The sequence below is a fragment of the Pelophylax lessonae genome, assembly GCF_965119305.1.
Source record: "Pelophylax lessonae genome assembly, chromosome: 2".
Taxonomy (NCBI): Eukaryota; Metazoa; Chordata; class Amphibia; order Anura; family Ranidae; genus Pelophylax; species Pelophylax lessonae.
This window is the reverse complement of record NC_138769.1, coordinates 562,424,087-562,568,265: the sequence shown is the minus strand read 5'-3', so window position 1 is coordinate 562,568,265 and position 144,179 is coordinate 562,424,087. Positions and strand designations below refer to the sequence as shown.

Sequence of the window (144,179 nt, the reverse complement as noted above, 5' to 3'; positions counted from 1 at the left end):
TGGGCACTCCCCTGTAAGGAAATGCCGCTGATCTCTGTCAGTGTGAGGAGAGGAAAGCCGATAACTGGCATTTACTTGTTTACATGTGATCAGCTGTCATTGGACACAGCTGATCACGTGGGTAAAGAGCCACGTCATCTGCTCCTTACCGAGATCGAGGATTACCAAGACATTAAAAAACCCCATACCAAGCCAAATCAGCTAAGCTTTTCATGGTATAATAAGTTCCTATGGGCTAAGGAAAGTACCTCACACAAAGTGCGCCAGTGGTTGGTGGCCATGTTGAAAGGGACCAAGGTTTATTGGAGCACACCTTTTTACATATACATAACAAAAAGGTAAGGATTATAAAGGATGAATTTTATACAAAGAAATGCATTATAAGCTGAATAAGATAACTGCTGCTCTGGGAAAATGATATGGACTACCTAAATAAAATACCATTCCATAGTCCCCCAAAAAATCATTCAGTTCCCTCTAACAAATTAGCACAACGCATATGACAATTTTGCATTCTTCCAGCACTGACCTCCTTTTACAGCTCTCTGTATTTGGTCACATAATATTTCAGGGCTACAAAGAAAATCAGTGCTGGAAGATGTCCCTGTGCCAGGCACGGTGATCACAGGTCTGAACCTGGATCTGATTGCTATAAGACCCAGAATGTGTCACTGACTGCCGGGTCCAATTCTGATGGGGGTCTGAAGGGGAAAGTACCCCCCCCCCCCATCTAAACATACTAGATTTTATTTGTGGTGGTCTCACAGTCCAGTCCTCCTTTGGGTTCAATAATTTAACAAAGTTCAATGATAAGAACTAAAAAGTATAGCAAATGTGTGCAATACTGTATAATAATAACTAACAAATATATAGAACAGTTGTACTCTCTGTGTGCTTCCTGTTCAGAAATGTCACATGTATTTTCCCTGTCAGCTAATATTTAGTTGTTTTTAGGAGCTAACAATGCAATTTATTGAGATTTTGTCTGTGATGTAATTATTCAGATATTGCTTCAATTCATTCTATCAAGGACCTTTATCAGAATCTCAATTTTCTAGCTGCATTTTAAATGCTAAAAGAATTCAATATGCCTATTGTGGGTGGAGGAGGCATCAACAGACCACCATGTCCAACCTCATCTTAGTCTTGACCTTCAGTTTGACCTCAAAGATCCAACAGGATCTGACTAATCTGGCCACCCAAATGTGTAGCAAAACTGGCACAAAAGACAGGATCTGCCCATGTGTGGGCAGCCTCAGTAGTGATTATGAATCACTGTCACATGACTACACCACTGGCAAAGCTGACAATAATCGAGTAACCTAGATTGAACATGATTAAGGCAGTGTACAAAAATCTAGTAAATGAGGTAAAGGTGGGGCTGTACGCTGTTTATTCACAGTATATGTAGATTGCTAATAAGCCATAATGTATTGTGGAATAGTTTCCGCCAACCTGGAATCCTCACTTTCATGTGAGATGAGGACATCATGCACAGAAGTAATGGATGAGCAATTCTTGTACATAGCAACCAGTCAGATTCTCCCTTTAACACATTTCAGGGAACATGGATCTGATAGGTTACATTGGGAAATAGGAGTTCCAGTTTTTTCCTTTTATGTCTTCCATCTGTAGTGATAGACGGGTATTCAAATAGCGAAAAGAAAAATGGGAGCATTGTCTATAGCAGCCCGTTAACTTTTAGCTGTATTTGCTCCAGCACAGGTCAGAGAATGAGAGCTATTCCCCAAATGCCGCATATTGTAAGCTGTTTTATATTTACTTGCACCAGCTTTTTAAATTAAAGCACAATTTCTTGCATTTTTTTTTTATTTATATGCATTTTAATCAGATTTTAATCAAACATAAGTTTGAAACTGAAGCTTCCCATACCATAGTAACTGTACCAACCAATAATTCTGATGTTTGAGATTCTGTAACATAGTATTATATCATTTTAGGGATGAGTGGTTGAATATCCCAGCTTTGGATCCCAACAAATTGAATATTTTCAGAACAGTGCAAGAGATTACAGGTAGGAGGACCAACATTGAAATACTGAGATGAGTGGATGTAGTATGTAAAGGTAGTACCAAATATATCATATAATAAAAATAATGATTACCTGTCTCTCTTCTTAGGATACTTAAATATCCAATGCTGGCCAAAGCATATGAGTGACTTCAGTGTCTTCTCCAGTCTTACAACCATAGGAGGTCGAACTCTTTACAAGTGAGTGTCGTATGTGTTTGTGTTATGAGAATATATTTATTTTTCTATTTTATTACTGGTACTTACATAGCCCCAACAATTTTGCAAAAATAACAATATTTTTCAAATTTTTTTTATATGAAACCCCCCCCCCCCCAAAAAAAATGTAAAAATAAAAATGTTTTAACATTTTAGGCCAATTTGTTTTCTGCTATATATGTTTGGTAAAAAAAATTGCAAAAAGCGTATTTTGATTGGTTTGCGCAAAAGTTATTGCATTTACTAACTAAGGGAAAGATTTTTGTCATTTTTATTGTTTTTTTAACGAGTAATGGCGGCGATCTGCGATTTTTTTTTGCGGGACTGCGACATTGCGGCGGACAGATCGGACCCTTGACTGACATTTTTGACACTTTTGGGGTTACCAGTGACATTACTACAGTAATCAGTGCTATACATATGCACTGTTACTGTAAAAATAACACTGGCAGGGAAGGGGTTAACTTTATTGGAGAGGGAGGGGTTAAGTGTGTCCCTAGGGGCGTGCTTCTAACTGTGATTGGATGTGGCTGTGTGTGTAACAGCACAGATCAACGGTCCTACATAGCAGGACCGTATGATCTGTGCTTTTACACAGGGAAGAATGACAGGCGGCTTTGTTTACATTAGCCGCCTGCCTTTCTCCCTCTCCACCCGACGATCGCGAGTGACCGGCGGACATCGGGTCCGCCGGTCACACGCGCGGGCTTCTTAGGGTAGGAGCGGGGGCGGGAGCACGCCTCAGGTGGCGCGCGCTCGCCCCCTATTGGCTCCCAGGCTAGTGACGTACAGGTACGTCACTTTGCCTGGGAGGGGCTGACCGCCGCCGTATATAGTTGGGCGGCGGTTGGCAAGTGGTTAATTTATTTCAGTGATTCAATACAAAGAGTGAAACTCATATATTTTATATAGATGTTTTACACACTGAATGATATATTTCAAGCATTTCTTTCTTTTAATTTTGATGATTATGGGTTGCATCTAGTGACAACACAAAATTCAGTATCTAAGAAAATTAGAATATTACATAAGACCAAAGAAAAAAGTTTTTTTAATACAGAAATGTTGACTTACTGAAAAGCATTTCCATGTACAGTATACTGGAAAAGAAAAAAAGCGCCACTCTAAGTGCAGTATGACTCGGTATTTATTGAACATTTACCATACTGGGTACTCACAAGATTCAGAAAGCAAAAACATGGTGAATAATCCTCAAAGGATCAGTTGGTCCAATGCCTGGGCGAGGAGGGACTGATGTGCTCCGGAAGGATCCGTGTCTGACCGCGGGAGTCAGCGATTTTTGAGTCCTCTGAGTCCTGTTGCTCCAGTCCATTTTGTCCATGTACAGTATAGTATGCACTCAATACTTAGTCGGGGCTTCTTTTGCATGAATTACTGCATCAATGCAGCATGGCATGGAGGCGACCAGCCTTTGGCACTGCTGAGGTGTTGTGGAAGCCCAGGTTTCTTTGATAGTGGCCTTCAGCTCGTCTGCATTGTTGGGTTTGGTGTCTCTCATCTTCCTCTTGACAATACCCCACAGATTCTCTATGGGGTTTAGGTCAGGCGAGTTTGCTGGCCAATCAAGCACAGTGATACCATATAATATGACAGCTTAAATGCCCACCGAAAACCAAATAAAGGTATAAGCTATCCCAAGCGCTTCGAATGAGGACCACTCACCAATAAATAAATTGGCTATGCAGCTACTTAACTAAAACATATGGAAAAAGATATATAATAGATAGATACTCAACAATATCCCTATATATATATAGTAGCGCAAACTTGTCAAGAAGCAAGTGCCAAAAAAATACTGTGCCCACTGCACAAAAGTCTGAAATGCAATGAATGTCACATAGGCAGCAGGAAAAAGTTCAGAAATGACTCAAACAGTCCATAATCCTTCACTTTATCTCCTGGGATGATAATGTACAAAGACGTGTTTCTTAAAAGGATCACCACCACCACCGTGCTCCAAGGGGGGAGGAGAATTGCCCACTCACCAGATGCTGTGGCCCAACCCACTTTCGTGTTTGAGCATTCAGGCTTATAATGATGGTCACTGGTCCAGAGTATCCACAACAGGAATCACACCAGCACAGTCAAAAAAAGCTCAGCAGCATATGGGGAGGAGAGAACATAATCCCAATAGCGTGATACCGTTTAAAAGGGTTTTATTAAATAAAAAATAAAACATAAGGTAACACACTCACATGTCTTGTATGTCATCAAACGCAAAAAAACAGTCACGAATAGGAGAGGGATGCCCTTCGGGAGATGATGTCCAGGCTCCACGCCGTGGACGCCGCGCCTTCTGGGTAATCCGAACTCCTCTTACACAGCCTGGTTACACCGCCTGGTCACTCCCCGACGCGTTTCGTGATTTCCACTTCTTCCCCGGGGAAGAAGTGGAAATCACGAAACGCGTCGGGGCGTGACCAGGCGGTGTAAACAGGCTGTGTAAGAGGAGTTCGGATTACCCAGAAGGCGTGGCGTCCACGGCGTGGAGCCTGGACATCATCTCCCGAAGGGCATCCCTCTCCTATTCGTGACTGTTTTTTTGCGTTTGATGACATACAAGACATGTGAGTGTGTTACCTTATGTTTTATTTTTTATTTAATAAAACCCTTTTAAACGGTATCACGCTATTGGGATTATGTTCTCTCCTCCCCATATGCTGCTGAGCTTTTTTTGACTGTGCTGGTGTGATTCCTGTTGTGGATACTCTGGACCAGTGACCATCATTATAAGCCTGAATGCTCAAACACGAAAGTGGGTTGGGCCACAGCATCTGGTGAGTGGGCAATTCTCCTCCCCCCTTGGAGCACGGTGGTGGTGGTGATCCTTTTAAGAAACACGTCTTTGTACATTATCATCCCAGGAGATAGAGTGAAGGATTATGGACTGTTTGAGTCATTTCTGAACTTTTTCCTGCTGCCTATGTGACAGTGATACCATGATCATTAAACCAGGTATTGGTACTTTGGCAGTGTGGGCATTTTCCAAGTCCTGCTGGAAATAGAAATCAGCATCTCCATAAAGCTGGTTAGCAGATGGAAGCATGAAGTGCTCTAGAATTTCCTGATAGAGGGCTGCACTGACTTTGGACTTGATAAAAATAAAGTGGACCAACACCAGCAGTTGACATGGCTCCCCAAATCATCAAGGACTGTGGAAAATGTTGCATTTCATTTGGAAATCAAGGTTTCAGAGTCTGAAGGAAGAGTGGAGAGGCACAGAATCCAAGTTGCATGAGGTCCAGTATGAAGTTTCCACAGTCAGTGATGATTTGGGGAGCCAGGTCATCTGCTGGTGTTGATCCACTGTTTTATCAAGTAAAAGCAAATTGCTCCCTCTAAGGCCGGCCTAAGGTATAGATCAGGATAGGAAGGAATCCTAATCTTGACAACTTCCCCCTAAATATAAAATCCATCCAGAGCTGAAATATTAATTTGGTTGGACTTAGCTCATATTGTAATGCCTTCATTTTGTAGTATGTATAGTTTTTTTGTACGTTCTCCAGGGTATGTGACCTTTCTTTTACTCTTTTTTTCAGCCGAGGAGTCTCTCTTCTTATAATGAAAAACAGTAATGTGACATCTCTGGGGTTACGCTCACTACGGGATATTAGTGGTGGCAAGGTTTACATTACAGAGAATGAGAACCTTTGTTATTACCACACTATAAAATGGTCACGATTATTTTCAAACAGGCGGCAAAACACTGATCTGAAGAATAACAGAGCTGCAGCTACCTGTAGTAAGTATTCCTTTTGCTATGTATTTTTCTTTATGGTGATTGCATAGGAGCTGCCTATATTCATGTCTGTATTATTGAATTAAATCAGTTTGGTGCCTTTTGTTATTTGACTTGCACAATTGTGCTATATTAATTGTAACCAATATACTGAAAAGGAATTATAAATGAACATTTGCTTCCAAAAATGTTAAATATATTCTCTTACCTTTCTCTGATTAGTGGATTTTGTTAAATCGAGTAAAATACCTAATTTTTTTTCTGTTGAAATCAGGGTAGGGTGATTAAAGAGGCAAACAACAGAGTCTGGTCAGCCTTCACATTACAGTCGTTGGTAAATCTAAAGGAAATTGTACAATAAGATTTTAATGTGTATGACCAGCTTTATACTAGTGATCGACCGATATCGGTTTTTCATTACCGATACCGATATTTTGGTCAATGCATACCGATATTTTCGTACATTTGTTTTTTTTTTCTTTGACAGGTACTCTTATGGAGGGATCTGGGGGTCTAAAAGACCCAAAACCCCTCCTCTGCACTTAAAAGCATTCAAAACGCCAAGTTTGGCTGTTTTGAATGCTGTCATTTTTTTAATCTGGCGCCAGTACCCGGAAGTGATGTCATGACATCGCCTCCTGGTTTTTGCATGGAGACCCGATCAGAGCCGAATGCGGCTTTGATCGGGACTTCGGCGGCCATGCAGGCTGGTTGCTCGGGTCTCAGCCTCATCGGTTGTCATTACAAGACAGCTGACCATCAGCTATGGACACCAGTACCGGGGTGATGCCTCTAGCTGCAGGCATCACTCCGGTACAAGCACTTTCCCGAAATATCGGCAATATCGGTCACCTCGGGGAAAGTGCAGATCTGCCCTCGATATATCGGCTTTGCCTATGTTGGTCAATCCCTACTTTATACCCCACCCAGCCCAGACTTTTATGTCCTTGAACTAGCTGGATATTTCCCTTTACCTCTTCTCCTAGTAGCAATGTTGTCACCAAGATAGGTAGCAAGTGAAACTCTCCTCACAAGGCTCCTACGGACAGCAATACAAACCAGAGGAATCAACTCTTACCCACTCTATCCAAAAAGAGAAGATGTTGGAAGAAAAGGCTAACTAACTAACAAATGTTCCCTCCACCCTCCTCCTGCCTAAACTGTAAAAAAACAAAAAAAGAATTGTCTCCTTACCTATTTTTAATATTGTCCGGTCACATGATCCAGCAGCTACAGCTCCCCTATGTCAGTGAGCTGCTGCTGCAGGGGAGAGGAGGGAGTGCCAACAGTGGCTGGGTTATAGGAGCCTATGGGCGACGTCATGGCTCCGGGAATTCACAGCTCTTGTGGAGCTCTCCCTTACACAGGGTAGCCAGAGCTGCTGAATCACATGATAGGACCGGTTTATCCACTTGCCCTCTGGAGGATTTACCCCCCCTTCATGACTAGACAATTTTTTGCGATACGGCACTGCATTACTGTTACTGACAATTGCACAGTCGTGCAACGCTGTACCTAAACAACATTTTTGTCCCTTTTCCCTTAAAAAGAGCTTTCTTTTATTTGCATTTGATCACCTCTCCTGTTTTTGTTTTTCCTCTATAAACAAAAAAAATATTTTTTACATTCTGCTATAAAACATCAAATTTCTTCATCAATTTAGGCCATTATGTATTCTGCTACATATTTTTGGTAAAAAAAAAATCCCAATTTGCATATATAGATTGGTTTGCACAAAAGGTAGTGTGTCTACAAACTATTGGATATTTTTATTTATTTTTTACAAGTAATGGCAGTGATCAACAACTTATAGCAGGACTGTGATATTGCGGCGGACAGTCGGGACACTAACTGACACTTTTTGGGGACCAGTGACACTAATACAGTGATCAGTGCTAAAAACATGCACTGTCACTGTACTAACAAAACTTGCTTGGAAGGGGTTAAACATCAGGGGCGATCAAAGGGTTAACTGTTTGCCTAGCCAGTGTTTGTGCACTGTGTGGAAGGTGCTTTTACTAGGGAAAGGCATTGATTCATGTTCACAGGAACACAGGATCACTTTCCCTAGTGACATAACGGCGATCTGCCTTGTATACATTAGGCAGATCGCTGTTCTGGCTCTCTGCCTAATGATCAGCAGGTGACATTGAGTCCATAGTACCCGCAGATCAGCTTTGGCTGTGTCTAATCATGCGCGCCCTAGACCCATAAGTGTCAGATCACGTACTAGGTACGTGATCCGGTGTAGAGTGGCCGCCCTGCTGCCGTATATGTATGGTGGGAGGTCCGCAAGTGGTTAAAAATTGATAAGTATACAGATATTTTTTATATAGGGTATACAAGATAAGTAGGGGGGAAAAGAATGTTTATAAAAATTGTTAGCTAGCCTATGCCAACACTTTAAGCTTTCTTTTATTATGAGTTTTATTAATGTGTTCAGGATGGTTCAGCATGAAACTACTGGGGAAATTTGTAGTAGACTAGTATTAAAAATGTAAATTATTTTAACTCAATGAAGGAAAGCAGCAGTGTAATTAATGAACAACGTGTAAGTGAACAAAGCATAATTATTTTTTTAGTAGGTGAAATATTTATTCATTTATTCACAGTTGAGGAGGACAGAGTATGCGATCCACTTTGTTCCGATAATGGATGCTGGGGTCCTGGGCCCAGCCAATGCCTGTCATGCAAGAACTTTAGCCGAGACAGCATATGTGTACCATTCTGCAACCTTTTCCAGGGGTAAATCTTGATAATGTTAATTGTCTATTTTTTGCTACTGTTTGCTGATTCTTCCCCATTAAACTTCATCTATCTTTGTTTTTATGTGTAGAGATAAGAGGGAGTTTGCTAAAGATGGCCTTTGCCTCCAGTGTCATGCAGAGTGTCAGAAAATGGAAGAAACTCTAAGTTGTAATGGAACAGTGAGTACTGAACATTGCCCCTACTATCCCCCCGTATATAACTCTTTAATATCATTGCCTTGTATCATGCAATATTCTTTATTCTGGCAGGGTGCAGACTCTTGCATTCAGTGTGCACACTTTCGTGATGGGTTACATTGTGTGTCTGAGTGTCCTCACGGAGTGATGGGGGAAAAAGGACGAGTGTATAAATACCCTAGTGCAAATAAGATCTGTTTGCCTTGCCATGAGAACTGTACAGCAGGGTGAGTTTCCACTTGGTGTCCTCAATGGAAAACCAGTTTTAAAATTCCAAGACAGCCATTTTACTTATAGATATAATCACTGTTCCAGATGCCTGGATACCCATATCCATTTACAGCTGCCATGATAAATGGCAAAACCCATCTCACATGGGAATTTTACTTTCCCCTACTTTACATTGTATATCATCAATTCATGGATCACAAATTAAAACGATAAAACTTTTTTATTATGGAAAAATTAGGATTATGAGGAATCCCCCCAATGCTCCTTTGCACAAACCATAATATTCTATTTAGAGTAATAGTATTCTACCTTTATGACTTGTTTTAGAGCATTTATTCTGGCCAAAAAGGCTGACTAGAGTTATCCTTCTACGTGATAATATTTCTGTATTGGTTCTGTATATGACATTGGCATCTCTTTCTGTGTGACAGGTGTGTAGGACCTGGGATAAACAACTGCATCGACATAGTTCCACATCCGGCTGAAAGGTAAAAATTACATATAATGCTAATTTTGTTAGGCGTTATTAAAAGCACCTGCCTTGGAGAATGAAAAAAAAAAAGAAATCCTGCCAAGTAGGTGGGAGGGAAAAGTAGGCAATGACCATTGTAGACAACATGCTTTCAGAATTCATTGGAACTTTTACTAATTGAAGCCAAGAATATTGTGTGACTCTCTAACTCTCCTTCCTCAAAGCAATATATGCATTGCCTAAATACAGGGGCATATTAAATATCCAATATTATTTAAAGGAATTTGTTGTGCATGGTTAGATCAGTCTGTGCGATCTTCACTTGAGAGTCTAAATTTGTCTTAAAATGGTTTTCCACTTTCAAGTGCAAAGGATCTGTACTTCATTACATTTACATCAATTGTTTGTCTATAAAATAATTTCTTAGGTTGTAGACATACTTGGATCTCTCAAAGTCAACATATTATGCACCCCCACACCCTGTGATTCTGTTACCTAACCTGCCAATAACAATGGTGTGTTCTTTACCTGCCTGCAACTCTAGGCATTCAAAGCCAACCACAATGGTGAAGCACAAGATTATTGTCGGGGAGAGGGGGTGCTTGGGGCAGTCAACATTCAGATAAGACTAGTCAATCATTGGCTGTGAAAGATGGTAGATCTTTGACGACAACAAGAGAGTCACAAGCCCATGTGGTTGATTTACTAAAGGCACATAGGCTGTTCACTTTGCAAGGAAATGTTCACTTTCTACAGGAGGAATTTTCCCTTAGCTTAGTGAGCGTAGTGAAGCTTTGCTGACTTCCATCATCCAATCATGTTAAAGCAAAAATCCTTTTTTATTTTTTTCCAATGTACGGGATTGGGTATTCTTTGGGTAAATTTTTACCATATTCACTAAGCTAAGAGAAAATTCCCTTGCAAAGTGAAGAGCCTATTTGCCTTTAGTAAATAACCCCCATGTATCCATTTGCCTGCAGAAAGGTCTCTTAAGGTATAAAATGTATTAAAGGTCAATAATATATTCTTAATAATATATTTGAATGGAAAAAGTTAAGACAATGCAACACGTTTTACCATGCAACTCTAATGCCTCGTTTCCACTGAGTGGGACGGTTCGGTTCAGTATGGTATGGTTCAGAACGGTACACCTTGCGTTTCCACTGCCAATAGTACCCTTTCATGATAGGCGTGGTGTAGCCGGAAAGCTGTGATGGACGATTCTCTGTCAACCAATCAAAGTCTACAGAGTGTAGCTCCACCCTGTTGGTACGGTACTAATGTGCTTGGTACCCCAACGAAAGAGTCCCAAAAAAGTGGTACGGTACAGTTCAGAATTAGGGTACCATCCACAATGGAAACGGCAAAAATTGCGTACCGTACCAAACCGAACCGTACCATAACGCTCAGTGGAAACGAGCCATTAGAAATTTGATATAAAATACATTTACTACTTTACTGCTAGATACAGTATGATCATTCCTGCTGTCACAATGGAAGTACAAAGAATGGGTATAGTGGACATATTGTTGAACTTGTCCTGGAATTTCCCCTACACTATCTAGTAGATGAATAGAAGCTACAATCCTTGGCTCTATTTCTTTTCTCAATAATAACTGGTATTACACTGAGAGAGGAACTGTCCGGACAATCAGCTTGTGTTTCCACCACAGTCGGCTTATGATGTCAGCCTTGTCCGCAGCAGCTGCTTGTAAATTAACAGAATTAAAAGAAGTATGGTTTGCCGAAGATTCAAATTAAAAGGCAATTGAGTCAATACAAATGGAGGGACAATAATTGCAGGGCTTGGTTATATTGTCAATGCATAACGCCCTTCCTGTCAAGATCATTTATGCGCCGGGAAGGAGGACAGGCTACTTCAATCATCAGCACTCTGAAATGACTTGTGCGTGATATCACTGCAATTATCCCAGCTTTCTGCTCCTTTTAAAAGTACAATAGGATGATCTATAAACAGTGTTTGTAGTAAACAAGCACTTGTTGTTTTAACTCTACACTTTTTCACTTAGACACCTTTTTTGAATGTTGCTGCCTTTGGCCAAAGTATCTTTGGTCTGTCTCTAAAACTTCCCCAACCTGTTTGTTTTCTACAGTGTGCTGTAGCGATGTCAATCTAAAAGGTCTTTGCTTCAAAGCATTATACACTCTGTGGCTAAATGTTTGTGGAAACCTGACCATTACACCTATATAACCTTGCTGGACATCCCATTCCAAAACCATGGACATTAGTATGGAGTTGGCCTCCTATGGCTTCCACTCTTATAATAAAGCTTTTCACAAGGTTTGGCGTGTGCAGTGGTAGTCTGTGCCCATTCAGCCAAAAGTTAATTTGCATGGTCTGGTACCAATTGTGGATGAGAAGTCCTGGCTCCCAGTTGGTGTTCCAGTTCAATCTAAAAGTTTTAGTTGTATTGAAGCCTATGCTGGCCATGTGGGTTCCTCCATGCCAAACTTATCATGTTATGTTTTTGTAGACCTAGTGTAGTGCTACCCCCTAGAGGGCCTCTAGGTTTTGGGTCCATCTAATTCCACACCAAGGGCGTACCATGGGGTTGGCCAGACTGGCGCCCGCCAGGGGCGCAGGTTGAGGGGGGGGCAGGGGCATACCATGGGGTTGGCCAGACTGGCGCCCGCCAGGGGCGCAGGCCTAGGGGGGGGGCGCAAAAAATTGGCAGTGTTAGCAGTGATTTTTGCGCCCTCCACTTAGCCTGTGCCCCCAGGCATTATGCGGCTTCAATCCCGAAGCCCTGTGTCCACTCCAGGCAGAACAGCGGCAGTGCAGGCTCTCTGGAGCTCTGTCTCCACCCACACATATGCGCGGTCAGCAGTCACATGACCGTGACATCATTAATCGGCTCGGCGGCAGGCTGGGGATGGGGACTGCACTTAGCTGTCAGAGGAGACTGTACGGCCGCTCAGAACCTTCAACTGTCACCCCCCTCCCTCCCTCCCTGTCACCCCCTCTCTCTCTGTTACCCCCCTCCCTCTCTCTCACCCCCCCTCTCTCTTTTACCCCCTCTCTCTGTCACCCCCTCCCTCTCTGTCACCCCCCTCTCTCTCTGTCACCCCCCTCTCTCTCACGGTCACCCCCTCTCTTTCACCTCCCTCTCTCTGTCACCCCCTTCCTCTCTGTCACCCCCCTCTCTCTCTTTCACCCCCTCTCTCTGTCACCCCCTCCCTCTCTGTCACCCCCTTCCCTCTCTGCCACCCCCCTCCCTCTCTGTCACACCTCCTCTCTCTCTGTGTCACCCCCCTCTCTGTCTGTCAGCCTCCCTCTCTATCTGTCAAACCCCCCTCTCTCTCTGTCACCCCCCCCTCTCTCTCTCTCTCTGTCACCCCCTCTCTCTCTCTGTCACTCCCCTCTCTCTATCAAACCCCCCTCTCTCTTTCACCCCCTATCTCTGTTACCCTCCTCTCTCTGTCACCCCATCTCTTTTTGTCACCCCCCCTCTCTCTCTCTGTCATCCCCCCCTCTCTCTGTCCCCCTCCCTCGCCAAGGGCTCCTCGCCAAGGGCGCCGGAGACCATAGGTACGCCTCTTTTCCACACAGCCAGGTAACACACATATTGCAGCTTGAATTCACAGACAGAAAACAGTCCTTGGGCTTGTTTTAATATTTTATTTAAGACAATAAAAACTTGGATGGCGATAAGCTGTTATGGGATACCCAAACTGAGTTCAACAACAACTTGGAGGACACCTTCTCTATGTAAAACTTGCAGTAAAATGGTTCCTAGACTGTACTCCCTCTGGAATAATGTCAGTCCTTAATGGATCAATAGAAAATATATATGTCCCTTCAGTAGAAATAGCAAAGTCCCAATTGTATGCAGGAGCCCTATGTCCTGTTAGTGAAAAATAACAAAGTCTTATTGTATGTAGGAGCTTGGGGACCCTTAGTAGAAAATAGCAAAGCCTCAACTGTATGTAGGAGCTCTGTGTCCCTTTAGTAGAAAATAGCAAAATGTCAGCACATCTGGCTTTTTTTAAATAGATCCCAGAGCAAGGGGTTTAGGTAAGCTGTGACAGTGTCCCTCATAAAGGCTGTCTAAATATTGCATCCAGCTGCCTTCTCCCTTTGTTGGCTCTTAAGGGTGGTAGGTAGGGGTACTCACTCTTTCCCTTGAAATCCTGCTGCTTGGCAAAGACTGCTGTTCAGGCCTCCTTCTGTACAGGTCCCTCCTTGCAATGCAGGGTGTCTACTGGATGAGACTGTAGGGTGGTGAAGATCCCTCTAATCAAACTGCTTCCTTCCTTCCTTCCTTGATTCCTTCCTTCCTCCCTCCCTTCCTGCTTTCCTTCCTTCCTCAGCTCCTGCCTGGAGGCAGAGCCCCAAGCCTTGGGGTCCCCTCCAGGCCTCATGGTCCCCAATGCAGCCCTCCATACTCCAACCAGCAACCACCCCTGGCTGGCCAGGCTCTTCTACATTTATGGGCACATCTTACCACCCTGCCACGCCTGGGAATTGGTCAAACTCCCACAATTATTCAGATCCCTGCTTTTGTACCTCCGCCCATTAGCTTCTAGAAGTTTCTGGAAACTTCCAGAACCAGGGGAAGGTGACAGAGGCCTGACCTGCAGATGCCTCTAGCCTGATCTGAGCTTGAACCCACAGACATGCTCACTTTAGCTACTGTGAGCCAAACTAAATTTGCCTATGCTGCTTACATCTAACATATTAATACTATGTACACCAGGAGGTGCTACGCTAGCATTATGCACATGGGCACAGTATTGCTGGAACAGAAAAGAACCTTTCCAAACTGTTACCATGATGTTGGAAGCACACAATTCTCTAAAATATCTTTCTATGCTGAAGCATTAACAGTAGCTCTAACTGAAAACACCTGAGCTTAATCATTTAGAGCAGTGGTTCTCAACTCCGGTCCTCAGGACCCATTAACAGGCCAAGTTTGCAAGATAACTGAAATACATCCCAGGTGATATAATTTTCTGCTTAGTGATTGCAGTACTCTAGTCTGCATCTCCCCAAGGTAATACTAAAAATCTGGCCTATTAGTGGGTCCTGAGGACTGGAGTTGACAACCACTGATTTAGAGGGATGTCCACATCATTTTGGCCATAGGTACATATTTTTTATAGGTTGCTACACAGGGAATAGAGAGGTCCATAAAAATAATATAGTGTCTTGACCCAATGTGAATTTCTTACAAATAAGTGCAAGCAATATCTAACCTGTTGTCGACAGGGTCAGATTTACCATAAGGCATAGTAGGCAGGTGCTTTTAGGTGGCACAGGCAAAAAGGACGTTTTCCCCTCCATAATTATTGACAACACATTTTTTTCCCATGATCAGTATGAATTTGTATCTTATATAAGGTTATTTAAATATTCTATGTCAGGTTAGGACTAAGGATGAGTCACATTAGGCCTTGGGATGAACTTAGTTAGGCCTGAACCCACGGGAAACTGCCACATGACAGCAGACCACAACCTACTCATCTGCAGCCATGCAATTCCATGCCCTGTAGCCACACAAAAAACAAAGTGGTGAGGATACTGGCGGTATTATTCACCATATTTGTCCTGAACCTTACCTCAACCTTAGTTAAGCCCAGAAGAGCAAGAAAAATATCTGCATAAAGGAGGTTACCTTAGCAGAGGGGTGTTACATATACCAATAAAATGTGTGTTCCTAGAGGCGTCAGTAATTAAAATCTGGCCCTGATTCTAAAGAAATAATATTTAAAATCTGAGAAAGATACATATGCTGACATTGTTGTCATGCTAGTTGGGTGGCTGTTATGTAGACCCCATTGGCTTTGGTGCTTTCTGACTTACTGACACAGAACAAGCAAATGGACTAGGAAATTTTACTTTACTTGTTGATACTTGATCTGGGTTTGTGACTCCATAAGTATTAAAGCCAGACAACGAATGTTATTGAAGGAGCTCAGCAACGGCAATGCACATAATTCATAACTTGACACCCTTTGTTTAAATGTTGCACCTGTTTGGGGATTAAAGAAAGCTTGTGCTTCACTGCCCTCTAGTGAAACAATATGGCAATACATCCAAAGTAAGTAACTATGATATGAATCATGATATAGGGTAAACTAGGAAAGTAAAACACCATTGCACAGGAACACTCATATTATTAAATTGACTAAGGAGCGTTTGTAATCAGGGACTAAGTTTTTCTAACATAATTCTTTATTGGTCTACAGTAAAACTCAAGCAATGGTGGCAATATCAGTTGTAGCATCCATCTTTGTTCTGTGTTGTTGCATCCTTCTGGCACTTCTGTACTGGAGAGGACTGAAAATCCGCAAAAAGCGAGCTATGAGGCGCTACTTGGAGAGAGCAGAGGTAAGTCACATTCAGCTAATCTCTCGTCTAATGTACGTTGTAAATCTATGTGCTAAAATTTACAGCCGCCACCCAGTTCCAAAAATTTACAGTTGGGGTCAAGGTGGGATAGCAGTTTCTTGTGACTTTTTTTTAAATCTGACTTCCAGGAAATTAAGGTAGTTAGGTTTCCATTAAAAACTGTTTGAAATGTATGTAAGGATCTAAATTTGTGTTGATATCAGCCAGCAGGGCCAGAACTGGGAACAATCAGGATCTGCTGAACACACTTGTGCTGGCAGGAGGAGTGAGCATGATCTCATCAGTGTAAGGCCCCTTTCACACTGGCTTTCCGATCAGGTCCGCCTGTCAGTTTTTCAGGTGGACCTGATCGGACGTTCTTTCCCCCCCTTTGGGGCAGCGGATGTCAGCAGTGACAACTCCACTGACACTCGCTGCTATGCAATCTGATCCTGTTCGTGACCCTATTTTCCATCCGAATCAGAACGGATAGGATTGGATGAAAACAGACAAGCGTTTCCATCTGATCTCCCATAGAGGAGAGTGGGGCTCTGACAGGTCCGTCACTGCACAGTGAGCAGAGACGGACCTGTCATCTGCCTGCTCAGCGGGGATCGGCGGATCAATCCCAGCTGAGCAAAATGGAGTCCACCCTCCCGGTGCCTTGTCTGCACTTTGATCAGCCTGTGGGTAGTTGGTACGTGTTCGGTTTTGGAGGGGGGGTAGCACCCTAACACTCTACGACGGCTCAATTTGAATCCTGTGTCGATATAGTGTTTCGTATTTTCGGCACGACACAAGTCGACTCCAGTTGTCACACACCACAGCTTCCTGCACCTTGGTCTCTCTCGTGAGGCTCCTGCCACAAGCAACCAGTCGTTACTCAGACCCATTCATAAGGTCGCATCTACTCAAACACACAATACTCTAGTTTCATAACTCCATACCAAGTGGGCACGATTTGTCCTTGTTTTCGCCTGCCTGTTGAGACTACTTTCTTGTAATCGTTGCAAGCACGTCTCCAGTGGCACACGATCCGACCACTCATTGTCTCCAGTGGCACACATTTTGGCCACTCACACTTTGTTGTCTGTCGTTTCTCCCTTAGGTCAGTCATGTTCAGGTTGTTCTTTCCTGCACTAGGTTGAACATGCTTTCTACAAAAAAAAAAAAATATTTAATAATAAAAATTATAAAATATATAATCCGTTTTTCCAACAGGCACTGTGCTTCTCCAACACGGCCTCCCCCATGAGGTTCCTGCCACAAGCTCTCAGTTACTGCTCATACCACTCATTACCCATTCACAGGTACCACGAGCTTCTGCTACATGGCCTCCTTCTCGAGGTTCTTTGCCACAAGCTCTTAGTCGCCACTCATACCACTCGTTACCCATTTTCAGGCACCACAAGCTTCTGCAGCATAGCCTCCCTCTTGAGGTTCCTGCCCAAGCTCTCAGTCACCACTCATACCACTCATTTGTCCGTTCACACTTACAACTCATGCGACTTCTTAGGTCACAAACGCTGACATTCTTCAACATGCCTCTTTTTAGTGCCAGCTCATTTATTTACGTCACTCGGTCAGCATGGCCTTGGTTATCCCCATACATTTTCTACTTTTCTCTACTGCTTGTTTTCGCCTCTCTTTGAGGCTACTTTCTTGCAACACGTGTTGCAAGCTCGTCTCCAGTGGCACTCAACCTGGCCACTCACGTTTTCTTGTCCATAGGTCAGTGAGGTCAGGTTGTGCCATCCTGCATAAGGTTGGACGTAATATGACATACATACACACATGCAGGGTTTCGCATGCTTTTACCCAGGGGGGAGTTTTGTCACATTTTAGGGGGAGGGGGTGGGCTTAGGGCTCTCCTTCACAATAGGTTAGACCTGGACCTCCATGTTACCTTTTTCAGGTTCCCGGTCGTCAGATTGCCACAACCAGGACCTATTATTCTATCAGGGCACGAGTCAGGTGGGTAGTACTCGGGATACTCTCCCACATCAACCTGCAGCACCCTTTATTCATCTCGATACCTCACATACACTAATTGGACTGCCGGTCTGGCGCTTAGCTACTGTCACATTTTCTTTCGTACCTATTTTCTGAAGGACATCACTTTAAAACTTTCCAGACATGGTTGCTAAACAGTTGCTTGCTGAAAGTGCAGATGTAGCCAGCCAACCATATGTCACCTACTACAGAACGCAACATTCCTACTTAGACCACAACCAGACTGCAGCTTCCCACCCCAGTACGCCCTGGGGCTCTGGTTCCATGCATGACACTGACCAGGCCCCCAAGCTATTGGTTATAACCAAGCTATTGGTTACCTCCTGGCTAACCTCGGTTGCCCCTGCACTCTTCGAGTTTTCTAAATTTCCACTCTTCACTACACGTCGTTCCTTTTTCTGTTCTTCCTTCCCCTTGCTCCTTACTTATTCTTACATACTCAGTCCCTCCTCCATTGTTCTCATTTTCCAAAACTCTTCTTAAACATACACCTCCCCCCCTTTCTCATTATAGCTGGAGTCATGTCACTGTCTGGCAGTGAGGACCTTTCCTCCGCCTCTCCATCACCTAAAGCGGGTTCAGAGCCAGACAGCACTCAGTCCCTCAGGGGATGGACTATTCCCAAGCTCACGGCAGAGCTGCGGCGTAGGGCCATTTCCCACCCCGCCACGGCCAGGACTGCCGAATTATTCAGGATGCTGTTCCCAACAGCAGCAGCAGCTGCACCCGGCACCCAGCAGGCATCCCTGCAGTCCATCTCCTCAGCTCTCGCCCAGCTGCACACCATGATCGGCACGCTGACCGCAGCAGTCTCCGACGTGTAGACGATAGTAGGAGTCCTAAAGGTGCCCCCCCCCCTAGACACAGTTGCACCGCCTTTCTTGGAACTACCACCCAGAGGTACGCCAAACTCTAGTTCCACTATGTTTCCTGCACACCTCATCCGTGCCAGCATAAGAAAGGACATCCTGGGGGAAAAAGATGTTAAATTGGCCTCCCTGCTTATCCCGGTGCACGATCTGGCCGAGAATAAGTCCAACGCCTGGGGGGATGTGTCCATGGTTCTGAAGGCTAAAGGCCCCAGGCTCAATCAAAAACTCTCAATCACCCAGTTTGTACTGGCCTTCAGCATGTTTAGGGACGTGTTGTGCTCGGCCAACCATGGCAGGAGGGAAGAGATGGATTTTTACCTCCATGCCGTTGACTTAGGGTACAAATACGGAAGCTCTGTCTTTTATGACTACCACTGATCTCACGCAGCCAGAGCCGCAGCCAAACTTGCCCATTTCCAAACCAGCACGAATTGGAGCATTGTGTACACCGAGCTGTTCTGCCACCACTTTGCGGGTCTGCGTTCCCCGCTTTGTGACGTTTGCCAGTCCTCCACACACACGGCAAAATGATACTCCAACACGGACGCCAGACGTTCCTTGACCTTCCCCTCTACCTCTAGTGCCACTCAAGGCATGCTTGCCCCTATGCAACATTCTTAGGTGGAAAAGATGGGACAGACCATCCAGTTACTAGGCAAGACGCCCTATCTGCAACAACTTCAACTATAGAACTAGCAGCTTCAACAAATGCCGACTGCTCCACATTTGTGTCAACTGTCATGGAGCTCATCCCAAGAGCACATGCACCCTCAAGTGTCCCAACTCATCCTGACTGAGCCGGGTGAACATGCAGTGGCTGGAGTTCTACCTTTCTTCTCACCCGTCACCCGCATATGCACTATTCCTGGTGCGCGGATTTATCTCCGGATTCCACAAGGGGCTCATCACCCTACCCCACACCACCCATGAGTGCAGGAACCTCGGCTCAGCCTCCACTGACTAGCAGGCTATTGACAATCTGTTGCAGACCAAGCTGGACCTGGGAATCATTATCTGCCCCTTCGCTGAGTCGCCATTTGAGACATGGAGAGTTAGCCCTATTAGGGTTGTCAAGGGCAAATTCTCAAAAGAATTACATTTGGTGTACAACTTGTCCACGCCTCATTCCTCCCACATCCCCAGTCTTAACTCCCTGATTCCTTCCAAAGAGTTCTCTCTCAAGTATGCGTCCGTTGACTTAGCTATACAGTCCATCATTAGCATAGGCACGGGCGCATGGCTGTCTAAGGTGGACATTTCAGATGCTTTTAAGCTCTTACCCATTGAACCTTCCTTATGACAGCAGCACGGCATCACATGGAGAGATACATGCTACTTCACTACCAAAGTAACCTTCAGCCCAATGAGCAGTCCATGGCTCTTCGATACGTTCGCTCAGTCTCTCACCTAGATCCTAACTCACCAGGCGCAGTGCCAAAAAGTCCTGGATGACTTCCTGCTGATCGAACAGAGAGATGAGCCCCCCTCAGATTTAGACAAATTAAGGGTAGTGTTCGGAAACCTCAACGTTCAGTCCATCACCTTCCTAGGAATCACCCTTGACACCTGCTCTATGAAGGCCAGCCTACCCCCTGACAAGCTGTCCTGGATTAGGGCAGTCATTCACGCCTTCACCACCTCATGAAGTTGCACCAAAAGACAGCTGCAGTCCCTGTTAGGCATGCTGAACTTTGCTATGAGAATTGTCCCTCAATTTTGTTCAATTTCATGCTCCCAACTTTGTGGGAACAGTTTGGGGATGGCACCTTTCTGTTCCAACATGACTGTGCACCAGTGCACAAAGCAAGGTCCATAAAGACATCGATGAGCGAGTTTGGGTAGAGGAACTTGACTGGCCTGCACAGAGTCCTGACCCCAACCTGATAGAGTGGAGACATCCAGGCCTTCTGGTCCACATCAGTGCCATGACCTCACAAATGCACTTCTGGAAGAATGGTTAAACATTCCCATAGACAACCCTTCCTAACCCTTGTGAACAGCCTTCCCAGAAGAGTTGAAGCTGTTATAGCTGCAAAGGGTGGACCAACTCAATATTGAACCCTACAGACTAAGACTGGGATGCCATTAAAGTTCATGTGCGTGTAAAGGCAGGTGTCCCAATACTTTTGACAATATAGCATATTAACTTTTTGACTGGATTTAAGCCTTAAGCTAAACATCATAACTTTTCTTAAGTCTCTGTTAGGACAGAAAAGCTAAACGTGTTTTGATTTTTTTATCACATTTACCCACTGTAAATACCATTGTAGCTATACAGTATATGGAATGTCTGCCTAACCTATCAGCTGTCAGGATAATAAATTAATTTAACCTAACATTATTGACAGTGTCCTGAAATGATGGACCCCTCAGAAAAGTCCAATACAGTCCAAGCTCGTATATTCAAAAGCACTGAGCTGAAGAAACTGAAGATCTTAGGCTCTGGAGTGTTTGGCACCGTACACAAGGTATGATATTTTATTTCATACACATCTGTGAGTGTGTGTTGCTTTTATTTCATTCTTTTGCCTTCTTCTTTTCCTTTTTATCATTCACACTTTATTCCCTGTAGGGTGTTTGGATTCCAGAAGGAGACTCTGTTAAAATTCCCGTCAGCATCAAAGTTATTCCAGACCGGAATGGCTCCCAGACATTTCACGCTGTTACAGATGTAAGTTCATGTAGATTTTATTTTAGAAAATGCATTGATTTGAAAACACTATTACATCATACAGGCAGTCCCCCGTGTTACAAACATCCGACTTACAAATGGAGGGAGACAACAGGAAGTGAGAGGAAATCTACCCCTAGAAAGGGAAATTCACTCCTGTAAGAATTCTTATGGAAAAAAACGTGTTTCCACTGAAGGTTTATCACTAATCCTTGGTTCCATAACAACCCAAAATGTTCTAAATCCAATTGTCATAGGGTCAGAAAGTGAGGTGAAATCTTTTTAACAGGGGTACAGACAGCAATACAAATGTTACAGGGGTGTTAACCCTTCCCTATACTATTCAAAAAAACATAAAAATAATTTTTTTGGCTGAAGCTTCAATCAAAAAAGTTACCTGTTCTGACTTCAACTTAAAGCGGTGTTCCAGCCTCACCCCCTCCCCCTCCAAAAATTAAAAGTCAGCAGCTACACATACTGTAGCTGCTGACTTTTAATATTAGGACACTTACCTGTCCTGGAGTCCAGCGATGTTGGCACCACAGCCGATGTTTCCATCGGCTGTCGGGTGCTGCCGCCGCCATATCCGGTGCGGGAACCCAGCAGTGAAGCCTTGCGGCTTCACGGGCAGGTCCCTAATACGCATGCCCATTTGGATTGGCTCGGCGGCGGGGGAAGGTGGAGGGGGGGCCAAACTTCCAAGGGACGGGGCCGCAGCGCCATCTCCTGGAAGTGGGGAAGGGTACCTGTCAAAAACATGTACCCGTTCCCCCCTCCCCCCTGAAAGGTGCCAAATGTTGCACCGGAGGGGGGGGGGGAGCAAATGAGCGAAAGTTCCCCTTTAAGAACAAACCTACAGACCCTTATCTTGTTTGTAACCTGGGGACTGCCTGTATTCTGAACTCAGAGGAATATACAGTATATATGGTAGAATAGAAAACTGCATTACATGTGATTTTTAAATGTATATAATTGTTAAAGGATAACTAAACCCAATAACAAATAATTTAATATAGTTTACCAGTCCTTAGATGAGGAGGCTGAATTCGTTTTCTTTTTTCAGGCTAAGAATATTTTTAGCAAGTATAGGAAATGCCTATTGATCTTACGAAAAAAGCAAAAGCATTTTATCTGTAAACTACCAATGTCCCCACCCGCCATATAAAGGAAATAAAAACAAAAAAGGTAGACATGTTTGAAGTCCAGCCTGGGTAAATAAAGTGGGGAAGTTAGCATAGCTACTTAAGGACAGGTAGTGTGTTATTTGCAGGATCACTATGTGAAAATAAAGTAAAAAAGCCTGAAAAAAGAAAATTCAAGCAGGCACCTCATCAAAAGACTGGAAAGCTTCATTATATGCAGGTTTTTATTTTGGGTTTAGATATACTTTAACAAAGCAGAGAAATTGCTACTAAAGCTGGATACACACTATCCAACTTTTGTGGTTAGATTTCCTTCAGATTTACATTTTCTATGTAGTGCAAGGGTCTGCCAGATTGCATACAAATTGAAAGTGTTTAGGTTTGACCTCATATTATATGGTTTTGGTAAGTCTAAGGGCTCTTTCACACACTCCGTCCGTTGGACGGAGTACGTTTTTCTCAGCGGGGGATCGAGCCGCCGATCCCCCGCTGATCAGCAGGAGGACAGCTGTGTCTCCGCGCTGTGTGCGGAGACACAGCTGACAGTTCCCCATGCATCTCTATGGGGGAAAACGGATGTCAACGGACCGTCAGTCCGTTCTCACCCGATCCCATCCGATCCGATCCGCTGGACGGATGGAAAATAGGGTTTCCATCCGTCCAGATTTGACGGATCAGATCGGGTCGGATGTCAGCGGACATGTCTCCGCTGACATCCGATGCCCCATAGGAATGCATGGGTGGACCGTTCAGATCCGCCAAAAAAACGGACAGGCGGATCTGAACGGTTCGCCTGTGTGAAAGGGGCCTTAAGGAAAAAGTCTTCAGAAAATCTTATAGTGTGTATGGCCCATTAGAAATACAGGTGTTGCTCAGGCAAACCTTGCAATATCTGTATCCTTTAAACCTCAATAAATAAACAGGCTTTAATCACATGGAACGTTTTAGTATAAATTGCAGTGTCATAATATAACATAAAAATCAGTTTATTGAAAGAGACACAAAAAGCTCAAAGACCACACAGTATGTACCTATCCTCCTTGGAAACTTTAAAAGTGAATTCTAGGCATGTATAAAATAAAAGTGGAATCAGATGTACAGTATATAAAAAAGTACATGAATTTGTCCTTATATCAGCTCTGCAACCCTCTGCACAGTGGACTGTGTGTAGGACTGACACTAGTCCAATATAATGACACTGACAAGAGGGGTGAACAGAATACTTCCTAAGCCCCTGTTCACATCGGCGCAATTTGACATACGATTTGAAGGTCAAATCGCATGTCAAATCTCAGCCTATGGCGGGAAATGGCACTGTCCCAATCAGTGCGATGCCAACTTTTCAGCGCCATGTCAATTTCCAAAAGTAGTTTCTGCACTATTTTTGGTGACTTCAATAGATATCTATGCATGAACCCTCACAGACGTCTTTCAAGTTCCCCCGGAAGTCGGACTAAAATGCGGCTTTGAAATCGTGCGAGTTCAGAAGGAGTTGCAACATTCACTGTGAATAAAGGGTTCAAAGGGAAGTAAACTCTGCTATCCCTATTGTGTTTTTAATCTAGTTAGTTATAAACACTTCTTTGCAATATTTATATAATATAATGTTTGCAGTAACGATTCCAACTTACTATTTTTGTAAAGTTTGTAAAAAATTATCTTCCATCTTGAGTACTGTTATCTGAGTCGGCTGTGTACATCATTTCTGCCCTTTCTGCTTTCCCCTGCTGTAATCTCGCACATAGCGATATTGTTTTACCAAGCATCTTTCTCGATCCGCGAAAAAAAAAAAATCCACTAGGTGGATTTGTTCCAAATACATGCGGTTGAAGATAGACATTCCTCTGGGATCTCTGCTATCCACTTGCCTTTACCTTTCCAGTGTTTTACAGCTGTCAGGCTGAAAGCTCCAGATGATTGTAGCTATAGGAGTCTCTATGCCCTAGTTTACTCCGCGTGTGCCACCACACGGACACAAGGGGAGAACCAGGAAGCTATGAATTAATGCCCAGTCAAACGAGTCTTCACAGCTGGGCCGCAGACAGCGGAACTTGCGGACACGGCATGCTGAGACGGCACACGAAGCGTGCCGTGAATCAAAGGACAGGGAGCGCATGCGTCTGTGACGTCAACAAAAATTACAGAACAAATTGCAAAAAAACAAAGTAAAGAGACGTTTACAGGCAGCAATCAGTAGCTTTAGTCATGAGGATTAAAGAGGGAAGACAGCGCAGCGCCTTCTAAGTGCAGCAAGACATTTATTGAAATATGTGCAGCAGTATTACACTCACATTTAGTCGGTGAATAAGATGCAGTTAGTCAAGTAATGTTGATCATCAGGAGCATCACTGGAGCAGGTCCTGGTGGTGGAGGCAGTGGATCCCGGTGAGAGCGGCAGGGGGGTTCTTCCGTGTGTACAGGGATGGCCTCGGTGGTGTCCGTGGGCTCCTCGTCAACTGGTGGAACGTTGGCACTCGTGGGTCCTGGGATCCTGACGTCACTCCTGGCGGTGATGCGGGATGCTACGGCTTACCTGGTCATTAAGGGGGCAAAACCTTATGGGGCTGAAGTGGGTAATGTCAGCTCATCAGATAGAGGTGATGGGAGGGGGTCCTGGACCTAGCAGTACTGCTTACCTGCAGTGGACGTTGATTATATATGTAAAGCACTATGTACCTGTAATAATAATATTTATTATTATCATCATTTAATTCTAGTTTTTTTATGGATTTACTTTCATAAGATTAATTGGACCCAAGAATAAAATACTACTAAACATAAAAGTTAAGTTATTTAGATCTAATCATAAATTATAAGTTCTAGTCTCATGTTTTAATAATTCTTGGTTTATATATACAGGGACAGCTTGAGTCGCATGACATTGGCGGCAAAACCTTAACAACTGGAGCCCCTCTATAATGTCATACAAAAATCTTTGGCAGACAAGTTCAACTGTTTCATTTATTGGGTGTGATATGTTCTTTTACTGTAAACCTAACCTTAATATTAGTTCAAACATCAAGTAACAGAATTAAAAAGGGTTGCGAAAAGATATGCAAGTTTATTCTGTAAAAGCACAATTTGTGCATAACAAGAATAACTAGTCTTAGTTGACCCCATTAACGTATGGCCAAGTAGAATCTGTACCTACTGAATTTTATTTAGACTTAGCCTAAAATAAAAAATAAAAATCTAAATGTAATTGAATCAAAGTTATTTGAAATTAAATATAATTGAAACTGTACTTTCATTTGAAAAGTTTTTTAAAAAGTTTTTAATTTTATAGTAAGGCGCTGTAGGTATACCAAACAAACATTACATACAAATCAATAGTGATATTCAAACCCGTGAATACATTAAATATATAATAATTCAGTCTGTTGAGAGAAAATACTCCAAAATATGCGGAAAAGTTGTGATAAATAATGAAATACAGTCCATAATCAATGAGCGGTACTTTCCACTCAGGGATCCCAACCACCCTCACACATGCGTGTTGAAAAACATCTGTGTGCTTCACCCGAGCTCACCCCAGCTGTCCAAACTTATCTTCTCACAATGTTACCATTCACTCCACTCCCTAATTTCTTCTCCAGTGGCAAGTGACAAGAAGGCAAAAAAATTGAATAATAGTGCATTACTGTTTATTAAATATGTCAATCCTACCACAAGGACAAATGGTTGGCAGTTTACATCAGAAGTGCCTCGACCCGCACAGGCTCCAGTAGCATTTTATTATATCCCACATAAAATGACTAGATCCATCAGCTCATGTTGCTCCGTTCGGCCGGCTGGCCGGCATGCGTTCCACTAGGAGACCGGATGTGACGTCAATGGTTGCCAGACCTCAACGCATTTCGCCTATCAGTTGGCGTAATCAGGAAATTTCCTGATCAGGATTTTCAGTCGGTAATTATTTTTGGGGTTGGCGCCTTCAACAAGTTTTATTGTATTTAATTGTATAGTTATTTAAAAGTGTATATAAGAGGTTTTAAAGATTGTCATAATACCAATGAATATTATCTCGTGAGGTCATCAGTCTTTGTGTACATCACAGATCAAGATCTTGATTTAAACTTTTTCTCTACAGCATATGTTGGCGATGGGAAGCCTTGATCATCCCTGTGTTGTGCGATTATTGGGTATCTGTCCAGGAACACAGCTGCAGCTGGTTACTCAGCTCCTTCCAATGGGCTCATTACTGCAGTATGTTCGCCAGAATAAGAACACCAGTGCTATCGGACCTCAAATGCTGCTTAACTGGTGTGTGCAGATTGCTAAGGTGAGTGAGGTCTACAAACTGTGGAAACAGCATGCTTTCTAAAAATGAATGTATAAGGGACACTTCCAGAGAGCCTAGCAGTGAGTGTAAGTGCAAAGATGCATACAGTATGCATCAGGCATGTAAAGAGTTTGCATTCACCACCCAGTTGGTATCATTAATAATCCAAACATGATAAAAATATCACAAATCCTTCAGTGCTTCTTTGCACAACTACATCTAAACATAAAGAAATGTAAATCTAGCCCTGTTCTAACACAAATGCTGACTTTTGCTAAAAATGTTTGATTCTGCTGTACGCGGTTAAAGTTGAGCTCTGGGTATTAGGCAAAATATAACCTTGCAGTGCCCCCCTGTATTTTAAAATGATGGCAACCACCCCTACCTATAACTGGCCTTTACAGCAAGAAGCACATTGAAGGGCAATGCATGTAAAAAAAACACAAACAAAAATTCCCAGCTCACTTACCAGCCAGCCTGCAAGAAACTGAATTGACCCTGAATTGTCTAATGGTTCATGTTAAAAACAAGAGGTTTATCCTGCAAATATGTATATGCTTAAGCTTCAGCGACCACCAGAGTTGTAAAAAGTACTCAAAACGCATACTTGAGTAAAAGTAAAAGTGCTCGATCAAAAAGTGACTTGAGTAGAAGTGGAAGTGCTCGATCAAAAAGTGACTTGATTAGAAGTACTAAAGTATTCAACATTTTTTGTACTTAAGTATTGCAAGTAGTTTTTTTAAACATTTTGCTACTCAAGTACTGAAAGTAAAAGTACCTGTAGTTTTTAAAAAAAAATTGCTACTCAAGTACTAAAAGTAAAAGTACAAGTACTGTGTAATGTAGGGTTTCTATTTTCTATACAGCAGCTGCCATTTCACTTATTTATATATTTATTTATCAATATTAGATTGCACTATACTACCCTATTTAACCCTTTTTCCAGTGGCGCGTGGAAATACACCAGTATTTTTTGCACACTGTGTAATGTAGTTATTAAAGAAAGAAGTCAAAAGAAGTCAAAAGTACACATGACATTATACACATTTTTATGAGCTTCATGAAACCTGCCATCTACTGTTTTGGCAGTGGTAATTTTTATAATTGTAACGAGTAACTATGCAGCACAAAAAAAAAATATCAGAGTAGAAGTATTGAAATCATCGAAAAAATATAGTGAAGTAAAAGTGGAAGTAGGAGAAAAAAATTCTACTCTAGGAAAGTATATTATTCACAGGGTTGTAGGCAGAGATGTATAGTAACGAAGTAGAACCACTTCACTACTGTACTTAAGTACCGAAAGGCGGTATCTGTACTTTCCTAGAGTAGAATTTTTTTCTCCTACTTCCACTTTTACTTCACTACATTTTTTCGATGATTTCAATACTTCTACTCCAATATTTTTTTTTTGTGCTGCATAGTTACTAGTTACTATTATAAAAATTACCACTGCCAGAACAGTAGATGGCAGGTTTCATGAAGCTCAAAACGTGTGTATTATCAGCGCATACGAAAATAAATGCTACTGTATGTATAAATAAAAGCTGCATTTGAAATAATAAAAAACAATATGATGTTCAAACTTTTGACTTCTTTCTTTAATAACTACATAACACAGTACTTGTACTTTTACTTTCAGAACTTGAGTAGCAAAATTTAAAAAAAAAAACTACTTGCAATACTTAAGTACAAAAAATGTTGAATACTTTAGTAGTTCTACTCAAGTCACTTTTTGATCGAGCACTTGTACTTTTACTCAAGTATGGGTTTCGAGTACTTTATACAACTCTGTTTGTAGGTATGTCACTATGGCTCCTCTACAGGACAGCAGGACCTGTGCATCCCCTATGTATGGAGCTACTCCCTTAGAGGGACACTTTATATTTAAAGTACTTTTTTTTTTTTTTTTTTCATTTAAGTAACTTTTAAAAAATAAAAAAGTAAAAGGCATCATAATACACAGACAGTCAATTGTTCAGTTACAACAATGGAGAACGATACTGAAGTCTTGTGCAACATCAACGAAGGTGAAAACGTCAGCATTTAAAGTATATTTAAAGCCAAAACTTTTTTTTTTCATTACGAATAGAATAGGGGACTATTAAAACGGTGTCAGTTGTTTTGTAATCTGTCTCTCATTAAGGAAAATGTCCTGTCCTGTAGACTCAACAGGAAATAAGATGCTATTCAGTATGGGCAATATTCCTTCTTAGACAGTTGTCACAGGAACAAGGGTTACCATTTGATGATTTCCCATTTATTCTTTTGGTGGGAACTCAAATTTTGGATTCATCCTCACATATATTCCCAGTGACATTGGTGGTTAGGACAAAGAGGGTGAATCCCCCTAATAGGAAACACAGACAGCAATATAAAAAAAAAAAAAAAAAAAAGGTTTTGCCTTTAGATATGTTTTCATGTAAACACGGCACAAGTACAATAACGTGTCATATGAGGAGAGTATTTTCATCAAGCTGATTACTTTCACTTGTATATCAAACTAAAACATTAAATATTTTATAGCTACCCTTTGTGAAAGAACAGATAGACGTAGAGAGTAAAACATAATTAATACTTGATTATCATAACATGTATTCTCTTTTAACTCTGAGCTGTCAAAAGTAGTATCTGAAAAAATGATTACTCATTTTAATAAAAGAGCTAGGGACCAGTCATATAAACAGACCCGAGTAATTGCAAAGAAAATCTTTATTCATCCACCCCTCCAGTCAAAGTAAATTTGTACTGCAGAAAATATTTAATCAACATTTAACAACTTGCCGACCAGGCTTTTACTGGCACTTTTTGTGTACAAATTTAAATATGTATTTTTTGCTAGAAACATTGCACACTTTTTTTTTTTTTTTAGCAGAGACCCTAGGAAATAAAATGCAGATCGATGCAATTTTTTTTTATCACGTTTTATTTGCGCAGTGGTTTTTCAAACGCAATTGTTTTGGAAAAAAAATTTTTTAAATAATTTATAAAACAAAAAACACAACATATACCCCAATTTTTTTGTAAAATGGAAAAGATTATGTTACACCAAGTAAATAGTTATCTAACATGTCATTCTTTAGAATTGTTTGTGGAGCGGTGACAAACTACAATACTTAAAAATCTCCATAGGCGAAAATTAAAACGTCTTTACAGGTTACCTATTTTGAGTTACAGAGGTGGTCTAGCACTAGAATTGTTGCTCTTGCTCTAAAGTTTGCGGCGATACCTCACATTTGTGGTGCGAACACCGTTTACTTATGCATTTTCTTCTGCGCGCGAGCACGGAGGGATGGGAGCGCTTTAAATTAATTTATTTTTCTTCATTTTGCTTTTTATTTTTACACCGTTCCTTTTTTTTTTTTATCACTTTTATTCCTATTACAAGGAATATAATTATCCCTTGTAATAGAAAAAAAGATGACAGGTCCTCTTTATGGAGAAATCTGGGGTCAAAAAGACCCCAGATCTCTTCTTTACCGTTTAAAAGCAAAATATAAAAAAAAAATGTATCTTTTTTTAAAATAAATTATTAATTTAAATTATTTACTTCCAGCCTAGACTGGAGGTGACGTCCCTCCCGTCCTCCAAGGCCATAGAGGTGATCAAAGAGTATCTACACTCTTCGATTGGCTATGGGAGCAGCCGGCCGCACCATCGAACCAACAACCTGAGAAAGACCGGCGAGCGATGGGAGGGGAAGACGTCCCCTCCCACCGCTTTGGAAAGCGTTCCAGCTACTCATGAGCTGCTCAGACCGCTTTAATGAGAGGGCCAGCCGCCGGCTGCAAAAAACAGTAATGGGATTATGGTTGGTATCTTCAACCATAATCCTGGTAAACCACTTGCAAACCGCAATGTATATATAGTTATACATATTGCGGTCAGCAAGTGGTTTAATATATTTCAAAACCTTCTCCTAATTGTGATACCAGACTGACACTAAAAGCAAAGTCCATAAAAGTCCAAAACAATATTATTGATAAATTCCAGGACCAAACTCCCTTAAGGGTATGTGCTTACCAGATGAAGGTAAGGAAAAGGCAGTCTCGCTGCGTGGAAACTTGTCACCTTGACAGTAGATCCAAGCTTCTATGATCGATCAACTCAGTGGACATGGGATCATGAAAAGCAAAAAAAAAGTACCGCAATAGCGTAAAACCCAACAAACAAATTGTGACTATCACCAAAGGTGTGGGTAAATGAAAATTGTGATGTGATATGACCTCCACCACAATAAATGAAATAAATAAATCATGCAAAAATATAGGGAAATTAGGGTGAATAACCCCTACCAGAAAGGTTAAGGGTTGATGCCTTGAGTGATTAGTGTGTATCGGTTGGAGTAGCCTCTTACCAAACAGAAAAAATAATGACACAGTGAAGAAAACGTTGAAAAAAAGGGTAATCGTGCTGAACCACCACCAGCTGAATTCGCCTCTTACCCTGGATAGATATAGATTAGCCAAAGTGCACTAAACAAATCCAGTGTACCACTCAGGAGCCAGCAATTTCACACCTGTGAGAGTTGCCTCTTACCACATATGAAGTTGTATCAAGCCTGTAGGGTAAATCAAGTGGCCAAAGACCGACCCCAAATTGAATCCAAGCCTGTGTGTATACGAATAACCAGGGGATCCGACCAGAGGTGTAGGTAACTGGGTCTCAGAAGTTTCAGCAATATAGGATATCACCACCATAAGAAGAAAGAAAGGGCTCCCATAGCGTAAAACCATAAAAGCATTTTATTCCATAAAAGCAAAAAAACTTACAAAGACCAGGAATGGGTGAGCAATGGAGGTTGCCGCCGGCCGGACGGCTCCGCTCGTCCGCACTCGTGGGTCGCAGTCAGATGACGTCAGTACGCCGTTGCCCTGACGACGTTTCGTCACAGATGACGTTATCAAAGACCTTTGATAACGTCATCTGTGACGAAACGTCGTCAGGGCAACGGCGTACTGACGTCATCTGACTGCGACCCACGAGTGCGGACGAGCGGAGCCGTCCGGCCGGCGGCAACCTCCATTGCTCACCCATTCCTGGTCTTTGTAAGTTTTTTTGCTTTTATGGAATAAAATGCTTTTATGGTTTTACGCTATGGGAGCCCTTTCTTTCTTCTTATGGTGGTGATATCCTATATTGCTGAAACTTCTGAGACCCAGTTACCTACACCTCTGGTCGGATCCCCTGGTTATTCGTATACACACAGGCTTGGATTCAATTTGGGGTCGGTCTTTGGCCACTTGATTTACCCTACAGGCTTGATACAACTTCATATGTGGTAAGAGGCAACTCTCACAGGTGTGAAATTGCTGGCTCCTGAGTGGTACACTGGATTTGTTTAGTGCACTTTGGCTAATCTATATCTATCCAGGGTAAGAGGCGAATTCAGCTGGTGGTGGTTCAGCACGATTACCCTTTTTTTCAACGTTTTCTTCACTGTGTCATTATTTTTTCTGTTTGGTAAGAGGCTACTCCAACCGATACACACTAATCACTCAAGGCATCAACCCTTAACCTTTCTGGTAGGGGTTATTCACCCTAATTTCCCTATATTTTTGCATGATTTATTTATTTCATTTATTGTGGTGGAGGTCATATCACATCACAATTTTCATTTACCCACACCTTTGGTGATAGTCACAATTTGTTTGTTGGGTTTTACGCTATTGCGGTACTTTTTTTTTGCTTTTCATGATCCCATGTCCACTGAGTTGATCGATCATAGAAGCTTGGATCTACTGTCAAGGTGACAAGTTTCCACGCAGCGAGACTGCCTTTTCCTTACCTTCTTCTGGTAAGCACATACCCTTAAGGGAGTTTGGTCCTGGAATTTATCAATAATATTGTTTTGGACTTTTATGGACTTCACATCTCCATCTAATATTTAGCGCGACTTATATGTATAATATTTATTAGGGTGTGGTCACACTTGAAGTTGCTGCTGTTCTAATTTATCTGTTCCTTTAGCGCGGTTATTATTCCCTTATTCCACTAAAAGCAAAGTGTTCTTGTTGTAATTCATATGTTATACTTGGGATAAAAAAAGGTTAAGGAAACTGATAATTGCCCTAGCCTTTTTTTTTGTCTTCTGTATTTATGTCTCTTTTTTTTGTACAGGGCATGTATTACCTGGAGGAACATCGCATGGTTCACAGGAACCTCTCAGCTCGTAACATCCTCATGAAAACAGCCAATCACGTTCAAGTGTCAGATTTTGGTGTGGCAGATCTGTTGTACCCAGATGACAAGAAATTTTGCTACAATGAAATCAAGGTGAAATTAATAAACTTTCAATATTCTTTACTATCATCCTCTTATGTACTAGAAGCTAAACGCAGATCATGTGTGCAGGTTTGCAGCAAGAGATATTCTGAAACCAAAAATGTATTGTTTCACATGAACGCAGTATTGTTTTGTACAGATCTATAGAATATTGGCTACTTGTAAGGCATGCGCCATTAAAAAAACTTGCTGGTGATAGTTTAAGATATCCATGCGGTCACCTTAAAAGTGGATCAGTAAGTGTAAGACAGCACCAGAATCTTTTGGCACAGGAATAGTTAGTCCTCAGTACACGAGATACAAGTGCAGGAGGGATGACCATGCTAAGAAGGGAGTTAAAGGCCAGAAGCGCTCTCTGCATCATTGCACTATATGTGTGTGTAGGGTGCCATAGCTGGCCATCATTAGATCCAGAAGACCAAGGGCATCTTGTGGAAGAAAGGAATGACTGCAGGGGACACAACTGAGGGAGGAGGTGAGTATTGAGGCCGGAGTTTTTTTTTTTTTGTTCTAAGCACCTGCTGAGGCACCATTTTTATTTTTTCCTGGAGTTGGATTTAAGGGTTACTTACCAGTATATTAGTGTTAGAATTACATTAGGAATTTGTTTGACAATTAAGCTGGCCATACACAGTTTGAGTTTTGGCTATTTCCTGTGTAGCGGCCAAAATTTGAACGGTGGATGGCTCTGCCAACACCACCTGATTTGACAAACTTCGACTGGAATATAGAAGCAGCTGGGTGGAAAAAAAGTAAACTGAACAGCGACTGCAGGCAATAAGTTGCAGTAAACTGTTCTGGTATTCTAACAGCTGAGAGTGCCAGCTGGTAAAATACATAGCCAGCAGCAAGAGAATCGTCCATCCACACTGGAGAAATCTACTGTATGGATTTTTCTCATTCAGGCCAACAACCAGCTTAATTGTTAAAGTTACAGGGAAGGTAAAGTTCCGGAGAGCTTAAAGTGATTGTAAACCCTAATTAAAAACAAAAAAAAACAAAAAAAACAAACATGTCATACTTACCTGCTGTGTGCAATGGTTTTGCACAGAGCAGCCCCGGTCCTCCTCTTCACGGGTTCTGCCAGCAGCGCTCCTTCCTCCTCCCACCCGCTGACTGCCCACCATAGCAAGCCATGTCCTATGAGGGCACTCATGTGGGCTGGCTCCTGACCCAGCTCTGTGTGTCCATTGGCACACAAAGCACGGCTCGACCCACCCCCCAATGCCCCCCCCCCCACCCCGAGCCATCCTCACTGGCTGTGATTTTCTCTGAGCCTATGAGGAGAGAGAAAGCCGAGAGAGCCATTGCTTTTGTGCACATCGCTGCATCTCGATCAGGCTCAGGTAAATTCAAGGGGGAGCTGCACTACAAAGGTTTTTTACCTTTATTGCAGAGAATGCATTAGGGTAAAAAAAAACTTTCAGCCTTTAAAATTAATATAAGCTAGGGTATCATTCTGTGCACCAGTAGCTCTATACTGAACCCTACCAGTGTCGATGTCCAAGCACTAAAAGCAATTATATTTGCAGGAGATGTCTGCATTTGTACACAAATGCCTTATTCAGAGCTCCAACAGCATAAAAGGTGTGGGCATCTGATATGCAAATAGCCCAGCCACTTCGGGGATATTAGGTTCTTGAATTTCTTTTTCCATGTCAGATCAATACGCCTGTTGGAGCAGTATGCAAAATATGTGAGCACATATTACTTCTTAATGATACTAATGCACATATACGTATAACTTTAAATCTTGTGCCTTTGTGTAATAGTTATGACTTTATTATGTTTAACTGCCCCTAAGTTGTGCTCCTTTTTCATTGTACCCAACACAGACACCCATTAAATGGATGGCTTTGGAAAGCATACACTTTGGCAAATACACTCATCAAAGTGACGTGTGGAGTTATGGTAAGTGTCACACCGGCCCCCCTTGTGAATGTGACCACATTTTGCTGAGCCTGATGAAGTCATAAAGTTTATGTATTAGCCATAGCCAACTCACTATTGCTATTGGACCCATTCCCAGAATGTACAAAAACTACAGTGACCCTTGTCTTTAATATTAAAACAACCCAACTGCCAAATCAGGCCTAAAGATTTATTGTCTATACTTTTTATGAAGTGTATTTTCTGCTGTGTCATGTAGGAGTAACACTGTGGGAAATGATGACGTTTGGAGATGAGCCATATCCAGGTATTCGTTTGTCTGAAGTGCCAGACCTCTTAGAAAAAGGCGAGAGGCTTCCCCAACCAGTTATCTGTACTATTGATGTCTACATGGTCATGGTGAAATGTGAGTCATTGCTGGTTATTGTTTGTATATTTTAGAACTGCTTTTTTATGATAGGAACACTAACATTTTCTCATGTGACATGTTTAGGTTGGATGATTGATGAAAATGTTCGACCCACATTCAAAGAACTGGGTAATGAATTTACTCGAATGGCCCGAGATCCACCTCGGTACCTGGTCATAAAGGTGAGATGCCCTAACTTAAACTAGGACAACTGCCAAGGCTGAAGTCTTTGGAATTAGGCTCCTAGTTCATTTATTGTCTCATAATGGATTTGGTATTTCATTAAACAAAAAGCAGTTTTACTGATTCACCTCCAACACTTTTTCATTCACAAGGAGTTTTTAAAATCTATGTACACTACATAACCAAAAAAATCTCCTCATGGGCTAGAAATATAACCTGGATAAAGCAGCCAACACTACAATTTTGTGATACTAAACTTAAAGAACAAAAAAAAAAAAAGTGTGGTACTGTACCCAAATTAATATATTTTAAATCAAATATATGACATGCAACATTGGAAAAGACATATTAAAATAAAGTAATATAAATGCATAACATACAAACCTCCGTACACTGGCCAATCTCGTAAATATTGACCAATCTCAAACCAGTCAAATGATAATATGATAAACAATGTCCAATGATAATAGTCCCACACCAAAAGCTAATTTCTGCATCGACTGCCACGATGTGATGTCATCACGCACAAGAACCAACAACAGACTGGCTTTAGAGTATCTGCCTGTTTACATGGATTGAAGCAATAATTTGGATTTTTAACTAGAGTGCATGTGTTTTACATATTACACATGGCTTGTGTTTTCTGTCTTTTATCCTGGGCTGCTGTGAACACATTCTGATGTTGAGGGGCATTGGAATCTGGGCAATAGCTGCAGTACATAGAGTGCTTTCTGACCATTTCTTTTACTGGTTATTGCAGTCTAGTAAGAGGCTTTATATCTGGCTGCTTTCACGTCTATAGGTATTAGCATTTACAAGTTGGCATGGTTTTATAGAGTGTGATGCTTACATGGATTTGTGGAAATGGGAAATTTACTTTTGGAGTGGGACTATTATCTTTGGACACAGTTTTTCAGTTTATCACCTAACTGGTTTAAGATTGAACAAAATTTACAAGATTACCGCCAGTAGGTGAGGTGTGAGGTTTGCATTTTATGCATTTATAACATTTTATTTTAATATTTCTTTTCTGATGTTGCATGTCATATAGAGTCACATATTCGATTTGACATATATTATTTTGGGTATAGTACTGCACTTTTTAAAATGTATGTACATGACATACAAACCTTCCTGTCACATGAATTTCCCCTTTTTATTTCTTGCTTTTTCGTTTCGGTTTGCCCTGCCATCCTCCATTCTTGCCCAGGCAAAAATGACAAGTGACATGCTCTGCTCCTGGTGTCTTCAGGAGTTTGCATGTCTCATATCACTTGAGGTATCAACTTCCATTCACCAGATGGAGGAGGGGGGTGGGCCTGGCATTGAATCATTGGGGGCTCCCGAAAGAGACAATTGTCACAAAGAAGTATGGAGACGCAAGACCCGGGTGGTGGCAATTTAAAAGCTGATTGCAGCAGGAAAAGGCTGGATCTGCTGGGTGGGTGAATATCTGAATTAAGGACAACCCACCATGAGGTAAGTAGGGGTAAAAAAAGAAAAGGGTAACTTAGCATTGTCCCCCCGACAATGCTATCTTGGCTCAACTTTGTTTAAGTTTCTCACACTAATAAACATCAACCATTGGACTTCTCTTGGTGTTGAATACCTAGACCATTTATTCACTTCAGGAGAATTGAGGACACTTCAACGGTTCCAAGAAAACTTTGCACTTTCTTTATGCTCCAACTGAGACGTTATGCAATTTGGTTTACACAATGGACCCTTTGAGTACCCACGCCTAGATCAATTCCTCAGATGAACAGATCTAAACTAATCTACAAATACTAATCGACACTTTTAAAGTAAAGCACATCTATATTCAACAGAGCAAGGGAGAAATAGGAGGGACAGGTGATGCCACTCTCTGACTTAGGAGTTAGAATTTGAATTTATCTACATGACTATACTAATATCCTCTAAAAAACAGGAAATTCAGCTGAATCTCTTTCACCAGGTCTATTGTACCCTTGTTAAATCATTTAAACTAGGCCTTCAAACTTCTAATATGTATTTTTTGGGGGGCTGTGGAGAAGAGGCCAAATGTATACATGCTCTTTGGAATTATAAATTGTAACTTGACATCAATTTTTTTTTTTCTTTTTTTACAGCGGGACAGTGAAATCCCACAGTCACCTGTCTTTGGAGAACCACCAGTACTGTGTGAAAAAGAAGTGGAGGTGGATACTGATTTAGACACAGAGGAAGATGAAGATATGAATTCACATCCTAAAACTCCCAGTACTGTCTATACATCACGGCAAAGAATAGACTATTCAAGGGTAAGGCCTTAAAAAGAAAAAAATCTTCAGATCTGCTACAGTAATATACATTGCAAGTATTTCAACAAAGTTTTTTTTCAGATCCTTACCTGCTTCTGCCTTGTGAATAATGAGAGAAGACTTTCACATGCTTTTGCTGAAATCTCTCTTAGTGCTAACTGGGAGTTTTTTTGCATTAAAACAGTTCTAGTAATAAGAAACTCTTGATGGGGTGGGTAGTTCTAGGAAATTTAATTTAATTTAATTTTAATTGCCATAAAAAAAAAAAAAAGAAAAATGATAGAAATCATAGCTAGTTGCTTGAAGTACTCTTTAATAATATTAGATTCCAAAATTGTTTGTGCAGCAGTAATATCGATGTTGAGGAAACTTGTGATTTTACTAAAGTTTTAGACATTTTTTTAAAGAGTCGGGAAGAGAGTTACTGCCCCTAATTTGTATTGCTTTCTTTATTACTTGGACAGGAAGTGAAGCTTTTCTAACGAGAACAGAATCTGTAAGAGTGGGAAACTCTGCTGTGATTTTGTTTTTGTCCCTGTAGGGAAGATGATCCCAACCCTTTTTTTCTGCAAGAAATAGATGTTTTTTTAGATCGGAAGTAAGGGGAATCTCTCTGACACAGGAAAACAAAACTGACAGTGGCTTCTGTTATATCCAAATTAGGGAAAAAAGGATTTATGCTGGAGTGCCAGTTACATAGTTAGTCAGGTTGAAAAAAGACACAAGTCCATCTGGCTCAACCAATAAAAAACAGCAAAGAAAACCCAACCTTACAATCCCATATACACAATCCCACACCTGCAGTTGATCAAGAGGAAGGCAAAAAACCCCAGCAAAGTATGATCCAATTTGCTAGAGTAGGGGAAAAAATTCCTTCCTGATCCCCCGAGAGGCAATTGGATATGCCCTGGATCAACTTTACCTATAAATATTAGTACCCATTTATATTATGTACACCTAGGAAAGAATCCCAGCCTTTTAAAAAAAAAATCTAGTGAGCTAGCCAGAACCACTTCTTAAGGGACTCTATTCCACATTTTCTCAGCTCTTACGGTGAAGAAACCTTTCCGTATTTGGAAACAAAATCTGTTTTCCTCTAGACGTAAAGAGTGCCCCCTTGTCCTCTGTGTTGAATAACTCAACACCAAGTTCTCTATATGGAACCCTTATGTATTTATACATGTTGATCATATCCCCTCTTAATCTCCTCTTCTCAAGAGAGAATAAATTCAGTTCCTCTAATCTTTCCTCATAGCTGAGGTCCTCCATGCCTCTTATCCGTTTGGTTGCCCTTCTCTGCACTTTCTCAAAAAAGTGGTAATAAACCCAAAAACGAAAGGTAATATATTGCAGATTACCAGTCCTTAGATGATGTGGCTGCATTAAGTTTCTTTTTTAGACTTTTTTCTCCTTTATTTCACCTTATGATCTAGCCAGTAACACACTTCCTGTCTTAGGGGGGTTTATTAACTAAAGTTAGAGAGTGCAATATCAGTCACACTTCTGCAGAGAAACCAATCAGCTTCCAGGTTTTATTGCTAAAGCTTAATTGAACAAGCTGAAGTTAGAATATGATTGGTTTCTCTGCAGAAGTGTGACTGATTTTGCACTGTCTAGCTTTAGTAAATAAACCTCAGGGTGTCTGCATTCTGGATGAAGTAGTAAAGCAGACACTTTAGGACAGCAGCATTGTCAGTCTGGTAAAAGATTAGTGGTAAACTAGCAGATTTAGATGGACTTCATTAACAAATTGAAGCTGAACTCCAGCTAGAACTTTATAAGCAGTTACAGCAAACGTTTTTTTCCTTTTTGGGATAAATGTTTTATATAAATCTGACCATGCTACTTCATCTGGACAGCTTGGTCTGGTAAAGGAAGTTGAAAACAGACCTACTGGCTGGATCACCAGGTGAAAATAAAGGAAACAAATGTAGATACCACATCATAGAATTGGTAAGCTGCAATTTAACAAATTGTGTAAAAAGCGGTATTAAACCTAAAAACAACAAATAGATTTTACAGTTGGTTGTGAGCCACAACCAAAGTAAATTTGAGCCTTCCCCACCATCAGAACACCATGATCAGTGTTACTGGCTATAGACGGTGGCACAGATTGTTTGGGGTAAAACCGACAGGGTGGTTGATCGATAGCTTGACCTCTGTACAACCAGGGTGCCCATACGCGAATCAAAATTTGAAAAAAAAAAAAAGGTCCAACCTGGACCAGCCAAATTTCGATCCGTGTATGACTGGCCTAACTGTAAACTCAGCAATAGAGCCTGCTGCAGTGCTTCGGCAATAACATGCCTTAAGGAAGGTCAAAGTGTAGCTACAAAACTGTTTCCCCTCTAGGTCTGTTCGTAACGATCATGTAATTAAATTTTCTGTGCCTCTTAATTGATATCTGAGCAGACAATGGGTGAGTGTAGGAGTCATTAGTTCCCACGCATACTGTAGGTTAATTAGTTCAAGATTAGGTCAAAAAGTAACTGATCTGCCTGAAAATTAGGCTTTCTATGCTTTCTTTCAAAAAATGTAAAAAACAGAAGAAGCATGTTTATTTTTTGAATACGTTTATGTTTCAGAGTCAAAGTGTGCAAAGTTCTCTGGCTGGGTATCTTCCAATGAACCAAACCACTGGCAGCGTTACTAAAAAGGTAATCATTCAATTCCACTCTGGCTTCATCTTCATAATGCGTCTGCAATGTTTAAATATCATGTTTATTTCTGCTCATACTTACCTGGGACAATTACCCATCACAATGCTTCTAACCTCCAGAAAGCTTTTATCTCCCTTGACTATAACCTTCCTTATTTCTCGTAGTGTGTTAAAATGTAAGAATAAATCATTCATAAAAATGTTACCAGATCACAAAATGAAATGAACTAGTCACTCTGACTATAGAATTGAAGTATGCTAAAGTTCTGAAGTTTGGCTAAAATCCAGACAGTGACAAAACCCTGTCTAATGCCACAGTCCATTGCTACTAGCCTAGTTATGCCAAAACGTTAAGATTTCTTGAGGTTGAACAAAAAAAAAATAAAAAATCATTAGATTCCCCTAAACTGTGTGAATGGAGGACTCTTCCTTGCTGGATATTGCTTTCTAATAGCCTCTGCCTCTATGGCTGTCAGAATACCCAAGCAGTGACTGCATTTGATTGGCTGCAGTCATTGTTCGGCTGTGAACTTTTCGCCTGGCTCCATTGATTTTCAAACCAAAATTGGTCAAGCCAGGTGGTGCTGAATTGGCCACCCACTACTCAAAGATTGTTTGATTTATCAGGAAACAGCCAAAGTTCAAGCGTGCATGGCCACCATTACAGAGCATCTGAGTTACGCCTGTATCAGCATTCATTTGACAGTTAAATTAGATCTGGAATTTACCCTCACTTAAATATTGGCCTTACCAAAAGCTTTTACTCACCTTTTCCTGGCTCCTTCACCACTCTGGATTATGGAAGCAAAGAAAATTAACCATGACTAAGCTCTAGGTTTTAACCTGGAATTTACACAAGGATGAGGACACTTTCCCTTGCTCAGTTTAACTTTGCAGAGTTCCTGGGTGGCCAATCTCCAAGCAGTACTGCTGTCACATGGGAAAAAGGGGACTGAATCACATGCACCTTAGACCTGACCTCTAACTTGGTCTGCTATTCTTTTTAAACAGCCTAAGAAGTGTCTAATCATGTCATCATAGGTACCATATAAGTGTACAGAAATTGTTCATCAATATTAGAAAAAAAAGTTAATTTGTTTTCTTTTTAGGGCTCTATTCAACGTGTTGACCCAGTTCCCAGACGGGGGACACGAAGAAGGGAGGACTCCTTAGGCCGCACAGTATCAGAGTCATCAGAGGGATGTTGTACCTTATCTGATATGGACACAGCAGAATATTTGTCATATGGTGGTGGAAGCCTGAGTCGCAGTTCCCGCTCTCGCCTTGACAGCGCCTATCGTTCTCAAAGGGAAAGCTTTCTTCCTGATACACCAGATACAGATAGCGAGTATATTATTCCACAGCTCAGCCAAGGAGGTATGTATGGATCTACATTTTATAGTTTTACAATAAAAATAGTAACAAAAAAATAATTTATAGAAAAATATTAAGGGTTTCAGTTACACATCTTAACCACTTCAGCTCTGGAAGGTTTATCCCCCCCTTCATGACCATGCCTTTTTTTGCGATACGACACTGCATTGTTTTAACTGACTATTGCGCAGTTGTGCAACGCTATACACAAATACAATTGATGTCCTTTTTTCCCCACAAATAGAAATTTCTTTTGGTGGTATTTGATCACCTTTGTAGTTTATTTTTTGCACTATAAACAAACAAAAACTAATAATTTTGAAAAAAAAAAAATACAATATTTTTTACTTTCTGCTATAAAAGACATCCAATAAAAAACAAAAAATGAAAAAATACATTTTTTTCATCAATGTAGGCCAATATGTATTCTGCTACATGTTTTTGATAAACAAAATCCCAATAAGCGTATATATAAATTGGTTTTCGCAAAAGTTATACCATCTACAAACTATGGGATTTTTTTTTATCTAATTTTTATTTATTTACTAGTAATGGCAGTTATTAGTGACTTATAGTGGGACTTCAACGTTGCTGCAGACCAATCGGACACTAAATTACACTTTTTTGGGGACCAGTGACACTAATACAGTAATCAGTGCCAAAAGAATATGCACTGTCCCAGTACTAATGACACTGGCAGGGAGGGGGGTTAAAATCAGGGGCGATCAAAGGGTTAAATGTGTCCCTAGGGAGTGCTTACAAACTTTGGGGGGGGGGGTGCTTTAACTTTGGGAAGACAGGGATCCATGTTCCTGCTTAACATAAACACAGGATCTCTGTCTTCTCTTGCCTCAGAATGGAGATCTGCCTTGTTTACATGGGCAGACCACCATTCTGCACCTCCTGGAAACAATTGGTGGGTCCCAGTAGACATCTGGTCCTCTGAACCCACTGATTGGCTCCCATTGTGTCCAATCACAGCGGGAGATAGTCTCCGGCAACGCAGACCCGGAAACGCAAAATCGCATATCTGTACGTGATTTCATGCAGAAGAGCCGCCGCCCTGCAGTATATGAACGTGGGGCTGTTGGCAAGAGGATAATACTATGTTTCAGATAAAGTTCTGTTCATGGTTTGAACCTTTCCTGTACACAGAGGGGGACATTTATCAATTCTGTCATACAGTAAAACAATGCTAAATCAGAGGAGTTAGATGTATCGTGAGACAGGTTTATTACAAGGTTACAGCCTTGTCATACATTCCTTTTTTGACTGCTCTACAGTTGCACTGTGAACGAAACATATGTATGAAACTTGACCCTGACCACTTCTTTATTATACATCTTTTTAGAGTATAAATGTCTCTCGTCTTCAGTAAATCTGTCTTTGAAATTTGCAAACTGTCACTCTTGGTTGCCTAGGAATACATACGCACAGATCTATAAGCCTGTTGCAAAGACTTTGATAAAGGAGATCCAACCTTATTTGCTCCTTGTCTCTAATTTTTATGATAAATGTCCCCCAGAGTGCTTGTAAAGAGGTGCATGAGCTCAGGTTTAGGCTGATTATACTTTACATTTCAAACTACTATGTAACTCACAATACAAGGTCACTTTGCACAGTGGCTGTCTCTGGAGGTACCATTGAGTGGAGCCTTTAGCAGAATTTGGGGCTATAGCATGAATTAGACACAGCAGTAAGTGAAGTAATCAAAATAGATACAGTGTAGCGCAAAAATAAGAAATCAGTCCAAAGAGTCCCATACAGATGTGGTGATATACACATCCAATTTAACCATGGAATATTCGTAAAATGAACATAAAAAAAACACAACAGGTGAAATCCTCTGTGAATGTCGAATTGATTGCTTCCAAACATGCGGTGCCTAATCTTCACACACTGTGATTATTTGTCACCGAGCAAAGTGCCTGCTCACCTCCATATAGATAAAAAACAGCTTATCTCCTCTCAACCCTGATCAGTGGCTCCACTCCTTCTCTCCTCCTTGAAGGGATATAAGCTCACGTCCTCACAGGTCCCCACGAATAATATGTATTAAGGCAGAAAGGACAGACATAGTGTACTACCGCAATAACAATTTTATTAAACCCCGCTTTAAAATACACTTACAAGAACATAAAAAAAAAAACATGTATGTATCATCCGGCTCACCACCTCACACTCTGCGACTCCGGTAAACGTCACAGAGCTCTGCTACTCCCCTAGACGCGTATCGCCACGTGATAGGGCTTCTTCAGTGGGTAAGTGAAGCAAGCCAAAGGACAGCAATTCAGTTATTTTGACAAATTGTGATTTTATGAACTTCAGGTCTTATAAAAGTTTTACTGACTTTTAAACATAACATTTTTGCACATGATGAAAACCGATCATTTCTGTTTCCACAGACATTTCCCGGGACAGTACTTTGAAATCCCTTGAGTCCAGGTCTCTGACCCCTTGCATGCCCAGTGATGATGATGAGGATGATGATGAATATGAATATATGAACAAGAAAAAGCAGCCATCTGAGAGATTGGAATATGAATACATGGACATCCGAGGAGCAGGAGATACAAGCAGCGAATGCAGAACATCTACAGCAGGGGACAATAACGACGATGATTATGACTATCAGAACAAGGAGGAATACGAATATATGAATGAACGAGGAAGAAGCAATAGCCAAGACCTGATCAGTGAGGATGCAGAGGAGTATACTTACATGAATCGAAATAGCAGAATGAGAATGGACAGCACTTCAGATGAAAAACAGGGCTATGAGGACATGAATTTAATTGCCATTCGCCCTAAGTCCTTTGACAAACCCAAACTGATCCCACAAACATGCCACAGAGAGGCACTCCAAAAAGGGTTCATTCAACCTCTTCGAGAACTGGAAGTGAAGGACTGTGCCTTTGACAATCCAGACTATTGGCACAGCCGCTTGTTTGTCAAGAGCGACTCGCAAAGAACATAATAAAATGGAGACAGCAGGTTTCCAAGACAAACTCACACCTACTTCACTGTATGTTTACTACTCAAAAGGGACAATTTCTTGTATTACCCCTTTATCTTTGAGGCCGGGAACTTGAAGCAGCCTACTTTTAGCAGTCTTCATCTAAGGGAAAACTGAATGAGCCACAGAGTGCCTTAACATTACCAGCTTAATTGTTGGAGAAGGTCAGGCCCTACTGGGAAAGGAAGAATATTCAGATCATTTGAGAGATTAAGAGTTATCACTTACTAGGACTACTATTTTTGTTAAAGTGTTTCTAAACCCACAACAGTAAAATCTGTCTGTATATGCAGTAAAGCATGCTTGTTATACTCACTGTCTAACTTAAGTGATTAATCCTCTGCATTGTGTAAATGCTGTGTGATCCTGTATGAACAGATCCTCCCCCTCCTGCACGTTCACTCTGGACAAGTGCAGATGAGACACAGTAAGTTTAGTTCAGCTGCACATGCTCAGTTTGGTCTTTATTGCTGGAGATAAAGCTTCCTGATTTTAAGCTATTTAGGTCACATGGTATTAACATCACACAGGTGGGCGTGTATACAGATCCTAAATGACAGCCCAGTCCCTCCCTCCTCCTCCATGCCCAGTAACTAAAAAAAAAAAACACTGGGTGGGATGTCACATCTTGATTGATGGATGCTCCGCCCCCCGTAAAAGCACGAGGACACAGGCTGTAATGGATTTCTAGAGGCAGTGAAACCTCCTTCTACATGAACACTCTGGACTTGGGCAGACCCTGCAGAGTATTACGTGACCGCGGTATACAGATCAGCTAACAAGGCCCTGCAGAGTATTACGTGACCGCGGTATACAGATCAGCTAACAAGGTATATAGCTGCAGTATTTTAATGTAAAAAGATTATTTATAAGCTGTGGGCAGTGTTGGGGGGTGGGGTGCTGATGAACATTTTTTATATTACTGGGTTTAGTAACACTTTAGGTAATTGCATCGGTCAAGTGTTGACTCTAGTAGGTGAAAGCCTGTTAAATAGGTTATTGTGAGAAGAGTTACCGTTCAAATGAAGAAGAATGTCTATGCTCATCGAGGGTAAAATTAACAAGAAGGTGTAAGCATGAGAATCATTTTTCAAATAAAGCTAGAATAAACACAAGTGGCAATTTGCTTTGCTGCCTGTATAAAGTAAGCACTAATGATCAAAATGTAAAGAGGTGTTTATATAAATAAACATGGTAGTTTGTCTTTGCTAAAAGACTGCAACTATCTATGATGTATGGACACAAGAGAATGTATTATTCTCCATGTAAGAATGCACAGTTAATGACTACACTGCCAAAACAAACCCATGTGAAGTAAATTGATTCAACATTGATAGATGTTACACGATATTTCTAGAATATCAGATCTTATGTATGAAACTGCTTTTTAGTCCTAGAAAAAGCACAGAAGAAAATTGTAGTGATATCCCTAGCAACTAATCAAGCCATAGTCGGAAGCAACAGAATGGTTCCATTGGTTTACAAGTTTAGCAGTCTTTTATTTGTCTTTTTTTACTATTGTTTCTGGAAACGCGTCCTATTACATTTATTTGGCTGACATGGGTTTGCAGCACTTTATTGGTCTATGCCCAGACAGAAGGCCGAACATGCTACAATCTTCCTTCCTTCTCTGGATCACTGCCATATGCCAATTAGCTTTCTATAATGATGTCTACAATAATATCCTAACATATGTTTAGAGCCCTGCAACTCTTACATAAAAAGCCAGATGTATTAGAATTCATTAGAGGAATTTAAATTGCGAACGTAATTGCTAATTACTCTACTTTTATTTTAATTATGTACAGTAGACTTTCTTCTATTCTGTGCTCTATTTACAACTTATCAAGAACTGCGTTAGGTGGCAGTGTATTTTCAATCACAATAAATGTATATCAAAAATTAAAAATTAAGCCTTGAAATGCATACAGGGCATACTTACTCATGACTCATGCCGGTACAGTATAGCTGTAGCACTTCAGGCCACCCTATTGCTTGACACTTCCACTTCCATTTGATGCCATGTAAATGGCAGGTTAAGTCTTCCCTGCCAGCTCAGCTCCACTCCTTGTAAGATCCTTGCCGACTTTCCAAAAAATGTTTCACTCAGTTCAGTTTTAAAGTTTTTTATTGAAAATAGAGAATCAATAATTAAATTCATTATTGCTGCAAGGAGCGGTTGTATAAATATGATTTCATCATGCAGAGCTACCCTTTCATAAGCATTGGATTGCTGAATAGTCTCTACACTGATTATTTTTCTGGAAGCTTACTTTTTTTTTTAATAATTATGTCTTGTGCACAAAATATGAAGGAAATAACTAGGGCAACTTTCAAACTTTGCAAAGGGGAATCCCCTTAATTGGATACCTGTTTGATTCAAGGTTGATGTGAGATAACAAGGTGGTCATTCTATGAATTACAACCAATTGCAACAGTCAATTTCAGGGCGCAACGTCAGAAGAAACTTATATTTGCTGGGTCTGAAATTTGTATCAAACAGCCTGTACTGCAATGTAATTTTAACGGCATGTGTCATATACTGGTAGTCAGTGCCATGTTTTACATTAATAATATGAAATTCCTCTGTTCTGGATGTATGTTAAGCACTACAGTCTTTTTGGATATTTAGCAAGGACATGCCAATATGTGTAAAATGCTCTGGTAAATGGTGGTCAGTCACTACAGATCATCGAACAACAGGATGAAAACACATGGTTAGCTAATAAATATGCATAAGATTCCATGTACTGTGTATAGTCCTTGTATGGCCACTACTGCTTTGTCATGTATGACCCAACGTGAAAGCCAAAAGACTGGACTTTTTGTTTGCCATATTGGTGTATGACTCTTCATGTCACAGATCCAGCTGCCCTGCTCTCTGCATAAGCCCATGTGTTACCAGATCAGAGGTATTTTGCAGGATATTTTAAATAATGAAGAACAGGTTGAAGATGCTGATTTTGGGGTTTATTTATAAAAGCTGATAAATGTGACAATTCATTTTTGCATGTACTGCATGTGTACCATCCTGGTGCATTTGTTTAAAATTGATTGATGCACCCACAGTCAATGTTTGATGAAAATCACATTCACTGCTTTATTAAAAATGCCCCTTATCTTTTTAAAGAAGGAGCTTGGTTAGTACTGATGTTACTGTTATCAGTATAAGCTGTATTTCTGCACTTGGCCATGGGCTAAAGCTCTATTATTTGATGACAAGGTGCATTTTGCACTGAGGTAACTTCAAAGTATACAGTTAATCAATGTGTTATACATTAATGTTTGTTTTTGCTTTTTTTTTTTTTTTGTTTTTTTAAATGCAATTTTATATACATGTACAGATTTCTGAGTAGAATAGTAGACCGTAGTATTGTCAATAATTGCAAGTCTTCCATTGTGACTTTTTTTATAAATCAAATGAAAAAAATCAATAAATCTAACATCAAACAAATATCACTGTGATGTCACCTCAGTCATGTGACCACTGACTAGTATATAAATTAATAGACTGAGATTTATGACTACTAATTTAATTCACAAATTTGCCACCAGTACAGTATGTTCTAGAACGTGTTTTCCTCTGAATAAACTATAATGACCTTGTGAATGATTTACTGTATTTCCTCATGTTTGTGAAGTAACCTTCTATGAACATTGCTATTCAGAATTTATTTTTGTACATTATTTTTGTACTGTTAAAACAAGCAATGAAGAGTGCATACGTATTTAGCATGCTCTCCTACATGACTTAATTGCAAAAAATGCAATTTAAAAGGAGGCAACGTATCTGTATCTGTAGTCTCCGCTTCAGAGATAGATCATGAGAGACATGTAATATGTTGTATATGTATAAAGTAAAATATGTTTTGTACACAAAATATGCATTTTTGTCTTCTTTTTTTTACTTTGCATAGAAATGACCCCACCACACTGTTCTGGTTTTCCAAACAGTCTGACTTAAAATTTACCCTTAATGCTGAACTATACTTACCCCTGTTGGGGTTGGCATCCACACAAGTGCCAATATTTTCTACCCAACTTCTTTGAGGCTGGGTTCACACTAGCTGCAGCCACGGCTTGCAGCAGAGGGTTCGGTGCGTCCCTGTTCTATGCTTCAGGTGCGAATCTTTGCCTGAATGGGCAACTGAAACGGAGCACAAGACACATAGGACTCTTTTCCAGTGCGGACCACGGCCGCCCTGAAGCTGTGTGAACCGGCTCCGGTTACAGTCTCCTGTCATGCAAATTGGTTGCGGGGAACCCAGATGGCAGATCTGTGCAGTGAGCTACACAGATGCAGCTCAGTATACACACAAAACAAGTAAGAAGATATTACTGCAGAAGAGGCATAGTATGTATTAGTATACTTTGAAATCTTTGGCTATAATTACGCTTATAAAAAACACGAATAAAGCATTATTTTATTTAATTGCAAGCAGTGAAATTATCTGAATTTGACTTTTGCAGATCCCGTACAGCAGAGCTCATACTAAGAAAAGGAGAAGCAACACAAGGAATCAGTCAGTTGTGCTGCAGTGCTTATGAACTAACAAAAAAACATGCTGATAGGAGGAGATTGCAGGATAACAGGCTGAGCCCATCAGTCTCCTGCTTCTCCTTTCACTATGTCATATGTCACATACCTGACTGTGGAACACGAGATGACAAGGGTGGCCTCTTGCGCAATTGTCATCCATGCACCTCTGGAGTGGAGACAGGGATTGATAGGGCGGTGGAAGGGTGCAGGCGCCAAGTTGGAGTAGTAATCTGGAGCTTTGAGAAACAGGAGTCCTTCCAGTGGCAATATGGAGTCTGGTCATAAGCTAGGTTCAGCAGCAGCCAGGCACACAGTTGCAGGGACAGGATCAAACCCAGGGTCAGGAACGGACAGGAGTCGGTAATGTGCTGGCAGTGAGGTACCAATTCAAAAGGCAGAATTGTGGTCAAAAGTCCAAAATGAGGTTGGTAATACAAGCGAACAGCAGACATAACAGGCAGGGGTGTTCCATGAGAGATGTCAGGCTTGGTCAGGTCAGGAACAAGGTAAGCAGATATACATCAGGCTTAAAAAATGTAACATGAAATACAGGGTAAATTCGGAATGAATCCAGAAGTTCCAGTTCGTAGGCCACTGAATTAATTCTCCTTTTAACTAAAGGTCCCCGTTTCTTAGAGGGACATGCTAACTTCAGGGTCGCTGTTGAAAGCCATACACTATCAGATCCAGTTCTCCCCTTCTTTTCATTAAAAAAACTTTTTGTCTTCCTCTGCTTTGAAAATAGTTCCTCTTAGTACCCTGGTTGTTACTGTTAAAGAAGTTCAGCTTGTCCTGGATTGCCGGCAACTGTGAATCTGGCACCAACATAGGCAAAAATTAGGGGTGAAAACTGTATTTTTTTAACCACTTACCGCCCGCCCGCCGTCATATGACGGCGGGACGGTGCGGCTATTATCCTGGGCGGACGTCATATGACGTGACCCAGTAAATGCACGGCAGGCGCGCGATCGCGGGCGCGCCGCCGTGCACTGCCGGTGTCGGCGTGTCCCCGGGACACAGCCGGTCACCGGCAGGGGGGAAACAGCCAATAGGCATGGCTGTTTCCCACGTGATCGGCTGTGTTCCAATGACACAGCCGATCACAATGGAGGCGGCCGGGAGATGACCGCGCATGCGCGATCGGGAGCGCGCAGCGCGGTCATGTCGGTGGCACTGTGTTCCGTAGGAACACAGCTGTCACCGGCGGTAGTAAACAGTCACTGACAGTGACTGTTTACTAAGTGATCGGCTGTGAATCCATTCACAGCCGATCACAAAATGTAAACACAGAGCAGTAACTCAGTGTTACTAGCTCTTCTCCCCTCATACAGTTTCCAGTATGAGGGGAGAAGAGCTAGAAATAGTGAGTTACTGCTCTGTACACATGTAAAAAGTAAAATCACACTAATAAAGGTCCCCACACAGTCCCCAGCCCCCCCCAATGTCACCTGTCACCCAACAGTCACCTCATCAGTGCCCAGAAATTGACACCCATAACGTTCACATGTGAGCGCAGCGATCGCGGGCAAAATCACCGCGATTCTGCCCGCGATCCGGAAATCATTGCAAATTGCGGGACGCCTGTGCGTTGCCCGTGATTTGCAATAGCACCCCAAACGCTGTGCGATGTTGCCGCCATTTCCGCCTGCCAAATCGCAGTAACATCGCGCAAACATCGCATGACGCCCAAAAAAGTACAAGAGTTTCTTTGGGGCGTCATGCGTTGTTTGCGTGATGTTACCGCGATTCGGCAGGCGGAAATCGCAGCAACATCGCACAGCGGGCAACGCACAGGCGTCCCGCCATTTGCAATGATTTCTGGATCGCGGGCAGAATCGCAGTGATTCTGCCCGTGATCGCTACGCTCACATGTGAATGTAGCCTAAAGTTCACCGGTCACCAGAGACTGCCATCAGTACCGCCGTGCACCATCGCCCGTCACCTGTCACCCATCAGTGACCATCGCCCCGTCACCTGTCACCCCATCAATCACCGTCACCTGTCACCCCATCAGTCATCGTCATCTGTCACCCCATCAGTCATCGTAACCTGTCACCCCATCAGTCACCGTCACCTGTCACCCCATCAGTCATCGTCACCTGTCACCCCATCAGTCACCGTCATCTGTCACCCTATCAATCATCGTCACTTGACACCCCATCAGTGATCGTCACTTGTCACCCCATCAATCATCGTCACATGTCACCCGGTCAGTGATTGTCATCTGTCACCTCATCAATCATCGTCACCTGTCACCTCATCAATCATCATCACCTGTCACCCCATCAGTCATCATCACCTGTCACCCCATCCGTCATCGTCACCTGTCACCCCATCAGTCATCGTCACCTGTCACCCCATCAGTCATCGTCACCTGTTTGCCATATACATGCAATCACTTACTGACCGCCTAACGACTATATGCGTCGGCCATTAAAAGCTAAATACTGGGGTTATGGCAGAAGATAGCCCCCATAACCCCGGTATTTTTTGAAACGGCGGGCGGTCGGCTTTCAGATAAGGGTGGTCCCAGTGGCGGATTCGCCGCGGAATTACCCTTACGGTGCAGGGGAAGAGGTGACCCCCCCCCCTCCTGCCGCGTCCCAGACGTTTTCCCAGCTTACCGGACCCGCCGGCAGCGGGGAAAACTATCCGGTCCCGGATCCTCAGAGACAGGAAGTCGAGTGAGGGCAAGATGGCCCTCACTCAACTCTATGGTCTTGGAGGACCGGAGCTACGTCAAAAGATGTTGCCTAGCAACCGGTTTAAAGGGCCGCTTTTTTTTTTTGCTTTTTTTTTTTTCCTCTTTCAACAATTTTTTTTTTTTTTTTTCTTTTTTAGTGTAGTTGTGAGGTGTGAGGTCTTTTTGACCCCAGATCTCACAATAAAGAGGACCTGTCATGCCTATTTCTATTACAAGGGATGTTTACATTCCTTGTAATAGGAATAAAAATTATCAAAACATTTTTTTTTTTTAAACTGTGTAAAAATAAAAAAATAATAAATAAAATAAATAGGAAAAAAAAAAAAAAAAAAATTAAAGCGCCCTGTCCCCGTTAGCTCGCGCGCAGAAGCAAACGCATACGCAAGTCCCGCCCACATATGTAAACGGTGTTCAAACCATACATGTGAGGTATCGCCGCGATCGTTAGAGCGAGAGCAATAATTTAAGCCCTAGACCTCTTCTGTAACTCTAAGCTAGTAACCTGCAGAAATTTTTAAAATGTTGCCTATGGGGATTTTTAAGTACCAATGTTTGGCGCCATTCTGTGAGCATGCGCAATTTTGAAGCATGACATGTTGGGTATCTAATTACTCGGCGTAACATTATCGTTCACATTATGGAAAAAAAATTTGCTAAATTTACTGTTTTCTTATTTTTTAGATCAAAAAAGTGATTTTTTTTCAAAAAAATCGCATTTGGAAGACTGCTGCGCAAATATGGTGTGATAAAAAATATTGCAACGATCTCCATTTTATTCTCTAGGGTCTCTGCTAAAAAAAAATATATAATGTTTGGGGGTTCCAAGTAGTTTTCTAGCAAAAAAATGATTTTAGCTTGTAAACACCAAGTGTCAAAAATAGGCCCAGTCTTAAAGTGGATAAATGGACAACTTTGTGTAAAGCGCTACTTGGATGTTAAGCCTATGTATGTGGCCAGGCTGTGAAAAAGTGTTACACATGTGGTATCGCCATACTCAGGAGGAATAGCAGAATGTATTTTGGGGTGCAATTTTTGCTATGTACATGCTATGTGTTAGAAATATTGCATAAATGGACAGCTTTGTGTAAAAAAAAATGTGTTTTCATTTTCTTTCCACATTTTCCAAAAACTTGTGGAAAAAAATGACATATTCAAAAGACTCATTATGCCTCAAAAATTATACGTTGGGGTGTTTGCTTTCCAAAATGGGGTCATTTTATAGGGGTTTCCATTGTCCTGGTGCTCCAGGGCCTTCAAAAGTACGATAGGTTGTCAGGAAATTATATGTGAAATTTGTGCTCCTAGAATGCCGGACGGTGCTGGTTGGATGTTAGGCCTCTGTATGTGGCCAGGCTGTGAAAAAGTCTCACACATGTGGTATCGCCATACTCAGAAGGAGTAGTAGAATGTGTTTTGGGGTGTAGTTGCAAGTATACATGTGCTGTGTGAGAGAAATAACCTGTTAATACGGCAATTTGTAAAAAAAAAATAAAATAAAAAAAAAAATCTTCATTTTGCAAAGCATTGTGGGAAAAAATTACAACTTCAAAAAACTCACCATGCCCCTTATTAAATACCTTGGAATGTCTACTTTCCAAAAAGGGGTCATTTGGGGGGTATTTGTACTTTCCTGACTTTTTAGTGTCTCAAGAAATGAGATAGGCCTTCAGTACATCAGGTGTGATCAAGTGTGATCAATTTTCAATGATTCACACCATAGCTTGTGGACTCTATAACTTTCACAAAGACCAAATAATATACACTTACTTGGGTTATTTTTACCAAAGATAAGTAGCAGTATAAATTTTGGCCAAAATTTGTGAAGAAAAATTACTAATTTGCAAAATTTTATGACAGAAACAAAGAAAAATGCGTTTTTTCACAATATTTTCAGTCTTTTTTTATTTATAGCACAAAAAATAAAAAACCCAGTAGTGATTAAATACCATCAAAAGAAAGCTCTATTTGTGTGAAAAAAAGGACACAATTTTTGAATGGGTACAGTGTTGCATGACTGAGTAATTCTCAGTCAAAGTGTGAGAGCGCTGAAAGCTGAAAATCGGTCTGGGCAGGAAGGGGGTGAAAGTGCACTGTAGGTAAGTGGTTAAAGAAGGGTGACTGACCCATGGCAGAATCGGTAGAGTTGTTGTGTGTAAATTGACAACAGAAAAACTTAATCATCTTGAGTGAAGAAAAACAGCTTAAATATTGTTCTAGAGGTTTTTTGGTCTGCCCCTTGGTCTGTGGAAGGTAAGGTGAGGAAAAGTTTACCTTGATACCCAGTACCACGTCACTGGGAATTCTGTGCAGCCTTACAATCTCTTTTACAAAAATCATGTCTGATTCTGCTGCTGATGGAGTCCCTTCCGTAGGAATGGAAAGTGCCATTTTGAATAGATGATCAACCACCACAAAGATGGATGAGAACTCCTAAGAAGGAGAAAGCTCGACAATGAAGTCAACTGCAATCATATCTCAAGGCCTCTTGGGAATGGGAAGCTGTCTTATCAATCCCCAGGCCTTGTTTTTGCTGATTTTTTTTCTGTATGCAAATTATGCAGGAATTTACCACCAGAAATGTTGTTGGACCATGTCCATGGTCTTCTATCCCCCAAAGTGACCTGTCAAGTTATAGTCATGACAGACTTTCAAGATAGTAGTGCGCAAGTACCGAGCTACAAAGCTCTTATTTTCATACCATCTCTTTCTTGGAAACTCATGACAGGGAAGCTGTCAGTGATGCTTGTCGAATTTGTAATATCAGGTCACATTGTATTAACAGAAAGCTCCCAGTTGGTGTCCAGTGGAGAAGGAACCTCTGATTCTGCGAATATAGAGGGCAAGGCATCGGGTTTCCCATTCTTGGATCTTGGCTGGTAAGTGATGTGGAAATGAAAGCATGAAAAAAAAAAGAGCCCATCTTTCTTGTCGGGGACTGAGATGCTTAGCAGCTCTGAGGTATTCTAGGTTTTTGTGATGTGTGAAGATCAATATCAGGTGTGCTGCTCCTTCCAGGAAGTAGCGCTATTCTTCCAGTGCTGATTTTATTGTCAAGAGTTCTCAATCTCCCACATCCTAATTCTTCTCCAATAGGCTCAGTTTCTTGGAGAAGAAAGCCACAGGGTGCGTTAGAGATTAAGGTCCTTGGTGTAATCACAAGATAGGCCCTACAGCAGTTTTCAAAGCATCTACCTCTAGAATGTATGGTAAAGCAAAATCTGAATGTTTCAGGACTGGAGGAGCAGAGGTACCTTCAGCTTATCAAACGTGGCCGAGCTGCTTCAGTCTATTTAAAGTGACCTTGCTTCTTTGTGAGTTGGGTAACGTTATGAAGTCTTTAATGAATAACCTGTAAAAACTTGCAAAAACCTTCAAATCATTGTACTTTTTTATCAGTTGGGAGTGGCTAGGCCAAGATAGCTGAAATCTTTTGAGAGTCCATTGCCATGCCCCCGGTTGACATCACTAGACCCAGAAACTGAACAGTTTGACTCTCAAATTCACACTTTTCCACCTTAACGTATAGTCTGTGTTGCCTCAGTCTATAGAGAACCAGCTTTACGTGGATGCGGTGTAGTTCCAAGGAAACAGAGAATATGAGAATGTCACCCAGGCAGACAATCACAAATAAGTCCAAAAAGTCCCTGAAAATGTCATTGACAAAATTCTGAAAGGTAGCTGAAGAATTACAAAGGCCAAAATGTGTTCAGAACGTACATTTTCCACTTGTCACCCTCACAAATCCTGACCAGATTATAAGCAGCCTGCAGATTCAATTTTATGAATATCTTTGAAGAGCAAAGTTTCTATAGTTCTGGAATCAAAGGAATAGGATTACGATTTTTAATTGTCAATACAGTTAGCAGAGACGTGGAGGCCAAAACAAGGTTGATTAATAGGACAGGGTCAGTTCTGGGGGCAGCCAGAGATGTGGTCAGAATGTAGGCAAAGCATTAGTCAAGGTAACAGGCAGAAACTTGGTTGATAAGCAGGCCAGGGTCAGTTTAGATGGTAGGCAGAGACGTGGTCAGTATGCAGGCAAATATTCAGTCCAGGTGGCAGGAAAAAACATGGTCACTTCATAGGCCAGGGTCAGTTTAGGTGGCAGGCAGAGACGTGGTCAGTGTGCAGGCAAAGAATAAGACCAGACAGAAACATGGTAGATAAACAAACCAGGGTCATTTCATGTGGCAGGCCGAGAGGTATCAGTATACAGGTAAAGGGTTGGCCCAGGCAGCAACGTTATTGGAAAAACAGGCAAAAGGTCAGCACACAGAAAATCAAATATAAGCAAATGGCAGATAGTCAGACACATGACAAACACCTTCTTCATACTTTCACTAAAATCAAAGTGATCCCTGTATTGAAGGAACTGGAGTTCATCTTCAGTACCAGCAATAAGTACCAGCAATAAGCACCTTGATCGCCTGTGAGTGGAGAGCAAATTTTGTCGTAAGTCCTCTGGTAGCCCTTGCGGGGAGGCAGATTCCACTGTCCACCTCACTATCCTAAAGTTGGAACATCCCCAGCAGGAAACTTATAGGCTCTGGAAACAGGAGAAAGCTGCTCATTCTCTTCAGAACATTCTCGACCTAAGGATCTCAGACACCTGAAGTATATAAATACTGTTCAAGAGTCTCCAGATTGGGTGATTACTATATACACACTGTTTATTTACAATATCCCTTCTCTTTTTATATACACATATATATATATATATATATATACAGAGGCGTAACTAGAGCCTTCAGGGCCCCGATGCAAGAAACCATGAAGGGCCCCCCCAGATCCCTGGCCGGGGCCCTTCCCTTCAAGCCCAGGGCTCTTCCCACTAATCCTGGGGCTCTTTACTATCGTTGCATGGCCTTTTATTACGGTCCCGCAGCAGGATCCTTTCACAAGTTCTGCAGTGGGCTCCCTTCCTGCAATCTTGGGGCCTCCCCACAGTGGTGCAATGCCAGGACCCGGTCGCAAGTGTGACTTTTGCAATCCTGGAAGTTCACCCACTGGTTTGCTACTGGGCCCCCTGGAGCATGGGGCCCGGTAGCAATCGCAACCCCTGCAACCCCTGTAGTTACGCCCCTGTATATATATATATATATATATATATATATATATATATATATACAGTGCATTGCGAAAGCATTCGGCCCCTTTGAACTTTTCGATCTTTTGCCACATTTCAGGCTTCAAACATAAAGATATAAAACTGTAATTTTTTTTGAAGAATCAACAACAAGTGGGACACAATCATGAAGTGGAACGAAATTTATTGGATATTTCAAACTTTTTTAACAAATAAAAAACTGAAAAATTGGGCGTGCAAATTAGTCAGCCCCCTTAAGTTAATACTTTGTAGCGCCACCTTTTGCTGCGATTACAGCTGTAAGTTGCTTAGGGTATGTCTCGAGAGACTGACATTTTTGCCCATTCCTCCTTGCAGCTCGAGCTCAGTGAGGTTGGATGGAGAGCGTTTGTGAACAGCAGTTTTCAGTTCTTTCCACAGATTCTCGATTGGATTCAGGTCTGGACTTTGACTTGGCCATTCTAACACCTGGATATGTTTATTTGTGAACCATTCCATTGTAGATTTTGCTTTATGTTTTGGATCATTGTCTTGTTGGAAGACAAATCTCCATCCCAGTCTCAGGTCTTTTGCAGACTCCATCAGGTTTTCTTCCAGAATGGTCCTGTATTTGGCTCCATCCATCTTCCCATCAATTTTAACCATCTTCCCTGTCCCTGCTGAAGAAAAGCAGGCCCAAACCATGATGCTGCCACCACCATGTTTGACAGTGGGGATGGTGTGTTCAGGGTGATGAGCTGTGTTGCTTTTACGACAAACATAACGTTTTGCATTGTTGCCAAAAAGTTCGATTTTGGTTTCATCTGTCCAGAGCACCTTCTTCCATATGTTTGCTGTGTCTCCCAGGTGGCTTGTGGCAAACTTTAAACAACACTTTTTATGGATATCTTTAGGAAATGCTTTCTTCTTGCCACTCTTCCATAAAGGGCAGATTTGTGCAGTATACGACTGATTGTTGTCCTATGGACAGAGTCTCTCCCCTCAGCTGTAGATCTCTGCAGTTCATCTAGAGTGATCATGGGCCTCTTGGCTGCATCTCTGATCAGTCTTCTCCTTGTATGAGCTGAAAGTTTAGAGGATCGGCCAGGTCTTCGTAGATTTGCAGTGGTCTGATACTCCTTCCATTTCAATATTATCGTTTGCACAGTGCTCCTTGGAATGTTTAAAGCTTGGGAAATCTTTTTGTATCCAAATCCGGCTTTAAACTTCTCCACAACAGTATCTCGGACCTGCCTGGTGTGTTCCTTGTTCTTCATGATGCACTCTGCGCTTTAAACTGACTTCTGAGACTATCACAGTTCAGGTGCATTTATACGGAGACTTGATTACACACAGGTGGATTCTATTTATCATCATTAGTCATTTAGGTCAACATTGGATCATTCAGAGATCCTCACTGAACTTCTGGAGAGAGTTTGCTGCACTGAAAGTAAAGGGGCTGAATAATTTTGCACGCCCAATTTTTCAGTTTTTTATTTGTTAACAAAGTTTGAAATATCCAATAAATTTCGTTCCACTTCATGATTGTGTCCTACTTGTTGTTGATTCTTCACAAAAAAATTTGTTTTATATCTTTATGTTTGAAGCCTGAAATGTGGCAAAAGGTCGCAAAGTTCAAGGGAGCGGAATACTTTCGCAAGGCACTGTGTGTATATATATATATATATATATATATATATATATATATGATGGCACTGTATTTATTTTAATTTAGGTACCTCTTTTTCATAGTCAATATACAGCTGTTATGTGACTCAGCTCTTTCCAAGCCCATCTGCAGGAGGAGCTTCTAGTCCTCTGCTGTTGCTCACATGTTCAAAAGGGGAAAAATAAAAATATCCTTCAAAATACAAAGGTAAAACATTTTTTATTGCTGCAAACATGTGGTACGGGCTATCTAGAGGGAGGCTCTGCCAATCACAGCCTATTTCATGCCCATCCAGCCTGTGTCTATTGTTTGGATGGGCTTAGAATTACAAGGAGGTGATGCCTCTTTCAATCAACATGCATTATCCTGCCCCCGTAGTGTGGAGTTGTTTAGTGGGCATGGAGGAGGAGGGAGGGAGAGGGCTGTCATTTATCTGGAGTATATACGCCCACGTGTGACTCTATAGTCATGTGGGCTGCACCGATAAGAAAAAGGAGTAAAGGAACAGCTTAGAAGAGAACTGAAACTGGAGCATGCTCAGTAGATGTGGCAAGGGCTGACCTACACAATCCCTGGATGCAGTGGGGACACAGACAAGAAGGAAAGGACAGCAAATAGCAGGATCTGCTGGGTTTTTAGCAGAATACAAAAAAAGGAATCCCATAGGGAGTATGAACAGCATGTAATACAGCATTTACTGACAGTTTTTAACAATGTGGATTTAATGGCACTTTAAGTCTATTCCAGTGGAGCCTCCAGGATTGGATGCATTTCTTTTCATTAAGAATTACTTAGGGTTGTGGAGGGCGATGGAAAGTTGTCTGCACCAAAAATTTCTGATGCAAGCATTTCCAAAGCCCTTTCTGGTCTTCTGAAATAATATCAAACCATTTTGAAAGGGTTGCCTCTCAATGCAATATGGTCAAGTTTCTCATTGGGGCTCTGATGCACTTTCCCACTCATCCGTGGGATTTTGAACATGATTTTGATTTTGGATGTCTTTTGGAATATAATCCATCATGCAAATTAAATCCTGTCTACCGGGACGGAATATCCGTAGACGGAGATGGCATAAATAATCTGTAACACAACTGTAATGGTGCTCCAAGGCATGGCTACAGGGTCATACGTATATTACATCACTTCCTAACCTACACTATAACATTTAAACGTCCAAAAAAAATAATAATAATAATAATAATAATTTTCGTACAATTAATGCCGTCATCGGTTATGGCTTGCTGAGAAACTGAGGAAAATCGGACGATAGTGCACCGATTTTCATAGAGAAACATAGAAAAGTGACCTCAGAAAAAAGACCAAGTAATCTATCGCGTCTGCCTTTTTTTATTATGTTTTGTATTTTTTTTGTCAGAGTATAGATCTACAACTGTCCCAAGCATGTTTAAAGCCATTTACTGTTGACTGTCTCGCTACCTCTGTTGGAAGTCTATTCCAAGCATCAACTACCCTTTCAGTAAAATAATACTTTCTAAGATTAGTTTACTCCAGTTAGTTTGAAGTCATGTTCCTGTGTTCTTGATTTTGGTTGTTTCCTCTGAAACTTGTACCTATAGGTAAGCCTATGATAAGCCTTACCTATAGGTACTTTAAATATCTCCTAAACTTGCACCGTTTAGGAGATATTTACTTTGCATGCAACCAGTGGCATCACTGGCGCATGTGCTCTGAAGGAACGGCCGCTCGTGCCATTCCTTCAGAGCTCTGTGCCGTGAATGGCGGCTCCAGCATGCATGCGTGGGGGTAGCGCCATCGCGGCTCCGGCCAATCAGATGGCCGCAGGATGCAAACCTGGAAGGAAGACGGCTGAACATGTTGGCCACGTCACCAGTGAGCAGGGGGCTTCGTTCTAAGATATTTCATCATGAGCTAGTATGCAATGCATACTAACTCATTATGCCTTTGTCTTTCAAGTTTTTTTTTTCTGAGGTTTACAACCTCCTTAAGGCCTCATTCACACCATGTGCAGAGACGTCAGTTTTTCTGCACACGTTTTGCAAAGGCACAAAAAACAATGGTCCACTATGTGCCCTGTTCACACCACACTGTGCAGATTTTTTCTGCAAAAGAATCTGCAACATGTATGCAGTTTTCTGCATGGGAAAAAACTGAGGGGGCGTGGCGACCGCCGGCGAACATGGCCGCATAGATTCAGAGCTCCGCTCAGGGACACATCGGCTTACATCAAACCTCCCGCTCCCGCTAGAAAGCCACCACTAGCCGCACCAGCTCCGCTATCCTCACCGCCACTCCTGGAGATGCGCAGACGCCGAGTAGATCGCCCACCGGTGAAGAAATTGTCAGCTTTCTTCCCTCCTATGCAGTGTGGAAGGAACCAAGATGGCGCCGCTGCGGGGCTCCGTCCTCCGGCTCAGCATCCCGATCCATCCGCAGAGGGATCTCTCCTAGACCAGCGACATCTTCACCCTCAGGCAAGTCCTCGGTCTCCCTCCCCTCACTCTGAGCCCTCCTCACTGGCGTCCAGAAGCCCGGCCAAATCTAGGACGCGGTTTGAGGCCCTCCCTCATGAGGCCTACTCCGCTGATATGGACACTTTGGCAGCCCCCTCACCGGACTCTTTTCAAGACTTTCCCATATCTGACCAGCCTCTGTCGTTAGCCCTGATGGTAGACATGTTGCGGACCCTAAGAACCTCTATCCATTCGGATACTCAATCCTGCCTCAGAGAATGCAGAGCAGATATTGCTCATTTGGGAGAAAGGGTTAACCAGGTCGAAATACAAATGAGTGAGGTTACATCCTCATTCAACTCTCTTGTGGACTCTCACTCCTCACACCATGAGGTTATTTCCACTATGCAAGCCAAAATAGCAGACTTAGAGGAAAGGTCCCGCAGGAATAACCTGAAGATCCGTGGAATTCCAGAGGAAGTCCAGCCACAGCAACTTCCCCACTTTGCCAAAGATCTATTCCTGGCTGTTCTTCCATCCCTCACCAATGCTGATTTAACCATTGATAGGATCCATAGGGTTCCTAAACCCTCTTTCCTACCCAAAGAAACCCCCCATGATGTGTTGCTCCGCATTAATTTCTTTCATGTTAAAGAAGACCTCCTCTCTGCCTTCCGTCAGAGGAAAGACCTTCCACCTCAGGCTGCCAACCTGCAAGTCCTGCCTGATCTCTCCCAATACACCCTCCAGAGACGCAGCAATCTCTCCTCCATCACGAAGGCCTTACGCAATTATAAGCTGATTTACCGTTGGAAATACCCAGCTAAGTGGGAAGTTTCTCGTGACGGCTCTAAACATTTCATCACCACCATGGAAGAGGGACTGCATCTCCTTAGAACCTGGAACATTTTGCCTGAGGGCCAAGATGGGCATAACCTGGTTGCCCCACGCCCCCTACCTATTTGCGACAGGAGTGGCACAGTCTCCTACCAGCGGTCCTCCAAGAAGAACAAAGGGGCCAGGGAGGCCCTTTTCCTCGCATCAACTCCATTTGTCCCCTGAGTGTACGGCGGGTACTCCCAAATGTACCCGTTACCCCCCTCACCATGCAGTGCCAACTGCTTTGGCACTCCCAAGGCCACTTTTTTACCTTTGGCTTTTTTCTTTTTTTTTGGTGGTTTTTGACCTGATTTTTTCACAGGGTCTCCAGCGATCTCATGGTCAAGCGTTACTTTGAATATCTTCTCATCCTCATTGTGCTCTCCTCCCCTTTTGTGGATCATAGACTTGCATACGTCCCTACTTACTGGCTATCGCTCTACGCACATCTCCTCTCCTTCTTGCTTCAATCCCTGATGTTCATCGCCCCGTCGAGGTGCAGCCCGTTTCTGCTCTTGGAATCACTGCCTCCTCATCTCCCTTATTTCTTACTACAACAACGGTACTTTAACTCTCCTCCTATCCACATGCAATGGGTGTAAAGTTTGTGTCCATTAATGCCCGAGGTCTAAGACACCCGGCCAAGAGAAGATCTTTATGGCAAGAGGCTTTACACCTGAAAGCGGATGTTCTCACAGCCCAGGAGACACTATTTAACATTTTGGCTTCTCCAAAGTGCTCGCATCCAGCCTTCCCTCATGTCTTCCAGGGTTCGGCCGGTGAAAAGAAAAAAGGTGTGCTGATTGCCATACGAGATACTGTCACCTTCTCCCTTACGGACTCCATGATTGATCCAGATGGTCGGTATATAGTTTTAAAGTGTATTATTAATAATCTACCGCTTACTCTTGTGTCTGCATATGCACCTAATTCCAGACAGGTTAAATTTCTCCGCAAGCTTTTGAAAAAAGTGTCACAATCCAGATATGGGAACCTTACTGTATGTGGTGATCTGAATGCGCCAGTTAATCCGAGTCTAGATACGTCCTTCCCTCGCAGCAGAGGTGCCCCTTCTTTGGTGGCTTTGCTGGGGTCGGAGGACCTATACGACGCTTGGCGTTGTCTGCACTCCACCGACAGATCTTACACTTACTACTCCCCGTGTCACAACTCCTATTCTCGCCTAGATTTCATTTTAGTGGACAAAGCACTCCTGCAGAGAGTCTCTGAAGCCTCTATACATGATATTGTGTGGTCTGACCACGCTCCGATATCCATCCTTCTGGAAGAAGGGAATTCCTTTGCCACGGCGAGAGTATGGAGGTGTAACGCGTCCCTCTTTCATGACCCTAACACTCAACAACTTATTTCTCAACAGCTCCAGCAGTATTTCTTGCTGAACTCCTCCTCTGATACCACTGTGTTTAACAATTGGTGTGCCCACAAAGCCTTCATAAGGGGTATCCTCCTTAAACTTAATGCCCAAATCCGTAAATCCTTCCGCCTCAAATTAGACAAAATCCTTGCTGATATCCGCACCTTGGATGTCCAGAACATGACTTCCCCCTCCGAAGCCCTAGCGGATGAGATAGCCGCTCCCTGCCACTCCCTTAGGGGACTCCTGTCCTCCCAACATAATAACTACATGTACAAATTGAAACTTGATTACTATGCCAACAATAACAAGGCTGGCAAACTCCTTGCCAACCGCCTCAAGGCGCGTAGGTCCAAATCGAAGATTTCCTCCCTGGTCCACCCCCATACCCGTGATACTGTGACTAACCCCCAGGCCATAGCTGATGCATTTTCGGACTATTATGGCTTTCTGTACAACTTGTCCTCCTGTACATCTACACCTCAACCCACTGAGTTCCATTGCTGACTTCCTTTCCAAACTTCGCCTCCCCTCCCTCTCACCGTCCCAACTCGAGTCTCTGAATCTCCCCTTCACTGACGAGGAGATATCTAAAGTAGTCCGTTCCTTGCCCAGGGCCCTGACGGTCTGTCCTCAGAATATTTCAAAACGTACCTCCCCATTTTGTCCCCTCACCTCCTTGCAGTTTTCCAATTGGCGGCTTCTGGCGACTCCTTTCCCAAGGAAATGCTCCTAGCCCATGTTGTCACCATCCCTAAACCCAGCAAGCCCCCAGACACCCCGTAAAATTTCCACCCCATATCACTCCTGAATGTGGACGTGAAAATTTACGCCAAACTGTTAGCTAACAGACTCCACCTGGTGCTTCCTTCCCTCATAGCCCTGGACCAGTCTGGCTTTATGCTCGGTCGTCAACCCTCGGACGCCACTCGTCGTATGATCAACCTTATACACCACGCCAAATCAAGTCGGCCGCCCTCTCTGCTTCTTTCCATAGACGAAGAGAAGGCGTTCGACCGAGTCCATTGGGGGTTACCTTACAGCAACTTTGCGCAAATTTGGCTTCCAGGGACAGATTCTGTCCTCCATTCTAGCGTTGTACTCTTGTCCTTCTGCCAAGGTTCTGACCAATGGTATGCTCTCTAAGATGTTTGAGATAACGAATGGTACGCGTCAAGGTTGTCCCCTCTCACCGTCCATCTTCAATCCTGCCATAGAACCCTTAGCCGAAGCAGTCAGGTCCCACCCGCACATCACAGGCTTTAAGCTAAACCACCAATCCCACACCATCAACCTCTTTGCGGACGACATCATCCTCTTCCTTTCAAATCCCACTGTATCCCTCCCCTTTGCTCACCAACTCCTACAAGACTTTAGTGCTATCTCCTTCTATAAGGTGAATTTTTCCAAATCTGTCATCCTTGACCTGGAGTTTAATGCCCACGCTAAATCGCATCTCACTTACTCCCTTTCCTACCCTTGGACCGATCAATGCATAACTTACCTAGGGATCTCCCTGGCTCCCACTATTTCTAAAATGTCCTCTCTCAACCTAGACCATATTCTCCTCCAACTCGCTAAAGACCTGGCAGCCCTGGCCACACATGAACTTTCGTGGGTGGGTAGGGTTGCCCCGTTCAAAATGCTCTTTTTACCTAAGATCTTATACCTCTTCAGAACACTCCCTATCCCCCTCCAAATAAACAAACTGTCTGTTTGCATGAGACGCTTTTTGTGGCAAGGGAAGAAAGCCAGATGTGCCCTCAAATACCTCACACTTCATAGGCGAGCAGGGGGCCTGAGTCTACCCGACATTGGGGACTACTATTTAGCCTCCATCTTGGCTCAACTCCCTCGCTGGTTTGATGACCACAGTGCCTCCTGCTGGGTTTCCCTGGAAGCCGCCTGTTCCTACACATCTGATCTCTCCCTTCTGCTCTTAGCGGACTCTTGGAAACCACTCACTCTCACAAACCTATCCCCTCCCACACGGGCCTCCATCCTAGCGTGGAGGTGCCTCCTATCCCATTCCTTGACTAACGTTAACAACATAAAAAATTAGGCTTCCCCTCAAGATATTGGAGTCTCTAATCCCCCATCTCTCCCTTACCTTATTTCAATCGGCTAACATTATATGGATTGACCAGCTCTATTCAGGTGCAGCTCTGATGTCCTTCGAGACCTTGTCTTCGAAGCACAGTCTTCCAAAAAAGGCCCTCTACTCATACACTCGCATTTCGTCCTTTCTCCTCAAGCACCCCCCTCCAACCCTTAACTTGGACTTCCAGGCATGGCACCACTTATCGAACCCTAAACCTCACACCAAAGGCATCACCCTCTTCTATTCCTTACTTAACAATAAAACCTAATTGTCCAAAACCCCCCCTTATGAAGGCTTGGGAGTCCGACCTTAAAAGAGAATTCTCTCTTCACCAATGGGCCTCGGCTCTTAAACTGGCTTATACCTCATCACACTGCATCAACCACTGGGAAACCTTCCAGAAAATTTTAACTAGGTGGTATAGGACCCCCACGGTACTGTCCCGCTTCTACCCCTCATTGTCTCCACTATGCTGGAGGGAATGTGGGTCTCAAGGGACCATCCTTCATACGTTCTGGTCCTGCAAATCTCTCACAAGGTTCTGGAAGAAAATATTTTCAATCATAGCTCGTATCACGAACATGAGTGTAAGTCCAGATCCAGCCCTTACCTTGCTACTCCTGGGGATTGAGGTCTTCCCATTGACACACCGGACATTCGTTTCCCACATTTTGCTTGCCTCCACACTTGCTATAGCCCGACATTGGCGCAGCCCATCGCCGCCCAACCCTTCGGAGGTGGTTTCACAGGTCCAATTGAATTGCCAATATGAACGTCTACTGGCGTTGCCTTCTTCCTCCTTTGCATCCACTTGGGACCCTTGGTGGCAGTGGTATGGTGGGGGCCTCCCTCCTGCTGCTTCCAACACGGATCCCCCCTCCCTGGCCAAATCACCCCCCCTACCTTCCTCTTCCCCTAGGCCGGTGCTCCCCCCTTAACATACTGTTGATATAGCCTGCCCTGCCTTAGCGGCGCCATACTTGTTCAACCCCTGGTGATTGTTTAATATGCCATGTTGCACATTGTAGGAAGATTATACGCTTTGACCGCTTTTCTTGTTCTTGTAACAATATTGTCTGTTGTAGCTGCCCTGTTCTTTATTACATATCCTATAACTTGCTTTGCGGCTGCGACCGCATCCTTGTTTTCTGTTGTTTGATGTTTTTAAAACTTCAATAAAAATCATTTGAAATAAAAAAAAAAAACGGAGATGACATCAACATTGGTGTGAATAGGGCACATAATTGATTTGCATGAAAACTGATGTCAACGTGCATAAAAACTGAGCTAAACTGATGTCTCTGCAAATAAAATCTGTATGCTTTTCCCATCAGTTTTCATGCACATATGGTGTGTGCGAGCCCTTAGGGCCGGTTCACACAGGTACAATGCGGGAAACCCTGCAAATCCAGTGCGGGTTCCCACATCCCACCTGAATCCCTTGGGGTTCACACTGCCCTCTGTGAACTGCTGCAGGTGTCAAAAGTTAATGACACCCCCAGATCAGTTCGCAGATCGCAGTGCAAACTGTGAATTCAGAGAGGAATCGGATCGCGTGAACCAAAAAATAAAAAAAAAAGGGTCCTGCAGGAGTTTGGTTTAAATGCGATGCAAATTTAGCCATTCAGTTTGTATGGCTGAATTCGCATCGCAGACATTGCATATGATCTGCACAGGAATGAGGTGGGAATCACATGCAATATCTGGCATTACACCAGTGTGAACAGGGCCTAAAGGAAGTATGGTCCGCTGCTGCATCTGTCCCCTGCCAGCTCTAAGCCCCTGTTCACATTGAGGCTGGGTTCCCATATGTCCGGGGCAGCCGCCGTGCGGTTTTCAAAAGGGCACGTGGGGTTTTTGGGTCTGGTTCAGGTGCAAATCCAGGCAAAAATTTGAAACTGAATCGCAGCTGAACCGGTGAACAGAAAAGAACCGGACCCCAGGCTGGAAACCACAGCCGCACCTATGTGAACCGGGCCTTAGCGCATCTTTGAAATTGCTCAATTTCAAAGCCGCATCTCAGTGCGAATTTAAAGACATCTGTGCAACTTCATGCACAGATGTCTATTTAAGTTGCACCTGAAATTACCAAATGTAGCGGATGTACTACTTTTTCAAATCGATGTGGCACCACAAAGTCGGCATCGCATCAATTTCAACACTGCCATTGCCGGCAATAGGATGTGACCTGTCAAATCACATGACAAATTGCTAGAGGGGGGAATGGGGGTTTAGACTGAGAACCAAGCGATCAAACACCGCTGATCACTCGGTTCTAAAAGATCGCTGAGCAGAGAGCTGCTCATCAGTCACCGGCTCCCTATCCTGCCCCTCCACTCAATGGAGTGCTGAGCTGGTGAGGGATGGCTCAGTGGCTCCTCAAGAGGCTAAGCCAGTCCAGCCATGTGGGCAAAACCTGACCATATGGTTGCAATCTTTGCTGAGCCTGGACTGGCCCTGTGACGTCAGCCAGCAGCAGGCTTCAGCCCCGTCTGCTGAAAAGGGGACACCGGAATGTAGAACGAACTGCACTCCTGTGATCAATAGTTGTACAGCCAAACCAGCTTTGGCTGTATTTATCCATTACCTGCTTTCTGACTTCCCCATAGCAGATATACCCTAGGTTCACACCTATGCGTTTTTTGTCTGTTTTGCAGTTTGCGGAAACGCACTACAGTTCATTTAACACGGTTTCCTATGGTACACATTCACATCCATGCGTTCTGCAGCTGGTGCCTTTTCGGAAAGGGTCAGGGACTTTTTATTTCTGCATTTTGCATGTAATAGACTTCAATGGAATCACACCGGAAATGCAAGTACTGAGTTTGTGATGTGATGATTTCATTATGTGTTTTGCGTTTTTATAGGGCTTAACAAGGGGACCTCCAGATCCCCCCCCCCCCATGTGAATGAGTATGGGGTACATTGTACCCCTACCCATTCAACAAAAAAAGTTTAGTGTTACAAAACACGAGACAATTTTTGACAAGTCCTCTATTAAAAATTCTCTCCTTCCTCTTCTCCCTCCGGTGTTTCTTCTCCCTCTACCCTCAGGTGATGTCATATTCTATGTCACCGGATGGCCACACCCCATGGCTATATAAGAAATGGCAGACAGCGGAGGCCAACACAACGAAGGCAGACAGCGACGAAGGAAGACAGTGTTATTTATGTTTAGCGGGCAGCGACACGGACGAAGAAGACCAGAGGGAGAGGAAACCACCGGAAGAAGACACTATTTGGACTTGTCAAAAACCATCTCTAATGTTTTATAACAGTAAACTTTTTTTTTGCTGAATGGGTAGGGGTACAATGTACCCCATATTCATATACATAGGGGGGGCTGGGATCTGGAGGTCTCCTTGTTAAAGGGGGATTCCAGATTCCGATAAGCCCCCTGCCCGCAGACCCCCACAACCACCACCCAGGGTTTTTCGGGAAGAGGCCCTTGCACCGATCAACATGGCCCATGTTGAGGTCATGCAGTCTGGTATGGTTTAGGAGGTGGGGAGGGCCACTCCATTGTCTCCTCCCTTTTCTGACCTCCCAGGCTGCATGCTTGGGCAAGGGTCTGGTATGGATTTTGGGGGAACCCTACACCATTTTTTTTAAATATTTTGCAGGGGGAGTGTCCCTCCAAATCCATACCAGACTTAAAGGGCCTAGTATGGATCTGGGGGGGACACCACGCCGTTTTTTTTTTTTTTCATTCAGCTGTCAGTGGGGACCTGGGCCAACAACAGGTGACTCATCGGTTGTTAAGGATGTGGCGGCCAGCTTCCCAGCCCACTCCTTAGCAACCAGCTACAGTGCATTGCAAAAGTATTCGGCCCCCTTGAGCTTTTCGACCTTTTGCCACATTTCAGGCTTCAAACATAAAGATATAAAACTGTAATTTTTTGTGAAGAATCAACAACAAGTGGGACACAATCATGAAGTGGAACGAAATTTATTGGATATTTCAAACTTTGTTAACAAATAAAAAACTGAAAAATTGGACGTGCAAAATTATTCAGCCCCTTTACTTTCAGTGCAGCAAACTCTCTTCAGAAGTTCAGTGAGGATCTCTGAATGATCCAATGTTGTCCTAAATGACTAATGATGATAAATAGAATCCACCTGTGTGTAATCAAGTCTCCGTATAAATGCACCTGCACTGTGATAGTCTCAGGGGTCCGTTTAAAGCGCAGAGAGCATCATGAAGAACAAGGAACACACCAGGCAGGTCCGAGATACTGTTGTGGAGAAGTTTAAAGCCGGATTTGGATACAAAAAGATTTCCCAAGCTTTAAACATCCCAAGGAGCACTGTGCAAGCGATAATATTGAAATGGAAGGAGTATCAGACCACTGCAAATCTACAAAGACCTGGCCGTCCCTCTAAACTTTCAGCTCATACAAGGAGAAGACTGATCAGAGATGCAGCCAAGAGGCCCATGATCACTCTGGATGAACTGCAGAGATCTACAGCTGAGGTGGGAGACTCTGTCCATAGGACAACAATCAGTCGTATACTGCACAAATCTGGCCTTTATGGAAGAGTGGCAAGAAGAAAGCCATTTCTTAAAGATATCCATAAAAAGTGTGGTTTAAAGTTTGCCACAAGCCACCTGGGAGACACACCAAACATGTGGAAGAAGGTGCTCTGGTCAGATGAAACCAAAATCAAACTTTTTGGCAACAATGCAAAACTTTATGTTTGGCGTAAAAGCAACACAGCTCATCACCCTGAACACACCATCCCCACTGTCAAACATGGTGGTGGCAGCATCATGGTTTGGGCCTGCTTTTCTTCAGCAGGGACAGGGAAGATGGTTAAAATTGATGGGAAGATGGATGGAGCCAAATACAGGACCAATCTGGAAGAAAACCTGATGGAGTCTGCAAAAGACCTGAGACTGGGACGGAGATTTGTCTTCCAACAAGACAATGATCCAAAACATAAAGCAAAATCTACAATGGAATGGTTCACAAATAAACATATCCAGGTGTTAGAATGGCCAAGTCAAAGTCCAGACCTGAATCCAATCGAGAATCTGTGGAAAGAACTGAAAACTGCTGTTCACAAACGCTCTCCATCCAACCTCACTGAACTCGAGCTGTTTTGCAAGGAGGAATGGGCAAAAATGGATTACAACCATACCAGTCATCTAGGATCACCAACACACCAGTCATCTAGGATCACCAACACACCAGTCACCCAGGATTACCACCACACCAGTCACCCAGCATCACCACCACACCAGTCACCCAGCATCACCGCCACACAAGTCACCCAGGATCACCAACACACCATTCACCCAGGATTACCACCACACCAGTCACTTAGGATCCCAACCACACCAATCACCAAGACAGCAGTCACCTAGGATCATCACCACACCAATCATTGTCACACTAGTCATCTAGGATTACCGCCACACCAGTCACCTGGGATCACAAACACACCAGTCATCTAGGATCACCACCACACCAGTCACCTAGAATTACCACCACACCAGTCACCTAGAATTACCACCACACCAGTCACCTAGAATTACCACCACACCAGCCACCTAGTATCACCACCACACCAGTCAAGTAGAATTACAAACACACCAGTCACCTAGGATCACCGCCACACCAGTCACCTAGAATTACCACTACACAAGTCATCTAGGAATACCACTACACCAGTCACCCAGGATTACCACCAGACCAGTCACGCAGCATCACCACCACACCAGTCACCCAGCATCACCACCACACCAGTCACCCAGGATCACCAACACACCATTCTGCCAGGTTTACCACCACACCAATCACCTAGGATCACCACCACACCAATAACCAACACAACAGTCACCTAGGATCACCACCACGCCAATCACCGCCACACTAGTCATCTAGGATCACCAACACACCAGTCACCCAGGATTACCACCACACCAGTCACCCAGCATCACCACCACACCAGTCACCCAGCATCACCACCACACCAGTCACCCAGCATCACTGCCACACAAGTCACCCAGGATCACCAACACACCATTCACCCAGGATTACCACCACACCAGTCACTTAGGATCCCCACCACACCAATCACCAAGACAGCAGTCACCTAGGATCATCACCACACCAATCATTGTCACACTAGTCATCTAGGATTACCGCCACACCAGTCACCTGGGATCACAAACACACCAGTCATCTAGGATCACCACCACACCAGTCACCTAGAATTACCACCACACCAGTCACCTAGAATTACCACCACACCAGCCACCTAGGATCACCACCACACCAGTCAAGTAGAATTACAAACACACCAGTCACCTAGGATCACCGCCACACCAGTCACCTAGAATTACCACTACACAAGTCATCTAGGAATACCACTACACCAGTCACCCAGGATTACCACCAGACCAGTCACGCAGCATCACCACCACACCAGTCACCCAGCATCACCACCACACCAGTCACCCAGGATCACCAACACACCATTCTGCCAGGTTTACCACCACACCAATCACCTAGGATCACCACCACACCAATAACCAACACAACAGTCACCTAGGATCACCACCACGCCAATCACCGCCACACTAGTCATCTAGGATCACCAACACACCAGTCACCCAGGATTACCACCACACCAGTCACCCAGCATCACCACCACACCAGTCACCCAGCATCACCACCACACCAGTCACCCAGCATCACCGCCACACAAGTCACCCAGGATCACCAACACACCATTCACCCAGGATTACCACCACACCAGTCACTTAGGATCCCCACCACACCAATCACCAAGACAGCAGTCACCTAGGATCATCACCACACCAATCATTGTCACACTAGTCATCTAGGATTACCGCCACACCAGTCACCTGGGATCACAAACACACCAGTCATCTAGGATCACCACCACACCAGTCACCTAGAATTACCACCACACCAGTCACCTAGAATTACCACCACACCAGCCACCTAGGATCACCACCACACCAGTCAAGTAGAATTACAAACACACCAGTCACCTAGGATCACCGCCACACCAGTCACCTAGAATTACCACTACACAAGTCATCTAGGAATACCACTACACCAGTCACCCAGGATTACCACCAGACCAGTCACGCAGCATCACCACCACACCAGTCACCCAGCATCACCACCACACCAGTCACCCAGGATCACAGCCACACCAGTCACCCAGCATCACCGCCACACAAGTCACCCAGGATCACCAACACACCATTCACCCAGGATTACCACCACACCAGTCACTTAGGATCCCCACCACACCAATCACCAAGACAGCAGTCACCTAGGATCATCACCACACCAATCATTGTCACACTAGTCATCTAGGATAACCGCCACACCAGTCACCTGGGATCACAAACACACCAGTCATCTAGGATCACCACCACACCAGTCACCTAGAATTACCACCACACCAGTCACCTAGAATTACCACCACACCAGCCACCTAGGATCACCACCACACCAGTCAAGTAGAATTACAAACACACCAGTCACCTAGGATCACCGCCACACCAGTCACCTAGAATTACCACTACACAAGTCATCTAGGAATACCACTACACCAGTCACCCAGGATTACCACCAGACCAGTCACCTAGAATTACCACCACACCAGCCACCTAGGATCACCACCACACCAGTCAAGTAGAATTACAAACACACCAGTCACCTAGGATCACCGCCACACCAGTCACCTAGAATTACCACTACACAAGTCATCTAGGAATACCACTACACCAGTCACCCAGGATTACCACCAGACCAGTCACGCAGCATCACCACCACACCAGTCACCCAGCATCACCACCACACCAGTCACCCAGCATCACCACCACACCAGTCACCCAGGATCACAGCCACACCAGTCACCCAGGATCACCAACACACCATTCTGCCAGGTTTACCACCACACCAATCACCTAGGATCACCACCACACCAAAAACCAACACAACAGTCACCTAGGATCACCACCACGCCAATCACCGCCACACTAGTCATCTAGGATCACCAACACACCAGTCACCCAGGATTACCACCACACCAGTCACCCAGCATCACCACCACACCAGTCACCCAGCATCACCGCCACACCAGTCACCCAGCATCACCGCCACACAAGTCACCCAGGATCACCAACACACCATTCACCCAGGATTACCACCACACCAGTCACTTAGGATCCCCACCACACCAATCACCAAGACAGCAGTCACCTAGGATCATCACCACACCAATCATTGTCACACTAGTCATCTAGGATAACCGCCACACCAGTCACCTGGGATCACAAACACACCAGTCATCTAGGATCACCACCACACCAGTCACCTAGAATTACCACCACACCAGTCACCTAGAATTACCACCACACCAGCCACCTAGGATCACCACCACACCAGTCAAGTAGAATTACAAACACACCAGTCACCTAGGATCACCGCCACACCAGTCACCTAGAATTACCACTACACAAGTCATCTAGGAATACCACTACACCAGTCACCCAGGATTACCATGATTACCACCAGACCAGTCACCTAGAATTACCACCACACCAGCCACCTAGGATCACCACCACACCAGTCAAGTAGAATTACAAACACACCAGTCACCTAGGATCACCGCCACACCAGTCACCTAGAATTACCACTACACAAGTCATCTAGGAATACCACTACACCAGTCACCCAGGATTACCACCAGACCAGTCACGCAGCATCACCACCACACCAGTCACCCAGCATCACCACCACACCAGTCACCCAGCATCACCACCACACCAGTCACCCAGGATCACAGCCACACCAGTCACCCAGGATCACCACCACACCAGTCACGCAGCATCACCACCACACCAGTCACCCAGCATCACCACCACACCAGTCACCCAGGATCACAGCCACACCAGTCACCCAGGATCACCACCACACCAGTCACCCAGCATCACCACCACACCAGTCACCCAGGATCACAGCCACACCAGTCACCCAGGATTACCACCACACCAGTCACGCAGCATCACCACCACACCAGTCACCCAGCATCACCACCACACCAGTCACCCAGGATCACCAACACACCATTCTGCCAGGTTTACCACCACACCAATCACCTAGGATCACCACCACACCAATAACCAACACAACAGTCACCTAGGATCACCACCACGCCAATCACCGCCACACTAGTCATCTAGGATTACCGCCACACCAGTCACTTATGATCACCAACACACCAGTCACTTAGAATTACCAACACACCAGTCATCTAGGATCACTGCCACACCAGTCACCACCACACCAGTCACCTAGAATCACCACCACACTAGTCATCTAGGATCACCACAACACCAGTCACCTAGCAACACCACCACACCAGTCACCTAGGAACAGCACCACACCAGTCTCCTACCATCACCACCACACCAGTCACCAAGGATCACCGCCACACCAGTCGCCAAGGATTACCAACACATCAGTTGCCAAGGATTACCGACACACCAGTCACCAAGGATTACCAACACATCAGTCGCCAAGGATTACCGACACACCAGTCACCAAGGATTACCAACACATCAGTCGCCTAAGATCACCAACACACCAGTCATATAGGATCACCACCACACCAGTCACTTAGGATCACCGCCATACCAGTCACCAAGGATTACCAACACACCAGTCACCAAGGATTACCAACACACCAGTCGCCTAAGATCACCACCACTCCAGTCACTTATGATCACCACCACACCAGTCACCTAGGATCACCACCACTCCAGTCACCTAGGATCACCACCACACCAGTCACCTAAGATCACCGCCACACCAGTCACCCAGGATCACCGCCACACCAGTCACCCAGGATCACCGCCACACCAGTCACCCAGGATCACCACCACACCAGTCACCTAAGATCACCACCACACGGCTGGTACGAGCTCCCAGCAGCCCTGGCCGTCACACATCCCTCCGCCCTGAGTCATTATAGCCCCCTCCATCCCGTAGGGCGCCTCTTGACTACAATTCCCAGCATACATCGCGAGCACACAAATGTGGGTGGCGCAGATTGTCAGCTGTCATCCGTGGGAACTACAACACCCGGCATCCTGTGCGGCTCACCCGCCTGACCCTCAACCTGACGCGTGCGGTGCGCTCCCGCCTCCTGAGCTCTCCTCGCGCTGTGTGTGTCCGCCGCGCGCTCCAGCCAGCAATTCCCGTACAGAGGGGAGACCGCCGAACGTAGACATGTCGGGTGACGATGAGCAGCAGGATCAGACCATCGCCGAGGACCTGGTGGTCACCAAATACAAGATGGGGGGCGACATCGCTAACAGTGAGTGTCCGGAGGGGGCGGTGTGGCCGGCACGGTGGTCATAGAGGGTGACCGAGGGGACCCGGTTGGGGGTGTGTTCTGTCCGTCGGTGGTGGCCCACTCTCCGTACTGTGGGGGAGGGGGGAGCGCACGTGTCCCGCCTGCCATGTGCCTCCCCGGCATCCGTACATCCGCGGGCACCCACGTGTCTGCCGGGCCCGCCGTGTGCTGGGAGCCCGCGGACACGGTGCCTCCATGTGACCGGATCCGGCCTGTCCATTCTACTACAATGGGGGTATTAAAGTCCACACTAAAGTTTATTCCCCTAGAATTGTGGAGGATTAGAGCCTGCGTCAGGTGTTTACTGCTCTATGTATATCTGTAGAGTACAATCCTCTCTATATCCACAATCTGCCCATACATTTCCCCCATTTCCAATTCACAGAAGTTGGTCTGACTTCCCTCCAACAGACTAATTGGAAAATTGTGCGCTGATCGCTGCAGCCAATGGTCAGCAGCGCTGATCGGTGTATTCCCCATTGTCAGAGGACAATGACCTGGTGCATCCATCTCTATTATGTGGATGGGGGAATCTGTTCAGTTTTATTTCTATCAGCCCACCGGTTGATTAAAGAACTCTGATACACCCATGGCCAGCCTTATGTAAAGTGGTTGGAAAGTCAGGCGGGTTTTTTATCTTAAATAGGAGCTTCAGCGCCCCCCCCCCCTACAAAAAATGAAAAGTCAGCAGCTACACATGCTCTACACATACTGTAGCTGCTGACTTTTAATATTGGGACACTTACCTGTCCTGGGATCCAGAGATGTTGGCACCCCAGCCAATGTTTCCATCAGCTCTCCGGTGCGTAATGTATCAAGTCATGTTTGGATTTTGCCAGTGGTGAATAAATGTCAATGTCTATTCGCACCGGAGTGCAGTCATTACTTTTGTGTTTTTAAGTATTGCCTGGACTACGGATCTGACACACCTGATCAGACTCACCTGAGTGGCTTGCCTGTTTTAGACTTCAGCTCTCGGGTGCTGCCATTGCCTGTAAGGGAAACCTGCAGTTAAGCCTAAGGCTCCGTTCAAATGTGAGCGTATGGATCGCGGGCAGAACCGCCGCGGTTCCGCCCGCGATCCGGAGATTTATGCAAATCGTGGGACGCCTAGCGTTGCCCGTTGATTTGCAATGGCCCCCCAAACGCCGAGCGATGTTGCTGCGATTTCCGCCTGCCGGATCGTGGCAACATCGCGCAAACAAAATCGCGGGACGCAATACGCTCCAAAGAAGCTCTTGTACTTTTTGGATCGCGACCCATATGCTCACATGTGAACGGAGCCTTATGGTTTCACTGTTGGTTCCTTGCTGTGCTTGGTGAATGTCCTGGGGGAAGGAGGCCAAACTTCTGGGTAATCTTGCCACGGTGTTGGAACCAGGTACCCACCGAAAGGTGCCAAATGTGGATGCATTAAGATATTTAATAAAAAGCCCCTCTAATACCTGAGCCCCATCTTGATCCAGCGATGTCCATAAGTGCCTCGGCCATCCGGGATTCTCCCTCCTGTGTGGCTGAGACACAGCAGCAGCGCCATTGGCTCCCATTGCTGTCTTTAATTTAGCCAGTGAGGAGAGAGGGGTCGGGGCTGAACCATGGCTCAGTGTCTAAATGGATACATAGAGCAGCGGCATGGCTTGGGTGTCTCCATAGCAAGTTCACACACAACTTTACGTTGCGTAGTTGGCAGATCTAAAGGGGATTAAATGTGTATGGACACCTGAAAGTGACTGTAAACCCTATGAATTGTTTTTTTTTTTTTTTTTAATGAACCTGTCATACTTACCGGCTCTCTACAGTGGTTTTGCACAGAGCTGCCCCAAAACTCCTCTTCTCATGTCCCCTGGCCCCACTCTCAGCTCCTTCTATTCTTGGTGTACCATCATAGAAAGCTGCTTCCTATGGTGGCACACCTGCCATGCTGTTTCCATCTGTGACATGGACAGTGGCTTGGCACCCCTCCCTTATCACAGGATTTAATTAGTAGGAGCCAATGGTTCCTAATGCTATCAATCTGCCCTGTGAGGACAGAGCAGTTGTGCTCAAGAGCATTGCTTTATCAAGATTGGGCTCAGGTAAGTATAAGGGGGGGTGGATTTGGCATGTAACGCATTAAGGTAAAAAAACAACTCTTGCCTTAAGTGGTAGTAAATGCGGCATTTTTATTTTTACCTTCTGGTAAGCTTTATTAGAAGCTTACTTGTAGGTAAAAATACTGTTTAAACGAATATTGTATCTCCTAAACATGTTCTTTGGAGCAGCAGCCTTTGCCGACACCAGCACATACGCTCTGAAGGAACGGCATACATGTGCCATTCCTTCAGAGCCCCGTGTCATCATTGCGGCTCTGCCATCCACATGGCTGCAGCCCACGTACCCAAAAGGAAGACAAGATGAAGATGGAAACCGCTGGAGGGCTTAATTTCAAGGTAAGTCTTTCATGTGCTGGTATGTGATGCATTACGCCTTTACTTTGCAAGGGCGCTTTTATGTTTCCCCATGATAGCCGTCTTAACTGATCTGACTTGAGTCGCTCCAACTTTAGAAAGATTCCTGCACTACCTTCGTCTGACTTTGATACGACTTCAATGCTGTGCCCACCATACTTACCCCCAGGGGATGCTGAGCTGTCGATGCCCATGGTGATGGTCCAGGGTTTAGAAATTGGAGCAGGCACTGACCAATCGGAATCACTGTGGCCCATCCCAGAAGCACTGCATGGAAAAGAGCAGAGACTTCAAAACCCTGGATCAGCTGCGTAAGCACTGACCGCTCACTATTCCCTGGAGGTAAGTACCTTAGGTACTGGGGGTGTGGGGGAAGGGATTACAGTATTCCTCTTAACTTTTTTTTAGGCCCCTTTCACACTAGTGCGACTTTGGACCGCAAAATCGCATGACAAGTTGTTTTCCATTATTTTCAATGAGCCCCATTCATATCAGTGCGTTTTGAAGTCGCATCGACTTCAAAGTAGTTCCTGCACTACTTTGCCACGATTTGATTGCGTTTTGAGCCATAGCCATTGCTTTCAAAATCGCGTCGCATAAGTGTGAAAGGGGCCTTAAGTTTAACCATTAAAGTGATTCTAAATGTTGATTTTTTTCTAAAATAACAAATGTTATACTTACCTGCTCTGTGCAGTTGGTTTCAAAGAGCAGCCCTGAGCTTCCTCCCCTCGGGCCCCCCCGCTGGCTCTCCTGCCTTTTGATTGGTTCGTTTAGGTTGGTGCTTGTATTACATAGTTTTGGTAGATCTAATTTTGGTTGTATAATCAAACTGTCAGAATAGAATGGCATAGGAGTGGGGGGGGGATACCTGCATCCACATTGCTTGTGCTGATGCAGGGATCTGTCAGTTTTTTTTCCATTCAACCCGCTGGTTAAACCAAAAAAAAAATGATCATGTATTCCCAGCTTTAGGCTAAGGCTTGGCTATACATGTTCAGTTTTCTTGTACAATTTTCCTTTAGATTTACTTTAAATTTAGACCCTGATGTTGGGAAACGTGAAAGGAAAAAGATGACCGAAAATGAGATGAATAGATGGCATCATCAAAACAATGAACATGAATTCAAGCAAGCTTCGGGAGGCAGTGGAGGACAGAAAAGCCTGGCACGCTATGGTCCATGAGGTCACAATGAGTCGGACACCACTAAATGACTGAACAACATGTAGTGCAAGGGCCGCATGATTTGATACAATTTGAAACTTGTTTAGTTTTGACCACATTATATACAGTTTTTAGTAAATCTAAGAAACATTGTTTGGCCAGCCTTAGTTCACACTTGTAAAAAATTCTAACACTAACCAATGCGCCTATAGCAATAACACGCATTTTTGACACATTAATGTTTCTGACTCCTTTAAAAAAAAAAAAACTCACCCTAAACCAGTGATGGCGAACCTTGGCACCCCAGTGTTTTGGAACTATATTTCCCATGATGCTCATGTACTCTGCAGTGTAAGTAAGCATCATAGTTACATAGTAGGTGAGGTTGAATAAAGACAATAGTCCATCCAGTTCAACCTGTGTAGGTGTGTGTGGCTGTAATCATCTCACATACCCCTGAATGTTCTGATCCTTGAGATGTACGTCTAAGAGTCTTTTGAAAGCCACCATACTACCCGCAGAAACCACCTCTTGTGGTAGAGAATTCCACAAGCTTGTAGCCCTAACAGTAAAGAATCCCCCACGTTGCCTGAGGTTAAAACGCTTCTCCTCTAATTGCATTGTTTGCCCTCGAGTCCTCATGCAATCCCTTCGACTGAACAGCTTTTTTTCTAAGCTGAGATCCCCATTGAGATATTTAAAAATTGCTATCATGTCCCCCCTCAGGCGTCTCTTCTCCAGGGAGAATAAATCAAGCGATTGCAGCCGCTCTTCATAGTTAAGGTCCTCCAATCCCCTAATCAGTTTAGTTGCCCATCTCTCTCCAGCTCCAACACATCCCTCCTGAGGACATGGCAAATGTAGTTCCAAAACATCTGGGGTAGGGCTGCTGAATATAATCGCCGAATCTATGCATCGCGATGCGACCCTTCGCGATTCTGCATCCATTCGGGGTGGTTGAATAATCAATTACCTAATGACGTCACTTCCGGGGGCGGGGAAAGAAGTGACATGGCCGGGCTTGTGGGATACGGCGCTCCTGCTCGCGGCGCGGGAGAGGAGGAGAGCGGAGCTATCAGTGCTCTCTCTGGCCCCGGGATACACACGGCACGCCCACTTAGCACGCTGCTGCCCGACCGCCCGCTCTGACAGCCCGGCCGCCCGAAGTCGCGGCCTTCCCAGCTCGGTACACTTCTGGTAGCGGTGCGGTTCTCGGCAGACAGCCTGAGTTGACCGCAGGGGAGCGAGGAGGCCCTGCTTTCCGCCTGTACCGTGCACAGCACTAGTCCGAGCTCCAAATTCCCGACATGAGGCTCATCACCCAGGACCTGTCCGAGCCCTACTCCATACACCTACCGCTACTTCATCCACAACTGGCTGCAGCTCTGCTTCCTGGTAAGTTGGGGCACTACAGAGCCCAGCATTCCTCCTTACCAGGGTCTGTTATACTACAACTAGGGGGACTACTACAGACTCTGTAGTCCCCCTAGTTGTTGTATAACAGGCCCTGGTAAGGAGGAATCCTGGGCTCTGTAGTGCCCCTAGTTGTAGTAACAGTAGGCCCTGGTAAGGAGGAATGCTGGGCTCTGTAGTCCCCCTAGTTGTAGTACAGTAGTCCCTGGTAAGGAGGAATGCTGGGCTCTGTAGTCCCCCTAGTTGTAGTATAACAGGCCCTGGTAAGGAGGAATGCTGGGCTCTGTACAGAGCCCAGCATTCCTCCTTACCAGAGCAGGGTCCCCATAGATCCCCCTTTAGAGCTCAGTTCCCCTGGATCCCCTTTAGGACAGGCCCAGGCTCCCCATAGATCCCCCTTTAGAGCAGGGTCCCCATAGATCCCCTTTTAGAGCAGGGTCCCCATAGATCCCCTTTTAGAGCAGGGTCCCCATAGATCCCCTTTTAGAGCAGGGTCCCCATAGATCCCCTTTTAGAGCAGGGTCCCCATAGATCCCCTTTTAGAGCAGGGTCCCCATAGATCCCCTTTTAGAGCAGGGTCCCCATAGATCCCCTTTTAGAGCAGGGTCCCCATAGATCCCCTTTTAGAGCAGGGTCCCCATAGATCCCCCTTTAGAGCAGGGTCCCCATAGATCCCCCTTTAGAGCAGGGTCCCCATAGTAATCGTGATGCATCGCGGAATCGAATCGTATCGAATCGCGACCCTAATGATCGTAATCGAATCGTGAGGTAAGTGAAGATGCGCAGCCCTAATCTGGGGTGCCAAGGTTCGCCATCACTGCCCTAGACGCTCAGATTTTTGTGGGAAGTGTTTTTTTTTTTTTTTTTTGATCAATGAGAAACTCTTCTTCTCCCATGCGCTGTAACCTCTACAGTTGCCTGTACAGCATATTACCATAGATTTGAATGGAGGCAGTTGACTCTCGACTATTTACACTACAACTGTAAATATTGTGAGGCACTAAGCCTGGAATATGTACGTCTTTCTGCCCTATATCTAATTGTTGGCTCTGTTTAAATTATTAAAACCTTTTGTAAAAGAATGGAAGGAGTTGACAAGCTTCAACCCCTCCCAGACTCGGCATGTAGCTTCGTTTTTACCACACAATACGAAGTGCCAAAAATGCTACAGGTTTCAAATGTGAACAGCTCTGTCCGCTGTCCTTATTCTCCATTGTAGGCTGCTGTTAGGTGTTTGGAGAGTTGTAAAAACACCCCAAATGCCGGTTTCTATAGTAGTCTATACTAGGGCCAAAGAGTTGCTGCAAAACTAAGTACCTAAACATATGCAAACCATGTCCATCGGCCCAGCTGTCAGAATACTATAGCCTGGCAGGAGGATATTGCTTCATCCGCAAGGTTTAGTACAGCTAGCTTAATCTATTTTCACTTTATCGCAAATATATAAATATAAAAAGTTATGACTTAAGTTGCACTTTAAAGTGTCCCTGTCATGAGTTGACATAATGGGTTAAATATGTCCCTTAAATGTATACAATAAGCACTTACTGATGTCTGAATACATTCTCCCTTCTTTCAGTAAACACTGCTGCAGATTTCTTCAGCCTACAACTCTTCCAGGAGTGTTGGATGCTTTCTCAACTTAGTGTTACTAAACCCACAATCGTAAAATCATTGTGTATATGCAGTAAAGCATGCTTGTTATACTCAATGTGGAACCTAAGGGGTTAATCCTCTGCATTGGGTATGAAGGCTGTTTGATCTTGTCTTCTCTGATCCTCCGCCTCTTTAACTGATGCCAACCCATCTCATGATAGAACAGAGCCTTAGGAGTCGGGCTGCACATGCTCAGTTTGGTGTGTATTGCTAGAGTTTTTCTTGGGAGAGTGCATGGGATCAGCACAGAGCCAATCAGGGGAGAATGAAAACTACAAGCTTTACTAGGAACTGATAGTAGTCACAAAACTGCTATATACTGCTGATGAGAAAACATGCCTAAAAGAACAATTTGTACCAAAGTTGTTCTTGATGATCAGCTAATATAAATTATATTAGACCTATACCCTACACAAATAAGGTAATGGAGCTGGTCAATGGACCAGTAGTTTGGCAAATGTATTTTGCATCTGATTTTTAAAGACTCCCAATAAAGTGCATTTCTGAGGGAAAACATTCTCAACATCTCTACATTACATGCACATTTACCCTTGTTTTGTCTCAAAAGAAAGTACTAAAACATACCTGTTGATCCTGCCAGAAGTCCAGTAAGCTCCCAACTTCCTGTTTGAGCTGTCAGCAGTGTCTGCATAACCCTGTCTGGAATCTTTTATGGACTATAGAATACCTACCCCTTATCCTATGGAGATGGGGTAGTGTTTTGTAGTCCAGAAGAAAACTTAAACCGCAAAACTGTTGTGGACATTAGAGGTGCCTGTACATATGTAGCAGGTGCCTTCCAAACCTCATCGCATCCCAATCTAGGGCCATTCTGACTTCTGGGTAGTGTCGACATATGCTGCCAAGCCCTGAGTCCAAACATTCCAATTTGCCTATCGCTGTACTGCTGGGGGGGGGGCACAAGTTTTTTAAATTTCTTTAAGGTGAATATGTACTCTAACCTGATATATGGGGTAAAGGGCAACCAGCAGTGCCAGTCATAATTGTTTAGTGCCCATCTGCAACCACAGTACACTAGAGCAGCACGATTCTAGATAAAATGAAAATCATGATTTTTTGCTTGGAATAAAGATTGCGATTCTTGACACATTTTTCACATTATGCAAATAAAATTGGGCTAACTACGGTTTATTTTTTATTTTTTGTAATTAAAGTGTATTTTTTCCCAAAAAACTGCGTTTGAAAGACCACTGCGCAAATACAATGTGACAAAAAATATTGCAGCGATCGCCATTTTTTTTTTTTTTTTTCTCTAGGATCTCTGCTTAAAAAACAAATGTGTGTGTATAATTTGGGGATTCTGTAATTTTCTAGCAAAAAATATGGATTATAACTTGTAAGCATCAAGTTTAAGAAAAAGGCTTTAAAGCGGAGTTCCGGCCTCGGGGGTCAATTTGAGCTAAAAATACCCCCGGGACAGTCAGGGCTAGTACATTCCACAATGGATAGCCTCTGAACTGTCCCGGGTCACACTTGCCTGTAAGAAGAAATACTTGCCTTGAAAATTTCTTCTCCAGCGCTGCTATCTCAGGTGTGGGCAGCTCCGTGACGTCGGAGTCCCACAATGCACCTCACCGGCCCCGCTCCTCGTCACTTCCGGTGCAGGCGCGGCATCTCTGCACAGCTTCTGGGCATGCCCAGAAGCTTTTTAGCAGTGAATGCCGCGCCTGCATCGGAAGTGACGAGAGGGGCCGGTGCAGGCGCATTGATTCCTGGGAGCGGTGATGTTCAGCTCCCAGGAATCATTGCAAACCAGAAGTGACGGCGCGGACCGCGGCCGCAGAGGGAGGAAGTGGAAGGAAGGTGAGTAAATTTTCTTCTATAATAAGGTAAGTGACCAAAAAAAATAATCGAGGTTAATCGAGATCTTAATTTTTTAAATGATTAATCATGCAGCTCTTCAATACACCATTGTAGCCCTCTAAAAAAAAAAAAAAATCTATTTCCAACCCACGATGCAGTGCTCAGTGCCTTAGTGACCTAACACTAGGTCCTAGTACTGTAGTAATGGGGGGAAGGAGGTCAGGGAATCATAATATTGATCTAGGGTGCTACTAAAGGATTGGTGTGGCAGTTAGGCCCTACCAGGAGATGTGGCACCACAGAGTAATTTCTTCATTGCTGTGCTAAAAATGGTTCACAACGTTTATTCTAAAATTGATCTGTCCAGAAGTGTTTAAAGTTCTGTATTAGCAGGTAGCTGACAACATTGACTGTAATAGATGCTTATTGCCAATATGTTAATGAGCAATGCCTACCACCAGTTAGAAATATGTTCTCTTGAATTTTTGGGGGTGATTTTTTTTTTTTTTTTTTTTTGTGTAGAACTATGGCTGAGTGTTCAGCTCTAGTAACGTCTAATCCAGTTCTTTGTGGAAGCAGATAATGGCTGCTTGCTAAGCAGAGCGTATAGTGAGTATGCTGCAGCTATACATTCTGGAAGCTGCCTTTGGCATTATACACACCTTTTTGGAGCACAGTTTTACAATCTATTGGCAGGGTATCCTGCTGCTAGAATTATCTTTTGGGAGTGTGGTCAAACCCCCCCCCCCCCCCCCCCCCTGAGTCCTGCTTCACACTGGTGTGATGCGGGAAACCCTGCGATTCAATGCCGGTTCCCGCATCGCACCTGAATCACATGCTGATTCACACTGACATCTGCAAACCACTTGGGGTTTCAATGTAAAGTTAATGACACCCCCAGATCATTTCGCAGTGCGAACTGTCAAATGGTGCAGTTATCGGCTTGCATAGGTGTTAACACCCATGTGATCCGATTCCGGTGCGAACCGAAAAAGGGTCCTGCACCATATTGGTGCAAATGCGATTTCAGCCATTCAGTTTGGCTGAATTTGCATCACACAGACATTGCATGTGATCTGCACAGCATTGCGGTGTGAATCGCATACAATGTCTGATTGCACAAGTGTGCACCCAGATCATTTCGCAGTGCGAACTGTCAAATGGTGCAGTTATCGGCTTGCATAGGTGTTAACACCCATGTGATCCGATTCCGGTGCGAACCGAAAAAGGGTCCTGCACCATATTGGTGCAAATGCGATTTCAGCCATTCAGTTTGGCTGAATTTGCATCACACAGACATTGCATGTGATCTGCACAGCATTGCGGTGTGAATCGCATACAATGTCTGATTGCACAAGTGTGCACCCAGCCTTAATGTTGAAGTTTATCTTTGACTACTTTTCTGCCTGAAGTGAGTCAAACGTGATGGGAACGATCTTAGTTGAAGCGGCCATTATCAAGTGGAGCTGGATTAGAGCAGCGCAAGGAAGTTTATTGTCTATCTGGACACCATTGCCAAAACGTTAAAGATCAGGTTCCCGGTCAGTTTATGCGCCCTAAAATAGTTCACTTATCTACAGATTTTACTCCCTAAAGTTTAATCTTCAGAAAGGTACAAACTGTCTGCATCCTTTTCCACGGTGGTGGTGTCAGTCACTCTTGAGTAACATGTTTATTTATGGCTCCCTGTCAGCAGGTACAAGGGCAACAGATTTATCACCTAAACTGAAGTCGCTGCTTGACGGCTTATCTGTAACAACTCTTTAGTAGTGTTGGTAATGCTTTATAGGTAACCAATAGGAAGTGCAGCCTGACCAGTGACCACCCAGGGATTTATTATTTTTTTTTTTCATACACCCTGGCGTTCCAGCATTTAGCTTTTCTAAAGGCAGGAAAAGTCATCTGGGAAGTATAAACAATTCTAGGCCTCCCAGATGACTTTTTGCTGATGATCCTGTTTTAAAGCAGGTTTGGCTGGGTTCACACGTGTTTAGCAACGTTTAATTTTTCATTGGATTCCAGATGCACAGATATCTATTTTCTCTAATTGCGGCTGACCTGGACGCACCTAAACTCGGGTAAACCCTAAAGTTTGAATGACGCCATTGAAAAATCATTGTATGCATTTAGAAATGTCCTATGAACATGGGTTTAACACTGCCAGTGGGATCCCTTAGACCAGTGGTCTTCAAACTGCGGCCCCTGTCTTGCCGTTGGCACACTATTCCTCCCACTGACACCAACAATGGCGCACTATTTCGGACACTAACAATGCCAGGACATTTTCTACTCCCACTGGCCACACTTCAGCCCTCCTAAAGTCTGAAGAACAGTAAACTTGGTTCTTTGTTTAGAATGTTTGGAGAACCCTGCCTTAGACAGTTGTATTTTCTTCCTCTCTAAGCAGAGTGCCCCTACTCCTATCCTTATTGATAATGGGCACTCAACCTCTCATAGGAAGAAAGATGCTGTCAGGTTGAAACAAGATTTAAAGGCAGGAGATTAGGTCTGCATTCATGGAGCTTGAAAGCTGAGCTTTTCTGATCTGATGGAGGGGGGGCGAAACAGATGATCAATTACCATAAACACCCATCCCTGATAGGCATGTATTTCGGGCTCTGCTTGCCCATCTGAGGGTCCAGAACCAACATGGCCAGTGGAGGGGAGGGAGAAGATTAGACTCGCATCCGCTCTCCTGCCCTTCTTGCTGTGACCCGGAAGGCATTGTGTAGGGCGTTACTTCTGGGTCAGCCTCTGTGTCCCTGGCTAGCATTGCCGAGAAGGGACATATTTCAATTCATGCAGGGTCTTTTAGACATGTCTCAAAGCGAGCTTGTCACCTAGCGGAATTTGTGTTTCCGATTTTCTTTTGTTTAAAAAAAAAAAAATAGTTACACCCAAGATCATAAAATGCCCCCCAAAAATGTTGAGGCTCTCACATATACACATGTATGGAGGTAAACGAAAGCGTTGGGGCACCTACGCGTGAAAACGTTTGATTGCGATACACATGTTGTCTAACACGCTGCAGTGAGAGCAATAATTCTAGCTAAAGGGCTCCTCGGTAATCAGTTTAGAGTTACAAATAGGGGGCTTTTCAAGCTTTGCCTAAACAAAAAAATAGGGCATTGAAGTTTATCGCCATTTCACAGGCACATACAACTTTAAGGTTTGTCATGTTTGGTATCTATTTACTCAGTGCAACCTCGTCTTTTTTATATTTTACCAACAATTTGGGTAGTTTTTTGCCCTAAAACTCACTTTAGTGTGTTTTACTGAAATTTTGCATCTCCTTGACTTTTGCGGTAATATCAAGTGACATAACCAAATTGCAACTACCACTGTTCGATTCTCTAGGGCAGGGATTCCCAAACTACAGCCCTCCAGTTGTTCAGAAACTACAATTCCCATCATTCCTCATCATATATGTGAATGTCAGAGTTTTACAATGCCTCATGGGATGTGTAGTTCTGCAACAGCTGCAGGGCTGTTTGGGAATCTCTACTCTAGGGTTTCTGCTTTCAGAACCTATATCATGTGGGGCTTTTATGTAATCTTCAGGCCTAAAATTATTTCTTTAAACCTGTGCAAAACATTTTTTCAAAAACTGCCCTGGCAATGAAAGGGGTTAAATCCCATCTCCAGGATAGGGGGATAAAATCCCATGCAGTGGGCCCCTTTTTTAACTATAGGGGATAGAGAAAGAGGCTGTAATACTTGGCGTACCCCTTGCTCCTCTGTGAGCTGCCCCACAATATGTTCCAGGAGAATGCAGGGCTATTAGTCCTGCATTTTATGTGAGGAAGAAAATAAGGGAATGTGCCTGGGAAAGATTTAAAGAGGCTGTGAAGGAACAGTTGCAAAGATGGGAGGGCGGAGCAAGGTAAATAATATAGCCTATTACTTTAATTTCCAATTGTGGAAGATAGTTTCACATCCTTATCTCCCTGACAGTGAAAACCCCTGTACGCAGTTTAACCTCTTCTGGACCGCCCGCTGCAGTTTTACGACGGTACTTTGACGTTGAATACCGGTGTTATGGCAGCAGATGGCTGCCATAACCCTGGTATTTTCTTACAGGACGGGCGGTCCTCTTTCATAAAAAAGTGGTCCCAGTGGTGGATTTGCTGTGGGATTGCTTTTATGGGTGGCGGGGCAGGTCCTCCCCTCCTGCTGCTTCCTTGTCGTTTTCCCCACTTAACGGGAGCCGTTGGTAGCGGAGAAAACGATCCGGTCCTCTCAGGTGCTGTGCAGGAAGTCAAGTGAGGGCAACGTCGTCGTACGTCACCTCCTCCTAAAGGCCTTAAAGGGCCCAGTTTTCTTCTTGCTGAGAAAATATTTTTTTATTTATTTATTTTTTTTAGGGTAGATGTGAGATCTGAGGTCTTTGACCCCCCAGATCTCACATTTCTATTACAAGGGATGTTTGCATTCCTTGTAATAGGAATAAAAGTGATCAAAAACATTTTTTTAAAGCGACAGTGTAAAAATAAAGGGTAAAATAAGAGAAAATTTAAAGCGCCCTGTCGCTCTGAGCTTGCGCGCAGAAGCGAGCGCATGCGCAAGTCGCGCCCACATATATAAACCGTGTTCAAACCACACATGTGAGGTATAGCCGCGATCGTTGGAGCGAGAGCAATAATTCTAGCCCTATACCGCCTCTGTAACCCTAAACTGGTAACCTGCAGACATTTTTAAAGCGTCGCCTATGGAGATATTTTAAAGTACCAAAGTTGTCACCATTCCATGAGCGTGCGCAATTTTGAAGCATGACATGTTGGCGATCTATTTACTCGGCATATCATCTTTCACATTATAGAAAAAACTTTGGATAACTTTACTGTTTTCTAATTTTTTCTAATTCAAAAAAGCGTATTTTTTTTCCCAAAAGAATTGCATTTGTAAGACCGCTGCACAAATACAATGTGACATAGAGTATTGCAACGATCTCCCATTTTTATTCTCTAGGATCTCTGCTAAAAATATTTTGGGGTGTTCGAGATCATTTTCTAGCAAAAAAATCTGATTTTAACTTGTAAACAAGTATCAGAAATAGGCCTGGTCCTTAAGTGGTTAAAGGAAAAGTTCACTTTTTTGGAAAAAAGCACTTTTTTTTTTTTTTTTGCTTTGTAGCCTGTAAAGCATTGCACTAGTGATCAGCAGATTGGTGCCATGCAGGTCTCCTGCAGATCTGTGAGTGTATCTGCTTCCCCTTACATCAGGGCTTGACAAATTTTCCTGAAATCTAGGAGCCAGCTAAAAAAGTTAGGAGCCAGTTTTTTGTTTTTTTTTTTTTAAACTAACAACCAAGCTTTATTAAATAAAACGGATACTAAATTTACACATAAATATGACTAGAACCCCACTCTCCTCTAGCGCAATTGGATGAAAACAGACTGTCTGTCTCCTTCCATCCGATGCCATCTGATCCGATCCACGGGATGGATAGAAAATAGAACCACCATCCGTCTGTTTTTGGCGGACAGGATCAGATGGCGGCAGATTACTGCTCCATAGAGGAGAATGGAAGGGTCCGATCAGGTCTGCCTGAAAAACTGACAGGCGGACCTGATCAGACAGCCCGTGTGAAAGGGGCCTTCGGCTGTGGCATGGCGATGAGGAAAAAAAAGATATATTATATATATATATATATATATATATATATATATATATATATATATATATATATATATATATATATATATATATATATATATATATATATATATATATATATATATAATTTTTTTTTATAATAATTGGAAAAAATATATTTTTTTAATAATAAAAAAAAAAAGAAAAAAATATTTAGTTTTTACATTAAAAGAATTTAAATTAATAAATAACCACACTCTCTGTCAAAGGTAACTAACTGGACAGGGAGATGGTAATGCATTGTGAACAAACAGTGGAAACAGTAATTACAACAGTCATTACTCCCGGCCACCACAAGAGGGCGCCAGTTCCCCATTGGAAGCCTAATCTCAAGTAGGCCGAAAAGCCGGGGCCTCAATTTTCGGACGGCCCGGAAGTCCGTGCACTCCGTGCGTGGAAGTCCGTACAAAAATGACAGGACACCCTCTGCAGGGCACCCCAGGCGCCAGGTCGCTAATTCTAGTCGCAAATGCGACCTGGCGCCCGGGTTTTGTCGAGGCCTGCCTTGCATCATGTACGGGTAAGGAGATACAATCTGACGGGAAGCGTGAATAAACTACCATAGTGCTCCACAGTGCCGTGGTCGTTTATTGAAAACTACAACCTGACAGCTGCAAAGGCTGCCAGACCTTGTAGTTTTCCATGCACTGAGCCCTGTCACTCAGTGACTCGGTCATAACCGCACTCAGCCAAGTTTTTTTAAAATTGTAAAAGCTAGCGGGAAGGAAGAAGAACCCCTGCTAGCTGTCAGTGGGGAGCGGGGAGGTGCGGGGGCTGGTCTCTATGGGTGTAACATGTTACGAAAGGTGAACTTATGCTTTAAGGTGAAACCGCTTCTTTTCCAGTCAGTGTGTGGCCTCATGTCCCCTTACATTTCCTGAGACTGAAAAGTTTCCTGCCCACACAGGGAGCACCATTGAGGTATATCGCTATCCTCTCTCCTCTCAAGTGTTTCTTCTCCAGGGAGAATACGTTTAGCGCTTGTAGTTCCTCGTAATTGAGATACTCCAGTCCCCTTATTACAGCCTTCCAGCCCAGCCTATAGCAGAATGATGGCTGGGTGGGGGGGGCTCCATTGTCCTGACTGGACATCATATGACCTCCTTCAGAACAAGACGCTGTGCGCTCTCCCAGGGGTGCGCAGCGATCGGTGGTGCAGTGTGTCTCCCGGACACACTGGACTCCAATCAGTGTAAATAGGAATTGCCAGTAGCATTCCTCTACTCGTAGAGGAGAGCAACTAAGCCACTCTCCTGACGGGGGTGCCTGCACTGATAACCAGTGCATTGATTATCGGTGCAGCCTCATCAGCGATTCCCGCCTGATATGCAGCACTGACAGGCATCAATGATGGGCACTGATTAGCCCTGCCTGTGCCCCCCAGTGGGGCTAATCCATGCCTGCCTGCTGCAATTCAGTGCAGCCTATCAGTTTCTGTCAGTGCACATCAATGGAGAAAAATCACTTATTTACAAAATTTTGTAACCAAAACTTTTTTTTTTTTTTTCATTTTGTTTAGCAAAAAATAAAAAACTCAGTGATTAAATACCACTGAAAGAAAGCTCTGTCTCAAGAAAATTATAAAAATTTTGTTTGTGTACAGCATTGCATGACCGCAACTGTCATTCAAGGTGCTACCTCGCTGAAAAATGGCTTGGGTAGGAAGAGGGTAAAAGTGTCCAGTATTGAAGTGGTTAATTTAGTTGCCCTTCTCTGGACTCTTTCCAGTACATCCTTTCTGAGGATTGGTGACCAGAACTGGATGGAATACTCCAGATGTGGCCGAAGTGTCATATCCCTCTATAGTGTGTCCCAATTAAGAGCATTTCCGTCTGTCTGCTTCATTCCTCTATCAGCGTGCATTAGAGCTGCATGACTGGATGACATTTAAGTGTATTTTTTCCCCCAAAAAAATTGCTTTTGAAAGACCACCGCACAAATACAGTGTCACAAAATATTGTAACGAGCGCTATTTTATTCCTTTTTATTTTTTATTCCTTAGGTCTCTGCTTTTTTTTTTTTTTTTTTACGATTAAGCGTGCAACTCTAGCATGCATCAATTCTGACACCAAGAGAAAAAAGGTGACATGGGGGGTGTCTAACCTGTGTAATATTTACAACCACTTTTTTTGTGTACTTGAGTCCCCCGTCTGGTTCTATACCATATACATTTTTTTTTTTCTCTTGTCAATCCTTTTGTGCATTAGCTTTGTTTTGACCTCTGCTCATTTAAACATGTTTGAATATGTCGCTGTAAAGGAGGCGTCAAAGGCCATGGACGCTTTCAGCTGAGTGCTTGGTAACTGGGTGTGGTGGTTTATCACAGAAGTCAAACCAACAGTTCTACCCTCAGCTGGTAATTGTCGAGATGGCTGATGCATTCATCAGCACATTGTAAAATTGTACTAGCAATAACTAACTCATGCACCAAACAGAAATCCTCTTTAGTTAATGTGGGGTTTTTTTAAAGCAGTTGGCTATATCTTTTAGTTATCTCTTCCAGCAAACCAATTGTACCATGTAGTTCATGTAATTGACAAACGATCAGAAGCAAAAGTTCTCCTTCCCAAAGTCTTCTGGGACACCTAACCGGTTCTAGAAGACTTTGGACCCAGTCACAGGGTGCAGCCCTGCTTGCGCATGCTCAGTGGGCACCCGGCTTTGAAGCCGCAAAAATGTCACAGCCGGGTGCCCGTAGTAGAGATGCCAGAGCCTCCGAGGGAAAATAGAGGGAGAACACGGCTGGATCGTGGGACAGGGGAGTGGCTGTTTAATGTCAGCAGTTTATTTTTTTTGTAGCTGCTGACTTTTAATTAAAAAAAAAAAAAACTGGAACTCCGATTTAAGCTAGTCATGAATGATTTTTTTTCTGCTAGTAGGCTGATCTCCAAAAAAAAAAAAAAATGGGTCCATCCACACAAGCAAAATGGAGGAAGGAATCCTCTCTGCTGTTGGGACACTGCATTTTGACAGCAGGACTCCAGCTGATGGAAAAAAAAGTTGGTTTTGCTAAACGCGCTATGATAGTTTAAAGCAGGGCTTGACAAATTTTCCTGAAATCTAGGAGCCAGCTAAAAAAGTTAGGAGCCAGTTTTTTTTTTTAAACTAACAACCAAGCTTTATTTAATAAAACGGATACTAAATTTACACATAAATACGACTAGAACCCCACTCTCCTCTAGCGCAATTGGATGAAAACAGACTGTCTGTCTCTTTCCATCCGATGCCATCTGATCCGATCCACGAGATGGATAGAAAATAGAACCACCATCCGTCTGCTTTTTGCGGACAGGATCAGATGGCGGCAGATTACTGCTCCATAGAGGAGAATGAAGGGTCCGATCAGGTCTGCCTGAAAAACTGACAGGCGGACCTGATCAGACAGCCCGTGTGAAAGGGGCCTTCGCTGTGGCATGGCGATGAGGAAAAAAAAGAATATATATATATATATATATATTTTTTTTTATAATAATTGGAAAAAATATATATTTTTTTAATAATTAAAAAAAAAAAAGAAAAAAATATTTAGTTTTTACATTAAAAAAATAAATTTAAATTAATAATAAATAACCACACTCCCTGTCAAAGGTAACTAACTGGACAGGGAGATGGTAATGCATTGTGAACAAACAGTGGAAACCGTAATTACAACAGTCATTACTCCCGGCCACCACAAGAGGGCGCCAGTTCCCCATTGGAAGCCTCATCTCAAGTAGGCCGAAAAGCCGGGGCCTCAATTTTTGGACGGCCCGGAAGTCCGTGCACTCCGTGCGCGGAATTCCGTACAAAAATGACAGGACACCCTCTGCAGGGCACCCCAGGCGCCAGGTCGCTAATTCTAATCGCAAATGCTGGTTTAAAGTGGTATTAAGATTGTTCTGTTTATCTTTTACCTACAGGTAAGCCTCTATAAGGCTTACCTGTAGGTAATGTAAATATCTCCTAAACATGGACCATTTAGGAGATATTTACTTCTGTAGAAGCCGGTGACGTCAACGGTGCTATGTGCCGCGGCCGGGACTGCCACACACATGCACAGAAGTGACGTCTCATGGCTCGTTCAGTCAGAGCCCACAAACCCAGAAGGGAAGACTGGGTGAAGATGGAAGCCCTGTCAGCGGCCGTTCCTTCAGAGTGCATGCACCAGTGACGTCACTGAATGCATCTAAGGTAAATATCTCCTAAACGGTGCATGTTTAGGAGATACAGTACCTATAGGTAAGCCTTATTATAGGCTTACCTATAGGTACAAGTGTCAGAGGAGGGTTTACTTCCTCTTTAAGGTGAATGGGCTTTTTACCTTAACGCATTAAGGTAAAAACCTTTATCTGGGGGGGGGGGGGGTGACCCTGAATTGAAGCCTGATTGCGATCCAGCGATGTGCCTTGTCTGCAGTAGCACTGCTCTTTTCTCCCGTCTTCTCACAGCTCTTGCTGTTGGCCAAATCCTATGAGCAGGGGGCAGGGCTAAGCCACGCTGTGTGTGGCAATAGATGCACACAGTACAGCTTGGGTTCAAGCCTGCATGAGTGCCCCTAAAGCAAGCAGCTTGCTGTGGGAGCACACTGAAGAGGAGGAGCCAAGAGTGCTGGCAGAGGAGGATCGAGGTAAGTATAAAATGTTCTTTATTTTAGAAAAAAAGAAAATGTAAACCTTTTACTCTCAAAGGATTTAATGGCTACCACCTTAAGGTAAAAGTTGTGATGGATGCAGGATTATTACACGTGCAACTTTTCTTGCTCTTCCCCATATCCTCCCTGGTACACGCTTATTATCTTTCCATCCTGTACTTGTGGAGGAGTCGTTTCTTTGTACTGGGAATTTGTCTGCTCTTCATCAGTATTGGAGGCTCATTGGGTCAGCACGTTTGTAGAGCTGAAAAGGTAATGCAATAGGATAATGTAGGATTCGCAGATGCCAGTAATCTTAACACGTTGCCTAAGATACGGTTACATTGATTCTTTTCACTTATTCTGTTGCTATTAGAAAAAAATGAATGGCCTCCATGTCGTCCACTTTGGTTTTTCCTTGGTTTGATAGACTTAAGTGGACCTACAGGGAGTTAATTGTATACTGAATATATTGTCCTGAAATTGCTGGTTTTGGTAGAATAATAAAGCTGTCCATGCAGACTCCCACACAAGAGGGCAAAATGCTCAATGAATGTGCTCAGCTCTCTTTCGAGAACAATGTAGTCCTTAAAAAGGAAGGTTTGTCATCTAATTAACCTTGTGGCTTTTTCCATTTTAGGGGTCCTGCGTACACTAGTGGAGACAGCTACAGCAGAGGCTTCCATCCTAAGCCTCTGTGAAAAGGGAGATGCTATGATAATGGAGGAAACTGGCAAAATCTTCAAAAAGGAGAAGGAAATGAAAAAAGGTACTGAAAAGCTACCTGGATTACAGCATAAACCTGTGCAATGTGTGATGCCACATTTTCTAGACTTATGGAGTGTATTTTGTTTTTATTTCAGGCATTGCCTTTCCAACAAGTATATCTGTTAATAACTGTGTGTGCCACTTCTCCCCTCTGAAGAGTGACCAAGATTATCTTCTGAAGAATGGTGATCTGGTGAAGATGTAAGATGTGACAACTTTGTAGAACAATGTGTATTAGTAGAGATGTTTCAACAAACTGAATATTCCAGGCATGTCTCTTAACCACTTAAGCCCCGGAGGATTTGGCTGCTAAACGACCAGGGGGTATTTTGCGATTCGGCACTGCGTGACTTTAACGGACAATTGCGCGGTCGTGCGACGCTGTACCTAAACGAATTTGGCGTCCTTTTTTTCCCACAAACAGAGCTTTCTTTTGGTGGTATTTGATCACCTGTGCAATTTTTTGATCATGCGCTATAAACAAAAAAGAGCGTAAATTTTGCAAAAATAGCAATATTTTTCACATTTTTTTATATGAAATTCCCCCCAAAAAAATGTAAAAATCAAAATTTAACATTTTCGGCCAATTTGTTATATGCTACCTATGTTTGGTAAAAAAAAAAAATCACAAAAAGCGTATTTTGATTGGTTTGCGCAAAAGTTATCGCGTTTACTAACAAAGGGAAAGATTTTTGTAATTTTTTTTTTTTTTTTTAACGCGTAATGGCGGCGATCTGCGATTTTTTTTTTTTTTTTTTTTTTTTTTTTTTTTTTTTTTTTTTTTTTTTTTTTTTTTTTGCGGTACTGAGACATTGCAGCGGACAAATCGGACCCTTGACTGACATTTTTGACACTTTTGGGGTTACCAGTGACATTTCTACAGTAATCAGTGCTATACATATGCACTGTTACTGTAAAAATACACTGGCAGTGAAGGGGTTAACTTTTTTTGAAAGGGAGGGGCTATGTGTGTCCCTAGGGGGCGTGCTTTCTACTGTGATTGGCTGTGGCTTCAGCTGTATGAACGGTGATCAACGGTTCTACATAGTAGAACCGTATGATCATCAATCATACACAGGGGAGAATGACAGGCAGCTTGTTTACACAAGCTCCTGACTTTCTCCCTCTCCCCCGCCGATCGCAGAGTGACCGGCGGACATCGGGTCCGCCGGTCACACGCGCGGGGGGGTCCGTGACCACGCGGGAGCGCGCCTCCGGGGGCACGCGCTCGCTCCCTAGACCCTCACAAGCAAGCGACGTAGACCTACGTCAGTTTGCCTGTGAGGGGCTGACCGCCGACGTAGATAGTCGTGCGGCGGTCGGCAAGTGGTTAAAATATTTATGATATCCCTTCACGGCTGTGCTTTTATGTCATGTTTTGCTCTTAGAAGCATGACATCCTAAAATTTGAAAAACAAAATTTAGTCCTGAGTTTAATGCATTTGGTTAGATAATAGTTCCTTTTGTCTAATGCAAAGTAAACCTGTAGTCTGTTACTTTATTAATCTGGCACTACTTATCAGTGATAGCCCACTATCAAGCCAAGAGGAGGTGGCTCAAAGTTCTGACTTCCTAGCTGGGCTCAATATTTGCATATCCTGGGTTTAGGGTGCCCAGGTGTGCTGAAAAGTAGCTAACATTGTCTGCAAGCACCTAGAGGTGGATTGAAGTGCCAGTTTATAAAAGATAACCTGTATTACAGGTACACTATAACATACCCTCTGATAATGAACTAGCAGTAAATAGCAGCTGCATCTACAGTTACCATGGAATCAGTGTAATAAAGGCTAACTTTGTATTCCAGTGACTTAGGAGTCCACGTAGATGGCTTCATTGCTAATGTTGCCCACAGCTTTATTGTTGGTGCCTCCAAGGTAAGCTTATGTTTTGTTCTGACGAGTCTGCAAAGCAATTATATTGTCAAAGACTGCACAATACATAACTGGGTTTTATGCAGAAGCCGCTTCTTTTCTGCAAATTGACCACAGGAAGTAGATTGCTTGGCACCACCATTATTCACAAACTGCCTTGTATTTTTTAATGAATGCAAGATGTTCTGATATTGGGCAGAGTGGAGAGGTGGGACAGAGACATCACAATCTCAACCTTGTCTAATCAGAAAACTTTTTTTATTTATGATTTGGGTTCAAAAATATTCCCTGTGCATGCATAGTCCAGTGCCTTTGACTTTAATGGAAAGCCTGTCTACAATTTATTAGCCTTTCCGTCAATGATTAAAGCAGGCCATGATGCCAATTTCTTCGGGGTACTGGAAAGAAAATCACTTGATTCCCCCATCAACACAGTATGTTGGTGGGGGAATCCCTCCCACAAAGCTGATTTGTTCTCCCTGCAGGGGTGGGGGTGTGGGGAGCCATCCCTTCCTTGAGAACTCAGTGACTACTGCTAGAGGCTATAGTGAAAATCCGACGTGCTGGTTGTACCCAAATCGATCAATGGATCAACTTCGGTATAATCAGCCTGCCCTATGATGGTTTGAATCTCCTCTGGGCCCTGCTTTACTGGCCATGATTTGGAACCATCTATGGTTGGTGCAAGTGATTTGGTGTCCGCAAAGGAAAATGGGTAAGATTTTAAAGCTAGTTTGTATGGCACTGTATAGTATGTGCACATTTCCTGAAGCTGAATTTTAGGGAAATATAATCTACTATAAAATTGCTCAGATCAGGTGAGTGGGCTTTTTTTTTAATCTGCATTCACAAACCACAACAGGGGTACTAACCCTTGCTTATTGTGGTAAAATAAAATGTATGTATAGGTTTCAAGCTTAAATAGATTCAAAGCGGCAAAATCAGTTGTCATAAAAGGAATTTCTCTCAGAAGGATGGATACTAAATAGGCAAAAGCTGCTTATCCTAGAGTTCAGCTTTAATATTAAAGGTCGAATGCTCTTGGGATGCCATCCTTATGTCCTTCACTGCTTGATGAGTCACTGACCTGGAACAAGCATGTGTGGGATACCTAATAAAGCTTTTTCCATGTCAGTGACTCTAAATAGGTAAGCATTAAAATGACATCCCTGCAACATGCACCTTTTTTATATAAAAAAAAAAAAATCAACATATCCCTTATATTGTCTTGACAGATGTGCTTTTAAGTTATTTTGTCTTAACATGTTGGCTGATCATTTTCCTGTCCTGTGATTCAGGAGTCTCCAGTGACTGGTCGTAAAGCAGATGTTGTTAAGGCCGCTCACCTTTGTGCAGAAGCTGCTCTCCGCCTGGTGAAGCCAGGAAATCAGGTATACAATTTTATTGCTGGGACTTCTTTAACTTTACTATTTTATATGTGTATACCAAAGTTCTGCTAAAAGAAGTAAGATTCCTTAATTACATTACATTTTTCAATGCAACTATTTAGTGCTTGATTCTGGCAGCCCTCCCTTTCTGTCGAGTTCAGTTGGAGACACAGTAATACCTTTGGAGTATAGATGTTAAGCAAAAAAAGTCAGAAAACTACAAAATTAAAAAGGGAAAAAGAGTACTTCGGAATGGAAAACCTTTTAAGTCACACAAGTTATGTAAACCTCAGTCTGAGAACCAATGTTTTTAAAGGTTGACTCCACTTTCAATGGCAAGAAATGGCAAAGAAAAAAAATAGCATATGCAATTGCTGCAGAAGCCATATTGTAATTCAGTTACCTTTTCAATTGGCAGAACTGTGTTTTTCTGTTAATTTCAAGCAATATGGCAGCCTGGAGGCCTTCTGTACACAGTTGGCCTTAAGAACATTCCAAGAAATGTCATTTTCAGTTTGTGGGTAGCTCACTGGTTTTCCCAGAAGTCTGCACTAAGATAAGTCGTATTTTGGGCATCCTCTGCAAAAAAAAAAGTCATCCTCCAGGACGGTCCAATGAGAGAGATGGGCTGTACCTCCTAAAGAAAACAGAAGCACTGAGAGAGAATTATAAAGATTGCCCCTTAGTTTGTGTTTCCTGCAAACTCCTACACAGATGAAGGAGAATTCATCCTCCGTTTTTTGCTGTTATTCGGGGCATGCAATGCCAAGCCGCTGCAAGCAAAGCCAACAGAATACTGGCATGTATAAAAAAGGGGATTCACTCCAGAAATAAAGAGATTATTCTCCCGCTCTACAAGACTCTGGTCCGGCCACATCTGGAGTATGCTGTCCAGTTCTGGGCACCGCTCCTCAGGAAGGATGTGCTGGAACTGGAAAGAGTCCAGAGAAGGGCAACAAAAATAATTAGGGGAATGGAGGACATCAGCTATGAGGAAAGACTACAAGCACTGAACTTATTCTCTCTGGAGAAGAGACGATTGAGGGGGGATATGACATCAATGTACAAATACTGTACTGGTGACCCTAGCATAAGGAACAAACTATTCAGAGTAAGGAAATACAATAAGACACGTGGCCACTCACTAAAACTAGAGGAAAGGCGGTTTAACCTTAAAGTGCGTAAGGGGTTCTTCACTGTAAGAGCGGTAAGGATGTGGAATTCTCTTCCACAAGCAGTCGTATCAGCAGGGAGCATTGATAGTTTCAAAAAACTATTAGATGGGCACCTTAGAGACCACAACATACAGGGGTATACAATGTACGGTTAAAAGCAAACACACACACACACATCATAGGTTGAACTGGATGGACGGATGTCTTTTTTCAACCTCACTAACTATGTAACTATGTGTTCTTGGATTCTCCCCACCTCCCCCACCTGTAGACTGGTTGTTCTGTGGCAGGCCTTTTTGAAGGGGGGGGGGGTGGAGGGCCTTGGAAAGAGGTTAGCTGCAGGACTGTTTCCCTCTTTTTATGGTCCCCTTCTTTTTTGGAGGATGCTTTTTTGCTTACACTCTCCAGCACCCTAGGTGAGATGTGGAGGAGAGTGTAAATCTTGACGGACACTTACCGCAATGCTGGCCCAGAGGTCCTGGTCTAGGTCCGACTGGTCCCTCTTGGTCTTCTGCCCGCCATTTTAGCCCTCAGGGTTGTCTCCCTAGCTGCTAGCCCTCGTTGATTTTGCAGCCAAGAGAGCCGCCATGGCAGAAGTGACGTCGCCAGGATGACGGCCGGGCCGGAAGTTGCGCTCCACCCATCTTTGCTTGGGTCAGTGCTCCTAAAGGGTTAACTGCTTTAAACCAGTTCTCTACCGCCCCACGCAGATATACTGCGGCAGGGCGGCCCTCCTGCGCGAAACATCGTACCTGTGATTGGACACAGCAGGAGCCTATCATTGGGTCCAGCAGACCCGATGTATTCTGGCACCCCACGATCGTTCATGAGGGAGGCAGAACGATGGTCTGCCTATATAAACAAGGCAGACCACAGTTCTGTGAAGATGGGGCAGACCACCGTTCTGTGAAGATGGGGATCTTCCTGCTGAGCAGGAACATGGATCTCGGTCTTCCCTCAGTCAAAGCACCCCCCACAGTTAGAGAACACTCCCAGGGAATACATTTAACCCTTTGCTCATCCCTGATAACTCCTTCCCTGCCAGTGTCATTTGTACAGTGACTGCATTTTTTTTTAAAGCACTGATCACTGTATTAGTGTCACTGGTCCTCCAAAGTGTCAATTAAGCCCCGTACACACGTACCGATTGTCGACCGTAAATATTCGGCCGACGACCGATCGGCCGATTGTAGGCTTGTTAGTATGATGCTTCCGACAGCGCATTTTCGGCCGAACAGAATCTGTTGTGCAGGCATTAAAATTTTTGTTGGCCGTCACCAGAACGGCCGATTGTTCGCCAGTCAGTACAGATTTCGGCCGACAGACAGCAGATTGGCAAGACTGGGCATGCTCAGAAAAGAAAAAAGACAAGGAAAGTTAACCATCACATGACATCACTTCTGCAGTCGGCTGTTGTTGGCCGACAAAATTCGTGTGCATTCTTTTGCAGTTTTAAACAGACAGGACAGCCCTGGACAAAAGACGGCCGATCGTTCGGCCGACGATCAGTACGTGTGTACAGGGCTTTAGTTTCAGGTTTGTCAGCTGAAATGCATCAGTCCCATTAAAAATCGCTGATCGCCAGAATTACTAGTAATCCCATAGTTTATAGTAGTGATCGATCGATATCGTTTTTTTTTAATACCGATATTTTGGTCATCAGATACTGAAAAGCACTCAAAACGCCAAGTTTGGCTGTTTTGAATGCTGTCAGTTTTTTTTAATTTGACGCCGAGTACCCGGAAGTGATGTCCATGACATCACTTCTGGGTTTTTTACATGGAGACCCGATCGGAGCCGAATGCGGCTTTGATCGGCTCTTCTCCTTGGCGGCAGTGGAGGTAGGAAGCCTGGGTCTCCCAGTGGGACGGGAGATCCGGGCGAGCCGCGGAGGGAGAGGGGAGGATGTCCCCTTTCCGCTCCTTGTAATGACAGCTGAGCGGCTTCTGAGCCGCATCGATTGTCATTACAAGTCAGCCTAGCCTTCGGCTATGGACACCGGTACCGGGTTGATGCCTCTAGCTGCAGGCATCACCCCGGTACATGCACTTTCCCTAAATATAGGCAAATCCAAACGCCGATACAGATATATCGAGGAAAGTGCATATCGGCACCTGATATATCGGTGTTGCCGATAATCGGTCAATCTCTAGTTTTAGACTCTAACTTTTGTGCAAACCAATCAATATTCAATATTCCCTATTTGGGATTTTTTTTTTTTTAACCAAAATTATGTTGCAGAATACATATATGGCCTAAATTGCTGAAGAAATAATTTTTTTTTTTTTTTTTTACATTTTATTTTATTGGAAATGTTTATAGCAAAAAAGTAAAATGATATTATGTTTTCAAAATTGTCAGCCTTTTTTTATAGCGCAAAAACTGTAGAAGTGATCAAATACTTCCAAAAAAAAAAAAAAATTTGTTGGGGGAAAAAAAAAGGGACATCACTTTTATTTGGGTACAGTGTCGCACGACCGCGCAATTGTCAGTTAAAGTGATGTGGTGCTGTATCGCAAAAAATGGCCTGGTCATGAAGGAGAGTAAACCTTTCGGGGCTGAAGTGGTTAAAGGGATGCATGCAGACCCTTCAACTTTCCTCATTGGAACACTTAATGAAAAAGCCACTCCTACACGAAAAACACTCTGCACATTGACATTCAATCAAACAGGTTTTTCTTCAAAGCAGAAATCTGCAATAAAGTTTGTTTAAAAATCCTTGCAGTGTACATTGATCACCCAGAGGGGATTTTGTGTATGTTTGTTTGTTTTTTTTCTCAGCAAAAGTGGAGTTACTTTTTAAAAAAAAAAAAATTATATCGAGAAGAACTTTATTAAACTTTGTGCAAAAAAAAAAAAAAAAAATACAGAGTCCAGAGCAGACACGCCCACATCATACAGATAACCAGCAAAAAGGAGTTGATATCCTGCATACATTAATGACCGAATAAGGCACCCTTTGCATCCGAATAGGCAGCTCATATTTACATTCTTATAAGGAAATGGCAGTCATATACGTCATAGTGCCATGCATCTACCCATGTAAAGGTACTAAACATCACCCTCCCAGCCTGCCAGCCACCAATCTATCTAGCACCAGGTCCACCGGAGCCAGGCCCGGGACAGCCAACCACGGAGCCCACAACTTCTCAAACTTGCCCGGACTGCCCCTGTGCTTATATATGTACTTTTCCAATCGAATTACTTTTTAAATTTAGATAAACCGTGTAACCATAAATAGCCTTATGAAATGGAGAGCCCTGGTCAGTATGGACCGCATATGATTCCAGTGGTGATGTGGTGGATGGTATTGCTGCCTTATAGCAATTATGTGATACACTTATTCTGCATGGCTTGTTATTGTAACTTATGTTAAACCAGAGCTCCACCCAAAAGGGGAAGTTCTGCTTTAACGCCTTATCCCCGCCAACTGTTTGTGAAACAGAGCTTTTGGGAAAGTGGGGGCGGGGGGGGGCGGGTACCCGATCCCACTTCCGTTCCGGTCGATCAGAAGTGGAAGTTCTCCTTTCCGAAGCGAAAAAATAATGGCCCTATTATGACAGGGATAGTTCCTGGTATATGTGGTTAGGATTTGCATTTTACTACATTCGGTTTCATGAGCAGTTGGATAAGAAGAGTTTCAGGTCAATAAAGGTAAAAAGAAAAGCTGGCTATGCATTGCACTTATTAGATTGGAAACGAAGCCCGCGTAAAACGCGGAAGTTTGAATCTGTGGTAAATGTTTGATGTATTCAATTAGGTAGTGCTAAAGGGGCAATGGTAAAAGGCTTCTGCTTCCAGCCACTGACTAAAGTCCTGTCTAACATTGACGCTAGTTACTCAAGTGTTGCTTGTATGCAAAATTCCAGAAGATTGACGCATCTTTTTTTTAATTTTTAGAACACACAAGTAACTGAAGCATGGAACAAGATTGCTCCTTCTTTTAGCTGTAATCCAATTGAAGGTATGTAATGCATGTTACACTTTTCTACTTCACCCAGAAAATCATATACTTCTCCAGAAGGAGCATGCACAGTGGCGGTTACTGGTGCTGTGCCTGGCCAGCACATTTATTTTATGATCCAGTGACATTTCTTTGGCACTCTTTGCTTGGGGCACACACAATACTGTTCTTGGAAATCTAGATCCAGTACTAGATATGCGCTGGCCAAACAGCGCTGGCAGCTACAGTTGCATGCGTTAAGCAAGCACTGGGCTAAAACGCACCCACTAAAATGTTACCTCTGAAGGGTTTATTGCCACTGAGAAGAAACCTGAAAACCTAAAGGCACAATATTTACCAATAGCATCCATTTCTTTTAGCAAATCCTATTCTCATTTTGTCCTTAGGAAAAAATAGAAATCAGATGTCAATTTACATATGGCTAAATTCTTGCCAAGTCATACTAAGGTGTTCTTTCTGTGTACTCGAATCACTTATGATCTCAATGTGCAATATACTGTATGTTATGATTGCTACAGTTTTGTGAACTGTTTTATAGTTTTCATTAATATACTTCTATTTCAGTAATAATTCATGAGCTGCAGAATGTTTGGGGATATGAATCCAATAGATCCTCAATATCCCATACTTCTATTACCTTGGTGAGAGATTCTAGACCAGCTAGGAGTTTAAAACTGAAGCAGTGACTTGGGCATCATTTGTGCAAGTGTTTTAGCCATGCTGTTAATCCCCACATGCAAAAGTACCGATTCTTGTGACTGAGATGTGCACATAGCAGCCACTGAACCTGTACAGGCCGTCAGCGGCTGTAGCTATGTATCCTTGTTTGTACATCCACCACTTTGTGCTGCATGCAACTGCAATATCCGCAGGCAGTCTGCCGGCTGGCAAATGGGCACGAGTAGCTGCAGCCCTTCATTAGACCTACAGGCTCAGCGGCTGCTGCTGTCAACACGCAGCTGTCAATCCCAGCTGCAGGAATTGGTGGATTCTTGTCGCTGGGATTTGCAGTGTTGCTCAACACCTATTCTGAATTTTAAATTTGGGCAACAAGAGCAAAATAACTGGAAGCTGTCATGCAGTTAAGAGTGGGGACACTACATGCTAGGAGGTACAGAGGTGGAAGTTGATCCCTTACATAGTAAATGGATCTGGCTGTTCAGTTTTAGAGGCTTTCTCAAACACAGCAAACTTGTTTACTGTATATATTCAGTATAAGCTAATGTTGTGTATTTCACCCTAGGAATGCTTTCTCATCAGTTAAAACAACATGTTATTGATGGAGAGAAGACCATCATTCAAAACCCTACTGACCAGCAAAAGTAAGTTAGGATTTATGTTTAGTGTATGCATTATTTGTGTTTATATTCTAAGTTGTAAAGCTCTTATTATTTTGGCATCTTATAAATTGTGCTGCCTTATTTTGATTTTTGGCCTTAAAGCGGAGTTCCACCCTAAAAACTATTTTTCTCTTACGTCCTCCGACAGTCGCCGCCTCTTCATATTCGTCACATATGGGGTATTAGACTTTGCTCCGAAGGAGTAGCTAGGCAACAGAATATGTTAACAATAAAGCTTTAACATATCCCACCCTCAAGGGGTGGTCCCCTCAGTCAATACCCTCCTACTTCCTGCAACCATATCTCAGTTTTAATGTCTAGCTTGTCAGGAGTGGCTGGCTCTCTCTGTGCTGGGACTTTCTGTCCCAGACTCTTTCTTCTTTTTAATATTTTGTTTGAGTTTTACTCTCTACCTTTCATTAGCTGTTATTTTGTCAGCGTTAGTTAGTTCTTCGGACGAAGAGGATCATGCGGACTGGGTCTCGGGCTGATCCCCCTGGTCGCAGGTCGTGGGTCAGTGGCTTCCCAGTCTGCCATCGAGCGTTCAGCCAGGTAACGCTCCTGGCATAGTGAACGACCCATCCCTGTTCGGTGCAGGGATGATTGGTGAGGTGGCTACCTCACCGGACGCTGTGCGGTTTCTTAACCTCCATTGTGTGCGTCTTGAATTGCGACTCTCCCTGCCTCATGTGCAGCGGCTTGTTCGCCTGTGCGTGTTCCCCACGCCATGTGAGGTAAGTGTATTTATGTGGGGACCTGTCTGTCGGGGGGGGTATCAGTCTGGGACTGTGTAACCTGCCTCTATTCACGCTGCTTGTCTCCCTATCTCTCGGCTGCATGCTGTGGGCTGCAAGGGGGGGGGGGGGAGCTGTATGACACTGTGTGTGTCAGGCTGGGCAGTGTGAGAAGCTGTGTGCTGTGGGGCATGTTTTTTTCTTGGCATGTTTGGGCATATACAGCGATCGCTGCGGCGATCTAACATGTATCCTTATATTGGGATGTTATGTGTGTGTTTTAATGCACTGTGGAGCGGCGTTTTCGGCGCCAAACGACGCCATTTTGCCGGCGCCCGCTCCGGCCGCATGGTTTACATGCATGGCGGCCATTTTCTTGTAGCCTCCATAGGCTTACATAGAGCGCCCTGGCAGCATCCCTTCCTCTTTCCAGGAACACCGATCGAGGCAGCAGCGAGGGTCTCCTCAGGTTTTATCCTTCTGTTCTTGCTATCCATTGCCTGTGTTCAGTTTGCATATTCCCTGTGGGGGTCTCATTGTGCTTGAGTGTGGTGCGGTGGGCTGCGCTTGCCGCGCTTGCTAGAAAGGGGCAGTTAACCCTTGGTTGTCTGGCATTACAGGGGCAATGGATTTTCAGGAGGGCAAATTTCCTACAGTATTGGTGGAAAGCCAGGGGACCGCTGTTTCCCCCCCAGGGGGGGATTTAGCCACGATTGTGGTTGGCCTTGCTGCCCAGGTGCAAATGCTGGTGGCTGCTCAATCTACTAAACGGCCCAGAGTTGCTCTGTCCTCTGATTCTGAGGGTGAAGGTGATGGGGCTGTTCTGGCAGGGACCTCCTTATCGGGGACCAGCTCCTCTCTTGATCTAGTGGGGTCTGAGGGGGAGGCTGAAGTTGAGGGGGTCGATAATTCTCCCCCTGGCTCGCCTGAAGAGCTTGCAATCATGGATGAGTTGATTGCTTCCATTAAGCAAACGCTGCGTTTGCAGGACGAAGTGTGTCCCCCCGCTGCCTTGGCGGCTTATGGGACGCAGAGAAAACGCAGGACGCCGCAGGTTTTTCCCTGCAATGCTGATTTTCAGCGCGCTGTTAAGGATCAATGGCGCGATCTGCGCAAGCCTTTTGCGGTACCTAGTAAATTCAAGCTGCGTTATCCTTTCTCGCCTGCCACTGATGAACGGTGGTGTGTGCCTCCGCCAGTGGATCATGCAATTGCGGTTTTGAACAAAGCCACTGCGATTCCTGCAGAGGGTTCCCCTGTTTTCCGTGATGCCACGGATAGGAGACTGGAGTCTCTTGCCCGTCATACTTATTCTGTTACGGGTTCTATGCTTAAGGCTCTGTTTGCTTCTCTCATGGCGGCCCAGGCGATTGCAAGTTGGACGCAGATGCTTAGGCGCGTCCTAGTGGCCGATTCGGCCTCGGCGGCGACCCTGGATATGGTGGATCAGATCCACCAGGGTGTCATGTATCTGTGTGATGCGGACCTGGACCTGATTCCGTTGGCTGCACGTGTGCACAGCGTGGCGGTGTTGTCTCGCCGCCTGGTTTGGTTGAAATGTTGGTCGGTGGACCAATCTTCACGTAAGACCTTAGCCAATCTGCCTTATGATGGGTCTCGCCTTTTTGGGGAGTCCCTGGATGTGTTGATTAAGGGGATCACCGGGGGTAAGAGCACTCTCTTGCCCCATTTCCCCAAGGCTAAGGGGGCTTCTGGGAAGAAGCATGCAAATTTTCGGCCCCCTCAGGGGTCCTTTCGTGCCTTTCGGCCGCACTACAAGGGCAAACCGTTCAAAGGCCAAGGCTCTCAGAAGAAGCCCTGGTCTGGGAAACAGAAGTCCGGCCAATCCGGACCTGCAGCCCATAACAGTTCGGCCTGAAGGGGCGCCCTCACCCAGTTTTGGGGTGGGGGGACGCTTGCTCGGTTTTCTTCAGCCCTGGTTGGCCCGTGTGCGGGACAGATGGGTTCTGGAAATCGTTCGATCTGGTTACAAGATCGAGTTTCTCTCTCGGCCGGAGAGCAGATTTTTTCCCTCAAATCTTCAACTGTCTCCAGAGCGCCTGCGGGATCTGCACCTGGCGGTGCGGGACCTGAGGGCTCAGGGAGTGGTGGTTCCGGTGCCTCATCGGGACAGGTTTCGGGGGTTTTATTCCAATCTGTTCACCGTGCCCAGAAAGGAGGGCAAGGTTCGTCCGATTCTGGACTTGAAGGCTCTGAACCGCTCTGTGCGGGTTCGCAAGTTCCGCATGGAATCCCTGCGGTCGGTGGTGGCTGCCCTGGTTCCGGGGGAATTCATGGCCTCCATCGATTTGAAGGATGCGTACCTTCACATTCCCATATTCGAGGGTCATCAGAGGTACCTTCGATTTGCCATTGCGGAGGATCACTACCAGTTCGTGGCGTTGCCCTTTGGTCTCGCCTCGGCTCCGCGGGTCTTCACCAAGGTGCTTGCACCGGTTCTGGCATTATTGAGGGCCCAGGGCATTTCTGTCCTGGGGTATCTGGACGACATTCTGGTTCGGTCTGCGACCAGACAGGGTCTGGAGGAGGACCTGTCTGTCACACTGCAAACTCTGCAGGAGTTTGGTTGGACGATAAATGTTCCAAAGTCGACACTGAGTCCGTCGGTTCGTCTCCCCTATCTGGGAATGATACTGGACTCGGTGCAGGCGAAGGTCTTCCTGCCGGAAGACAAACTCAGGACTCTTCAGGAGGAAGTCAGGTTCCTCAGGGACGTTCCGACCTCGTCTCTGCGGACGTGTATGAGATGTCTGGGATTGATGGTCTCGGCCTTCGAGGCGATTCCTTTCGCGCAGTTTCACACGCGGGGTCTCCAAGCGGAGATCCTGTCCAGGTGGGACGGGCGACCTCAATCTCTGGATCTTCAGATCTCGTTGAGTCATCGCACCAGGGAAAACCTTCTGTGGTGGCTCTAGTCCCCGTTGGTGTCCGGGGGCAAGTCGTTTCGTCCGATCTCGTGGACGGTAATCACCACGGATGCCAGCCTATCGGGCTGGGGTGGAGTTCTGGGCGTTCTGTCCGCCCAGGGGACTTGGTCGGAGGGGGAGTCTTCCCTTCCGATCAACATTCTGGAATTGCGTGCGATAAGGCTCTGTCTTCATCGCTGGACGGACCGGCTGCAGGGTTGCCTGGTTCGGGTGCAGACGGACAATGCCACGGCGGTGGCCTACATCAACCACCAAGGGGGCACCAGGAGTGCCCGAGCGGCTCGAGAAGTGGCCGACATTCTGTCTTGGGCCGAGACTCATGTCCCGGCGATAACGGCGGTTCACATTCCGGGAGTGGAGAACTGGCAGGCGGACTATCTGAGTCGCCAGACCCTGGATCAGGGGGAATGGTCTCTCCATCCGGCTGTCTTCCAGACGTTGTGCGCGAGGTGGGGTCTTCCAGATGTGGACCTGTTCGCGTCTCGCCTCAACTACAAGGTGAAGAGGTTCGTGGCAAGGACGCGCGACCCTCGGGCAGACGCGTCGGACGCGTTAGTGGCCCCGTGGCATCAGTACAGGCTGATGTACGCGTTTCCACCGATTCAGTTGCTGTCCAGGTTCCTTCGCAGGTTACACTCGGAACGCAGCACGGTGATTCTTGTGGCACCGGACTGGCCTCGCCGGTCCTGGTACGCCGACCTCGTGAATCTGGCGGTCGACGCCCCTTGGCGTCTGCCTCTTCGAGACGATCTACTGTCTCAAGGACCGATTTACCATCCTGCTTTACAGTCGCTGGCTTTGACGGCCTGGCTGTTGAGACCGAGGTCCTGAAGGAGAAGGGTCTCTCTCCAGAGGTCGTTCATACTTTGATCAACGCGAGGAAGTCTTCCTCGGGGAAGGTTTTATTACCGTACTTGGAAGGCCTATTTTGCCTGGTGTGAGTCCAGGGGGTTTTCATCCCGCACGTACTCGGTTTCCTGTGTGCTGTCTTTCCTTCAGACGGGTGTCGATCAGCGTTTGGCGCTGGCTACGATAAAGGGTCAGGTGTCTGCGCTGGCCGTTCTGTTTCAACGTCCCGTGGCTTCCAACTCCTTGGTTGGCACTTTTATTCAGGGTGTGCGGCATCTGGTTCCTCCTAGGAGGGATCCTTTGCCCCCTTGGGACTTGAATCTCGTTCTATCTGTGTTACAACGTGCTCCTTTTGAACAGATCAGGGAGATCTCGTTGTCTATGTTGTCCAAAAAGGTCGCCTTTTTGGTGGCGATCACTTCGGCTCGCAGAGTGTCGGAACTGGCGGCTTTGTCCTGCAAGTCTCCGTACCTGGTTGTTCATTTGGATAAGGTGGTCTTGCGACCTAATCCTTCTTTTCTGCCGAAACGAGTTTCGGAATTCCATCTTAATGAGGATATTGTTTTGCCTTCGTTGTGCACGAAGCCTAAACATCCAAAGGAGGTGAGATTGCACTCTCTGGATGTTGTTCGGGCGATAAGGGTTTACCTTAAATCGACTGAGTCTTTTCGTAAGACGGACTCCTTGTTTGTTCTTCCAGAGGGTCCTCGGAAGGGCATGGCGGCTTCGGCCTCTACCATCGCCAAATGGATCAGGCAGACCCTTGAACAGGCCTATGCTTTGCAAGGGAAGGTTCCCCCTGTGCCTGTGAAGGCGCACTCTACTAGATCTCTGAGTACGTCTTGGGCCTGTCGTCATGGGGCTTCTGTAGCCCAGGTGTGTAAGGCGGCGACTTGGTCGACCGTGCACACTTTCACGAAATTCTACAAAGTAGATGTTCGGGCATCGGCGGATGCTTCCTTTGGCCGCAAGGTCCTTAGTGCGGCTGTTCCCTAGGGTCCCTTGTTGGGGACTCCTGGCGGTTGGGATATCTTTTGCATCCCCTGGTTTTTTTGTCTTTTCCTGGGTTGTTGCTCCTGTTGAGCACTTATTTTTGCTGTTGCCCAGCTGGTTTCCTTCCTTTGGTAAGGTTCCTTTCTTTGATGTGGAGACTGCGTTGCCTTTCGGCGCGGATGCGTTTCCCACCCCTCATGTTTGCACTGCTTTGGGACGTCCCCATATGTGACGAATATGAAGAGGCGGCGACTGTCGGAGGACGTAAGAGAAAACGGAATTTTTGTAAAATCTTACCTGTAAAATTCCTTTCTCTGAGTCCTCCGACAGTGGCCGCCCCCGCCCCTCTTTTGGGGTTTGGTTGTATACTCTACTGCTATTCCACTAAAACTGAGATATGGTTGCAGGAAGTAGGAGGGTATTGACTGAGGGGACCACCCCTTGAGGGTGGGATATGTTAAAGCTTTATTGTTAACATATTCTGTTGCCTAGCTACTCCTTCGGAGCAAAGTCTAATACCCCATATGTGACGAATATGAAGAGGCGGCGACTGTCGGAGGACTCAGAGAAAGGAATTTTACAGGTAAGATTTTACAAAAATTCCGTTTTGCACGTCCGCTAGCTTAGATGAACCTGAAAGAATTTTTTTTTTTGTTTCACTTACCTTCCTTCCTCTTCCTCCCTCTGCGGCCGAGGCCCACAACATCTCTTCCTCCTTGCATTGACACCTAGGAGAAGAGCGTCGGCGATCCCAGGAGTCAATGCGCCTGCACCGGAGTCACTTGTCACTTCCAGTGCAGGCGCGTCATTCCCTGCTGAACAGCTTCTGCAATATGTACATTGTTGCTGGTTCAGCGCTGAGGCCGATATTCACCATTGCCCTTGTGACGCAAACTCTGAGTGGGTTAAGCTTTTACGCTGTTAACAGGTTGGGGGAGCAGCTCTCTCTCCCCCAACCCCCCCCCCCCCCCCCCCTCTTTGCTGAGCTGGCGAACCAGTTGGTCCAGGGGCTTCAGTTGATCTGTGGATGCCTCCTTTGGATGTGGCTCCCCTAGTTGCTAGGCTCTCTGTTTCGTCAGTGGTCCTTCGGCATATTTTGTGGCTCAAATGCTGCTCTACAGACCAGACTTCTAAAAGGCCTTGACTGGTTTTTCAAGGACATCAAGGGTCTCACAGTGGGAGAAGAGTACCTTTCTTCTGCAGTCTAGTAAGGGCAAGGACCCTCGTTGAAGTGGGCCAGTTTTCTCAGGACATACGTTTTTTTTCATCCCTCTGAGGTGACTGACACAAGATCAAAGCCTTTCAGGGCCGCCTCTGGTGGATCCAAGCGAACTTTGTCTGGCAAGTCAGGAGCGAGCTGCTCCAGACCCGCAGACAATGCTCCTGCAGCGTGAAGGTGCACCCTCGCCCGTATCTGGGGGGGGGGGGGGGGGGGCATCATTGCTGGCTTCTGGACCCGTGGACTTCCCTGGTACAAGTCAAGTGGGTCCACTAAGTCATACGGTCCGTCTAAAAGTTTGAGTTTCGTTTCCACCCTCCGGTAAGGTTCTTTCCCTCCAGCTGCCCCCGCTTACAGGGTCTTTTTGGGCGGTGCAAGACCTGTTACTTCACGGGAGGGATTGTTCCGGTTATGACATCGGAATGTTTTTGGGGTTTTTACTCAAACCTGTTTACAGTTCCCAGGAAGGAAGGCAAGGTGTGTCCAGTCCTGGACCTCAAGGAGCAGAACTGCTTTGTACAGGTGCAGAAGTTCAGAATGGTGGTGACATCTTGCATCAGGAGGATTTTCGTGCCTCTATCGACATCAAGGACGCTTACCTTCACACTCCCAATATGTGCTGGTCCCTTCCTCCGCTTTGCCGTGGGAGAGGAGCATTATCAGTTTGTGGCGTTACCCTTTGGTCTCGCCTCCGCTCCTCAGGTCTTCACAAAAGTGTTGGCCCTAGTGGTAGTATTGTTACGCCAGCGGGGGTTCTGCGAGCGGAGTCTCCTACTGCTCTGGTGGAAAGCCTGGAGATCACCATACAAACTCCTGAAGGAGTTCGGCTGGATTCTGAATTTTCAGAAGTCTGATCTGGTTCCGTCCACAAAGCTGGACTATCTGGGTCTGACTCTGGACTCTGCCTTAGCCAGAGTGCTCCTTCCTCTGGACAAACTCCAAAAACTGCAAGCTGCAATTTGTCTCCTGCTGTCCAGCAGATGGTTATCCCTCCAGGCTTGCATGTGGGTGCTGGTCCTAATGGTGTCTACCTTCTAGGCGGTTCCGTTTGCACAGTTCCATACGAGGTCTCTGCAAAAGCAGATTCTGAGCAAATGGGACAATCCACAGTCTCTGGACAATCCGATCTGGCTGAGCCGGGGAATGAAGAGTCCCTGATATGGTGGATTAGTTCTTCGGCTGGACAAATCCTTCCTCCCTCCCCTTGTATTGGACAGTGGTCACCGCGAATGCCAGCCTGTCCGGGTAGGGAGGTGTCCTCGCCAAAAATTCTGCTCAGGGGGTCTGGACACTGGAAGAGTCCAGACTACCGATCAATGTCCTGGAACTCCGAGCGATCAGACTGTCTGGAACATTGGACGGCTCGTCTTCAGGGATGTCCAGTGCGCATTCAATTGGACAATGCCACGGCCGTGGCTTATGTCCATCTTCCGGAGGGCACAAGAAGTGTCCTGATGGCTCTGGAGGTAGCCAGTATTCTAAGGTGGGCAGAATGTTTCGTTCCAGTCCTCTCCATCATACACATTACCAGGGTGGTAAACTGGCAGGCGGATTACCTCAGTTAGCAGGCTTCACCCAGAGATGTTTCATCAGTTGTCTCCTGTGGGGCATCCCCCAAGTGGATCTTTTGGCGTCTCGGCTCAACAGAAAAGTGCAGAGGTTTGTGGCAGTCATGGGGTTCTCTTGCGGATGCCACAAACACACTGGTGGCCCCGTGGGGTCAGTATTGTCTGATTTACGCCTTCTCTCCTCAAGCTTCTGCCAAGGCTTCTACGCAGGATCAAGGCAGAAAGGAATACGGTCATTTTAGTGTCCCCCCGAACTGGCCTCGCCGGGTTTGGTATGCCGATCTGGTGCAGCTGGTCGTTGACGTTCCTTGGAAGCTTCCTCATAGGGAGAATCTGTTGTCCCAAGGGCCAATCTTCCATCCTGCTTTACAGCCACTGGCTTTGACGGCTTGGCTGTTGAATGCCAGGTGCTGTTGGATAGAGGTTTGTCTGAGTCCGTAATTCCAATGCTGTTAAAAGCTAGGAAATCTACTTCTAGGAAGACCTACCATCGTACGTAGAAGATGTACATCAGATGGGTGTGAGTCTCTTGGGGTTCATCCTTGCCATTTTTTAGTGGCTCGGATTTTGACCTTCCTTCAATTGGGGGGTTGAGCAGAAACTGGCCTAGAGTACTATCAAGGGCCAGGTGTTGGCCTTGGCAATCTCCCTTCCCTTGGCCACACTCCTTGGTGCGTACCTTTCTTCAGGGAGTTTTGCACTTGGCAGAGTGTGGTCTCTGTAACTGCCTTGGGACCTCAATTTGGGGCTCTGTCCTTCAGTATTCTCCTTTTTGAGAATCTTTGGGAGATTCCCCTGCTTACACTGTCCCAGAAGGTGGCCTTTTTGGTGGCCATCACCTCTGTGCGCAGGATGTTGAGTTGGCGGCGTTATCTTGTCGTTCACCTTACTCGTTGGTTGAGATGAGGTAGTTCTTCGCCCCTGTCCGTTGTTCCTTCCAAAGGTTGTCTCTGATTTTTCATTTGAATGAAGACATTGTGTTGCCTTCCCTGTGTCCCAGGCCAAAACATCCGAATGAATTTGCTATGCATGCCTTGAATGTGGTCTGGGCAATTAGGGTGTACCTGGCAACTACGGAGTCTTTCAGGAAAGTCACTCACCATTTGTGCTTGCGAATGGGACTCGGAAAGGGTTGTCCGCTTCCTCTGCAACCATTTCCAGATGGATCAGACAGATGATTCAGGCCTATTCCACCAAGGGTCGGGTTCCTCCTTTCCCTATCAAGGTGCACTCTACTCGGGCTTTCAGTTCCTCTTGGGCCTTCCATCTTCAGGTGTCAGTGACGCAGGTTTGCAAGGCAGCCACCTGTTGGTGCACACTTTCACAAAGTTCTACAAAGTGGATGTTGGCATATGCAGATGCTTCTTTTGGCCGCAAGGTTTTGCAGGCTGCTGTTTAGAGGACCTAGTCCTCTTTGAGGGTGTATTTGTTTTTTTTCAGATGGGCTCCAGTTGTTTTGGTTGAGCTCCTGTTTACCTGGTTGGCTATAGTTTAACCTTGGGTCCTCCCTCCCCCCCCCCCCCTCTCACTTCCTCCTTCCTTCCTTCCTTCCTTCCAAAAATGAACCAGGAAAGCACATGCCCTATTAGTGCAGCAAACTTCTTTATTAAGCAAATATAAAATCACACAATGCAGTTACTTTATTTCATTTAGGATTCATCAGTCAGCTCTTTGCTGCCTTCTACTATAGAAAAAGAAACGGTACATCGAGATCTGTGTAACCTCTGTAATACCTTAAGAATTGCACTCAGTCCCCATGCTATAGTGATGGCCTGTAATGTTTCAGGCTCTGGATCCTGCTTAGGTGCTCATTTTGTGTAGTTAGATGCGGGGTTGCTATATAGGTCCAAGGCCATGATCCATTACTATGAAGACCCCTCAGTGGGTTTTGGGTGGGGGAGGCAGAAGAACTTGCCATGACAGACAAAGTCTAGACCTTACAACTTAGCATTGCAGCTCGGGCTTGTTTTCGACCTACTGCTCAACTCCTTGGCAAGATGTCCTTATTTACATTACCCTATCTGAGGAGACGTGCTTTAATCTCAAGAGCATGTAGGACCCCCTACCTTTTTTATATACTGGAGTCAGATGCTCCATTCTTGCAGCAAATGCAGCTCAGATTAGGGAGACCTTCTGTGGATATGTTCCAAACTTGTGAGATACTGGAATGTGGTGGTTAAGATTAGCAACATTTATTTTTTTTGAACGCTTATTAGTAATTGTTTCACTCATGTATTTTGCCCTATTTTTTAAACTCCAATTTGGATTGGCATACTAATCTTGGTGAAGACACAATCTGTTTGCCGCTAGCAGAATGCTAGTACTGAAATTGGCTTAAAATTCGGCCTACACATTGGGGGTTACAGAGCTCAGTCTTCCATACAAAAAAAAGGAATCTCATACACGTTTTTTGGGTAGACTGTTGTGTAACACAAAATCATTTTATATCCGGTAGGTAGTAAGAAGCTGCAGTTGAGGGTATAAGATGGGGGTCTTTAATCTATGGCCCTCTAGTTCGGTAACTTCAATTCCCATCATGCCTAGTCATGTCTGTGAATGTTAGTTTTACAATGCCTCATGGGATGTGTAGTTCCGCCACAGCTGGAGGGCCATAGTTTGAGGATCCCTGGTATAAGGCATTCTAATGCTTCAAGATAAACTTCCTGAGAAGTCAGTGGTTTGGGTTTCTGATATCTATATGAGAAAACAGGTGTGGCTGGGCAAATGATATATGCATAACTGTTGCTTCTGTAAGATCTTCTGTATGTGCATGGAAATGCACTTTGCATTTCTCCGCTGTGACTGGTATTTATTGCATTGTTGTGCATCTCTGGTTTTCCATTTGCTTGTAGCTGAAAAAAAAAAATAGTTGAATTGGATTTCATCTTTCTTTTTTTCATTTTTTTTGTAGGAAGGACCATGAAAAGGCAGAATTTGAAGTTCATGAAGTTTATGCTATTGATGTTCTTATTAGCACTGGGGAGGGAAAGGTGAGTTGTGTAGAGTGGTATGGTTTAAAGCATGGGTGTCCAACCTTTTGGCTTCTCTGGGCCACATTGAGTGTAGAGAAATTTTCTCGGGCCGCATACAAAATATATACTATAGTTAAGGTATAAGTAATAAAATGCTGCCGCCACGCCCCGTCCCCCAGCACTAATTTGACACAACTAGATGATGATCAAATAAAATGGAATCGGTATACAGAGGTTTACTTCTTCTGAGAGATATTAAAGGGAACACCCTATCCATCATGACCACTCCAGTGATTTGAAGTGGTCATGGTGCGAGAAGTCAGAAACCCTGCACATGCTGGGATATTTACAGTTATGTGCTGGGGGCTAGTTGCACCCCTAGCACATGTGACATAGCACATGTGACATAGGCAGCAAGAAAATGTCATGTCCCTATTCATACATGTATGAAAAAGGACATGACCTACTATGACAAAACACAACTAGTTATTAAAAACATATTGCAACAATTTAGACACGCTAATGCACATACCTTTTCTACTTATTTGCAGACTTCTGGCGGGTACTGCTGGTGGGTAATGCTGGTCATGCGGGTACTGCTGGAGGAAGCAGCGACTGCAGTAGAGAGCAGAGCTGCTTCCTGTATGGCTGCTGTCACAGGCAGGGGAGGGGTGCATTTCATATCACTCCGCCTGTGACAGAGGCAGAACTATACAGGAAGCAGCGGCTCTGTCACTGACTGCAGACATCCTAAGTCCTCCCGCAGAAGCCTAGTGAGTGCCCATACAATGCAGCCTAAACAGTGCCCATCCAATGCAGCTTCACCAGTGCGTGCCCAACCAATGCAGCCTGATCAGTGCCCATCCAATGCAGCCTCACCAGTGCAAGCCCATCCAATGCAGCCTCATCAGTGCGTGCCCATTCAATGCAGTCTGCAATGAAGAGAGGGGAGAGCTACAAAATTACACAGAGCAGGAAACTCCCGCTTACCCGGTGACCGCTGTCATACAAAGTCCTGCCTCCTGCACCAGCTCCTATGATAGATGTCACCAATGTGCTGTCTATCATAGGAGCAGGTCCAGGAGGCGGGGCTTCGTATGACAGCAGCCGCCGGGTAAGCAGTAGATCTCCGCTCTGTTTGTAATCCGGCCCCACTCCCCTCCCTTCCAAGGCAGCCTCTGCCTACATTTAGTTGGAAGCTGCTGTGGCCGTGCCCCCGACTCAACTTCCTCCCCAGCAAAAAAATAAATAAAAAATTGTCAGGGGGCAGTGGGCCGCATTGCCTGTGGTTCCGGGCCGCAGGTTGGACATGCCTGGTTTAAAGGGTAACTCCACTTTCGTGGGGGGGGGGGGGGGGGGAATATAGCGTATACAACTGCGACACAAGTCATATTGTATTTGAGTGTTGTTAAAAATGACCTTTCCTTTTCAGTCTGCAGCTGCTGTCATTTTCTGAAAATGCAATGCAATATGGCTACCTGGAGTTGTTCTGTACACAGAATGTGTACTGAACACACCCCAGAAACATAATTTCCTGCTTGTGTGATTGGCTCACTGATTTTCTTAGAAGTCTGCCTAAGATACAAGTCAGATTTCAGGCAACTCCTGCAACAAAAATGTAATTTTTGGTGAGATATTCCCAATCAGAACACATCAAAGGGATGCAGACCCTGCAGATTTCCTCATTAGTGTTCTACAGCTGATAGATAATTATGAAACCACTCCATTAGATCCACTCAGCACAGAGGAACAAAGTGATTTCTTCAGAATAACAAAAGTTAGGAATCTGCAACAAAGGCTGTTATAATCCTTGCAATGTACATAGATCACCCAGAGGGGAATGTTGTTTTTTTTTTTTTTTTTCCCCTCCACAAAAGTGGAGTTGCGCTTTAAGTGAACCTGTTAAACATTTTATTAAAAAAATAATGCTGAAGTGCAGGCACCTTTTATCTTAGCCCAAGGTGATACATGGGGCCTCAACTTCATTAAGACCCTTAAAAGCTGGAGCTGATCATTAGGTTCAGATGTTTAGCACTTGAATATTGGGGGCAGAAGTCAAAGCCTCATGTCTGGCTTGGGCTTAGCATCCAAGGAGTTCCCAAACAGTAGATTTGAATAATAATGCAAGTATATGCACACAAGGCTTTTCTACATCAGAACAGTTACCTTAGTAAATGTTTAGAACATCTTTTATTTATTTTTTTTCAAGTAATGCAAATTAGGCTGACCGTATTAATTTTATAATTTTTAATCTTGAATTAGGCAAAGGATGCTGGACAGAGAACAACAATTTACAAAAGGGATCCAACTAAACAGTATGGACTGAAGATGAAAACCTCTCGTGCCTTTTTCAGTGAAGTTGAGAGACGTTTTGGTGCCATGCCATTTACTCTTAGGTATGGTATGCTCCTACTTTTATTTTTATTTATTTTTTTAAGTCTAAAATGTAAACCTACATGTATTAAATAATTGGCACGGAACTGTTTTTTTTTTTTTTTTTTTCCCTGGTACAGGGTCACTAAAGGAAGCTGCACTCTAATCGGCCTTCTAGAGCTGCGTGCACTTATTTCATTTGGCTTGTTTTCTGGATGCAGCAATGTTCATTGTAACTTTGCTGACCACTGTATGCTCTCTAGAAAGGCTAAATTCACACTATATGTATATGTTGCAGCACGCAATAATGCATGTGTTGAGTCATTCCTTTTTCTGGTTCTTAGATAGAAATTGCTTCTTCTATGGAAAGTTGTGAATTCACTGCTGAAATATCTGTATGCAGCAGTTTATTGGCCTTTTAACCACTTAAGCCCCGGAGGATTTGGCTGCTAAAGGACCAGGGGTTTTTTTGCGATTTTTTTTTTTTTACTGCGTGACTTTAACGGACAATTGCGCGGTCGTGCGACGCTGTACCTAAACGAATTTGACGTCCTTTTTTTTCCCACAAACAGAGCTTTCTTTTGGTGGTATTTGATCACCTGTGCGATTTTTTGATCACGCGCTATAAACAAAAAAAGAGCGTAAATTTTGCAAAAATAACTATTTTTCACATTTTTTTATATGAAATTCCCCAAAAAAAAAAGTAAAAATCAAAATTTTTTAACATTTTTCGGCCAATTTGTTTTATGCTACCTATGTTTGGTAAAAAAAATCGCAAAAAGCGTATTTTGATTGGTTTGCGCAAAAGTTATCGCGTTTACTAACAAAGAGAAAGATTTTTGTCATTTTTGGTGTTTTTTTTTTAACGCGTAATGGCGGCGATCTGCGATTTTTTTTTTTTCGGTACTGCGACATTGCGGCGGACAGATCGGACCCTTGACTGACATTTTTGACACTTTTGGGGTTACCAGTGACATTACTGCAGTAATCAGTGCTATACATATGCACTGTTACTGCAAAAATGACACTGGCAGGGAAGGGGTTAACTTTATTGGGAAGGGAGGGGTTAAGTGTGTCCTAGGGGCGTGCTTTCTACTGTGTAGGGACATTCCTATTGGTGTAAAAGCAAAGATCAACCGTTCTACATAGTAGAACGGTCAGATCTTTACTTTTACACAGGGAGAACTGACAGGCAGCTTGTTTACACAAGCTGCTCTGTCTTTCTCCCTTCACAGGAGCGATCGCAGTGTGACTGGCGGACATCGAGTCCGCCGGTCACACGCACTGACTTGCCTGTGAACGAGCCGCGGCGGGGCGCGCGCCCGCCCGCGATAGGCTCGCAAGTTAGTGACAGGCGAGTGACGTACCGATACGTCACTCTGCCTGGCCGGGGCTGACCGCCGCAGTATATAGTCGTGCGGCGGTCGGCAACCGGTTAAATAACCTTCAAAAACATTTGAAAGAAATCTAAAACTTACTATGTTGGGTTCAGTGAGGAAGTGTGTGTATTCCTAAGTTTCATTATTCAACCTTTTTACAGGGCGTTTGAAGATGAAAAGAAGGCAAGGATGGGTGTGGTGGAATGTGCAAAGCATGAATTGCTCCAACCTTTTAATGTACTCTATGAAAAGGAAGGTGAGATTGCACACTGCATTTCTTTCTTTCATTGACAGACACAGCTTCAATACTTCAGACCATTGGCAGAAAAAAAACTAAGCTTTTCATTTTTAAGATTTAGAGAATGTTGTGGAGTCTGTATTTGTGGTCTGTACATTTTAAGTTAATGTTGCATTTCCTTTTCTCAGGAGAACACGTTGCACAGTTTAAGTTTACAGTTCTGTTGATGCCTAATGGCCCCATGAGAATAACAAGTGGTCCCTTTGAGCCAGAATTGTACAAGTCTGAGTTTGAGGTGCAGGATACAGAATTAAAAGTAAGTGGACATTTGTGTGGACTTTTTAAATACTTAAACTACCAAAATTGCCACAGCAGACATTATTAGCAAAACATAGAAATTTCCAATTGCTGATCTGTCTAGCAATGCCAGCTACCCAGCACTCCTTTTCATCTCGTTTTAAAACTTTGTATAATTGACCTAGATGATAGAGGAGGACATCCACCTTTCCTGATGGGTTTAACCTTTCCTGACTCAATACATTGAAACCATTGGGTCAGCAGAACAGGTTTATTTATTTTTGTCGGCATTGGTAGCCCCAATATCACAGTATTACTTAAATTCTTTTGTATGAAAACCATGAGGTGCCATTTTGTTTTTTTGTGTTCCACCTGATAGTCAGAAAAATGACCGTAAAGTTGGATTGTAAAAACTACTGTTCGCAACATCCTTAAAGTGATATTAAAGTCTCCCTCCTGCGGAGTGCCCCACAGCTGCTTGCTATGGGGACAGCCGAGCCACTGCTGTGTCCATTCAGACACGGAGCCTCAACTCGTGTCTGTGTGTCTCTCTCGGCTCACTGACTGACTGTAGTGGGAGCCAATGGTGCCTGCTGCTGTGTCTCAGCCAATCAGGATGGAGAGTCCCGGACAGCCAAAGCTCACGTGCAACATTGCTGGATCAAGATGGGGCTCAGGTAAGTATTAGGGGGACTGAGGTGGGCTGCAGCACACAGAAGGTTTAATCTTAATGCATAGAATGCATTAAGATAAAAAAAAAAAAAAAAAAAAACTCTGCCTTTAGAACCATTTTTTTTTTTTTTTTTTCTCCAAAGCTGAAAGTAGCTCTAGATAATTTGTAAAATGGTTTCTGTAGACCATTTTCTGTAATGTTCTTCATCCTCTGATAACCCTGCAATTATGTTCCAGCCTAGAGAAACGACTTTACTGGCCAGTAAATTTGTATACTATTTGCTCATTTAGTCACCAATTTATTTTGTCTTTTCAGGCACTTCTGCAAAGTTCAGCCAGCCGAAAGACCCAGAAAAAGAAGAAAAAGAAGGTAATGCTTGTTCAGCAATGCTCATGCCTATTTGGAAGAATGTCAACAGCTATAATTTCTCTTTTTAGAGATGAGACCCAGACATAATTGGGCTGGGGAAGCTGAACATTCTTTTAACGCCAGTTACGTACCGCATTTTGGGTATTTCCAATAAATGCAAATGTATACATCTAAGTCATTGGTTCACATGTTAACGCCAATTAGGTAACACGTTTTGGGTATTGCCATCTTCTTTGTTTTAGAAAACAGTTGGGGATGGGATTTTATGGTCTTGTGTGCATTAAAAAAATTTTTAGGGAGTAGGTTGATAAGCAGTTGCGCAAATACAGTGACCTGAAATTAAACTGGCTTTGTTTTCTACATATTCTCTGAATTTAGAAAATATATACAAACAAGTTAGAGGGGCTTCAGTCCCCCCCCCCCCCCCCCTAAATCCGCAGCTACAAATACAATAGCTGCTGATTTTTCATAGGACACTTTCCTGTCTAGGGATCAAACATCCAGCACTATCCTCACCCGAGCCGATTCTTCAATGGATTTCGGGCATGGCTCGGCAAACCCCAGGCGCCAGGTCGCATTGGCGACTAGAATTATCGGTCTGGCACCTGGGCTACACTGCGGCAGGTGTCTTGTCGCCAGACATCCCAAGTGTCCCGTGAGGTGCGGGGGTCTCCCGGACACCCGCAAGTGTCGTGTAATGGCCCGGCTGTCTGTGTCCGCTGTGACAGAACAGAGCCGATGCTTCCTGTATAGTTCTGGCTTCGTCCTGTCACAGGAGGAGTGATAAAAAATGCACTCCACCTGTGAGGAGAGATACAGGAAGCATTGGCTCTGCATGCTTCCTCCAGTGCCGCTCCTCACATTCTTCCGCCAACAGTAAGTCACATGTGCTAGGGGGGGCTAGCCCCCAGCACATAATTGTAAATATCCCAGCATGTGCAGTTTTTCTGACTCCTACCACCATAACCACTTCATATCACTGAAGTGGTCATGGTGGTTTAAGTGTTCCATTAATCTCTCAGAAGAAGTAAATCAAGTACACATGGGTCGAATGCTGTGCAACATCAGCCGGTTCATGAAAATTTGGCCGCCATTGGGCCCATGTGTATGGCAGCCGGTCCGACAGAAGCCTGCCATTTTGGCATGATCGGAGAAAAAAAAAAAAAAAACTGGCTCTTAACTTTTTTTGCTGACTGACTCCTAGATTTTAAGCAAATTTGTCGAGTCCTGGTTTTGGGTCCAGGCGCCAGCATCTTAACTAAGGGAAACTGGCATTAAAGCCTTATGGCTTCACGTCTGGCTTTCCACTGCGCATGCGTGATTCCCTCACTTTTTAGAACGTATGGAGCAGATGGTTGCAGCATTAAATTTGCTGGAAGCCTTTCTTTGGGGATTTCTGCATGTCTCATCAGATAATGTGTGTAGGAAACTTCAGCAAAAGTGCTGAACCGAAGACCACCTCTATAAAATGAGTTTGTTCCGCATGGGCTTGCCTGAACACACCAGCTCTCGACAACCTCCTCCACTGTGCTACTGGTGGCAAGAGCACCCATCTTCCACAGTTGAAGAAATCAAAGGGAGCAGACTGCAAACTATTCTAACTCATGAAGAAGACCTTTCTTCTGTCAAAGGTCCTTTTTTTTTTTTTTTTTTTTTTTTTTTTTTTGGTTTCACTCCCAACCCCACATAGACTTTCTCCACAAGCTTGGCTCCCTATCCACAGGCACGCCCTGTCATTCAGAGTCTGCCATATTCTCAGACAAAAATTCCTTGCATGAAGGCGTGCCACCACTTTTCAGAATGGTTGGATGTTTAACCACTTGCCTATTGGGGGGGCACTTTCACCCCCTTCCTGCCCTGGCCAATTTTCAGCTTTCAGCGCTGTCACACTTTGAATGAAAATTGTGTGTTCATGAAACACTTTACCCATATGAATTTTTTTTGATTTTGCTCACACAAATGGCTTTCTTTTGGTAGTATTTAATCACCACTGGGTTTTTAATTTTTTGCTAAACAAAGACTGCACATTTTGAAAACGCTTTAACAAAAAAAAAATTTGCAGATCTGTAAATTTTTCTTTCACTGATGGGGGGGAGGGGTTGTGTTTATGGATTTGGGGTGGGGGGTTGAGCAGATGGGGTGGTGCCCTGATTATCTGTGTTCAGGTCCCCTGTGACACTGGCCAGTTACCGGCTCTGCTCTTTCTTCACATTGTGACAGCATGTGAGGAAAGTACTGCCGCTAACCAGCAAGTCTGTTTACACTGTTATCAGCTGTGATTGGACATAGCAGACCACGTAGTAAAAGGCTGTGATTGGCCCTTTACTATGAGCTGTGATTGAAGAACACTGCGCTGGATGCGTGCCCCCAGGTAGCCCTCTTGGAACAGAGCCACACTGTAGCCGCCTTTCAATATAGGCGCGCGTCTGAAGTGGTTAGCTTTTTCAGATAGCTGGACAACTTGCATTTCAGAGGTTTGAGTGCAGGAGGTGGTATCTCAGGGCTGCAAATGGGAATATTACTCCCTTTCCCTTCTTCCGTTTCTCACCTCCTCTTCCTAGGCCACTGCTCAGATCAGCAGATCTTCATCAAGCCCACTCATTGGATCAACATATGACACCCCCCCCCCCCCCCCCCCCCAGTTCTTGTAGCAGAATGGTTCCAAGGATTTTGCTCCAATTTCTTTAACATTCCCTAAGCATTTGCCTCATTCTCTGTCAAAGGTCCAATTGTCGCCTTCAACTTCAAAAATTGTGCTTGGAGTCTACAAAATCTGTAATCTCCCCCTTTTAACTGATCTTCAAAAAAGGGCAGGGGCATATCCCGGGAAATTATAGGCCGGTCAGCCTGACGTCAATAGTATGTAAACTTCTGGAGGGGATGATAAGGGACTATATCCAAGAGTTTGCTAAAGACATCATCAGCAGTAATTGGCACGGGTTTACAAAAGGGCGTTCTTGTCAAACCAATCTGCTAACCTTCTACGAGGAGGTGAATGTGAGCTAGATAGGGGAGACCAGTGGATGTGGTGTACCTGGATTTTGCTAAGGCGTTTGATACAGTTCCCCCACAAACGCTTAATTTACAAAATAAGGTCTACAGGCATCAACCACAAGGTTTGCTCTTGGGATACGGAACTGGTTAAAGGGGCGTGTCCAACGGTGGTAAAAAAAAAAAAAAAACGGGTACTCTGATCTGGGGTGGTATTTGGGATCCCCCAAGACTCAGTCCTGGGACCAACTTTTTTATTTATTCATAAACAGCATTGAGGATGGGATCATGAGCTCGATCTCAGTTTTTGCAGATGACACAAAATTGGCCAGGGCAATACCCTCACGTCATGAGGCAGAAATCTGCGCGGGAACATGCATTGGTGGAAGCACTTAGTTTCAGTGCTGAAAACTTTAAAAAAGGCCGATGAATCTACAGCATCGGGTTCGCAGTTGTCTTTTGGCTCCCGCAAATCCCGAAAATTGGGCAAGGTGTTCCTTGTCCGGAACTTTTTGACGATCTTTTCAATGAACATTTGCGGCGCATCAAGCACATGTTAGTGGTGCCTAAGCACTTTAAATGCCATTATCCTTTTGCAGGTGCACTTTCCACTAGGTGGATCACCCGGGTTCAAGGTTGAATAAGTCTACTGTGGTTCCGGTGGAAGAATCCCCGGCCTTCGCGGACCCTGTGTATAGGCGAGTGGAGTCTTTTTTCCCACCATCTGCACGTGCTTGCGGGTTCCATTTTAAAACCAATATTTGTGAATGTCATGGTGTCAGACGGTTACTCAATGGGTGAAGTTACTAAGAGGTAACTTGGAAGCTGAACAGCTCCCCCCAGCGGTGCTGTAACTAATGGACCAGATGGTGTGTGATGCGTCCCTGGATGCAGCTCCGCTAGTGGCCTGAGTGTCGGCAGTGGGGATTGCGATTAGACACATGGTGTGGTTGAAAAGTTGGTCTGCGGACCAGGCTTCCAAAAAAGGTTTTGACGGATCTTCCCTATTTGGGGGAGAGGTTGTTTGGATCCTCTCTGGACGAGTTGATCAAAGGCCTTACGGGGGGAAGAGTACTCTTCTTCCTCAGTCCTCCAAGGGCAAGGCGCCACGTCATAGATGGGGGGCCTTCCTTCACTGCTCATAAATGGCTTTTTCGTACCTCCAGGTCGCAAGAAAAAGGGAAGCCGTTTAGGTCTTCTGGGAATTCCAAGAAGCCATGGTCAGGTAAATCAAAGACCGGCCAGTCTGGATCCGCAGACTAATCCTTGTCTGCATGAAGGGGTGCCCTCACCCTCTTCTGGGGTGGGGGGACGTCTTTGTTTCTTTCTAGAACCTTGGACTTCTTGATTCAGGACAAATGGGTTCACGAACCGATCCGATTAGGCTACAAGATCGAATTCCGGTCTCGTCTGTCGGACAGATTCTTCCTGTGCAACCTACGCCTCTCTCCAGACCGGTTAAGGGATCTGCGAGAGCCGGTACAAGATCTGCTGTTGCAAGGGGGGATTGTACCAGTTCCCTCTCAGGAACGCTTTTGAAGGGTTTTTTTTTTTTTTTTTTCAAACCCGTTTACTGTGCCCAGAAAAGAGGACAAAGTTAAATTCTGGATCAAGGCTCCTGAACCGCTTTGTGCGGGTACAGAGGTTTTGCATGGAATCCATTCGAACGGTAGTGACGTCACTACTCCAAGGAGACTTTTTGGCTTCCATAGATATCAAGGAGGCATATCTACACATCCCCATCTACGCTGGTCACCAGAGGTCTCTACGCTTTGCCGTAGCAGAAGGTGGTGTTACCCTTTGGTCTGGCCTCTGCTTCCAGGGTGTTAACGAAAGTACTGGCCCTGGTGTTGGCATTGTTGCTCCAATGGGGGATTGCGGTACTGGGGTATCTGGGCGATCTTCTGTTGAGCACAGACTCTCATTCAGCCCTGATGGTCGACCGAACGATCACTGTCGGCTCCCTGCGGGTGTTTAGGTGGAGTATCAATTTCAAGAAATCTGCCCTGATACCTTCCTTGAGACTGGCTTATCTGGGCCTGACTCTGGATTCAGCCTTGGCGAGGGTCTTTCTTCCCCCTGACAAACTGCAGAAGTTGCAGGGGGCGATCCAGTATTTGGCAAACAATCTGTCCTCTGCGAACTTGCATGCGGCCCTTGGGTCTGATGTTGTCCCTACACCCGGAGGTGTTTCATCTCTTGTCTCAGGTGGGGGGAAACCTGAGGTTGATCTGTTTGCTTCTCATCTTAAAGCGGTTGTATCCCGCTTTTTGACACTTTTACCTACAGGTAAGCCTATAATAAGGCTTACCTGTAGGTACAAATAATATCTCCTAAACCGGCACGGTTTAGGAGATATTTACAGTGCATGCAGCCGCTTGCGCGAGCACTCTGAAGGTCCGGGGGGACCTTCAATTAACTTGCCGGGAGCTTGCCGGAAAAATCACTCCCGCGCGCATGCGCGGGAGTGACGTCATCGCGGCTCCGGCCAATCAGCGCGCTGGAGCCGTCTCTTCCGGCCAATCAGCGCGCCGGAGCCGCCGAACCCGGAAGAGACGACGAGGGATCATGGCAGCGCCCGCATCGATGTCCGGGGGTCCGTGTCGGGGCTTCGTTTTAAGGTAAGTTAAACATAATGGGCTAGTATGCGATGCATACTAGCTCATTATGCCTTTGTCTTGCAGGTTTTTTTTTTTTTTATATAGGGTTTACAACCGCTTTAAGAAGGTGCAGAGATTCGTAGCCAGATTTCGAGATCCTCTGGCCGAAGCCGCAGACGCACTGGTCGGTATCGGCTGATTTATGCTTTTCCTCCGCCGAAACTTCTGCCGAGACTTCTACGCAGAATAGAGGTGGAAGAGAGTTCCGGTCATTCTGGTGGCTCCAGACTGGCCTCGCTGGTCTTGGTACGCAGACCTAGTAAACTTGGTCGCCGATGCTCCTTGGAGACTTCCTCTCAGGGAAGATCTGCTGTTTCAAGGGCCAATCTTCCATCCTGCTTTAAAGTTGCTGGCTTTAACGACATGATTGTTGCAAGCCAGGTGTTGAGGGATAGAGGTTTTTATGACTCCGTGATTCCTACGCTCTTGAAGGCTAGGAAGTCTACTTCCAGGAATATATATCGTCATACGTGGAAATCATACTTTTCATGGTGCAAATCGCTGAAGGTGCACCCTCGGTTTTCGGTTGCTGGGGTTTTGGCCTTTCTGCAGAAATGGGTTGAACAGCAGTGGGCTTTGGGCACTATCAAAGGCCAAGTGTCGGCCTTGGCAATTAAATTTCCAATGCCCATTGGTACGAATCAAGGCATGCGTAGCTTTCATTCAGGGTGTGCGCCATATGGCTCCTTTGGGATTGTCCTGCTACCTCCGTGGGATCTAAATCTGGTATTATAGGTTCTTCAGAAGCCTCCTTTTGTGAACATTTGGGAGATTCCTCTGCCTTCACTGTCTCAGAAGGTTGCCTTTTTGGTGGCTATCACTTCTGACCCCAGAGTGTCTGAATTGGCGGTGTTGTCCTGCCGTTCACCTTATCTGGTGGTCCACTGAGATGATGGTACTCCGACCAAATCAAGCTTTTCTCCCTAAAGGGGTTTCTGATTTTCATTTGAATGAAGACATTGTGCTGCCTTCACTCTGTCCCAAGCATTCTTAGGAAATTACCTTGGGATGTGGTTCGAGCAATCAGGGTTTACCTGGCGGTTACTGAGTCTTTCAGAAGTCAGATGCTTTTTGTCTTTCCTGAGGGACCTCGTAAGGTATTGGCTGCGTCTGCTGTGACCATTTCCAGGTGGATCAGGCAGACGGTTGTTCAGGTTTATTTGCTGAAGGGTCAGGTTCCTCTTTTCCCAGTGAAGGCGCATTCTACTAGAGCACTGAGTGCCTCTTGGACTTTTCGCCATCAGGCGTCAGTGATGCAAGTGATTTTTCTAGGTGAGCTCCAGTTGTTCCTGGTTGACCTCCATATTACTTGGTGGGCTACATTTAGCCTTTGGGGGGTTCCATTCTTCTTTGCATTGTCTTCCCACCCCTCCTAAAAATACTGATTTGGGACATCCTAATGGTCCAAGAAGATATGGGGCTGCGTCTGTCGAACGATATAGAAAACTGGATTTTTGTACTTACCGTACAATCCTTTTCTCTGAAGTTCGACAGATGCAGCACCCACCCCTCTGCTTCTGAGTGAATGGGGTTTTTTGTCTTTTAAACACTGCTTGCAACAAAACTGGCTGCTGTAGCAGAGCGTGTGGGGTTATGCCTGCAGGGACAGCCCCTATAGACATGATGAAGCTTTTTCCTGCCTAGTGCCTATTCTTGATTGGAGGAGCATAACCCAATGGTCTAAGATATAGAGCTGCGTCTGCCGAACTTCAGAGAAGGATTTTTCAGTAAGTACAAAAATCCAGTTTTGGTAAACAGAGGGAGTTTGGCCATACATGGTGGAGCTCGACCACAAAGTATTCTTCAGGGCTTTCTTTGGAATAATATGTTTAACAGAAGTTTGGTTGACCATCCTCATGTCCTTCGGTAACAAAATTAGTTGCTATTTCTTCTAGAATTGACTGATGGTCACAGTTTACTGCTTGTGTCAAGTTATCAACTGACGTTACACATGCATACTTGATCCACTTGAATGTACATGCTTAGATCAATCTTGTGGGGGGGACCCTTCTAGCGGTTTACTCATATTAATGTTTGTCATCCTGGGTTTATGGCCTGTCTAACACAACTTTGTAAACTTGGCAATTAATTGAACTACAGCAGGATCATTGGTTCTGAATTGCCATTCATATAAGTTTTTTTAATTTTATTTTTCCAGGCTTCAAAGAATGCAGAGCAAGCCACTGCTGAAGATAATGAAGGCACAGAGTGAGGAAATCTAGATTTAAAGGTGTTTTGACTTCGACCTGCCAGTTGATTTTTAGTACCTGCGTTTTTTTTTTTTTTTTTTTTTTGCCTCTCTCCCCTCTCCCAACGAAATGAATTGAAAGTGGGGAAAAAAAGGGCTTTGTTGGTGATCTAACAGAGTACTATTGGATCCAGGCCTCCTCCCCCCATCCTCTTTGGATACAAACATGGACGCGGACGGAAAGACCTCTTTGGAATTCACACCAGACTACTTTACCAAAAGAATATATATAAATACAACCAATAAAATCAGGCATATAAACCAGTCTTAAGACCCTCTTTGTAAAAGAATTTTGATATTTTGTAGGGTTGGGACAGTCCTTGTTTGTTTAAAACCGCTGCTGTCACAACTTCCATTCATTTTGGTCTGTTATTGACTTTAAACCACAAGTCTATTTATCATTCCTTTGCTGTTCTTACCATTTCTTGATTGTTCTCTAAAGCCTTGTTTCTATTACTGAGATAGGGACCTCCAGTATGCAGTTTGCAGGACACACAGTGCACCTCGAATGTTGTGAACATTGGAAATACTTTATTCAAACTGATAAACAGTGCTCTTTAACCAGATATACCTTGACCCGGTGGTCCTCCTAGAGCTGGTATTGCACGTGTAACATATTTGGTTACAACCCAGTGTATTCTTGCTGATACCAAAGCGTATTTCCAATTTGCACATATTTCCTGCTTTCTAGTGCACAGAGGATTTTTTTGGCCATTTCCTGAAGGATTTTTTATTTTTATTTTACACTGGCCAAGTCAAATAGCAACTCAACTTATGGGAAATTGACGCTTCCCTACGCTAAACTGGAATGATCTTAGGATTGCTTGGGTTAGAGTAAAATACACTTCTTTTGCAAATCTGCATTCCACATGTATCTAGTCCGTTGAGCAGACATTCATTGGACTATATTTTTTTTTCTCCCCCTTGATTTCCGTGTCCTTTTTGCACCTGCAGGGTTGAAATCATATACTGTACATGCACAAAGTACATGAGCTTCAGTGGTTTCCTGTGCGAGTCCTTTGTTATGTACACTAAAATTTACTTTTTATCCTAATCTCAGATGTTCAGCTATTAAATACAGAGCTGTGAGAATACAACCATGGGGTCTGCCCACTGCAGGCTTGTTTTCAAAGGTGCAGCTTAATGAAGTAAATAACTAGTGAGCTCTTGCTCTGCAGCATGCATGCCATCTGAAAAGTCTGAACTTTTTAGTGTGCCGAGTTCTAGATCCAAAACTCACAGGTTGTAAAGTTAGGGCTTGGATTAAAGCTCTGGAGCCTGCACCTTTTTAAAAACAAGTTTAGAAATTGTAGCTCCATTCATTTATATTTTTTAATTGCGGGTACAAAGGGCGCACTCAGCATAATTACTATTTTAAAAGTATGAGAACGTTGCATTTAAAAAAGTAATTCTAGGTAGGAATTATTGAATGTTATCTTTTTTTTTTTTTTTCTTTTTTTTTTTTTTTTTGTTTAAAGGGAATGGGAAAAGGAAGCAGATGTTGCTAATATAGTAACTGTTGTCCTTTGTATGAATTCGTAATAACAAACGCAATCATGTCCTTTATTTTTCTCATTAATTAACTGATCTAGTCATTCCTTTCCACAAATGGTGGAATTTGATTAGGGTTTTGTTTTAGAATGTCTTGTATTTTCCAGCAGCTATCCTTAGTTCTAATCTCTGACAAGTAGATGGTATCTAAATATTACTAGCGTGACCTGTAGTGTGGCAGACGGTATGTGGCAGGTGTAGTTCATTCAAAGTATATATACATGCATTGAAGATCATATATATTGTTATACTGTGAAAATGCAGTAGCACCTCCAAAGCATTCTCACTAAAATGCAGCAAAACCTCTGGGATTATGTGTCATCAAAAGGTCCTGCTTAATTGGCCCAGCAGAATTCTGATTTAAACCCTGCTTTCATCTGTTTTGTTTTATTAAACCATGCATCCATCCATCCCCCACACACTGTGGGGAAAATATATATTTTTATATCATGTAATAAACTAGCTTTTAATTATCACATTTGTGTAGTTCTGGACCTGTGAGGAATAAGGGGTTACCACTCTCCTACTAAAACTAAAAGATCCTTGGCTACTTCATGTTCTGTTCTAGTGGAACAGGCAGGTCAGTCAGGGACTTCAAAGTGATGTTACATCTTATCCTTAATCTTATCCTCAAGTTTAGTTGGCTGGAAAGGGTCCAGATCAAGACTCTTAAGCAGCTGGATATTTTAAAGTTGTAATAACACTTATTTAACTTGTCTGTCATTCGAAGGGACAATGTTTTTCCTTTTTACATGAAAGGGACTATTGGTGCACGTACTGTGTTTGCTGATGGAGGTCATAGGTTGTGATTGCCCTGTGGTGCAATTCCAGTCTAGGATGGTGATATCACTGTGATTGCAGGAAGGAAATATTTAATTTTCTACTCATTTTACTATTAGATATGTATTTCTTGGAAAAATGCCTGCAAGTTATGTTAAAATTCCCTTGCAATCTGTATATTTTCCCAAATAAATTTGGAACTGACTGGTAAACTTTTGGCAAACATTCTGTATTGCTTGATTTCTTTCTCTTTGGTGTGTAAAATAAAAAAAACCTTGGACAGGTATTGAAACATTAAGGGCTACTCTAGGGGTGTGGTCCATCATGAGCACTTGCCTTCTCAAGAAATATCTTTCTAGTTTTGTTTGACCAGGCTGACCCTCCTTCCCTTCAATGAGTGTAATAAGTATACGCTTGTGCAGCTTTAGTCCTTTTTAAAAGTTCACTTTTAAAAAAATAAATGCTCGTGTTTTTGCAGGTAGGAACCTGTAAAGCATTGCACCAGCAATCAGATCACTGATTCCATGCAGGTTTCCTGCACACTGTCTATGTATCTGCTTACCTGTACATCTGGTACGGGTAAGCCTATACTACCTGACAGGAAGGCTCAACTAACTACCACAGTGCCGTGGTAGTTAAGAACTACAAGCCGACAGCCGCTACGGATGTTGGGGCTTGTAGTTTATTCAGACATGCACAGAGCTGTGTGTATGAATATTGTGGCCGTGTGTCTACTACGAGGAACTTCTACCGGTACCGCTGCAACAAGGGGGGGGGGGGGAACAAGGGAGGGGGGTGGAACATGTAACATATTCACAAAGGTGAACTTATCTTTTAAAACCATAAGAGGATGGCTATGGCCACTGAAACTAGTTGACAAGCAGATGTTTCCCCACCCATTGCTTGTGGCCAAACCTTGTAGACAAAGATTATGCAAATCCTTTTTTTTTTTTTTCCTTTTTCTTCCACCAAAAGTTGCTCGATTCCACCATCAACCTAGTTTTGATGGGGGAATCCCTCCTGCAGCACTATTGTATTCTGCTGGCTTTAGCCACCATTTATTGAGGAAATATCCTATAGGGCTCTTTCACACGGGCGGTCCTATCAGATCCGCCTGTCAGTTTTTTAGGCGGATCTGATCGGATGCCCCATTCAGCACTATGGAGCAGCGGATGTCAGCGGTGACATGTCTGCTGCTATCCGCATCCGATCCTGTCCGTGAAATCCGGACGGATGGAAACCCTATTTTCCATCCGTCCTGGGGATCGGAACGGACAGGCGGTCCGCTCTCATCCGATTCCCCATAGAGAGCAGCGGGGGCTCTGACACCTCCCTCTCCGCACTGCAAGCGGAGACGGAGCGGTCACCCGCCGGCTCAGCAGGGATCGCGGATCGATCCCCGCTGAGCAGCACGGATCCGCCTACAGAGGCTGACCGTGTGAAAGAGCCCTTAGGCTGGCTGTACACAAGTGGATTGATCCACTTGTGTGCAACCAGAGTTATCCATACATGGGTTGAATTTCAGTCCGTCCCTGTTAAATTGACCAAATTTTGATCTGTTTGGCTAGCTTTGTCATATTATGTAGCGTGGCAGCCTTAAAGGAAAGAACCAATTCTGCACTTTTCAGGCAAACGGTAAGCAAAGAAATCATGGAATGATCTAATATAAAATAAGAAATTGCAAATGAAAAGCGGAGTACTGGCCTGCCTACAATTTCTTGCTGGGCATTAAGGATACCCATAAAGCTGAAACGGCATTTGCTGGAAGGGTCAGGTCAGCCCTCACCGTTTTTAGTCATAAGTGCTTTCAGTGCATATTGAATTTGCCCCAAGGTGCTCCAGAAGTCGGCTTACTCGGTACATACCCAAAATATACCCCATAATCCAAGCTTCCAGCTGTGTCTGTTTTTTTTTTTTTTTTTTTTCTAAATTAACCAGCAAGGCCCCAACAAAGTTGAAATGAATAAAACGTTTAAAAAATTTTTTTTAACAAATGCCACTATAACCATATAAATGTGGTCTACATTTAACTTTGCTTCAGTCGGAAACTTGTTCACTTTCAGTCACACAGATTTTATGGCTGCAGAGTACCCCCCACAAGTCTAATACAGGAGTCAATCCTGAAAGCAACACTTCAGTCTTGCATGCTCAACTGTATAAAGAACAAAACAAGAGCACACCGACCTTGTGCATTATCCAAATGGAATTTAATAAAATAGGAGATATAGTCCCAAACACAAAAATAGGTAAAAGCCTATCGATCCACAATGGACCCAAAGCAACCAGGTCTCCAGGACAGTGACCAGCACGCCAGAGGATCTTTGGCTTGACTCATTTTGAGGGGAGATCCCCCCTCTTCTCCAAAGGGCTCTGAAGAGGGGATCTCCCCTCAAAACACATCAGCCATTCAGAAGGTCCTCTGACATGCTGGTCACTGTCCTGGAGACCTAGTTGCTTTGGGTCTATTGTGGATCGATGTACTCACAAACACAAAAAATAGGTAAAGGCATATCTCCTTATTTCATTTTTAGTAGGTCGGTGCATCTTTTCTTTTTTTTTTTTTTTTTTGTTTCCATCGGGTTTCCCCTGACCCCAGGAGGGCAGCAAAATCTGTGCATAAACTCTGAGCCATAGAGTTACACCACTACATCTCAGTTGAGCGCAAGAGAATTTGTTTTGCATGCTCAACTGGCCTGGCTGTCTGGTCTGAGTTTTGGCCCGACTGGCTGGGTTGAGTTCTTGCCAATGTAATTAATATGGCAGAGTACAGAGGTTAGTAGTATGTAGAGCAGTGTTCATTGGTCTGCAATCTGTAGGGTAGGGTGAAATTTCCCCCACTTGCAAAGTGGCAGGTTGCTGACCTATCTCAACTCGGACACCCATCATATGGAATTTGCCAAGGACATTTTTGCAGGTCTGGTTTATCCTTTCATCAAGATGTCCCATGCCAGCTGGGTCAGAAAAGCTCAGGGTGGCATCATTGGCAGGGGGTTTCTCCTTGAACCTTAGCTGATACTTTTTCTCAACAGATTAGTTGGTTCAAATCCTATATGCCTGTTAAGACTCGCTCAAAGCTTGTAAACCTGCGCATGCCACATTTTTAGCTGTTATCCTCGGCAACGTGTTCTGCCTTTTTTAATCCTCATTTTAGCTAAAAGATGGAGCCTAGGGGATAAAAAAAAAAGCAGTGATATTTTTTTTGAAGTGTTATCACATTTAAGCCTTAGTCTTTAGCTTTTAAATAAAAATCATAACTTAAAGCTTGCATTATATGTCCCTTGTGTTGATACTTCTCCTTTCAAAAGAAATCTTCCTCTGCCCTGCCACCACTGTAATCCTCTTCTGTGGGGTGGGGGGGGGGGTAATAAGCTAAGGGGTTGGCAGGAGCTCTCATAAAGAGGGCTTGACTATACTGGCCCTTTCCTGCCAGATCTGCCACTTGTTGGAAGCCAATACTACAGCTTCTATGAATTACCCAATCTGTGAATAGAGGGGGCAGAGCTATCCATCTGCCTGTCCCCATTCAGAGATCCTGAGTCATTCATAGAAGCTGCAGCATGACTACTATAAATTGGGATCTGGCAGAAAGAGCAGGCATAGTCAAGTTCCCTTGAAAATAGTGTCTGACAGCCCTTTTAGTTGTATCTAAACCCCTGCCCACACCACACTCGGATGAAGATGATAGGATAGAAGAAGCTTTGTACTGAAAGGAGATGACCTAAAGGATAGAGGTCTTTCAAATTTGATCATTCCTACTCCTGAAAGTTAGAAACTCAAACATTTTACTATTACACTTTGAAAGTGACTTTGAATGGTAAGAGGCACAGAAGTTTCATCATGGAAAACTTTCAGTGGAACAGGTCTTGTCCTTTCCCCAGCGAGGTCTGGATCAGTCCATGACCTTGAGTACTGGTATGGTCAGATTTTAGTCTTGGCTATCCTTTTTCCAGAAGCCAAATTCCTCTCATTCCTTAGAGCATTTGTTCAAGGGATTGCACATATTGCACCTCCAGCACATGCTCTGTTGTTACCATGGGACCTATATCCAGTTTTATCTGTTCTTCAAGGACCACCTTTCTGTCCTTGAAAGGTTGCATTCCTTGTGGCCTTTCACTTTTTTTAACAAAGGTTTTCCGAACTTGTGGCTTTACCTTGTAAGGAGCTGTTTTTTTTCTACTACACAGGGGTAAAGTGGTTCTGAGGCCTCTGCTCTTCCAGCTCATAAGGATCTTCTGTCCAAAGGACAAACTTGCCACCCTGTCTCATAGTTGCTGTTGAGGTCTAGGTTCTGAGGTACAGGAGCAAGTCATTGGAAACACCAGAACAAGTTACCAACCTTTCTTTCTGAAGAGATTGTTGGCCCACTCTCTCAAACCTGTGCACGATCACTTCAGTATGCTTATTATACTGCTTTGGTCTTTGAAGTTTGTTGGTTTCTATATCTGTGGAAAATTTAGTATGTGTTTTTTTCTTTCTGTTTTTTGAGTGAGCATCTCTTTGTAACTTTGTTGAAAGAGCTCATTTCATTACTTCAAGGCAGGAGGTTCCAAGTATACAGCGTAAAATTTTGTTCCCGTTCTCATACTTAAAGCGGAGTTCCACCCATTTTTAATAGGTTGGAATACATAGATCTATGTATTCCCCTTTAAAATGGCTTTTACCAATGGAAACTTTTTTTTTGCTAGTAAATACCTTAATTTCTGCTTTATTCCTCCTCTCCTCACTTCTGGGTCCGATCGGCGATGACGTCATTCGGCGATTCGCAGTGTCTGCTGGGATGTATTCTATTCCAGAAATCTCGCAGTAGCTGAGCTGTATTGAGCCGTGCCTGCCCCGCCTCCTCTCATTGAGTTGTATTGTATGAATGTATTAAGGCCGTTCTCTGCCCCGCCTCGAGGGAGGTGGGGCGGAGGAGGCCTTAATACATTGCATACAATACAACTCCATGAGAGGAGGCGGGGCAGAGAACGGCCTTAATACATTCATACAATACAACTCAATGAGAGAAGGCGGGGCAGAGAACGGCCTTAATACATTCATACAATACAACTCAATGAGAGGAAGCGGGGCAGGCACGGCTCAATACAGCTCAGCTACTGCGAGATTTCTGGAATAGAATACATCCCAGCAGACACTGCGAATCGCCGAATGACGTCATCGCCGATCGGACCCGGAAGTGAGGAGAGGAGGAATAAAGCACAAATTAAGGTATTTACTAGCAAAAAAAAAAAGTTTCCATTGGTAAAAGCCGTTTTAAAGGGGATTACATAGATCTAAAGTTCCAAAAATGGGTGGAACTCCACTTTAACGTACCATCATCTGGTGTTTCCAATGTTTTCAGATGTTCCCTCAGCTCTCCAGGGCATAATTCCTAACGATCCTCAGGCTAATATAATATATCCAATCCATCTTTGACGTGAAGACATGAAGTGTGATCATTTGTGCTCGCTCTTCAGCACTGACTACAGTCTGTATGTGGTCTCACCTATAAAAAAAAGGATTGCTGACTCCTGTGGGAACAGTTGTCCCTTGCGCTGCAGACTGTGTTAATTGCACAGAGTATCCTGAGTTGTTAGTGGTAACTTATTGCCTTGATGCCTCTCTGGTTTCTGCTTTTGAAATATTTTTTTTTTTATCTTCAGTCATAGGCTATGTATCTTTGAATTTGCCAACTCTGCTGCTGCATGAAAGGAATGGGGGTGGGGGGGGGACGTCTTCGCTGGTTTCCAGACCCGTGAACTTCCCTGGTACAAGATCAGTGGGTCCACAAAGTCATAGGGTCTGGCTACAAGATTGAGTTTTGCTCTTTCCCCACGGCAAGGTTCTTTCCTTCAAATTTGAGCTTATCCCCGGATTGCTTACAGGGTCGGTTTGGGGAGGTACAAAACCTGTAACTTCAAGGAGTGGTTGTCCCAGTTCTGATATCGGAATGTTTTTACTCAAACCGGTTTACAGTTCCCAGGAAGTAAGGCAGGGTGCGTCCAATCAAGGCACGGAACTGCTTTGTGCGGGTGCAGAAATTCAGAATAGAGTCCATTTGCACGTTGGTGGCATCCCTGCATCAGGGGGATATTTTTGCCTCTATTGACATCAAGGATGCTTTCCTTCATATTCCAATATGTGTCCGTCACCAGCGCTTCCTCCGCTTTGCCATGGGAGGGGAGCATTATCAATTTGTGGCGTTACCCTTTGGTCTCGCCTCTGCTCCTCGGGTCTTCACAAAAGTGTTAGCCCCCAGTGCTAGCATTGTTACACTAACAGGGGATCGTGGTACTGGGCTACTTGGACGATGACCTTCTGCGAGTGGAGTCTCTTACTGCTCTAGTGAAAAACCTGGAAATCACCATATGAACTCTGAAGGAGTTTGGCTGGATTCTGAATTTTCAGAGGTCTGCTCTGGTTCCGCCCAGAAAGCTGGGCTTTCTTGGTCTGACTCTGGACTTTGCCTTAGCCAGAGTGCTCCTTCCTCTGGACAAACTCCAGAAACTGCAGGTTGCGATTCGTCTTCTGCTGTCAAGCAGATGGTCATCCCTCCTGACTTGCATGCGGGTGCTGGGCCTGATGGTGTCTACTTTCAAGGCAGTTTAGTTTACACAGTTCCATACAAGGCCTCTGCAAAGGAAGATTCTGGCCAAATGGGACAAGACTCCGCAGTCTCTGGACAATTTGATCCAGCTGAGCCGGGGAACGAAAAAGTCCAATGATATGGTGGCTTCAGTCTCCGGTGCTTCAGCTGGACAAATGCTTCCTCCCCTTGTATTGGACATTGGTCACCACGGATGCCAGAATTGGCGGTGTTATCTTGTCGTTCACAGAGATAAGGTGGTTTTTCGCCCCTGTCCGTCGTTCCTTCCAAAGGTTTTCTCTGATTTTCATTTGAATGAAGACATTGTGTTGCCTTTCCTGTGTCCCAGACCAAAACATTCAAAGAAAATTGCTTTGCATGCCTTGGATGTGGTCTGGGCGATAAAGGTGTACCTGGCAGCTACGGAGTCTTTTAGGAAATCAGACTCCCTATTTGTGCTTAAGGATGGGCCTCGGAAAGGGTTGTCTGCTTCCTCTGTGACCATTTCCGGATGGATCAGACAGGAGGCGGTTCAGGCCTATTCCATCAAGGGTCAGGTTTCCCTTCCCTGTCAAAGTGAATTCTACTCGGGCACTCAGTGCTTTCCGTTATCAGCTGTCAGTGACGCAGGTTTGCAAGGCAGCCACCTGGTCATTGATGCACACAAAGTGGATGTGTTGGCATCTGCGGATGCTTCCTTTTAGCCTAAAGGTTTTGCAGGCTGCTGTTTAGAGCAGGGGTCTCCAAACTATGGCCCTCCAGTTGTTCAGGAACTACAATTCCCATCATGCCTAGTCATATATCTGTGAATGTCAGAGTTTTACAATGCCTCATGGGATGTGTAGTTCCGCAACAGCTGGAGGGCCGTACTTTGGAGATCCCTGGTTTAGAGGACCTGGTCCTCTTTGAGGGTGTATTTTTTGTTTTTTTTTCAGGTGAGCTCCAGTTGTTTTGGTTGAGCTCCTATTTACCTGGTTGGCTATGGTTAGCCTTGGGAATTTCTTTTTCGCTGTTCCCACCACTCATGTTTACCACTGCTTTGGGAGGTCCAAATTGTTAAGAAGGTCACGAGCTGTGTCCGTCAATGAACAAAAGAGAAAATGGGATTTTTGACTTGCCTTTAAATCCAATTCTTTGATGTTCATTGAAGGACAGAGCACCCATCTCTCTGTGGAGTTGTAATTCTTCTGACACTGCATGTAACAAAATTGAGTACCTAATAGCAGAGAGAGGGAGTATACCCCCTGGGACTGCCCATAGGCGTAGCCAAACTTTTTTCCCCCTAGTGTCCTACTACTGTAGATGCGTTACACACAGTAGGGAATTGACCGATTATTGGCAAAGCCGATATGCACTTTCACCGATATATTGGAATCGGCCACCAAGGTGACCGATATTGCTGATATTTCAGGAAAGTGCTTGTACTGGAGTGATGCCTGCAGCTAGAGGGATCATCCCGGTACCAGTGTCCATAGCCAACGCTCAGCTGTCATTACAAGGAGCAGGAGGGGATGTGCCTGCTGCCTTCTGCGGCTTGCCCATCCCACCAGCCTGCACGGCTGCCGAAGACCCGATCAAAGCTGCATTCGTCTCTGATCAGATCTCAATGCAAAAACCCGGAAGTGATGTCACGAGTGACATCACTTCCAGGTACTGTCTGGCGCCAGATTAAAAGAAATGACAGCATTCAAAACAGCCAAACTTGGCGTTTTTTGAATGCTTTTAAGTGCAGAGGTGGGGTTTGGGGTCTTTTAGACCCCCAGATCCCTCCACAAAAGTACCTGTCAAAAGATAAAAAAACATTTTTTCTTTTTTTAAATGTACAAAAATATTGTCCGATACTGATATTTTAGCCAATGCATATCAGTATCGGCAACGAAAAACCAATATCGGTCGATCACTAACATACAGAGTGATATATTTCAAGATTTTCTTTCTATTTTGATTATTACAGGTTACAGCTAGTGAAAACCCAAAATTCTGAATCTCAGAAAATTAAAATATTACATAAGACTAAAAAAAATAAGGATTTTTAACACAGAAATTTTGCCTTAATGAAAAGTATGCCCATGTATAGTATAGTATGCACTCAAAACCTGGTTGGGGATTCTTTTTGCATGAATTTCTGCATCAATGCAGTGTGTCATGGAGCCAATCAGCCTGTGGCGCTGCTGAGGTGTTATGGAAGCCCTGGTGGCTTTGATAGCGGCCTTCAGCTCCTCTGCATTGTTGGGTCTGGGGGTCTCTCATTTTCTTCTTGTCAATACCCCACAGATTCTCTATGGGGTTAAGGTCAGGCGAGTTTGCTGGTCAATCAAGCACAGTGATACCATGATCATTAAACCAGATATTGTTACTTTTGGCAGTGTGGGCAGGTGCCAAGTCCTGCTGGAAAATGAAATCAGCATCTCCATAAAGCTGGTCTGCACTGACTTTGGATTAGATAAACACAGTGGACCAACACCAGTAGATGACATGGCTCCCCAAATCATCTCAGCCTGGAAAGTTTTGCATTTCATCTGGAAATCAAGGTCCTGAGTCTGGAGGAAGAGTGGAGAGGCACAGAATCCAAGTTGCATTAGGTTCAGTGGGAAGTCCAATATTGAACCCTATGGACTAAGACTGCGATGTAAAGTTCATGTGCATGTAAAGGCAGGTGTCCCAAAACTTTTGACAATCTAGTGAATGTATGTATATCCTATTTTTTTTTTTTTTTGCACAGTCTGTTCTTAATTCTTGTAAGACTGTGTAAAACTGAGAATAATTAAAAAAAAAAAAAAAAAAAAAAAGATATATAGCCTGGCCTCTAACCCACCCCTAGCTTTCTAAACATCATGCTGATGAGGTCATAACACTGATGGTGCAATAAAGTGGAGTAAGAAAATACTGTTAAGATTAGGTTTTGACTTTGCTGTTAAGCCTGAGCTAATTCTCCACAAAGCTGAGTAATTGGTTAGTTAACTTCTCACAGTAAATGTCCATGATTGGAACGAGGTGGGATCTTCATGCATCACATTTGGGAAGTACACACAGTATGAATGTAGCCTTCTTTAGTAATAAAGCTCTCAGTGCCTAAAACCATGTTATTAACAATATGCATGGGCAGGGCAAATATAGCCTGACTAGGTCACATAGCTGTTAAACTGATCTACACATTGCAATCTAATTGTAAAATCCCTCTAAAATCTTCCAGCCATTATGTAGGATGAGAGCTTACCTTACTGGATACAAATGGAATCAATTGTTTAAGTAGAACCTAAAACTAAAGAAGAGTGTACTGAAATACAACACATCCCTATTATAGTGCCTTGCCCTAAAAAGGTTGAATTTAGTTTTTGGCTCTGCTGTACTCCGTGGAGCTGCGATATATATATTCTAGGTCTGGTCAGGTCTCCCTGTGATTGATTGCTCCTGCCTGCCTCTGGAAGAAGCTTCCAGAAATGGAGTAGGAGGGTCAGCCACTGGAATATGAATATTTATCTGACCTTAGCCAATCCCTGGAAACGGTGCCATGAAGGTGGCTGAGGAGAAAATAAATGTTTAGGAGGGCTGTTCATTTCTGTCTTTCTGGCTGGGAGGCAGCCTGTAATACTGAGGAGCTGTTTCTGTCAGGTCTCAGCGCATGCTTAGCTGAAGGCCTGGAGGAACCTGTATTTAAAACCATTTGCTGGAGGACACTACCGTAGGGAGCTGGGCTGGAGTAGGACCCCTTTTTTCACTGAAGATTGTCGCATCGAAGTTAGCTGATGACCGCTGTCTTTGGACATTGTGAGTCAACCTTTTTGCCTAGAAATCCAGGCGTTCTTGTGCTTTGGGCATTAGATGTTGCTACAAGGACAGTGACTGCTTTTACAGAGTCTCAGACAGACAAGTCATCCCCTCTACCTGCAGCAGGATTTAGAGCTGCTACTAAAGAATTTGTGCTTGAAAATTGGTCTGCTACCTGCCGGTGTTTTTGGAGTATCCTGCTCCATCATCCCTCGCTCCTGTTCAATTACTGTAATACATCTACAAAAAAATAAATACCTTAGACTGAGCTTGTGTGTTCTGAAACTGCCTCCTGGGACTGGCAACCTCTGAACAGGTAAGGGAGACTTTGGTTATTGCCAGCAGCCCCTTTAGAGGTAAGCACAACTTACAAAAAGGTCTTTTGTATCTATCTGAAGTTAAACGCCCATTCACACCACCTGCATTACCTTTAGTGTCGCCGACTTGCATTAGGCACAAATAGCTTATGATTTTTAACACGTTACATTCATATTAATTTTTTATATGTTTTTATGCAATGCATTAATGTTATTTTTTTCAAGGCTTTAAAGGCACCTTTTTTTGATTAGTCACTTTTGTCTTCGCACACTTTGCCAGAATAGTGATGTAAAGATTATTCTTCTGCTCATTTATGCATTTTGAGTTTGAGATATTGCCTATGTCTGCCCTAACAGGGATCATAGTTATCCTTGCTATCACTATTTAAAATTGTTGGGGCTGGGTGCATGCTTTGCTTATGGAACAGAAGAACAAAGGACAGATTTAGACTTTGTATGAGAACCTCAGATAAATGGATCACTGATCATTGTACAGAGCTGCTGTTATTGGCCCTGGTACCATGTAATTGCTGAGACCAATCACTGAGATCACACAGTGGTAAACAAGGTATCATGAATGACAGCTTTGCTTACTACTTTGAAGTTGGTGTACCAGCCACTTGTGAAGGGGCCAAGCACCTAACCCCCTTCACTACCAGAGTAGCCATCACCTGGCCATGTCACCAATCTCCTGGCTGACTGGCTGCTTTGCATATGACAAAGACACTCTAGTCATTGACAATGACACATCTGTATAGCACTCTGTATGTTAGACCCATGTACTTTATCTTCTCTAACTCAGTCCCCTTTTGTTGTAAGCCCTGTTCTTTTGATATGCCATGCATGCACCCCTTTAGAAGACTTCAGACCAGGCAAAGAAGGTGAACAACTAAAGATCCTTTGCTGAGGTATATAACAAATAACTGTTTCATAGACATCTCCACACGGTTTCTTATATCTAGTGCCCCATAAAGTGTGTACCTTAACCACTTCAATACAGGGCCCTTTCACCCTCTTCCTGCCCAGGCCAATTTTCAGCTTTCAGCGCTGTCACATTTTGAATGACAATTGCTCGGTCATGCTACACTGTACTCATATGAAATTTTTATCATTAACAAATAGAGCTTTCTTTTGGTGGTATTTAATCACCGCTGGATT

At 44.2% G+C, this 144,179-nt stretch overlaps 2 protein-coding genes across 2 annotated transcripts in view; both read left to right on the top strand.

The window, feature by feature from the left end:
- ERBB3 (erb-b2 receptor tyrosine kinase 3) overlaps positions 1 to 45,328 on the top strand; it is a 155,150-nt gene extending 109,822 nt beyond the window's left edge. Inside the window, exons 10-28 of the mRNA XM_082245567.1 lie at positions 1,962 to 2,035; positions 2,142 to 2,232; positions 5,811 to 6,013; positions 8,623 to 8,755; positions 8,847 to 8,937; positions 9,028 to 9,182; positions 9,618 to 9,674; positions 15,869 to 16,010; positions 21,244 to 21,363; positions 21,468 to 21,566; positions 26,799 to 26,990; positions 33,108 to 33,263; positions 35,108 to 35,183; positions 35,422 to 35,568; positions 35,656 to 35,753; positions 37,866 to 38,036; positions 40,622 to 40,693; positions 41,805 to 42,072; positions 44,475 to 45,328. Coding sequence (XP_082101693.1) covers positions 1,962 to 2,035; positions 2,142 to 2,232; positions 5,811 to 6,013; positions 8,623 to 8,755; positions 8,847 to 8,937; positions 9,028 to 9,182; positions 9,618 to 9,674; positions 15,869 to 16,010; positions 21,244 to 21,363; positions 21,468 to 21,566; positions 26,799 to 26,990; positions 33,108 to 33,263; positions 35,108 to 35,183; positions 35,422 to 35,568; positions 35,656 to 35,753; positions 37,866 to 38,036; positions 40,622 to 40,693; positions 41,805 to 42,072; positions 44,475 to 45,046 — 2,917 coding nt within the window. The 3' untranslated portion in view covers positions 45,047 to 45,328. The remainder of the gene's footprint in view (positions 1 to 1,961; positions 2,036 to 2,141; positions 2,233 to 5,810; positions 6,014 to 8,622; positions 8,756 to 8,846; positions 8,938 to 9,027; positions 9,183 to 9,617; positions 9,675 to 15,868; positions 16,011 to 21,243; positions 21,364 to 21,467; positions 21,567 to 26,798; positions 26,991 to 33,107; positions 33,264 to 35,107; positions 35,184 to 35,421; positions 35,569 to 35,655; positions 35,754 to 37,865; positions 38,037 to 40,621; positions 40,694 to 41,804; positions 42,073 to 44,474) is intronic.
- A 30,661-nt stretch (positions 45,329 to 75,989) lies between these two features.
- PA2G4 (proliferation-associated 2G4) lies at positions 75,990 to 130,124 on the top strand. The gene is made up of 13 exons (XM_082246863.1): positions 75,990 to 76,218; positions 95,664 to 95,792; positions 95,887 to 95,992; positions 97,596 to 97,665; positions 98,961 to 99,053; positions 104,126 to 104,189; positions 105,433 to 105,511; positions 116,752 to 116,830; positions 119,075 to 119,208; positions 120,726 to 120,820; positions 120,991 to 121,118; positions 122,088 to 122,141; positions 129,951 to 130,124. Exons 1-13 carry the CDS (start codon positions 76,131 to 76,133, stop codon positions 130,002 to 130,004), a joined length of 1,173 nt encoding a protein of 390 aa, XP_082102989.1. The 5' UTR covers positions 75,990 to 76,130; the 3' UTR covers positions 130,005 to 130,124.
- The last annotated feature ends 14,055 nt before the right edge of the window (positions 130,125 to 144,179 follow it).

Bases quoted from the DNA above. Each gene is read 5' to 3' on its own strand.
- PA2G4 (XM_082246863.1), top strand. From the start codon at position 76,131: ATGTCGGGTGACGATGAGCAGCAGGATCAGACCATCGCCGAGGACCTG. The intron at 76,219-95,663 runs GTGAGTGTCCGG...TTTCCATTTTAG, and splicing joins GGGGGGCGACATCGCTAACA to GGGTCCTGCGTACACTAGTG. The intron at 119,209-120,725 runs GTATGGTATGCT...ACCTTTTTACAG, and splicing joins GCCATGCCATTTACTCTTAG to GGCGTTTGAAGATGAAAAGA.